Source organism: Sinohyriopsis cumingii, chromosome 8 (assembly GCF_028554795.1).
Source record: "Sinohyriopsis cumingii isolate HCF-2022 chromosome 8, ASM2855479v2, whole genome shotgun sequence".
NCBI classification, from domain to species: domain Eukaryota; kingdom Metazoa; phylum Mollusca; class Bivalvia; order Unionida; family Unionidae; genus Sinohyriopsis; species Sinohyriopsis cumingii.
In genome coordinates this window covers 45,279,579-45,423,757 of record NC_142968.1, presented here as the reverse complement: position 1 = coordinate 45,423,757, position 144,179 = coordinate 45,279,579, and the positions used below count along the sequence as shown (strand labels likewise).

Here is a 144,179-nt window from a genome sequence, read left to right as displayed (position 1 = left end):
CGTATATGTATGTACATATGAACTATTTTTTAAAATCTATTGATATAAATAGTAAAATTCTAAATACATTAGATAAAATTATAATTGATTATATATGGAATTTTAAGTTACACTATATAAAGAAGGATATATTGTATAAGGCTCAAGAAGGGGGGGGGGTAGGACTCCCCAGCCCCACTATAATAAAAGTAGGAAATTTTTTAAATAGACTTAAGAGAGTAAGAGCAGAGCCAGAGAGTCCATGGGAAGGTATTTATATATATCGTTATGGATTCTCAATGAGAAATAGAAATGACATTTTTAAAAATAATAAACTATGTAAACAGTTAGAAATACGAAGGAAATATAGGAGTGATAAAGAATTAATCCTAAAATATAGAGATAGAAAGGAATTATGGGACAAAGAAGAACATTTAACTTATAATTGGATTAGGGAAGAAATGACAAAAAACATAAAAAGTACAATAGAAAAAGATAATACATATGTAAATTGGGATAGGGCGTGGGGAAACTGGAAAAAATTAGGATCATTGAAAATCCAAAGCCTCTGCTTCAAATACATGCACAATTCATGGTTGACGGGAGAGGTTGCAGTGAGACGGCGTATGGTCCGAGTACCGCCAAAATGTCCACTGTGTAGAATAGGACCTTTTAATAAATTTCATGTGATGCTACAATGTAAAAATACATTAGAAGATCGTACAAAAATTATAAATGAGATTAGGAAAAATACTATGTATGAGAAACAAAATATTTTATATTTAGATGGTAATTTAAAAAAAAAAAGACTTTATATGAAATTAGTAACTATATTATGAAAACGATGGATGCATGTGGTCAGGTTATAATAATTGGGACTTAAGGCGGAGGAGCGAGTGTATTGAAAACTATCCGTGTGATAACAAAATAATAAACTATGTAAACAGTTAGAAATACGAAGGAAATATAGGAGTGATAAAGAATTAATCCTAAAATATAGAGATAGAAAGGAATTATGGGACAAAGAAGAACATTTAACTTATAATTGGATTAGGGAAGAAATGACAAAAAACATAAAAAGTACAATAGAAAAAGATAATACATATGTAAATTGGGATAGGGCGTGGGGAAACTGGAAAAAATTAGGATCATTGAAAATCCAAGCCTCTGCTTCAAATACATGCACAATGCATGGTTGACGGGAGAGGTTGCAGTGAGACGGCGTATGGTTCGAGTACCGCCAAAATGTCCACTGTGTAGAATAGGACCTTTTAATAAATTTCATGTGATGCTACAATGTAAAAATACATTAGAAGATCGTACAAAAATTATAAATGAGATTAGGAAAAATACTATGTATGAGAAACAAAATATTTTATATTTAGATGGTAATTTAAAAAAAAAAAGACTTTATATGAAATTAGTAACTATATTATGAAAACGATGGATGCATGTGGTCAGGTTATAATAATTGGGACTTAAGGCGGAGGAGCGAGTGTATTGAAAACTATCCGTGTGATAGTTACCTTAAGACTTGCACTCGCACTAGCCGCCCCCCTCCCTCCTCTTGGATTTTTTTTTTTAATCTTTTTTTTTTTTTTAATAAAAACCACACTACGAAAGACTTTCTGATTTCGGAAGTAATGATTTAATATAAGCAACAATTTCGATGGAGTGAAGTATAAAACATTAAAGAAAATGCAGAGCTCACTCGAAATTGGATAAATATATACAAAAACTGTGAAGAGCGACACATATATAACGCACTTTAAAACAACAACAGAAATTTTTCTGAATAAAATGTAACACACAGCTACTTCACCAAAAAATTCCAAAATGTAATCAATTAATCTCTGAATAGATTTTTGGAACAAAATAATAAAGATCCGGTAATAAGGATCATAAGACAAATGGGAATAATAAGATATATGGCTATCCCTACAGGAAAACAATTATAGCACACACAAATAGCAAAAACACTAATAGCAGACACGGGATATAGGGACCTCTAGCCAAGGTCACAAAATAAAATAGGAGCGGGATTTCGAGATAGGTGATGAAAACCTACTCGGAAAAACAAACCTATTGGAGACACTAGGGATTTAAAATACCCAGGCAAAAATTACTAAATTTTTGAACCAAATTCTTTTGAATAAAAAACACACTGCAACATATCGGGGGGAATCAGAAACACATAAAAACATTTACTCATTGGCTAAGTGGGGGGGATCTGTCTGGTGTCCCCCCCCCCCAAATAAAGGGATGTACTTTAATGATTCATTTCATCATCGATGAAAAACTCAGGTACTGTTTTGTCGTAAACAATGAAATTCAGCATCACATTTTTTGATTTTATTACATCTTTGGAGCTTGAAATTACTCGTACTTTACGTGTGACTAATTCAATGTCCTTCACAGAAAAATATTTGATAAAGTTTATCATTGACTTGGCCTGCTTTCCATACATGGCCTTATTAAATGTTATTAAAAATATTTCATAGTGAGTTCTTGTTATTTGTCATTAGTGATGTGGTCAAGGAAATGTAATTATATCTGCTGTGAGAGGAGGAAAAAAAAACTTAATTAGCTAATGTTTCATTTCATTGAAGAGCTGATTTAAAATATAAATATGAACTATTTAGCAAATCACTTGTTCTCAGACTTTCACGTTGATGAACAAAACAAACAAACATGAGAATAAGAAAAAACTATAATTGTATTGGAGCACATCACAGCTACTCCTCTGCCATGACCTTTCTTTGATGAAACAGGCTGTGACATTCTATGCAGCATAAATGGACGTTGCAAACGACACAGCCCAATTTTTTCTTTACGTCTTTTTTCTCCATGCTTGGTACAGAATTTGCAGGTAGATGTTTTCCTTTTAAGTGTCTGCAGTCTGTGTGTCTCAATATTGGCCTGTGTCACTGGGGCTACAGATTTTCGATGCATGGCAACCTTCCTGCACTAGTAGTGAATGGGGCCACTTTAGCCTCAATGGGAATTAGCATTACAGACCCTCCCCCCCCCCCCCGGGCCACTATAGCCTCAAGGGAAATTTAACATGGAGAAAAACCATGGGCCACTATAGCCTCAAGGGAATTTAACATGGGAAAAAGTCTTGGGCTACTCTAGCCTCAAGGGGAATTGAACATGGGAAAAAGTCTTGGGCCACTATAGCCTCAAGGGGAATTGAACATGGGGGGAATAAAGTGTGGGTCTATTTAGGGACAAGGGGAATTGAACATGGGATTTTTTTTATTTTTTTTTAAAAAAAATTTTTAAATTTAAATTTAAATTTAAATTTAAAAAAGGGGTAGGCAATTGAAAGTCATTCTCTTTTCGAGAAATATGGGTGGCCCTGAAAAGGGCCTTTGGGTTTATGTTAATATGCCCTTAACATAAAGGGCATCTGCGGCATCTTCTTGTCCTCAAGCTGCGTCTTACTCGAGGGCCATAAATCAGTGTCCTCTTGAGGCAACCTTGTCTCTCCACGTACACTCTTCGTATCCACAGACTGGTGTCTGACTTGTCGACAACGGTCCACTTGGACCGGACATACATGAGCATGTCCGTCCTAAACATCATGGAAGACACAAGGGTGGATGATTCGACTGTGGTCCACATCTTGAAGCGACGAGAACAGGTGAATCAATGCAGTGAACTGCGCTTATTTATAGGTAGAGGAAGGATTGAAACGGATTGAGTTCATTCACCAATCCAAACACGCGTTACAAAATTCAGTCAGCCCGCATCCAATCCGAAGAGAGCAGTCTGTGACGTCACGTGGTCTATATAGATTCGCTAGCGCTTGTGTGCAGTCAATCTATGTGACAGTGATTCAACATGACGGAAACTCAGAAAACGATCCATTGGGGTGCACCAGCAGGGGAGACTGCCGAAGGGAACCCGGACTTACTTTCAGAAGAGGTGAATTGGGATTTTGTGGATTTTCTTACCTCGCAAGAATTTGTTCCGGAACCTTCGTTACCTTCTTCATTACCGCAAGTGGAGAATTTTAGACAGAGAAAGAAAGAAGAATTGGAGAAATTTATACAACGACAAAAGGAAGCGGAACAAGCTTTTCTCCTACAGCAGCAGCAAGAAGAAGAGGTAAGAAAAAAATAACAGCAACAAGAGCAAGAAGAAGTAGCAGCAAAGAAACAAGAGGGTGAAAATCAAACGGTCACGGTACTGTTGGACATTTTAGCGGAGTTAAGAAGTCTGAAACAAATGTATCAGACTTCTTTATTACGACCGAAGAGTATACGACCTTCCCGAGCTAAACACGTTAACCTTGTGACTAAGCCTACCGTACCACCCTTAGTGATTTCAATCCAATCATCATCAACATTACGCAGTCCAGAAGTAGGCCTTGGCCGTGGCAAAGGCTTAAGGCAGTTAACGTTGATTGCTTGAACTCACCCCTACACCAAAATAAAAAGGCCCTTTTCAGGGCCACCCACATTTCTCGAAAAGAAATACAATTTCGATTTGCCAATAACTCAAAAAAAGAAAACAGCCCATCTTACCCCTATAGTACGTGTCTTTGTATGAGTGCGTGAGTGTAGCTTCTTATTTTAAAATCAAAACTCAAAGACACTTACCTTATATCATTAATTTATTCTTTTATCCATTGTTACAATCCAATTCACAATTCACAACTCAACACTTTAATAAAAAGTTCATTGACTTCTTCTGTCTCCTTGTTTAGTCTCTCTGTTTTTTAAATTTCTTCACCGTCACTCTCTTTTCCTCTTCTTCCTCCTCACTTTTTTCCCTTCTTCTTTTCTTCTCCTGTTTCTTTTTCTTCACCTGTCTGCTTTCTTCCTCTGAAAAATCCCTCTCTTCCTCTGAAGAATCTCTCTCTTCTTCTGAAGAATCCCTTTTTTCTTCTGACTCCTTTTGTTTCTTTTTTGGGCAATCTGGAGACCAATGTCCTTTTTCTTGACAATAATAACAGGTATCTTGACTTTTGTCTTTTTTAGCCCCTGTTTTTTTTTTCTTTTTTGACGGTCTGGACACTCTGAAGACCAATGCCCTTTCTTCTGACAGATATAGCAAGTATCTTGACTTTTATCTCGAAAGGAAGGAGAGTAGTCCGTGGGTTGGTCTGAAGAGAATTTTCTAATGACCCCTCGCAAAGCTCTGACGAAACGTTCGATTTGGCTAGTCTCTTCCATCGTTGTGCTCGGCTTGAGAGTGAAATGAATAGTGAGAGGACAAGACACACACCCTTTTATATACGCTGGTCTGCCATGACTATAAATTAGTCTATGGTGTTTAAACTTGAGTCATTTGACGTTTTGCACTCAAGATGAAACGATCCTATTCATTCGAGAAGAAAGATGAAGAAGAAAGTAAGAGGCAGAAACGTGATCTATCGCCTCGTACCAGGGCTGAAATCTTGGCACAAATTCATGCCAGTGATTTTGAAGAGGACATGAGTGAACCAGAATCCGAACCCTCTAAACCAAGTTCACCACCCTTAGTCAACCCTGAAAAATACTATTCCATTCGAGAGACGGAAAAGCGCTCCTCTAGAGAATTTAGAACCACGGCTTACAAATACACGGTGAAGTTTAAAGATTTTAAGGCTGAAGTACCGTTAGAGAAAGCAGAAGGGTTCATCACTGGGGTGTGGGATTCTTTGCTCACCGCACTCAAGCGACAATGTCAACCCAAAGAAGACGATCGCTTGAGACTTTCCATACAACACGACGGTTTGAAATCCCCTGTTTGGATCGAGTTTAGCACCCCTGCAGAATTGACCGCTTCCAAAGACATGGACAAGATTCAACACGTACAACAATCTAATGACCAGTTTGACATCACCGATGGAAAAGCCACACTGGACATGACCCATGTCTCTCCTTCTCAAGGGACTGGACGCAAAAAGATGTTATTGGTGGGCGACCTTCGCAACACCAAAAAGAGTCTCGTCCAAATTAACAACCCTCAAGACCAGATGTGTTTAGCCCGTGCCATCGTGGTGGGACGAACCTATGCCAACAAGAAAGACACGGCAGAATGGAAAAGAGTCTGGAAAACTATTCGACAATCGGACCGAGCCAAACAACGAAACGAAGCAGAACTCCTGTTGCAACAAGCTGGCCTGTCCAAAGACACACCCTGTGGCATTCCTGAAACGCAAAAATTGCAAGATGTCCTAGCTCCACGATACACCTTGAAAGTGCACCCTCAAGAAATGCGCGGGCCTCTGTTGTTTCGAGGCCAAGATTTTAAGGACGGAAAATACATTCATGTTTATTATCACGATGACCATTTCGATACCATTACCACTATCACCGGATTCCTGGGATACAGATATTATTGTGAGAAATGTGACCGTGGTTATAATAATCGAGAGCAACACAAACATAGTGGATCGAAATGCCCAGGATGTTTGGCCTCTCCACCCTGTCTGAGCGAAGGACCAGTGCCTTGTTCAACTTGTCTGCGCACGTTTGTCAGCCCTGCCTGTTACCAACAACATCTGAAGACGCAAGGTTCACAGCAGAAATGTGCTTGTCAACTCCTGAGATTGTGCCCTACGTGTAGACAAGGCATACGTACCAATAGTACCAAGGCATACGTATGTCGAGGAAAGAAAAAATGTCACATTTGTCACCACGTCGTGGACTTGGAACACCAATGCTACGTGGTGCAAAAATACCAACCCCCACCAGAGAAAGAGGACGGTCACAAGAAGAAAGGCAATTACATCTTTTTCGATTTCGAATGCATGCAAGAGACCGGCATTCACATTCCTAATTTCTGCGTGGCTCATCGAGCGTGCGAGAAGTGCATTCAAGAACCTATCTTCAGTCATTGCCCTCACTGCAGCAAGATTCCTGGAGGGCGTGAAAAAATCTTTCGGGGACCGAACACGTTAGCCGATTTTGCCCAATGGGTTTTTTGACCCCATCGACAAGACGTGGAGCCAAGAGGACATCGAACGTTACGGAGATTGTCATCGTCATGCCACGGTGATGGCTCACAATTTCTCCGGATACGATGGACAGTTTCTTCTCAGATACTATACGGAACAAGGCACCGAGCGTCCTAAAGTGACTTTGAACGGAGCCAAAATCATTTTCATGCAAGTGGGACAAGTACAGTTTAAAGATTCGATGAGCTATTTGGCCATGCCTTTGAGCCGAATGCCTAAAACGTTTGGAATGACAGAAATGGCTAAAGGGTACTTTCCACACTTTTTCAATACGGAAGCCAATCAACACGCCGTTCTACCCCATTTACCTGAGGCTCACTATTACGACCCCGACAGCATGCGTACCGAACAACGAGAAGCTTTCTACGCTTGGTACCAGGCTCACGCCTCGGACCCTTTCGACTTTCAGGAAGAAATGCTAAAGTATTGTGGTTCCGACGTGGACATTTTACGGCGTTGCTGTGGAAAAGTTCGAGAACTGTTCATGGAACACGGAGGGGTCGATCCTTTGAAAGAAGCTTGAACCATTGCCAAAGCGTGTTCCTTAGTGTATCGACAAAAATTCATGCCTGAAAACACCGTGGCTGTCATCAGCCCTCAAACGACCAACTTTGTCAAACGTGAATACTCAGTCAAAGCCCTACGTTGGTTACATTACTTGTGCGACAAGGAAGACAAATGGATTCAGCATGCCCGCAACGGAGGGGCTGAAAAGACCATCGGAACGTATTCGGTCGATGGCTGGGACTTAGAAAACCCCAAGATCGTGTACGAGTTTAACGGTTGCTTATTTCACGAATGTCCCGTCTGTTTCCCTGACCGTAGCACTAAAAATCAGTTTTTGCAACGAACTATGGAAGACTTGTACCAGGACACTTGTCAGCGACGCCTAAAGTTGGAACAGGAAGGATACCAAGTGGTGGAAATGCGGGAACACGAGTACGATCACCGTATGAAAACCGATCCCGAGTTTAAACGCCTCGTGGAAAGTTACCAGTTCATGGACCCGCTGAACCCGAGAGATAGTTTGTACGGAGGAAGGACCAATGCCACCTCTTTGCTGTACCAAGCCGACGAAGAGAAAGGAGAAGAAATCAAATACTTGGACTTGTGTTCGCTGTATCCCTACGTGTGCAAATATTGTCGCTTTCCTGTAGGGCACCCGCAATTGTTAACGGAACACATCGACCTGAAAAACATTCGACAGTACGAAGGCTTGATCAAGTGTAAAGTTTTACCTCCCACGAACCTATACCATCCCGTCTTACCTCACCATTGTCAAGGCAAACTGATGTTTCCATTGTGCCGTACTTGTGCCGAAACGTGCAACCAAGACCAACCTTGTCAGCACACCCAGGAAGAACGGGCTTGACGGGAACCTGGGTCAGCGTAGAATTGTTCAAAGCTCTGGACATGGGATACCAACTGTTAGAAGTGTACGAAATTTGCCACTTTCCCAAGACACAACAATACCACAAGGGTGACCCCAGTCAGAAAGGCATTTTCGCCGACTACGTGGATGCCTTTTTGAAACTGAAACAAGAAGCCAGCGGCTATCCGTCACGGTGTCACACTCCCGAAGACCAAATACAATTCAAAGAGAAATACTATGAACAAGAAGGCATCACTTTAGACCATATCGAGAAAAACGAAGGCAGGCGATCGTTTGCCAAAGTGATGTTAAATTGCTTGTGGGGTAAAATGGCACAACGACCGTGTTTACCCAAGACGGAATATTTGACAGAACCTTCCCGCTACTTCCAGATGATTCACGACAAAACCAAATACATGAAACACGTGGACGTCGTTCGCGAGGATTTGATCTTGATCAATTACGAAGAAGATCTGGACTTTGTACAAGACGACCCTTTTGGAAATGTCATCATTGCGGCTTACGTGACAGCCCATGCTCGCTTAAAATTGTACGAAGCTTTAGAACTGTTAGGGGAACGCGTCCTGTACTTTCACAAGGACAGTTGCATTTACATCCATCACCCGAGTCAACAGCACCCTAACATCGAAGGAGACCGTTTAGGAGCCTGGACAGACGAGCATCCCGACGACAAGATTCTAAGTTTCGTCAGTGGCGGTCCCAAAAATTACGGCTACGAATACCGGAACCCACAAGGAGAAGTGCATACGACGTGCAAAGTGAAAGGACTGACTCTGAATTATCGTACCAGTCGTGTGGTCAACTTTGGGGTATTGAAAGAAGCCTTGCAATCGGGAGAGGATGGAAACTTTAAAGTGACCACCTATCAACCCAACAAGATTGTACGTTTACCCACTCATCACATCGTCAGTCGACCCTTGGAAAAAGTCTATCAAATCGTGTACCAGAAGCGAGTGCGACTTCCCAATCACGTTACGTTGCCGTACGGTCACGTCGGTATTGGTCTGTATATCAAAAAGGAACCCTAGGCAAGATCGATAGTTCATTGTGACTACCAAGACCGAGCAAACAAGATGAATACTTTCAGAGAAACACGAAACAAGTTGTTTAGAAAGGCACAATTCAAGTGTGAGACTTCGGAAGTGGAATGCGATTGTGAGCCTTGCGATGGGTACGATGCTGTGCCTTGTGACCTGAGCGATGCCGTAAAGCATCATGGGAACTTTAGTGTCCCTACCCCTATCATGGAAAGTGATGCTGTGCGTGTCAAACCTGAGGGATGCGAAAGTGATGCCGCTCGTCCTCTTGGACATTTTACTGGATTTCGTTTTAAAGGGGAATGTTCACCTTCACGTCTACCCCCCCTACGGATGTCATCCAGCCCTGAGCAAACTCCTGTTCATGTCACCCAGCCCTCATCGAAACGAACCTGTGAAAGACGAATATTCGTTCCCTGTGCGTTTGTCGGAATACTGCGACTTTGAAAATCGTCTTCAATCGTTCAAAGGAAAATGGCCTAAGTATCTGGGAGGACCGACCCCCGAAGAATTAGCCAGAGCCGGATTTTTCTACTTGGGCGAAGGAGATAAAGTCAAGTGCTTCAGTTGCGGTGTGTCACTTCACCACTGGGAACCGCAAGATTCGGCCTACGTAGAACATGCTCGATGGTCACCGAATTGTCATTACTTACCCTTAGTGGGACCGAGACATTGAAGTAACTTACCATAATCTGTTCATGGATACTTTACAAGAGAACATTCGTGCTTTGCCTGTGGAGTTGAGAGAACGCATTTACCGAGAGCTGGTCAAAATACAAGTGAAACGTAAAGAACAATTGCATCCGTTACGTCACCGGTGTTTGAACCACTGGTACCTGAATGCTATACAAGGACTGATTGAGTTGAAAGTGTTCCATTGGACAGACATTGATCAACGATCCCCTAGTTTTAAAAAGGAATGGTTTGGTATGGACGATTCTGTCTAATACATTGTAAACGTACTGCATCGAATTCCAGAGGAAGAGTTAACGAATTACCAACATCTTGTACACAATGTCAACTTGGTGAAAGAGGAAACTTCTGAACGAATTGTAACGTGTAAATTAGTAACTAAACGATTTAGATTCGACAATGAATTGAAACCATGTCTGTGCAAACAGTACATGTCTTGTGTCAGACCAAAGAGGATTTAGTATGACCTATTCATGGATACTTTGCTAGAGAACATTCGCGCCTTGCCTGTGGAGTTAAGAGAACGCATTTATCGAGAACTGATCAAAATACAAGTGAAACGCAAACTCAAAGTTATTGAACCGTTTTTAAATTATGCTCTGTTCCAAAGTATAAGAAGACTGATTATGAGTGGATATTACATCAGGCACAAAGGTAAACGAGGCTATTGGCCACCACCCAAGGATTCCAAAAACAGTGTATATACTTATGGATACTTTACAAGAGAACATTTTGGGCTTGCCTGAGGAGTTGAGAGAAAGGATTTACCGAGAGCTGGTGAAAATACAAGACAAACGTAAAGAACAATTGCATCCGTTACGTCACCAGATCTTTAACCACTGGTACCTGAATGGTATAAGAGGACTGATTCGTCAGAAATTTTTTCAGTGGTCAGACCTTGTTGAACACTTTCAGTTTGTGAATGATGATGAACTAGACGTTCGTAATTTTGGTTACTTCGAGATTCACTTACTGCAACGTATTGAGGAAGACGTGTTAAAGGATTACCAACATTTGTTACATGGAATCTGCTTAGAGAAAGACGAAACATCTAGACAAACACTGACGTTTCGGTTACAGTATGTAACATTTAAATTCCCTACTGGAGAACGAACATGTTTAGTTAGAAATTACCTTTATTGCTTCCGAAACAAAGAGACTATAAAATCAAGTTGCCATGCCACGGATTATGTCACATATTATTGAACAGATTCCGTTGAAGGAACTCAATGACCATATTCAAACCGTGGATCATTACCACCGATTATTACAAGAACTGTATCCATTCAATTTGGGACGACAAGTGGTGTGTGTCTTAGTGACTTGTTTTCTGGGATTTCGTTTACCAGCCGATTCTTTGTGGACTCTTTACGATCAGTACTTACCACCTCAATGGCCTTAAATGGTCACGAAAAACTCCTTTTGCTCAAAGCCTTGCGGTTTCATCTGGATACTTCTCGACCTCAACAGGAAAAAAAGATTCGTCAACTTTTAGCTACCCAAGATGTGTATGACGATGTGTGTGTAGCTTGTGACTTACATCCCCATTGGACAGATGTCCGTGCCTGGAAAGAATGGGATTTTGAGGCTTGGACCCAAGAAGTGGCCCAGTATGCACGAGAGTTGTTCAAGGAAAAAAGTTACTTTTCAACCTGTGTTAGTGACGGTGCCAGAAGAACCCGTCACCCAGGACGGGACTGTCGTTGACAGGCCTGAAAGACCCTTTCGGGAGGACACTTGTGTGACCTTACCCCCTACTATAGAACTGGTTAGAACATTACCCAAAACATGTTGTACAGACACTTGTTTTTATTCCACGTTAATGGTTATCATGTGCCTTTTATCCTTGTACTTAAGCCTTTGGCTTTTATGTAATTTTGTCTTTCGTATTCATGTTTGAAAACATTCAATAAACGTGTTCTGAAAAAAAGTATATAAACTCTTGTCTTGTTTGTTTTCGTGTCACAAGTGACATTCCTAACACTATGGCTACCTCTGCTGTCTCTGCTCCCTCTTCCTCTACTGTCAAAGTCATCGACGAACACTTAGATCGTGCCAGTTGGGAGGCTTTGTATCTTCGCCATCCCTTTAACATGCTCATTGCTGGACCTAGCGGATCAGGCAAAACCGAATTCGTCAAACGTTTGATCGAACATAAACATCATTTGATCGATCGGCCACCTCAGCGGATCGTGTGGTGTTACAAAGAGTGGCAATCGGCGTACAGCCTCTTGCGAGAAAGTCAAGGCGATTCCATCGTGTTTGTGGAAGGCATTCCTAAAGAAGACGACGGCATCGTCTCTGACTCCCGTCAAACCCATTTGGTCATTTTCGACGACATGTTAGGAGAAGACGAAGAAGAAATTAAACTGTGGTTCACGCGCAAAGGGCATCACCGTAATGCCAGTGTCGTTTACATCACCCAAAATTTGTTTCAACAAAGTAAAGCCCATCGCACCATCAGTCTCAATGCGCATTACGTGGTCTTGTTTAAAAGCGCTCGAGATAAATCGCAAGTGCAAGTCTTAGCCAAACAGTTAGGAACGCCTTGGCTGACTCAGGCGTACGACGATGCCACTCAAACTCCACACGCCTATTTACTCGTCGATTTGAAACCTACGACCCCCGAGGATTTGCGATTTCGTACCCACTTGTTTCACCACTGGTGCCAAGACGGAGGGCCTGTCCTGTACACGTCTCCGTCCTCGACTTAATTTCACTCCACAAAAAAAAATCTATAAAAACCTCAGACCCTTTTTCATCTGTCTCACACAACGTCAACATGACGTCCCTTCAGTCGCATCTTCCCGTCAAATTGATTCGTGCCTTGCATGGCATCAGTCGAGAAAAAAAAATCCACAAATACGAGCTCGTGTCTTAGAAGCTAGTCTCAAAGAAGTCTTACGATGGTTCACGGTGACGGCACGTCAAATACTCCAAGGAATCATTCAGATTCCTCATCAAACCAAACGCTTTTTCGATCGAAACAAAGTCGCTTTGGTCCAACTGGCCGATCTCCGCATCGACACTCAAACCAAAAAACAAATCATTTTGAAACCTGGAGGGAGCGGTACTCTAGGAGGGGTCATCATTCGCTCTCTCTTAAGATGGGATCCTAATGCCCCCAAAGTTATCCCCAAGAAAAAAGTCCAACGAAGCCCCAAGAAGAAAAAGAAAAAGACCAGGTCCCCAAGGAGAACTTCTCCAGTGGCAGGACCCTCCTCTTACCAGACACCACCCCGGAAAAAGAAAAGAAGCCCCCAGAAAAAGAAACAGAGAAAAAGTCCCCAGAAAAAGAAAAGTCCACAGAAGAAAACTAGTCGCAAGAGAGGCACTTCGGCCAGGACGCAACTTTACACTCGCAAACCACGACCTGCCACGGCAGTGACTGCGTCTCCGGCATCCTCACGTTCATCCACTTCTCCGTTGATGACACCAAGAACTGAAGAGTACTTGGAGACGTTGATCACACCAAGAACTTCTCCGTTGATGACCCCAAAAAGAACTTCCCCAGTGGCAGGACCCTCCAATTTAGCGGCAGTGGCTGCTGCTCACAAAGTACCTTCTCCCAAAATCAAAGTTCAAGAAAGATCGGGCATGTTACAAAGTCTACTGGATTTGTCCAAGCAAGAACTGGCTCGATTTAGTCCGTTACGTACCCCTGCACGACGTGTCATGCCTGTCCTCAAACTGATACGACGTAAAGACAATCAGTGGCGACGCGTTCCAGTATAAAAAAGGCCTGTGACCAAGTCGGGGTATCAGTGTTTTTTGGTGCTCCTGAAGACTCAAAGATGTCACCCTCCAGAAAACCCCAAGGAAAGAAAAGGAAAGGACTACCACCACGTTTAGTCAAACATGGGGACATGTTATCTATCCTGTCCAAAGCTTCTCCACCTCTACGAAAAAAACTCATTCAATCGGCCTCCAAAGAGGTCATCAATACCGTGTGCGAATATTGTTGAACGTCTTGAAAGGCACTATCCCTTTGTCCAAACACCAGAAACAATGCTTAAGCAAACATCGTCAAGTTCTTCACCAAATGGTTCAAAAGAAAATTCCCATTCGTCAAAGGAAGAAGATGTTGGTCCAACGTGGAGGCATTTTACCCCTCTTGTTAGGCCCCATACTGAAAGGAGTCTTGGGAACCATGTTGGGAGGACTGGTGGGAGCAAGATAAAAAGGCCTTCGGAAGTCCCAAGATCTCAGAATCGACCCCTGACAACCCCATGGAAGGACGAAAACTAGCTTTAGTGCCTTACAAACGATGGATGGAATACCATCGGTGGCAAGAACAACGTACCCCGCATTTACCTCCCAATCCCAATTTGAGCGAGATGTCCCAGTTACAACACGAATTGCAGTCCTTGATGGATCGCCAAGATTTGTCCGAAACAGAAAAATCGCAAAAGTACGGTCAACTTTTGCAACGACTGCAACTCTTTCACCAGAAAGCTTTAGACGAAACAGCTCTACCCACTCTGAAAGATTTTAAGACCTTGATGAAAAGTCCAGCACCATCACCAGTACCAGTACCACCACAACCAGTGACCAAGACAGAAAAAGGAAAAGAAGAAGAAGAAGGGTTTCAAACTCCACCAGAAAAAGTACGCAAGTTAACAACACCACCTACCTCCAGAATTGGATGGATTAAAAAGATGATGGCCACCCCTTCTTCATCACAAGAGAAAAAGAAAGTGAAGACAGAAGTGAAGACAGAAGTGAAACAAGAACCGATATCCCCCGCTCAGACATCCTCCTCTTCGACACCTATTGCCGGTCGCACACGCAAAGCATTGCAATCCAAGAAAATACCCCAAGAGAAAAAGAGTAGCATCCTCCAAGAGTGGGTGTCTTATTAACACACCAATCAACACAAAAAAATAAAAAATGGAAAAAGTCTTAGCCAGCATTTACTACGATCCCTCCCATCATGCAGGTTACGCAGGAGTTCAAAAATTGTATCGTGCTGCCAAAACGCGACTGAAAAGTCTCCGTTTACCTCAAGTGCAACGATGGTTACAAGAACAAGCTACCTACACTTTACACAAGCCCATTCGACGCAAGTTTGCCAGAAGTCGCACCCGAGTGGAAGGCATCGATCATCAATGGCAAGCCGATTTAGCCGATGTCTCTCATTTGGCCAGCTATAATCGTGGCTACAAATATTTGTTTTGTGTCATCGACGTCTTTTCCAAATTTGCCTGGGCCGTTGAAGTACATCGACATCTTACCGCACCTGGTGCAAGCGTACAACCAATCTTACCATCGAAGCATCGGACGTGCCCCGCAAGACGTGACTCCCGACAACGAAGTGTTGGTGTTTGAGCGCCTGTTTGGTACGTCCCCGACGAGGGCTGTCCCCAAGAAAAGTGGAGAGTTGGCCGTAGGAGATTGGGTGCGCATTGGCAAAACCAAACGCACTTTTGACAAAGGTTACTTACCTAACTGGACGACCGAATTGTTTCGCGTCACTGGACGAGTGCATGGCCGTCATCCTGCCGTCTATAAATTGGAAGACATGAACGGAGAAGTGCTCAAAGGAACGTTTTATTTGCCCGAGTTACAACGTGTGACCAAAAAAGAAGACGACGTGTACGACATCGAAAGCATTCTCGAACGCAGAACTCGTAAAGTGGGCAAACGACGTGTCAAAGAAGTGAAAGTACGTTGGAAAGGATATCCACCCAGTTTTGATTCTTGGATCGACGCTTCGCAAGTCATCGACTATAAAAAGAAGTGACCATCATGCCCTTTCACACAGACGCAGCTACGTCGACCACTCCTCCTTCACCTAGTTCTTCTGTGCAAGATTTACAAAAACAACCCTTGTGGGTGTGGTGTGGAGAACGTGTGCCTAAAACGCAAATCGTCTTTTTCTGCCAAATCTTCGTGGTGTATTGTGTCATCGGGGCAGCCATTGCCAATTTGAGTTTGCAACAAGGAGACAAACAATTGTGGACCATTTTATTGAGCAGTTGCATCGGTTACCTGCTTCCCAATCCCTCCCTGAAATTCTCCTCGAACGGGAACCACGGGAACCTTGTGTCCAGTGCCAGTGCCAGTCACCACTCCAATAACAACCACAACCAGAACCCCATTTTGGGCGGAGACACTCCTCTGACGTCCAGTAACCCCTCGGACAGCCACAGAACTCTGGAATTATGAGTCACCAAAACCAATTTTACTTAACCTTACCCAGTGACAGTTCCATGGAGGTGTTTCCCCACAACACGTTGTGCTGTTACACGGCCAAATTACCCAGGCCATCCCCTTAGATCACGAAGCCCATTGGGAAGTGGCTTTAATGGAAATCATTCACCCGACCCAAGTCCTCAATGTCCTTCCCTATCAAAATTTTTTTGATGTGGAAGTTCATGACGAGCAAGTGCAAGAGTACTTGGATAAGAATGTCAAATATGACAAGAAAACCCGTACACAAAATCAAAAGTGGACCTACCACTTGTTCATTCCCCCAGGCTATTATTTTAGTGGTCAACATTTGGTCAGCACCATAGCAACCAGGTTTAATAGCGTGTTTCTTAAAGCTTTGGAGAGTGTCAGAAAAAGTGTCACCATGGAATACCACAAAGCTTCTCGTCGCTTCTCGATGAGATTTGACGGGAGTAAAATCCTGTCCATTTTATTTTGTCATGAATTGTATGACATGTTGGGCGGAGACATAAACATGAGAATGGTCATGATGAAGAAAAACGAATTACCCATCGTTTACGACAACGAGCATTTTATCAAGTTATTTCGTACCCCGGTAGAAGTGAACCAAGGATTGAATTTGATGTTCGTGTATTCCGATGTGGTGGAGTACAACGTGGTGGGACACACCTCTGTACCGTTACTGCGTGTCATTCCTTTCAAAGTGGATTCTGCCACGAACACTGACGAGGAAGGTGGAAACACTTATCACGTCCACCGCGAATTTGTATATCCTTACTATTTGCCTGTCAGCAAGTCGTATTTGGACACGGTCAACATTACTATAAAAGGAGATTTGGGACAAAATATTCCATTCACCAAAGGAAAAGTCACGGTGAAATTCCATTTTCGAAAACGGTTCTCTCACGATTCGTAAGTCATGTATCCAGTGTACCGAGGGGTTGCTCGACAGCGAGGACACGGTTTAGGAGATATGTTAAAATCGGCCTTTCGTTCAGTGGCCCCGGTGTTGAAACCGATGGTGACACGCGTATTGCACGCCTTGAAAGATGCGGCACTGACACAAGGCAAAGAATTTCTCCAAAATGTCATCATCAACAAACAAAACCCTAAAGAAACCTTCATGAGGGCTGGTAAAAATGTCTTGCTGCAAACGGGCAAAGACATTTTGGGTCGCCGAGAAACACCTATAAATGCCCTGCACGCTACCGAGTCAGGCATTCAGCAAGGACAAGGCAGAAAGAGACGACGAAGAAAACACCCTTTCACCAGACTTCACACGTCTAAAGCGAGAAAGACAAAGAAAAGAAGAACCGTTCGAGACTTAGACGTTTTCGATTATTGAGACACAGAGAAAAAAATGATGCACCGAGAATCTTGCGCTTGTTCCAAGACGGAACTGGACCTGTTTGCCATGCCCCCCACGATGATGACGATGCAAGAATCCTAATGGGTGGAATTTCACCCCGTCTCCTCTTTGACGGATTCCGCTCCCATCGAGTTCGAAATCAAAGGACAGCCCGAAGATTACATTGATCTGAATAGCAGTTACTTGTACTTGAAAGTCAAAGTTCTAGATAAGGATAATGGTGCAGTAGAAGACACTGAGAATATAGCTCTCGTCAACAATTTCATGCATTCCTTGTTCAGCTCAGTAGACTTGTACTTGAATAACAAACTGGTCAGCAGCAGCATGGATACTTACCCTTATCGTGCCTACCTGGAAAATCTCTTGACGTACGGAATAGATGCCAAGAATACTCATCTCAATGCTTGTGTGCTATGGGAACCTGACGAAGCGGACAAGTTTGACAAATTTGACAATGACGGCTTTGAGGAAAGACGAAAGAAAATCACAGATGGACAGAGTTTAGAACTGATGGATCGTTTGCATTTGGACATGTGGTTGCAAGAGAAATATTTGCTGAACGACATAAATGTCCGCTTGAGACTGAATCGCAGCAGTGCCGCTTTCCATTTGTTGGCTGATACTGCTGCTGGCACTGCTAAAAGCAAAATCGAGGAGGCCAAACTCTACGTACGACGCGTGGAAGTGTTACCCAAAGTGGGAAACGACATCAGTCAGACGTTGAGCAGAACGACCGCCAAGTATCCGATCCGTCGCGTGGAAGTGAAAACCTTCACCATTCCCAAGGGACAGCGATCCATGATCGAAGATCATCTGTTTCAAGGACAGTTACCCAAACGTTTAATCCTTGGTATGGTCGAGAATTCAGCCTTCAACGAAGCCTTCGCTGAAAATCCTTTCCACTTTCGACACTTTGACGTGTCCAAGATCGAAGTCAGTCGCGATGGCAAGACCTTGTGTACCCGACCTTTCGAACCTGACTTTACCAAGAAGAATTACTTGAGATCGTACTTGTCCCTGTACGAAGCCACTGGACAGTTAGGGACCAACACCAGTCACGGCATTACGTACGACGATTACGCAGGAGGTTATGCTTTGTGGGCTTTCGATTTCACTCCAGACCAAGTTTGCGACGAGGGACATTTCCACCCTATAAAATCCGGCCAGATTCGTGTGGAACTTCAGTTTACTAATGCTCTACCAGACACGGTGAACGTCATCCTGTATGCAGAATTCGATAATACCATAGAAATCAACAGTTTGAGAGAAGTCATTCTAGATTACTAGAAGTCATGGAAGACTGTTATCCCTCTTTACCTAGTGGAGAAACATTGGACACGAAATGTAAAGAGACTGTGGAAGAAGAAGAAGAAGAGATCATGATGAAGTCGAGATGGCCAGAACAAGAAGCCCATTTAGTCTCCTGTTTTGCCAAACACTTGGTCGACAAAATGACGGAATTGATCAAGAAAAATTGCTATGGATGTCAAAACGATCATCCCAGTCAAATTCAACACGATAAATGCCTGATGTTAAGTCAAGAAGAAAAATTGGACGAATATCTGGACGAAGCTTGGAGTCTCATCTCGGACGAAGACGTGTGGCACCAGTGGTATAAAGACTTGCGTGAACATTCTTGTCCACCATTAACCACTCAAGAGATCCATCGTATCGAAGCTCTCCTGAATCAGAGTGAGGAGACGAAACGAAGAAACGGTTATTCGTCAGACATTTTCAAGCAAAAGGTCAGGATCGAATTGACAACGTATTATTACCTGTGAAGAAGAAAAAAAAACAACACACAAATGGATACCTGGGAACTTTATTACCTTTTGAACCACAGTTCGTATACGGCTTCATGGAATCCTGTCGTCTGTGCTAAAGATGAACTCCCTCATCGCAAACCTAAAGACCATCTAGCTTACGTGATCAACACGGACGACAGTCATCTCCCAGGAACCCACTGGGTAGCCGTTTACTTTCCTCAAGAAGGATGTGTGGAATATTTCGATTCGTACGGATTGCCCCCTTTGGAAGACGATATCATTGACTTTATGAGAAGAAATGCTCAAACCACCCGATTCAATAATGTGAAATTACAAGGCACAGATTCCTTGGTGTGTGGACAGTACTGTGTGTATTTTCTGCATCATCGCAGCCTGGGCTATTCCTTAGAACATTTAGTGACTCATTTTGATCCTCGTTCTTCTTCTAGAAACGATGTGAAAGTAGATCGATGGTTTTGTGACCATTATGCTTATCTTTTGTCTCAAGCTAGGAAACGTAGTGTCCATCAATGGCCTAATGATTTCCAACAGTGGAAATCACAATTTTATTCACAACGTTGTCAGCCCTGTTTAAAGTAGAGTGTGAATTGAGAAAAAATGTTTGATGTTATAATGTTGGATTATTGTTAAAAATGTTAGATTATTGTTGGTTAGTGTTAAGTGATTTTTGAATAAAAAAAGTTATGTTTTGAAAAAAATGCCTTTGTCTTTTGTTTAGCTAGAATAATGTTTGATTGATGCTCTTTGACTTCTAACTATCCCTCTCATGACACTCATTGAACGTTGCGACTCGAAATCCGTGTGGGGGATGTTTTCCTTCACGTCCGCGCTTTGACTTTAAGAACCGGTGTTGTTTCCAGTCTAACCATCCATTGTCGACTCATCCTCCTACGAAGATGTGCTCAAAACTCGCTAAGCTAAACGAAGCCTACGTGAATTTGCATAGGGTCAGACACAGTCTGATACCGAAGCCAGAAGAGATAGAGAATGTGAGAATGTTAAAAGTCACTGAAGACCTGATAGAAGAGCTCTTCAGAGAAGAAGTGAACAGGGAGAAAGAAGAATGGACAGAGAAGTACAGACTTCAGAGACAGCAGCAGCAACAGCAACAACAACAACAGCAGCAGCAACCTGAACCTGACAGAGGCTTTGTCGATTGTCGTATCGACACCAAAGAGTTCTTCTTCTCTTTCCGAAGAAGCAGACCTATCGCCAGAAAGTCTATCCTCAGAGGACATCGCATTCTTAGAAACTAAAAAAAGATTGCCATAACAAAAAGCAAAAAAACAGCCATTTTCAGGCCTACCCCAATACTCTAGAAAAGAAATAACCATCAGTTTGCCAATGTTTAGGTAGAGTAGTGTGAATATAAACACTAACTCTTTTTTAAAAAAATGTGAGGGTATGCGTTTGTGTATAAGATTGTGTGTTTGTAAGTGCTCACGTAGGTTGGTATGTATAGTAGATTAAAATGATGTCTTTTTTTGGTGTTTGAGGTGTAGATTTGGGGTTAGATTGGATTGCTTTGCGTATGTGGATAGTCTATTGAAGTGGTTAATAACAAAACATTTTTAGAATAGGAATGGGTAGCATAAAAAGTGAGTGAGTGAGTGTTTCTTTTAGGTCCGCGCGTTTTTTTTTTTTGGTCATGATCTAGGTAAGATCAATTTTATGTTTTTAGGGGGATGTTTTCAATCACGTCCGCGCTTTCAGTATAAATTGAAACTCGCTCGGCAGTCTAGCTACCCTTGTTGATTGATCAACACCACCAGAAGAATGAACACCAGAATTGTGAAACTGCTAGAACTCCAGATGCACCTGGAATATGCCAGGCGCATAGTAAATGAACTATCCGCGGAAGCCATAGTAGAAGAGGCAAGAATAAAGAAGGAAGAGGATGAGAGAAAAGAGAGGGAAGAGGAGGAAAAGAAAATAGAAGAGAGGATGACTTACAAGATACCAGAGACAGAGGATTGGGGTGCTGAAGCCAATCATCCCGCCTCTGCACTCCCAAGAAGAAAGGTGAAAGGAGACTGGGGAAGAAGATGCGTGTGTGGCGCCAGGCCAGGAAGGTGCCATCATTAGATAGGTGCATCTGGAGTTCAAAAAAAAACCAACAGCCCTTTTCAGGGCTACCCAATACTCTAGAAAAGAAATAACCATCAATTTGCCAATGTGTGTAGGTAGAGTAGTGTGAATATAAACACTCTTTTTTTCATAGTGCGAGTGTATGTGTTTGTGTTTGTGTTTGTAACTGCTCACGTACGTTGGTGTGAATAGTAGATTATGGGTTTCTTTATTGTTTCTTAGCGTATGTGGAGAGTATAGTTATAGTTTTGTAACGGCTCACGTACGATTGTGTGGATAGTAGATTATGGATTTAGTTTTAATGATTTGCGTGTGTAAATAGTAGATTTGGGGTTTGTTAAATGTTGCTTCACTTATGTGGATAGTATATTACATGAAATGAGAAAAGTAGGGATGTTTTCTTTCACGTCCGCGCGTTGTTTGGTCATGATCTAGGTAAGATCAATTTTATGTTTTTAGGGGGATGTTTTCCATCACGTCCGCGCTTTCACTATAAGAACCCACAAAGTTTGATGTTGGAACCATTCTAAGGAATAACTGAGACAAAATGACTCAAGTATCAGTTCTATTTAATCTATTGAGAGACATCTATTTTTGGATAATGGATGTAGAATATGTTGTAGGAAGAATAGAAGAGGAATGGAGGCATGGAGATATGAAAGACTTTGTAACCAGTCAAGTTCAAGGCCTAAAGACAGCAAGAGATATCATAGCAGGGATGATTGAAGAAGAAGTCAATAAGTCAAGAGGCTTCATTAACGCACCTTACTTCAGAGTGGGAAGTTTGAAGGAAGCACTGGATCATGTCATCAAAGTCCGGTGCTTCCTAGAAAAAATATTGTACTGGACAGAGTGGAGGAATGTAAAATGGGGGTTGGACAAGGTGAAGAAAGGGGAAGATCTGATGAGAAAAGTAATGGAGGAAGAAGTAGAGAAGAATAAAGAGAAATGGAGGGAAGAAAGAAAAGATGTGGAAAACAAAAAGAAAAAGGAAGTGTTTGAGCAGCTTAACAACAATTGGATGAAAATCCAAGAGAAGTTCCGAGCCATGGGTCACCCGTACCGGTTGCCGGAAACAGAAAAGAAGAAAGGAATGATAGAAAAAATAAGAGGATGGTGGAAGAAGTTAAGGAGTTAGAAGAAGAAGAAAAAAACCCAAAGGTCCTTTTCAGGGCCACCCATATTTCTCGAAAAGAGAATGACTTTCAATTGCCTACCCCTTTTTTTAAAAAAATTTAAAAAAAAAAAATAAAAAAAAATCCCATGTTCAATTCCCCTTGTCCCTAAATAGACCCACACTTTATTCCCCCCATGTTCAATTCCCCTTGAGGCTATAGTGGCCCAAGACTTTTTCCCATGTTCAATTCCCCTTGAGGCTAGAGTAGCCCAAGACTTTTTCCCATGTTAAATTCCCTTGAGGCTATAGTGGCCCAGGGTTTTTCTCCATGTTAAATTTCCCTTGAGGCCATAGTGGCCCAGGGGGGTCTGTAATGCTAATTCCCATTGAGGCTAAAGTGGCCCCATTCACTACTTGCACTTGAAACTTCCTATGAGCTGCTTCGTTAAATTAATTTGAAAATCTGTCTGAATCGTTTTCTTCTTTCGTGACTGTCAGGATGACTCTCCACCACTGTTATAAAACCATTGATGATACATATATTTATAATGAAATGAAACATATCGCCACCATTTCTTTGAAGATCGTCCAACTGGATATTTGGCCCTGAGTTGTCACATATGTCAACCCCTCTGTAGTACTGTTGGTAATTTGTGATGGCCTTTGGACAGTTAACCAGTCGCACTGTCCCATCTTTCTGTTTCCGGTTAGCAGTATCAATGATGGTTGGATCTGCTGCTGTGGATAGGACTGTCACTGGCTTTTTGTCCTTCCACAGTGTGGCTGTCAGGTTTCCATCCTGTCCGACTAAATGGTCCCCTTGCTCCATATATGGTGGATATTTAAATTCCTCTGGGAAGCCTTTACGCTTTTTCCTCATGGTGCCACATGCATATATTCCATGTCTCAATAAACTTCGCACCAGTCAAATGAATGTAAAAACGTTATCAAGATATACATGATAAAATTTTCCTCTCAAAGGCATAGTAAACTTTTGCACAACTCGATAGCCAAGACCCTTCACGCTCTCATTCACTTCACCTGTATCTTCCTTCCCCTGGAAAAACTCGAACTGGTGACAAAAACCAGACGAACTATCACAGCGCATCCATACTTTCAGGCCCCACTTGATTGGCTTTGATGGAAGATATTGCTTGGTCTTGTGTCGTCCCTTGAATGCAATCATGCCTGTAAAGTGCATTATCTTCTTAATAAATCATTTAATGAAGTATTGTTTGAAATTTTGATCTAAACTTAAAATAGGATCAGTGAATTAAAAGTTAATTTATGTTTATTTTTAATTTAGTTGTATTATTATGAAAAGGTATGCATTAAATTTCAGATATTCATGAATCTAATGTTTAGATTTATGTATGGAGATTTGATAGATTAGAGTTGTGTGGTTATGGATATCTAATGTATGTTTTTGTGTGTATATGATATGCACACATTGAGTGGTTCTTATCTGACATACATATTAACATGAAGTTATTTGTTTTAATTTTTATAATTATCACATTAATATAAAGATGAAAGACAATATAATATGTATGCATACTTTACTGTATGTGTATTTCTTTAAACGATCTCTGTATGTGTTTCTGCTGTGCAATTTACTGTTGGAAATAAATACAATACTTGTAATGAATGTAGAAATGTATAAAAACCTTCATCAATGGTTTGATGTTGGCGAGGCTTGTATGTATTCTCAATGTTTGCCAGAACTTCATCCAGTATTGGACATATTTTGTGAAGTTTATCATGGTTAGGGTGATCGGCAGGAAAATCGGTGTTGTCATCAGTTAGGTGAAGGTACTGGAGGAGTTTTTCAAACCTTTTGCATGGCATTACATTTTTGATTCCTTCATTTGATAGAAAATCGTCATTTGACCAATAAAAACTATAGTCAGGAGCTTTCATTATCCCCATGAAGATCAACATGCCAATAAAGGCAGACATCTCAGGCACACTGGTCTCTGTCCAGTTTGCATCACCAATTTCTTGATTCACATGTTGTTCAGCTGCAAATTGATTTGTTTCACTAACAATCTTTTAAAAATGTCCAACTGGAAAATATAAATGGAAATAGTCTAGTTCTGGTGCTGTTTCCTGCAAATTATGTGATGGTCCTGACTGCTGAGTAAATGGACTTCTGTCAACATCTTGCACGTCTGCAAACCAATTTGGCTGATCATCATCAGTGTCACTTGAGTCTGATGACATTTCAATGTCGATATCTGATGACAGAATTTCAGATCCTTCGTCATTAAAGGCATCATTGTTTATAAAAGCTGGTATTTCGTTGGAACTGAATCCAGAAAAATCGTTTTCACTCCCAGACAAATCACTGTAATCAACAGACGAGGACAACATCGCTATGACAAGATCAGGGAATTCTTTTCGTAAATAAACAATTTCACTTCCAGTATCGTCTGTTATACGATTTGATTGAAACTCTGTATATTGAAATGAATGGAAGAAATGAACAACATATATTCTTAATTTTGTTATTTTATTTTATATGACACGCAAATATGACAGATATCGTATTTTAAGCACGTTAAAACTACATTATACATTACAATGTATGGAAGAAGACTTGCCGTATTTGCCAAGCATTCTACGAATATGATTTTCCACATAAATAACATGATGGTATTATGAATTTATACTAGTAATGTAAACTTGCACATTATAATTGGCAAAAATTACGAGTAATATACATATGTTGAAAAGGTCATAATATTTACATCGAATTGAGGTAATACAATCGGCCCACGACGCCATTTTTGATGTGGCCGTGGAAAACCCCTCTACGATTAATTGGTCGGTTAAATTTAGATTTATATGTTCTGATGTTAAGTAATATGTCATTAAAATCGAATGTTAGTAAAGATGATTTATTTTTTACCAGCGTTTGGTTACCTCACGGCGAATCAAAGTTTAAATAGAAACTTGTAACATATGCATAGTAGATAATGTGTAATGCGTAGAAATGCGTAGATGGGGGCAAAGGTAAAAGCGTAGTTAGGCGTAGACGGGGGCAAAGGTAAAGGCGTAAAAAAGCGTACTTGGGGAGTAAAGGGTTAACAAAGTCTACATGGCATGAGTCAAATTCCAAGACAAAGAAATAGTTCAATTCAAATTTAATGTCCTCTACCATCATCTGCATACATTATATCAAATTTAAAACATGTAGATGTTTTAAAAGGAAAACATTTATATCTTGCAATTTCAGTATTTTCCCAAATATATATGAATTCAGTTTAACATGTACATATTTGTTGAAAATGTTATCAATCATTTAAAATTTAACTAAAATCACTTCTTAAAAAATCCAGGCTACACAGTGCTGATTCAAAGCTATGCTCTAAAAATATACAGGCAAAGCTATTCCTACAAGATAACAGACAAAAGATAAAGACCTTAAAATAAAAACCAAGTTACTGAATTTTCATCATTCAGTGTACTCTTCAGATATATCTCCAATTGCCCAGAGTCAAGACTTCTGCTGACTTTAAAATCCAGTCAGTGTTGAAAATCAACTTGTTTACTGAAATTCAACTAAATACAAAATCTGGTTTAAAAAAATCCAGTCAAAAAATCAACTTTGTTCATAAGTACAATGATATGTATAAATGTAAACAACGACCTTTGGTTTTACCCAAAGGTCACTCAGATCAGGGTTTTTTGAACTCCTTCATTGTCAGATCTACATTTTTTTCATTCAGAACTAATTTACATGTTGCACGAAGTGTTTAAGCTAAGTGTGGCTAATGGATCGATGATAAATGAAAATCACTTGAGCTCCTGTGCTCTCTAATCAACAGAACTCAAAGTTTTCATTGTAATTCCTCTGCTAAACATCATGTACAAAATACAAACTAGATCATATTCAAGACTGTCTCATCTCTTCAATACAATAATTCATTTAGAATTTTTCTCAATCACTTTTGGTTTCTTATTTATTTGTATGAATAATTTTCGATTGAAAATCAAGAGCCCTGCAAATTATAAAATCTAAAAATCTTGACTAAAATTCAAAAGTCTTGATTATTACAGAGGCCCAATACCATATGAATTATATAATAACCCCATATAGGAAAATATGCATTACAGAAAATAATCAGAAGCATTCTTGTATTTTTTGTAGCAAGCCCAAAAATAGGTATTTATGACCCATACAATCAATGACATGAAATTGACTAATTAGACAATAAATCATGGAATATTTTGACCAATTATTCCCCTTAAGTAAACTGATAGACTCAAAGGTAAATCCTAATCAGCTTGTAAAAATAATAAATCTTTGTTGACAAGTCTCAATACTGAAATTTCACAAAGTTTTAATGTATGACATCACATTATGAACCAGTGTATTCTAAAACAAAATGTAAATGACTTTCATTAAAAAAAAAAATTACCAGCTCAAGTTTGCTGTCCAGATTTTATTGGACGTTTTATTCATATCAAACTCTGTGCAAATATATTTAGAAAGTTTTTTGGGGAGATGACTTTTTCATTTGTAATCTGATATGAAAGCGCCAGCGGCAAAGCTCATTCTGGACTACTACTGCCAAATTCTCTAAAAACTTCTGCCTTAATATAAAAAGAAAGTCACCGATCAGCTAACAATTAATTTTTTAAATAATAAACGGCTATAAAATAACACTGACCAAAACAGCTATAATACATGCCTCTAGATTAGACTAGAACTGTCTGGAATAATATGTCATTTTTATACAATACTAAATATACAGGTATCTATCTTTTGAACATATTCATGAGAATTTTTCTTAATTTAATTTTTAAAGCGACGACTAAAGATTAATACAATTATTTGTATACAGCAAATATATTAGGATTTGTAAATGGCTAAAATGAATGGTATTAAAGTTAAATGAATTATGTATTTGTCAACGTAAATTGAAGGTTTGATTTTGAGTTACACGATAACTCTGGGAATGCAACTATTGCGTAAGTTGCTGGTTAGTTTTGCAGAACACAAAATGCTGATCCTGCTAATGGTGGTGCCAGAAATGTGAAATTACCATGCCCCATTGTTTCCTTTCCATGTATTACTGATTACAGACCTTTTAAGGATATCAAAGAAGGGGGCAAGGAGATGGAGCAAAAGTGTTATCATCAGGAGGCAACAAAAGAATCTGTATCAGCTGTCAACTAGATCAATAATCAAGAAAGTTATTGAATATCGTGGGGATTACATAAATAGAATGCACGACAGTAAAAATAACACTCATGCTGCTCATGTACATACATGACATGTTCCTTGGAAAATAAATGCCACTAATTTGATCAGTACGGCTGACAACAGAACACACTCGGAACAAAATATTAACCTAAACTCTTAGTTCTATCCATAATCAACTTCTCACCACACTCTTATTTTGTTAGAAGTTAAAACTGTTGTTCTATCACGGGTAAATCTTTCCTCAAATTAAAACAATGCCGAGATAAAAATTTATATTAAAAACTCTCCCTAATTTAGAAAATGCATATATCAAGGATGTTATAATATCAACTTAAACACACATAAAAGGGACAAGAGAAGAGGAAATGACATCAGTATGTGACTCTGTCCATTGCAGTTGTCTTTAGTACAGTAGCAGACGGTCATCTCTCTGTAGTCATTACATGAGTTCCATGTTAATTCTTCAAGCTCTGCAGGTATGTTACAGGTTCGAACAACCTTTTTACCTGAAGAAAAAATTAAAAAGGAAATATAGAAACATACAAGGATTGTTATTCTACATCATCAGTGACACAAAAATACATGACTGTTTACATGTCTTAAAGCAGGCTTTTAATATTGTGGACTAAAAATTTATATTTTCTCCCTGTGTTCTGGATTAGTTGTTTGAGAAAACAACATATGTAACCTATAAGTATACACTAAACATTAATTAGTAACAGTATCGATGTTCTATTATCTGGCAGTGTGTGTTCTCCAACTAGATGTCTGCAGGCATTCATCAATTACCATATCTTCTCTTAAACTACTAGAATTACACCAAAACTTTAGTTTTCTTGACATTTTCAATTTGTCTTAAAAATATATGAGTCACAAAGGTCAATCAAGACAGATGGTATAAAAGTGAAATTACTGCACAGGTATGATAGATGTAAATGAAGGATGAATGCAAAGATGGATGGACTGAAAACATTACATCATATTCTCCACCTTTCAGCAGGTATATAAAAACCAACATTTTTACGATTTGTATGTATTTAGAGGAACTATCCATTCTGAATGAAGTGCAACAAGATTCATGTCAATACACCTCTCCCACGATAACTCGCACACAGTGGAGTCCACAAACATAGACTACACCATAAGAAAGGGCACGAGTTACAGAGGGACCTCCAAAATATGGAAAAAATCTGCTTATTCGTCGAGAAATCAGTGACGGGTATTTAAGGAAACATCTGTGCATTACGTCACTGCTTTTTGTTTTGTCAATTAGCCTGGTTCTTGGAAGGGTATTAAATAGTATACTGCGGGTCAGGAGTCACAGCAGCTGCATGGTTCATACTGAACTATGAATGATAGATTCAAAGACTTTTCCCAAACTTTCAAAGACCACAAACAGAGATTTCCAAGACCTATTTTTGCTAACATTGTGTATACAGGTTATATGAGAAAACAACAAATGCCAAATACTACAATATTGTTTACTGATTAAAGTCAAACTATAATTAATTTCCTAAATTAGCATTATAATGATCTGGAAGATAGATTAACATTTGTTATTTTTTTCAGAAATATGTAACATACGTATCAGATTTAATACAAAATAAATTGTTCTCTTAACAGACATCAGCACTGTTTTAAATGCATTATTATATTTGCTTTTTTTTCTCTTCAATCATTTTGGAAAGAGATGCCACCACTGTCATCTTTTCCTCTGCTCTTCTCCTAAGAGCATCTGACTCTGTGACAAGCACAATTTGTCCTTTTAACTCTGCCTCTTCTGCTTTCTGTACAGAGGAAGCATGTAGGCTGGCAATGTCAGCTTCAAGACGCAGCTTTTTGGCTTTAAGTTCTTCCACTTCATCCAAGGCTAACTCCAGTTTCTTTCCTTTTTGGTTTTTCTTCTCATCCTTCTCCTCTGCTTTCTTCTTATCCAGATAGGCATGGTACTTATGTCTTGCAGAGGAGGCATGTCATCATTTCATTGCTAATGACGATTTCCAAAGGTCCACCTGCTTTTCTCATTGTGTCAATGATTAGCCTTTGAGCTCTGAGGCATTCTCTGCTGAGGTTCTCAACAGATACCTGTTTGTGGACAGAAAATCCTCTCTCCACTGTTGCCTGCCCATGTGACAACAACAACATTTTCTGGAGAACATTCCAAAGTTCAACATATTCCTTTCTTTTAGAAAGGACAGAATAAAACACTTCATCAAGGTTGTCATCTGTTCTATTGAAGCATTTCAAGGGATGATTGTCCAATTGGATAACTTCATCCACTAATTTTCCGAATTTTAATGAATCTAAATGAAAACAAATAACTTCGTCATGAAGTTCATGATGTATGAAAGTAATTTTTAATTCGGTTTTACATACTAGTAAGAAACGCTATTTAGACACAAATTACCATTTAAAAAATGGCTTCTGAAAAAAGTGAAATAAAATACAGGGGTACAAACAAACGGGGATGTATAGTCAGACTATAGATACACAAATCAATTTCGGCAATGTCATTTTTGAAACAATTTTTTTTATACCACTGGGGAAAAAGGTCGAAGGTCGGCAATGAGAAACGGGGACATTCCATCAACTGGAAACACATTTTTTCATTCTTTTTTTTATTTGCCTAATCAAATGATCTGACTTCCTACAATTAAAGCTTCACAGCACACGTTAACGCCATTTTTTTTTTATACTCGCAATTCAAGAACAACAACTCTTGCTTAACTCTACTATAGTGTACGCATGCGCACTTTGAAATTGTTTATCCGTGATTTATTACAATGGATATTTCTATATTAAACCAAGGAACATTATTATGTAGAACAAAATTTTCAAAAATGATTTTTGTCCCTCAAACGTGTTAAATAAACCGACGGTATAAGTAAATTTAAATGGGCCCTCTTTTGCCATATCTCCCAAATCATCAAACTAAACAATATCTTATTTTATACCCGAAAAGTAATGAGTTACCATTATTTTGCCCCAAACTACCAATAGCTTATACTTCTGCATCTTTGTTCCACTAAATGAACAGTATGTAGTTACTAATTTGCGATTACCTTTGGCATGACTTGTAAGGGCTCCTTCTCCCATTGAAGCCAAGTTGATCGTCTTTTTACACAATGTACAAAACATCTTTCGTTTACATAATTTATCCTTTTGCAGCCATTCCTTGTATTTCTCTTGTTCAAGCCAGATATCGTTGAAAGAGCAAAGACCTGGCATTTTTAAACACTGACGATGTAAATCGACTGAACAAATTTTGAATTCTCGAGCGTTAATACTTTCGTGCACTTTCTACGTAGAGTGAATTAGTGTAATGAACATTTTGATTGGCCAAAGCTGATGGACTCGTCCAATCAAATTGAACGATTCGTCAAAAGAAAGAAGCCAGGAAAACCAGCTACATCGGAAGCTAACGACCTTAGGCAATTTTATTTGTGACTTCCTTTGATGAAGTGTGTAGCCGTCTTGCTTTGATGAAGAGTGCATGTGTCATTGAAGTCGCCGCCAAGGACAACTTTGGATGGCCAAACAAAGCCTCTTTTGTTATTGCGGCGGCAATGAAACTGAACGGGTCATCAAAAGAACGAAACCAGGATAACTAGATTACATCCGAATCTAACAACCTCGGATAATTTTATTTGTGATTCTGGAAAGAAATTACACATTTTTGGGTTTATTTCAATTTTCAAAGACTTTTAAAGACCTCAGGGTAATATGCTCGACTTTCCCAAACTTTCAAGGCCTTGAAAATGCTACCTCATTTTTCCCAAACTCTCAAAGACCTTCAAAGACCGTACGAACCCTGAGCTGGGCACTAGACTAAATGTTGATACACCACCAAACAAAATTCCTATTTTTCACAAACTAACAAAATTTATTTCGTAAGACAAACACCTATATCGAAACTCAGTTTTTGTATTGTACAATTAGTACAATACTGATGTCACGATTTCATTGAAAGTAACTAATTTCTTATCGTCCTTGAGGATATCTCTAAGTGCAAGTTCAGGAATTCTCTGAAAATCGCTTGCCAACAATGACCCGTATCTATGAAACCAAGCTCTTTTTTATTTTTACAAAGTATTCGTTTCACTTGGTTGCCTTGCTATCTTTGATCCCAGTTATAAAGGAGTCGGTTAATTTAAGGTAGTTTATGTTACATACATAATAACATTTATAACAGTGTCTGCCTGATCAAATGAAGTGAGTTCACCCTACATGACTGGTACAGCTAGATTTTAAATATGTAGGATTTGCACGCCTTTTAACATTTTTAATTCCACCTCCTTTATTTGATTCAAAAGACGTGATTAACGTGATAATACAAAGGAAGCCAGCTTTTATTTCAGTGAAACAATACAACAAATACTTCTGCAAATCAGTTATCAAAACACGGTTGGCACTTAATTAGGCCGTAAAAGAAACGCTTGTGGACATAGCCGTTATGGTAGATTGACAAATTTTACATTTAAATACACATTGCATTTATGATGATAAGACTTAAGTGAAACTAAAAGATAGAATTAAAATACAAATTTCACTTAATAAAATTTTTTAATCTTAATGTGTTGCAAGGGCTAGGCATAAGTAATATTTTCATTGATCAAAATTTCCTTGAATATCTTTCATTACGATGTACTAAGAATGTCATTTGGAAAGAATGTAACCAATCATATGACTTCTTATTAAAAGTTGATGATTAAAATTTCCAGGTCATATCTACCATTTTTGACCATAAAATGAGTGATACATCAATGTTTCAGTTACCAATTTTAATTGTGATTTCTTTTTCAAGTTCAAGTTTGGTATCTTCTGGTTTAAAAATGGGATCCATGCCTGACCCCGCATTATAAGTGGGTTCATTAGTTATCTGGGTGCGAGTTATCGAAGGAGTGGTGTACCTAAAAAACAATGGTGCTGTTTTCAATCCAATATGCAATGATTTAGTGACACTGTATATTGGTCTGAAGTGGTTTTAAAATGATGTTAAAATGGTGGAAACGTTTTCTTGCATCTGTAATATATACTGTAAAACTTCACTAAACTAGCTCCTCTATTTACATCACTGCACCACCTAATATTAAAAGTCCATCTTAATACTCTGAAACCTCTTTACAATGACCACCTCTAAAACTGGTCACATCTTTTAATCCCACACTACCTGTATCAAAGAACATGTATGAAACTCTGCATGGAACTACATGATATCCCAATGTCTTGAGCTATGCAAGTCCTTTTTATTAGAAGAAGAAACAAACAAGAACATAGATAAAACAAACAAATAACCAGTGATAACATAAAACTAAGAAAAAGTTAACATTTATCTACAGTTTGGACAGAAAAAGAACAGTTAAATACAATGTACCATAAGCTCCAGGCATATCTGAAACCACCTTCTTGCATGCATCACTTTCAAGTGACCGAGTACTATTTTTCTTTTCTGTTAATGGACAGGGTCCACTGATATTCAATTTCTTGACTTCCTCAGCTGAGTAGCCAAATGTTTCTGCACACTTTGGGTGGCGGACAGAGTCACACTGGAAACACTGCAGGCTATAGGCTGCAAAAGAAAAGAAATAACCAAAAACTAGACACGTATTCATGGAATGCCGATGCTCTACCACTACATTCTTTGCAATAAGCAGAGGTCCCTCACAACACTGCTGTTCTTGGGGCCCAAAAAAATGTAATGTATTATTGGCAAGATTTTGTCTCATTACATGGAAAAAGAATTCATTACCATACACAAGTAATAACAGGAACTGTTGTATCAGGCACCCACTGTACAAGAATTTTTAAACACCACTGTATAAATTCCCCATACCTTTATGAAAATCTTAAATAGTTAGATAGAAATGATGAACTGTAGTTCTCCACTTACACAGACTCTTATTATAAGCTCTCTATGGCCCTTCATTCTCAGTCTATATATCACCCAAAGTACAGTACATGATTTTTCATTTCTCTATGCTTCACAGGAGGGTAGGAGATAGTGAAAAGGATTAAGAAAAAACAACAGACTCCATCCATCCAGTCATCCTGAGAGAATGCAATGCTTCTCTGCACACCATACTTTTTCACAGCTATCTGATGACTACCACAGTGGACCCCACAAGTGTATGCTATAGTCTCAGATATAGATAGCAATTTGTCTACATCATGATCTCTTTCAGAAGCAAGCTTACCTTTGATAATGGTAATGCCTCATGAACTTTATTAATACTGTTCCTTGTGTAACGAATATAATTTAAAATTTACTTTAAAACACTACATTCCACATATTCAGTTATGTCCCTATTTCTGATGCAGTTTTCATGATTTTGTTTTAAAATGAATATTAAGTCATTGATATTATACTTTAATCTGTGGAAAAAATGATAATTTTTGAACAAGTGCATAAACAAACTTGCATTCACATCTGACTCAAGTGAAACAAAATCAAACAAGTTCAATTGGCACGAGTTCTCATTAATATAACATACAATTTCTCAATAAACAATCTCAGCATTTCAGAGGGGTACTTAAAACTTGAGAACGCAGTTATGGCAGTTGCTGCATGTGCAAGAAATAAAATTACTGACAGAAGCTAAATGACGATGTTCTGTTCCAGAAATATAAAGACAATCGCAAAATTAAGTTCATTATCATACTCAATTATTGTGAAGAAACGAAGATGCATTCATGCACTAAAATAACAGATCTGAGTGCATGGGCAGTGCATAAATGTACGTTAGCCTCGGATATACACGTCTGTGTAAGAGAGAGAGAGAGAGAGAGTGAGAGAGCATCAATTAGATTCTGTATCTTCTAAAGTTTTTGAAGATAGATGCTAATGTGCAAACTATTAACCTAGTACAACATCAATGGTTCAGCCGATGTGGGCGTGTGAAAAAGCTTGCCAGTAGCTTCTCTTGGGTTTTCCTGGATTCTTCCTCCGCCATTAATACTGGCTGCCATGTATAGCCCTATCGTGTGCTGAAAAATAGCGCTAAACCCTACAACAACATTAATGGTGTGCCATGATGTGCAAATTTCGTGTACGAACTGACAACCTAAAAACAACAGTAGCTCTCGTGCAAGTTTATTTCCTCAGCCATTACAATGACAATGACAAAAAGCAATGTACTTTGAACAGCATTTATTTTAATGAAAGAGAATTTTGTTAAATCATACATTACAATTACAGGCTAATCAACCGTTTAATTCCTGTAAACGATAATATCAGTAACAGAAACAACAACTGGAGAACTAACCAATACAATTTAGTATTTACATTTATCTATTATATCAATGATATCACCTAAGTAATGATGATTTGTTAATGAGACGAGAGTGTTGAAAATAGGTTTATTTGTTTACATTAATAACTGACAATAGTCCTGCTCTAAACTACTTACAATGTAATTCAACTTTTCGCTATTAATAAGACCTATGCCATCGGAATACTACCCAGCTCCCCTTTCTGCAAAACTACCTTGCAAAAAACCAATCTTTGCCTTCTACCAATTCAACAGTGGAACATATTACCAAAAGAAATAACATTTAACTTGAAACTAGTATATGCAAAATTTCAAAACCTACTTGAACCTCGATAAACATTATTGCCTGTGTATTCTAACACTGATAATCACTTAGACCAAGTCGGAATATTGCCACGGAAACCAGTAGTTTAAATAATGATTTATTCTGAAATCTTAATTCCAACAATGGGTACTGCACATGCAGACATACTGAAACAGCTGAATACTATTAAAATGTCAACAATATACGTCTCTAAAAGATCTAGCCTTTTTTTATCCTCCAACTTTGACTTAAAATTATGACTATTTTTGGGGGGGCAGTTCCAAGTACATGTACTCTGATAACATGCATATTATTTATGGCAGTGCAAACCTTCATAAAACTGAAAATATTTTTCACCATTATCACAACCACACTTATTCTATCTTCTCTCCATTATATCATCTCTGCAAAAATTACACATACTCAATTTAAATATAAACATGTGTAGGTTTATATTTGGTTATGATCTATCTACTTTATGTCAGAAGACAAATACTGAATATCAGATTAGAATGCTTCTGTGATTGTTTTTAATAAGCTTTCAGCTTTTTACAGACTCCACTGATACTACACTGAATTGTTTTCTCCATATAGCCCTGTTCAATAAGGATTGTTATATCCCCTGATTTATTACCTCCCCTTGCATGCTCTTCATAAATAAAGATAAAATTGGCCTGTTCACAAAATTTTGGGGAGCAAAAATGGCAGACGCAAAACCGAATGTATCTGAGAGAAAAATCGCTCCAGTTCGTAGTTCTTACAGATGTTATTTTTGTGTAAGCAGCAATTACAGAGGGAAATGTGTTAACAATAGAATAATTGCATTACATCAACAACTGCCCAAAACAAATAACATCCAAAACATACATAAACTTGGGGGGGGGGGGGGGGGGGGCAAAAAAAACCCCTGCAAACATGTACATAAAAATAAGCAGGGAAAATATTGATATACATTCAGAGAAAAACATATCCATACTAGAATATTACATTTAAAACGTTTTATCATTACAGGCTTCTATGGGTGATATTTCCCGTGATTTATAGGGGTATTTTATTTCCAGTAAGCCATTTCATCTGAACATTTGTCACAACAGTCTATAACTCCATCTGGACTTGTTCCAAGGTATGGATAGTGTGGCAAAACAATTTAATCACTTACATACAGCTCAAGTTTTTGTGTGTTCCTTGGCATAATCTCGTCTGGCTGCTGCTTTGTGACTTTCCTCCAACGTGTTGCAGCTGTTTCAAAATGGGTGTAACCCATAACTGTCCTCAATGCACTTTTAGGCTTTGTGTTATCCTGTTGTTTGCAGATGACCCCAAAGTTTGAACTTGTCAACCTGCCTGACCTAGCTTCCTGCCAGTTACTTATGTTTGCTTTTCCTTTAGTAGTTTTCAATAATTAGTTTCTACTTCACTACATTTTAACATTTGAAAGTAAGTTTGAAATTGTTCACCACATTCCTTCAAGTTTACCCTATCTGAGTACAAAAAATTTATATTATGCAAAACTGGCATGTCCTGCTTTTTGTCTAAGCCGTTATCACCACGGCTTAAAATAATTGCAGCATGTGGAGTAACTTTCTTAAGCTTCTCATTAAATATGCTCAGATTATCCAAATTTTCAATTTTGCGCTTTGGTGTTTCATAAATGTTAGCAGGTAAGTCACCATATTTTAGTTTCTTAAACACAATATTTTGAGATTTCTTGGGACTGAGTTTCCTTTTTTGGGGTTGGTTCCATTTGCATTTTGTTCAATACAAGATAGTTGTACAAATCTTCTGTTCTGAACAATGGCAAATGAGTCAAATCACTTTTCCATAAGCCGTTTAAAGTCCATGGCTCTGGAATCTTTTCTCAGAGGGGTATACAAAATATTTTTGCATGACATTTGTAGTCATTCTCAGTGTCGTCTATTTGTATTTCATGTACCGTACGCGTGCCTAAATTGACAAGTCCTTGTGAATGCTTGATCAATTCAGATTTATTCCCTGACATGTGTGCACCTCTGTCTCTTAAATAAACCTTCAATTCACGAACTGATAGCTTGTCAAAAGAACATGGGTCATCAATTCCTTTGTCAGACGTCATTTCATCTAATTTTATGCTCACCAGAAGTAGATTTAACAAATAACAATAACTCGGGCAAGGGAGGTAACAACCCTTCTTAAACAGGACTATACTGTTGCATTTTGTGTCCATTTGCTATTTGAAAATACTGAACATCAATTATATACAGCATAAGGAAGATGATGACTGGATGGATGTGTTGGCATTTCCTCCCATCTGCTCTAGTCAACCCCGGTCCCTCCCTTGACCCACTTGGTTTCTAGTGTTATGTACTGGCAGCCAAAATTTCAACTTAGAAATTCTTTGTGGATTTTATAACCAATAGATAGATCTTTATAAAACTAAAAGAACAAAACAGATTACATGTCTACCTCGTCTGGTTCAAAAGTTATGGGTAAAAATATTCTCCATAAAATGCAGAGATTTTCTTCAAATTTGTCAAATTGCATAAATGGCCAAATTAAGTAGTTGATATTATCGAAACTAATTGCAGTTTAAGTCTGGAACTTTCCAGATCTCTTACATTCTATACAGAGACATTGCTCAATTTTTTGGGGAACTCAATTATCGGAAATAACAATGTAGCAGACCCCCCAAATTAACGATCTTCACTAAACTGGTCAGCGGCAAATACAGCCGCAAATATTAAAAGTTCAATATCTTGGCCATTTATTTATCAATTTTTAAAATTTAAGGTGTATTGTGTTCAGATTGCTGTAATCTATCTAACGATTCTATATTCCATGGATTTAAAAGAATTTAAAAAAAAAACATCTCCCTACCCCCTGGGCAGAACTTACATGATGTCAACATACAACCACACAAAAAAGTAAAATCTGCACAATCAATAACAAAATTTTATTGAAATATAAAAATTCATGTTATTTAACAAATTCAATATCAAAATGTTATGTCTGTTTGGAAAATCCCCAGTCAGCTTTGCATAATATCAAAATCTCAATAAAACAAATACTGCAGGAAATCTTTAAGAAACAACAAAACATCTGATTCAGAAATTGATTCTAAATTTGCTTCTGCAGCAGCTGTCAGCGCATGATGCATCTCCTTCTGCAAATTTCTATGCCTAAAATCATCTTGACATGAGGCTGAGCAAATCTTTTCAAAAAGTTCTTTAATTTGATCAGAAGTGACCGGAAATTTACTTTTAAGCTGATGGAGCTGGATCAAAAAACTTGAAGGTGATGACATCTTGCTCTTGATGCTCAAGGGCTATTTTTCTCCTTTGCCCTTTTTAATCAACCATGTAGACATACGGTGGAAGTCTTCATTCTCTGTAAAAGTGCAAAACAGCACAGTTAATAATTTATAAGACCTTTATCAGTGCAAAATTTGGGAAACTGATTTTTTTTTTCTTCCACAGTTTGAAACTTAAACATTGCAAACAAAAATTATCAAACTTTTAATATTTTTTTTGTGTATATTCTAGATTGAGATATTCAAGTGGTAGAATTTTAAATGTTTAACTTTGTGAGCATATTTTGTTTTATTTTACTTTACCAAAAAGCATTTTGATATATTTATACACAATACCAAATCATGACATTGAATGATTGATTGCTAGATTGGGAGGATGGAAATGTGTTTTTTGTTTATTTTTATAGCAAAGAAACAGACAGACATACAGAGATTAATTACTATTTGTGTATGATAACAGTATAAAAGTGTTGATTTCCCAGAGAGACCAACTAAAAATAACAACGAAACTTCGACCAAGAAAAATATTTGGATGAAAACAGCAGAACGAAGAAATACATCGTAACAGAAACCTACTTCCGGTTTATAAACGTCCAATAACTGTGAGAAAATGAGCAAAAAAAACCAAAATATTTATGAACAGAATGATTAATTATTCACTCATTTTACTAATTCATCGAATCAATATAGGTAGTTACTATTTATTAAAATTAAATCACTCTCGCAGTCTCGGAATGCAAGATAGGTTAAAATACGGTAATTGTGAACTTCCTGTCGCAGTATACACGCATTTTATCGAAGAGTATCTTATTTAATCCATTAAAATTAAAATAAAAGAAATGCATAAAAATATTCATGAATGTTTGGAAAAGCAAGAAAAATCATACTTACCAATGTGCTTTGCAATTTCTCACAAACGAGACCAAAATCTGGACCACCTGTCGATGAGAGGTCAGCCATTTCATTCGGAATCACCTCACAGGGCGTGACTCGAGATATTTGAATATGACCTTGCGGTTTACACGCTTGCGATTGGCTGCCTTTAATAAGATCTCGAAGCCATGCATATAATTAAATTCAGCGAAAATTGGGCTTTCCGGCGCATATAGGTATCATATATCAATTTTTAAAAATGGCCGAGATATTTAGCCGGGAAAATGAACCTATTTTTTGAATGCTTACCAAGAAAAGTTAATTTAAACATATATATTTCAAACTTATATGAAAATAAAGGCCGTTCCCTGCTCTACCATGTGGTGCTATTTTTAGGTGTTGACCCGGTGACTTCGGAGTTTAAATGGAATTTCCCTAGCGAAGGCAATATTTCTTGCTTTCACTGCGAGGCGCTCAGCTGACCGAATCGTGCCCAGCAATGAAACTGTTTTTTTTAGATGAAAATTAATGTTCATTCTCTTATTTTTATCAACAAACCAAACAAACAGTTAAAAAGAGCAAGAAATGAACTTTATTTCAGCATAAATTGTAATATTGGTGGTTCATCTAACAATGACGATATAGCTCGTAGAAGATGATCGTTTTTACGTTGCTCTGTCGAAAGTGCTACACGTCTTAAGGGAAGCTGCCAGTACATACTAGTGTAGCTCTTAAGAGAATTGATCTGGAAAATTCATTTGTTCAAACAATCACTTTGTCATGTCAGGGAGAGGTTTATATACCAGTTTGTCACGGGGTCACCAGTGCAGCTATTGCTACATGTTGGGTCATCCGACAATTTGTGTTAATGAAACCTATTACTGCAGCATCCAGTTTCAGATGATACCCATTGTCTTGCAGTTGAGATTCAAATAAAATTGTGGATTAAATATAATTATAGAAAGCTGTTTTAAACTGGGGTAAAACAATGAAATGACTTTTGATGTTTTATTAGATTAAAAAGCTTTGTTTTTTATATTGTAGATAAAGTTTTTATAATGGTAAGCTTAAGACTACCATACTATTAAACTACCAATGGTTCACAATGTTTAAATGATGCTGCACAAAAACAAACACATCAGTAATTCATTTTGATATGTACAGGTAGTGTATCAGGACAGATGCATCACAGTTTATGACAGTTAAAAACGCAAGGGCTGCGAAAATAAAGTGCTTCCTTACGTTTAAAAATCCAGCAATCTGACTGAGGCTAGAACATTAGAGTTTTTATGGAAGGAAATATAATAAACTATTAAAAATGCCTATGCTCCCATTTAAACATGTTAATGCCTAAAGACTAATGTAACTGGTGTATGAAAAAAAAAGTTCTCTTTTTGATTAATTGTGCTACTAGAGCCTCTTGATCAGATTAAATCATTTCAATTATCTAATATTTAACACAATCAATGTTGTGGTCAGATTAGTTAAAATGTTCAGACACTAAGGTATCTTTATGGTTAAGGATATCCCTCAAGTGGTCTTTTATTCAATTATATACATGTGTTATATCTACCCGACATCACACAAAAAACTTGAACAACGTATCAAATTTATGTTTTACTTTTTTGTGTTCCTTTTCCCATTGAATAGTATACATAATAAAGAAATAGGAGTACCAAAAGTATTTATGTGGCATTTACTTCCTTCGTAAAGCTGATTTGTCTCTCTTTATATATAGTATTCAAAATCACTATTAATCAATAGCACTCTACATTTGACAAATTTTTTAAACATGCTTTTGTTACAGTTTAAGTGTTCCCTGACTGGCTAGCTTTCATCATTTAGCAGCCTTGTCTATCCCATCAAGTCAGAAAGATGCATCGGATACCATGCAAGTCTTTTATGATTCGGCTTTTCTTGAAGACTTCACCAATGCAAGTTTCAAAATGCTAAATGCATTTTGTTCTGGCCAAATTGTACTTGTCCAAAGTTTGACGTCAATATTTATAGACAAATTTAAAAATTAAAATATTAAAAATCGAATGATTATAGATACACATGTACACATCACATTATAACGCCATGATGGAAAAGGAAATCAATAAATTTTCCAACCAGTGGGCACAAACTGATTATTTCATGCTCCAAAGTCAAATACTGTTGTTTGTACGTGTAAGAATCTCATATTTTATCCATTCTGACACAGTAACCATGTCTGTAAAGGAATAAAGCCAGAAACATGCCAAAAACTATCTAAAGAAATTAGTTCGTGATTTTTGGCATCTCAATAACCACACACTCAAAGTCACAAATGGGAAACGGCATGCGTCCCATAATATGCATAATTATAAATAGATCTACATGTACATTATGATCCCCCTGGGACATTAGTCCTCACTACAAAATGGATGACAGGACATAAATATGGTCACCCAGACTAAGTTTTGAAACTTTTTGAACCTTCACAAATAAACTTGCCTATTTTGATACGGGAAGAAAAATGAAACGTGACAGATCATCAATATACTTCATATTTAACTTAATTATTGATTTTCATGTTTATCTAATAAAACTGTGGTGACTGGTAAAATACAGCAAACTCTGTAATTTGTTTCATCTTTATGCTAGTAAACCCCCAGTTCTCAGGTCTTCAGGCCATGGGTATGCAATTAGTCTTTAGATCAAAACGATCAGGAAGCATCTTGACCTCCTTGTCTGTTACGATCTAGCATCTAACCAGCACACTATACGTCTTGTATCTACTCAAAGGAAGCTGACACAAAACTTCAAAGGGCCCAAACAACACAAAGATGTACATTTGTGATGGATTAAAAAGTTTGAAATGGCTAAACTTAGACTAGGGGAGGGGATCATGTCCTATCTTTCATTTTGTTGAAGGTGGGGGGGGGGGGGGTTGTCCAAGGAGAATTTCTATTTGGCACGGGGATGGGGTGGGGTTTGTCTGTACCCCTTGGCAGCCATAGTGATAATAAGATGACACAATCTACTTATTTTATACTGTGAATGAAGCTAAAATAAAAAACCAGAAGACTTTCTCGCACCATCCATATTCAATACTATTAAATTTGTGATCTGTGACAAAACAGATAGCTGACATGCACCTGTACAAGTATGTGTTCTGCTAAGTAAAAGTTTTTGGAATTCAAAGCCCACTTGTCAGGTAAAGCATTCCCTTTTTCTGGTTTGGCAGTGTAATCAAGATTATGATTTTGACTGGTGAACAAAAATATAACACTGTATCAGACTAGTGTTGATTATCTCTAATCATAGTAAGTAAAAAAAAGAGTTTTGATTACAATCAACATTTGTAACTTATTTACTATTTTGCGCTGGTATGCCTTGCTGAAATTGTCAAGTTTGGAACCCCTCTACAGTAGAAACTGCCAGGATGTCCACCATAACCATCTGCTATTAACTTCAGTGAGAAGAGTCTACTAATGCAAATTGGGACACTCTTATTACTGGCAAACATTTTAAGAACCACAATGTCAGGGTGATAAATTAGCACTAGAATATGTGCGTGCAGGACTTTTGGGCGGCAGAACAACAACAAATGAACAGGTCTGACAGGAAAGCAGTAAAACCTGTAATATATGACTCCACCTTTGCCTTATAGATGGATGTAATTCAACATGTCATATATTTATGTGGTGGTATTTCAGGGCTAGAGCTTACATTTGGAGGTTTTCCTGTTAGACAAGATACTAACTTAAGATATTATATGTAAAAGTTTTTCATATTCACATGCAAAACCCAAATTCAGTAAATTATCAACCACAACCCACCAGAATCTACCATGGACAGGCCACTAAAACTGCACAAAATGTGAACTTTGTGACAGCTGTAGAGTTACTGAGCAGACATGGAAAGTAACAAAGATTTGTTCTTCCATCTACAAGTTAGATATATATATGGGAGAATTCTCAATTTTATAATTTTAATCTCATCAAGCATTGTTATTATGCCTACCCCTTAGATCAATTATAATTATAATTGTTATTATGCCTGCCCCTTAGATCAATTATAATTGTTATCATGCCTACCCCTTAGTTCAATTATAATTATAATTGTTATTATGCCTAAAGTGTTGATATGCCTGTAGTGGCATGCGATGTGGAGATGTGTCAAGTCTTTTAATGAGAATCAAAATTTTAAAAAATCCATGATTTTCTGGTCTGAATTCAATATAATTCAAAGTGAATGTTTCTGTCCAGGAATAGTACTGAACAGCACTTTTCATTTCCAGTAAATAATTCAAAATATGTGAATACAAACTTCAATCTAATACAGCTAAAATTGCTAACTAAATTGCTGGCAACAAATGTGCCAGTAAAATGTTTGACTTTACATGATACAAATAACTTAATAACCAAATATGTGAGAAATGACACTCAACAGTGGTGCAAAGGATGCCAGGGTCGCTGAAGGCCTAAAGGGATTTTTGCACCCCAAGACCTCTGGCGCCCATGGTTTTGTTAATACAGGACCACTGGCACCTGGGGCAACAACCACCCACCCATTATCATGCTACTGAAACTGACAGAAAATACTTCCAATGGCATAATATTACTGATCTTAATATTTGAAAAAATTCCCAACATTAATCCATAACAATCACACAATGGGTCAGCTATTATTAGCATACATGCTGGCATGGCAGCAGCTAAATCAACCTTGATCAAGACATTAATCACTATTTTCAGATATGTTCAATAACTTTTGACCATGATAAATTCAGAGTGTTTCATTAACGAACTCTATCTGAAGAAATATTTTCTGTAAGGCCATATATTGTGTGTGTGTGTGTATATATATATATGTATATAATAAATGACCTGCCCACCCTCATTTTCGAACCAGTGGAATAGGAAACATTTTCTTGCCTAATCAAATAACATCATTTCAGAAGGACATGCACTGCTTACTAATGTGTTATTTTACAGAATACATGTATATCGAACCCGATGGCCATCAGACTTTCGATAACGAAAGTACATTGGTGTCAATAACGTTAATAGCAAATAAAATTCCTATAGTATATATCAAATGAATATTGGTGTTCAGTTGAGGTACTTCAACTAGTCTACTGTACATGTCTTTCATGAATAGTCATGAAGTCCACAAATAATTAATGCTGTAATACATCACTGTTGAATTGTTTCAAAATTTGCAAAATGATATTTTGTCCTTTTCAGGATGCAAAATATTTTTAACGAAATTCCTCTCCTCTAACATTTTTCAGTCATATAACTCCACAAATCACATTGATAAAGCCTATTTCTCTTAATATCTGGCACCATTTGTTTTCAATTGAGACTGGTCCAATAAGTACATGTATATCAAAATAGAATGATTATGTGACATGAGGTTCCACATTCAAGAAACCCATCTGTTCTCTTGGAAATGTTTCTGTTTCATGTACAGTTGCTAAAAATAGAAAATAAGGATATCAGAAGGAGCAGCAGCCAAATGTCCCACTCTCAAACTGTAATTGTTATTCATTGTCTCGCTCACTCTTGATGTGTTTAATCTGAACTTGGAAACATTTTCTAACAAAAACATTTAAACTGAGACCTGGTTGTCCATTTTATTAAATGGGTTATTATGAATGGGCGGGTACCCAAGCATTGGGGTATCTGTTGACATCTTTGGTGACATCAAATCTTGTGTTGCAGCTTTCAACTGAGATTAGTTGGCCCAAGGATGACACTAATCAAAATTGGATTAATTTGTACACGCATGAAAAATGGCAAGGTTTCTCAGATTAAGGGAGAAATTACATAGCTCATAATACAGAACCCAGCAATGTTTACGATCAATATATTGCAAGATTCAGTATCATTCAGACAATTTGGCACATACAACTCTTTGCATGTAACAATAGCACTGATGCTTTAAGTAATGCTAGCCACTTCCTTTAAAGACCAACTGCTTGTCAGGTTACTAAACTCTGAAATACGTTAAAAAAAACGAAATACACAAATATTTACATATTTTCAGTGTATACATCAGTGTACACCCTAATACTGATTTGTAACTGTTTTAATAAGAGAAAGAAAAACTAAGCAATTTTGATGCAAAATATTAGATTTTACCAATTTCTGTCACAATTCCTGAAACGTCAACACGTACTTTATTTAACCATACTGGAGTGGTGTAATAAATGACGAATTTGTCAAAACTTAAAATATAAGAGTGAGCTTATGATTGTGAAATGCCTGAATATGTGTGTGTGTGTATGTGTGTGATTGGGATATTGAACACAGCTTTAAAAAAATGTCAGTATTCTATGATTCTTCATTGTGGCAGTTTATAGTGATGTCTAGCACAGGGGCATCATGCCGCAGACAAGCAGCATCATATCCCACTCAGTCACATTATCCTGACATTAGGCCGACCAGTCATAACACTAATCTCTTAATGCTGAGTGCCAAGCGAGGCAGCTGTCAGTATAAATTTTTATACGTCTTTGGTTTTACTCAACCGGGGTTCAAACCCATGACCTCCTGCATCCGAGGTTGACACTCTAACCACTAGGCGACCTGACTGATCCAAAACCAGGTAAAAGATGGAAAAGGAGAAGGCAGAAGAGCAATGCGTTGAGACTGTCTAGTGAGTACTATATCACTAGGAACTCCATGTTATTCATACTTTGGAGTGAGACTGCCTTGTACACATGCATCAGCAAATTCAAGAATGGTCAATAGATGATGGAGAAACAGGTGTTCTGTTCTGATAGTGATAATTACAACAAAATAGTGAGTGGTTACGAAGGATTTGATGTTATGGGTCAAAAGAAGAGGGGATCTTTGTTACCATCTGCATATTAAGTTCAATCAAAATAAATTTATTAATTATTAGAGAGCAACCAATAGTCGAAATGTATTTCTGCTGAAAGATGCATTATGAAATACCCAGTTGGTTGCCGATACCAGTAATGTCAAAATAAAAAAAAAAGCAGAGATCTATTTGTTGGTCTTGTGTAACCCAGTGTCTTCATTACATGAACTGGGTAACACATAGATTAAGGTAGTACATAATTACTACAAAAATACATTTAACCAAACTTAATTTTGCTTTTTTGACCAGTATTCAAACAAATTAAAATCATAATCACGATAATACGTTCATCTTCATAGTATTACAGTAAGACTGTTTATATGGAACGCCAGAGCTGTCTTAAGATGAGAATATTTATTATATGCTGTGTTTTTGTGCTTATTTGATGTGCAAACTTCTTTATATGCTATGCAAACTTCTTTATATGCTGTGCAAACTTCATTATATGCTGTGCATGTGTACTTATATGATGTGCAAATGTCTGTATATGCTGTGCTTTTGTACTTAAATGATGTGCAAACTTCTTTATATGATATGCAAACTTTATTATATGCTGTGCTTTTGTACTTATATGTGCAAACTTCTTTATATGAAACTTCATTATAATGAGATGGCCGATAGCTGCCACCAGAATACAACATCAAAGTAACATTAATCTGTCATCAACTTGTTATTAGCACTAGGTATTCCAAACTGCCTAAGTTCAGCTGACTAAACATGGAAAACCACTGATTTTTGCTACTTTTCTTTTTCTTTCTGTGAACTGATTTTGTATTCAATCAATAAAAAATTTACATGACATTAAAACGTGTTCTTTCTTCTTTTGAATGGTATTGTTTGTTTTTATTTGTGTTAATTCTGAAGGTTTAAATGAATTTTTTAAAAAGATGTGTTTAGGGAAAAAAAATTCCCGTTGTTAGAATTTTATCAGTCAGGGGAAAAACTGACCTTTTTTAATTGGATGGTGCTCCGCGCCTATCAAAGCTATTTCCACATATATACCGATGAACAGAGAATTGAAAGCCAGTTTTACTAGTGCAAATAGCATAAATCTAAGACTATATTTTCAACCAATTTTTTCTTAGGGTAAAGTCATAACAAAATGTTTAATGCAGTTTTTGCGGACTTCCTGTTATCATTAAAAAAAAACACTGAAAATAAAATATTGTTCATTTTTCTCTATAATTGAAAGATTCAAAAATATTATGCAAATAGGCACGTAGCCCCATGTGTCTAAAAATAGCATACGATTCTGCGCATCTTGGCTTCTGCTAAATTCAAAGCCTAAGTTCTTGTGCTTTTCTACATCAGAGTGTTTCTGCAAGAATAATTCGCCTAGCCTGTGATCTCCTAGGACCAAGAGGAGATGACAAAGACTGGTCTTTGCCAAGAATGGCTTGCATTTTTGAAAGAGGAGGGAGTCCCCAAAAGCATTATTCCTAGTTATAGGAGCAACAGATTTAATTGTTATTTTCAAGCAGCATCAGCTGTTTGTTTTCACAAGGATAGTATTTTGAAGCTTTTTGAAGGTGGTGTTTTAAGCCACAAAAATTTAAAAATTGAGAGTCTTGTAGTTGATTTACAAGACCCAGCCTTGTTAAGTATTTTGCAAGCTCTTTGTTTTATTATCAAGTGACTGGTCCATATTGGAAGTTGGTCAACAGCAAAGAAAAATACCATGAGTTTTTCAAGTTTGTTCAAAACATGGTTAATTGTTTGGATACATTTTCTGTTGATCCAACAATTATTTAGTTGTGATTTTTCCATTTTGGGGAAAGAGTTTGATACCCACGATGAGTTTTTCAAGAATTTCTTGACTGCTTCTTTCCAGGAAGATGATATGTTCATGGATGTTTTAAAGTCACTCTATCTTGAGACAGTGATGGTTGCCAAAAAACAGCTATCCGACTTTTTGCCTGATGGTTGTTTTGGAAAAGATCTCCCAGAAGACCAAAAGAAAAACATCGACCATTGTCCTTTAATGAATATTTTAGGAGAAAATGCTTTCGGTGATCTTGACTTTGACATCGGAAAATGGCGCCATTGCTCTCTCCATCACCGTTCTACTGTTCAAATGTTGAAACAGAACAGTACCATCAGCTGTCTGAACACTAAAAATGCATATCATGTTGCAGAAGTCATGAAAAAGAGCCAAAGAGAAAGCTCATGTCTACAGACAACACCATAAGAAACAAGAAAAGATTGTCATGCTGAAAGTTAGAGAAAAAATGATCGAAAATGAAAGGATTAAAAAGGAGAAAGAAGTCAATGATGCAAAGAAAAAAACAGACATTGTTGCAGAGATATCCAAAAATGGTGGACCATGTGTGAATTTACATGATGTTGAGAGACTCTTAGCTACCTTCTCCAATGTGGTTTCTGCAGTTGAAACACAAATTCGCTACCTTAAAGTTATTCCTGGAGCAAAACATTTGACAATAAATGGGTCTAAAGAAGAGCTTATCATCAGATTAAGAGCACATTTTGCAGGCAGAGACAAAAATGATGAACAGCCTAATAAAAGGCGAAGATTGAATGAAGATTTGAATAGCTCTGTGTCAGATGACAGTTTTGAAAACAATGATGAGGACAGTATTTTTCACTTTGATAATCAAGGTAAATTTGTTGCCATGTTTTATGACAACAATTTTTACTTAGGACAGGTTATCTCTGTATTAAATAAAGAAAAAGCTTTGGTGAAGTTTATGGAGAAATCGAAAGGGAGAAAGGACTATTTTAAGTGGCCTTTGATTGACAATGTTGCAGAAATTGATGCCTGTTATGTGTTCAGATGGGGATTTGATGCATCACCAGTATCAAATGATGGAAGAGTGTGGTCAGTCCCAAACATTAAGCATCTCCTAATAAAATATGATGAAATAAAGGCTAAATGCGTTTAATTTTTTATCTTTATTATTTTTATCATTTTCATGTTTTTAATACTCTGAAGCTTGCTTTTGCGTATGTTGAAATAATGGATAAATTTTGTCTTTTCATTTAAGTCTAGGGCTGATATATGGGCAGTTATGTCTATTTTATTTCAGTTTAATTCTTTATATCTTTTTTAATTTTACATCTGTGATGCATATAGTTTTATTGGATAGTGCTTAAAAAGACACAAATTTTGATATATAATTTGTCCATGTAGCTTTAAAATTGTAAAAGTTGTGAACATTTTACTTTATAGTGTCTGTCAAATTGAGCCCAAAAGTGTCCCGCGGTCAAAATGTGACGTTTATCCAAATTTGTAACGTTCTAATTTTTAAACCATTGCCATTGTAGGCTTGAAAAAAATTGAGTGTAATCTTAGTGATATCTTGGCCTTTAAATATCAGTAGCTGCTTTGAATCTTAAAAAATATTGTTACTGTGTGCCATTAAATGTGGCCTTCCAAAGCATTTTCTTCAAAAATTGAGAAGGACGAGTTTTTTGCAAAACTGAAGCTGTGTGGCTTGCTCAATTTGTACTTTCCATTGTATAATTTCTATTTATTCATGTTACTGGGGGTAGTAGTTGTGATTTATATTGTTTTTTTGTAATTAGGTGAAACACTAGCTTGATTATGTCATCACAAAGTAGGTTGTCGGCCATGATTTTGTACAGGCACACAAAAATCTTAAGTCCAAATTTACGTTTTGTTTTGTAATTTCTCACCTAATTGACCGACAAAAATAAGTTTGGTATCATTGTTTTCAGGAAAACAAGCTCTATCTCTTTATATGTCTTATTGCTGTCTGCTAATTACTGTTAAAAATGCCTTGGAATACCTATTAGCACATCATGTAAGGAAGAAAGCACAGCATATAATAAATATTCTCATCTTAAGACAGCTCTGGCGTTCCATATGTTTATTTTCGGTTTTTGATCGTACATGTGTTTCGGTGCTTCAAGTAACCCTGCCAACAATGGGGCTAAGATCAATGGAACAGTGGAACACAATTTCTCTCAACAGTAACAGTATCTACAATCAATGGAACTTGGGTTGTCTCTTTGCTTAGAACTTATCAATCAGCCCATACATGTACTATACAGGAGTTGTATAACTGATACTATGCACTACTGATCACAGAGGTTCGTACTGTTGTAGCTTAAATTTTACCTACCAGTGATAGGTACATTTTAAGCTACAAGCCTGTGATAATAGTACACGAGTAAACAGTAAGATCGTAACTTTTCTTTTGTTTTTTACCGACATGTAAGAGCTAATACATTCGATTCATTATTAGATCACACGATCATTATTAAACAAATCTGAATTGCATGTTGAACGATCAAACAGATTATTTATCCAAATAGCACTTAACCCTTAGCTGCCTTGTTCAACGCATTTCAAAATGTCTGTGTAGTGCCTGGATAAAATGTCGAACGTGAACTAACCAGGCCCTATACACTTTCTCGGCAAATATTACAATTCGTAGGCTTTGTATTATTATATACATACCCTCTTTGATCATCAAAGTTAGAACAGCAGCTACCACAAATACTGGTAAACCAACCAATGCCATTGTTTCCTGTGGAGTGAGTGCTACAGAGACGATGTCAACAGTAAACTGCCTTACACGGAAAATGCCATATACGGACGACTTCGTATAATACTGTCGTACATGTACAACAGGCCCGAGATAAGCATTTGTAATTGCGAAATCACAATCTTGCGAAATCTTTCCGAGTTATTTTGCAAGTAAAAAAAATAATTACTTTTGTTAGTGTTTCTATTTTAGAGTCACGATATTAAATCAGACAATGCTAATTAGAAAATACTATATTTGAAAATGAGCACAGGAGCTGAACGCAACCAACCACTGGGGCTCGTATGGTTGATTACAATTTAACTATCAATCATAAATATAGATTGTATTATTTCATGCTATTATCTATGACTGACAGTTAAATTGTGAACAACGATACGAGTCCATGTGCACCAAACAAGCAGTAACACACTGTCTTTAAAATTTAAACCACCTGGTCGTAAAAGTAATACAAGCTACGTCTAAGTGTGCATCAAATGAATACTGGAGCAGTGAGATGTTGTTTTTTATATCTAAAAAATTAGATGTAGTGACATGGTCATTGTGACAACCCAAGCTGTGCAAATAATTTAGTTTCAAAGATGTGAAATAGTGGTTTGGGGGTTTAACGCCACTTTTCTGCACCTTGCGGCCATTACAAGAACTGGTGGGGGTGGGGTGGGGGGTGTTAGAAAAACTATCGACCAACGGTAAGCTTTCTCACATGCTCACGTTTCACGTTCGACGAGCCTTAGGCTTCAATCCAGACAGGCGAGATGGCAGTAACCGGTGGAGTCAAACCGGGGTGAAATAGAGTTCACATGTAAGTTGTAAGGCTTTATGTCGTCGAATTCATTTGCTATTGCGAGCCAGATTAATATGAATGTACTTCAGCTGCGCCATGCGTGTCGTGAACTATACAGGCATAGGTATTACGTGATAATCTAACGGCAGCCACTTAGAGATAGTACTATTGTGACCTATGTTATAACCATAATTTGTAATTTTATCCGCCAATCAGATTAAGATTTATATCTTCGCGATTGGGAGACTGAGCGGTGTAGCTGAAAAGCATCAACGTATGCCGAACGATTTGATCCACTTTCAGTATTTTAAAGCTGCATTGCCATTGACTAATTGAAAAGTCACCAACACATAATTCCTCAGTGGTTGCTGTCAGATCTTCGCGTAGAACGGCGGAAGTCTGATTTTAATCAGATGAATCACGCTTAATTTTCCTATTTAGTCTCTACAGTTGTTTATCAGTACTCCAAATCAGTACAAATCGCAAATTATGTTTATCTAAAATACATTCAAAGATGATTTCACGGTGAAGTTCATGTCAAAGGTTCACCGGCAATGTCCTTGAGACGCTGATCTGTAAACAAAGCAACGTGCAATGGGACACATATTTCACCTCATGATCATCACCAAGCAGGGACTTCATTTCCACACATTTTTTCGAGGAAGGGGGCGCAAATCTTGACGGGCATGTTAATTTTCGTATATAGGCAACAGCAATTTTACATTTTACAGCACATGCAAATTCGCCTCCCTGCCCCCCCCCCCCATGTCCCTGTCACCAAGGCATTATTACTCATTGTGTACTGTCGCCAAAACACGCACATAAAACTACACCATAAGCTCATATTCTAAAGAATAAACAGTTACCTTAAATCAATTACAAGAATGCACAAACACATACACACACGGGGTTTCCTAAATGTAATAAAAATCAGCATGCCTGGGGCATGCTCACTGGAAAATTGAAATTGCCCTTGGAAATTTGAAACATAATATTCGAACATTAGTAAAACAATTAGACAAAATATAGTATATGTTAAGGAAAGTCGCATTATATTTATTGTAATGTATGTTTCCTTTGATCTCTGATGTCATTTTTCAACCATATGCCGATAGCTCATGTTATCTAAAAATATAATTATATGGTAATAATAAACGTATATAATTATGTAGGTTAAAAAGAGTTAAACTGCAGAAATAGTTGGAAGAGAAAAGGCAGACATGTACACATATATAGACAGATAAAGGGATAGGTAGAAAAGAAGTTGGAAATATCGACATTTTCAGAGAGAGAGAGAGCACTACTGTCATGATTTATTTATACTTGAAAACTTATTTTAATCATTTATTTAACTATTGTAACCGCTCCGGTGGCCTAGTGGTTATAGCGTCCGCCTCGGATGCGGGAGGTCGTGGGTTCGATACCCGGCCGAGTCATACCAAAGACTTACAAAACGGTACTAACAGCTGCCTCGCTTGGCGCTCAGCATTAAGAGGTTAGTGTTAGGACTGGTAGGTCCGGTGTCAGGATAATGTGACTGGGTGGTACATCATGCTACATGTCTGCGGCATGATGCCCCAGTGCTAGACATCACTGTAAACTGCCACATTGCAGACATCGTAGCGATATGACTGAAAAAGTGTTAAAGCTACGTTAAAAATCCAAATCACATCACAACACATTTAACTAGTGTCGTATAGTTACCTCCAAATCAGCGACATGCATGAAAGTATTTCAGAATCTGAAAACGATTTGAGAAAACGTATTTTTGTCCATGTAATTATTTGCCAAGCAGTATGCATCGAGTCTCCTGTAATTATTACGTAAACAGCATATCATAAACGTCGTCTGTGGGTGATACATTTTTCGAGCATATTCACGCTTTGAACGAAATCATCCTCGTAGTGGACCGTTAGAGACGAGTTTCATCTATTTCCAAACACATGCCTGTTAAATAAATCTCACACGAGTTTTACTTTTAGCAATTAACACATGCATCAAAACTGTTTTTGAAATCTTCCCACGGGTGACTTAGAACTTGCAAGTCGTCGAATCCCGGATACGTACAAATATTACGTTTACAATGTAACTGATAAGTTAAATTATAAATATTTACTCCTTATTTGTCAAAGCTTGCTTAAAGTTGTAAATATTCATATTATCACGTCGAGATTGACATTGTATGAAAATGATACATACAATGGATAAAAGAAACTAATCAATACACAGAAGAAGAATGCATTACACATAAACGCTAAGTTGTTGTTGTTGTAGGGTTTAACGCCATTTTTCAGCACACGATAGGCTATACATGGCGGCCAGTATTAATGGTGGAGGAAGAACCCGGGAAAACCACGGAAAGAACCACCGACCCACGAGAAGCTACTGGCAAGCTTTCTCACATACACACATTGGCTGAATCCGAGACTCGAACCCACGCAGACAGAGGTGAGATGGCAGTGATCCGTAACGGAGGGCGCGTTAGACCACTCGGGGTCCCTCATAAACGCTATGTAAAGGCGTTCATATATTGTATCGTGACAATGTCGCAAGAGTATAAAACTTGCAGAACATAAAGCACTAAGACCTTGTCAGTAAATTAGTTCACACAGAGTTACTGTATTTCACCCCAACACCGACGTTCAATAACATTTCTTGTATCTTGCATCATCTCATAATTTTGTAGACTTGCCTGCGGGCTAGTTTTTGCAAGAGTGAGCTTACAGTCAGAAAGTGGGAAAGATGTGTGGTCACCTACTCCGGGTGGTATTTTGGTTTTCGTTATCTCAGAGATGATTGACCACGGTGTTATTGTCCGGAGCGAACAAACAATAAATAAAATATGAAATCAATGGATGGAATAACAGAGATCTGAGCAGGGACATATAACAGAATAACAAGATCCCCATATGTAAAATGTAACAATTTAATTACATAAGGAAAATGAAATTGAATATGACATTGGAATGATTCACGTTCGTTTAGTGTTAAAATACTATGCAAAATTAAATTAGCCATTTTGTTTTACCGATGAAACAAAATTCATGATATGATCGAGTGAATTATCGAACTGAAATTGCCGGTATGTAAGTATAACTTGGTTTCTTATTGTCTTTTCCATATCACTGTTGACGATAGGTCTCTCTCTCTCTCTCTCTCTCTCTCTCTCTCTCTTCGGGTCAGTAATAGTCTTGGTTGCAGACTGTGCTTTCTTCCACTGTACAGTACAAGTGTCTAACTATTTTTCATTCAAATAAAATATAATACCCAACCTAAATCTCTGTAAGTTTTCTTTTTCTAATGGGATCGAACAATATTCCCTATTTTTTGTACTCCAGATATCGTCTTATCGTAATTCAGCAGAACTAAGCTAATATGGTCAGCTCAAAACCAGATACTGATACACACACCCTACCATCATACATTAATATCGTTTTATTGGTTAATCAGATTCCTAAGAACCCTGACATAACTAGACCTTTTAGATAACCAGTACACCCCACTTTGGGATATAAATTACTTTATGAATTATGACGGTCTGCACATGTTCCTAATGCTAACGCGATCGATTCTTGGTTGAAAAGAATTAAAACTTAATTACAAAAATAAATTAATGGATTTCACTCCTTGTCCTAACTACTTTACTTGCTAATTAGTGATTCATTGACATAAACATAGCAAAATCAATTCTTTGTTTATCTGATACATATTATTTAAGACAGATAAATTAATTCTCACAATTTTTAAAAGAGTAATACATGAAATTTCTATGTGACCTCTACTACATAGAGACAAATGCATGCACACCATTAATTTCCAAACTCACGGAAAAATGGGTGCATGAATTTAAAACGAATAAATTCAACAAATAATTAGAGAGTTATATCAATGAACAATGAACATAGTGTATGCACTTGAGACTAATCTTAATCTTTATTGAGATTCGCTCTTACTATGCAGATGAATCTCTCTCTCTCTCTCTCTCTCTCTCTCTCTCTGTCTTCGTGTCCTCAAATTTCCGACACAAGTCCTCTAGACATTGCAACAAAAAATCTTACTTGTTATTTCTCGGAGCTAGCCTCTGGCTCCCCTCAGAAAATGACACTGACTAATTTCGCGAGGGAGATTATTTAAAACTTTGTCTGGCAAACATACACTCTTGTTTACCTCAGCCAATCAGGATTAACTTTGAATAACCGCCAAAAATGTTAACACTCCCATCGAAGTCAGAATAATTCTCTCTACACCTCCTTTATTGATAACTATTTTGGAAATGTCATTTTATGGCATCTATTCCAAATGATCCAAGATTTCCCAGAAATGTTGGCTTTGGTTTGTCTTAGCTTTGTCATTTCCCGCTACATGACCTTACGTTAACATACCTGTCTCGCCGTCATCAAACGGACTCTAATTGAAATTAAATTCTGCCCCAATTATTGCCAACCTAGCCCAACGTCATTATAAATGGTTAGTGTCAAGCTGACCACGACAAAATGTACTGTGAAATTATGTACAATACTTTGCACATATATATATATATATATATATATATATATATATATATATATATATATATATATATATGCAAGCTTGCATTAAAATGTAAACAAACCCTCAAAATATTATACCACCCGAACCCAACTGTGGGAGCTTGCTTCTTCCCTTCACCTTAGTGACAGCAGTACGAATGCCCCTCCCTTTGATTTTGCCCCGCCCCCATGTCGATGCCCACGAATAGCATTATATCTGCCTTTTTGGGTTACTATTAATGGTCTTCGAGAAGACATTGTTTTATTCCCATTTTTCTTCCAAGTCGTGGTTTTAATAGGTTTCAGATTGCGACATCAACAGTTTATTTATAAATAAATTCAGTTTTGTTACATGTCTGTACATATTCTGAATACTTATTCTGATCATGACATTAGCAAATGGTTCTAATGCTGAGGTGATTTTAGAATGATTTTAAGCCAGTTATATGCTTCGTTTAAGTGACAACTCTCAGAAGTACTCTCGACTTGTATCACCACCATCACAACCACCACCACTTTTATTGTAGCGGTAGGACATTAGTCTCCTCTCCACTTTTATTTATGTCTCACGCGTGGTAATACGATGCAGTTACAATCACTCCACCCACTGGGGCCATCATTGCACCACAAAACAACACATTATACCACAAGACACCACAAAAAAATGGCATATATGTATACATACATATATACGTGCATGCATGCATCCATACACACACACACACACATACAGTATAATATAATATAATATAATATAATATAATATAATATAATATAACTACAAGATATCCTAATATGTGGTGTTCGAGTATAAAAAACATAACACATGCATCTATCGTGTATGTGCATGGTGATTGTGAACCTAATTTATAAGAAATATAACAAGAACTAAGATAAATAATTTGATCGAAACAGAAATGACTTTAAATATACATGCAAGGATCAATTGAAAACCTAAATAAACTACTAATCCTTGTTAACAAAACGAGAAGCGTACGTCGGAAAAGCAGAATAATTATTTTCTAGTTCTTTTGGACCTTGGTTCTTTTTTATTATTCGGTTTGGAAGCCGTTATTTCCGGTATTAGAATAAACAAAAATAGTTTCGGTGAATGCATTGATTGTTTGAAAATCTTGTATGTACTTGGAATTTGGAAGGAAACACTCTAATATTTTTCTCTTGCTTTTTTGTCGCCCAAACTTATATTACGAATTTATATTTTCTCATATGGTCACATACAAGTTCCTATGTCTAAAAGAGATTTCCTAAAGTCGACCATCTGAAGTATTGTCAACTCCAGAAATTCATAAATCTGGGGTTTTAATGGTTCTAATGGATCACACTTTTTAGTCGATTTTTTAAATTATGGATTCGGCTTTTTATCAATTAACAGCTCAATCACAAGTTTGTTTTGAAAAGGAACTGTAACATAAGTTCATATTAAACTTTTCACCCTTAGTTTAAATTATATATGGAGGACATACTATTTCTGAAGATAAGTGTCTAAATAATCAGCTCAGGTGTCAAATCTTGATGGATCTTTGATTTAAACTACCCCTTCATTGACAAAAATAACACTGATAATGTCTTTCCCGGTTACGACACTTTTGTCTTAAACCAAGTAACAGGAAAGAGCGAAGACCAAAAAGCTTCGTAAAGTTCACCCAATAATTGTTTTCCTAAAATACAAAGTGAAAATTTAAAACGAACTTACAGTATTGCTTTAAACGATCAGTAACAAGTCCAAATGTATGACGTTCAAACTGAATTCCAGTATTTTTCCAAATTAGTTCCAATATTGAATGCCTGGATTGTGATGATGTGTTAACAGTATTTGAATGTGTGTGTATACCAGTAATACAATCTGAAATATTCTTGTCTTAGATGACTATAATTCCAAATTAGTGTTTCTATCCAAGATTATTAATGAACACTTATTAATTCCAGCGAAAAATAAACTGATCTGAGATGAAATAGTTTCAAAAGGTTTTCTCAGTCACAGTTCCGACTTTTGGTTTGCATTTTGGCAAAACATGCCATCGTGGAACGAATTAAGCGGAGTATGCAGGTGTAATATTTGCTAGATGTGATTTTGATTTTGACATCAGCATATGCAGTATTTCTTTTTTTAAGCACTTTACTCCTTTTGCAATCCTTGCCCTCTCCGCAAAGCAGGCTGGTTTTCAAACCCCAAGAAATTAAACGTCACCCAGGTGTGTAATTATGCTGGAAGCATCTCCTTCCCGACCGGATATAATTTTGAAAGTCTCATTCTGATATGCAAGCTGCTTATGCATCCAGCAAATGTAAAATATTGCCGGATTTTATATTTTTGACTGTAATATGGGATGTCATTAAATGATAAAGCCTGAGTGTTGGAGCTGCAAAGTTTATTTTACACCTATTTTTCACTCACACCCAAAATAATTTGCTCCTTGTGTTTGGGGCCACACGTGAATCGGAGGAAATCTCCATTAAATATATTATAATCAATTTCCCCGAAAGACAGGTTTGGTCAACATAATGTATAGAAACTGCTGTGCCATTACTATACCATTTCACTATGCCTGAAAAAGAAAGTAAAAACACGATATTATTGACTGGAAATTCGTTCCTACGCAGCATATTATAAAACTTAATCCTTCCCGCAAACCTTTCCAGTCCTTTTGGAGCGCCACTAATTTTGTTAAAAGACACATCGTTTGTTTCAGGTTGATGTCTTCGGTATTTAGATCTGAATAATCCTTTAAAATAGTACAATCAGAGTCACGATTGGCCTTCACCATTGCAACGCATGCTTGTACCGCTTTTGGGGCGTCAGAGCAACCTTTTCAAGAAGAGACTATAGAGTATCGCCGAATCAGAAACACCATCTCTGGCTATTGATGTTTTTGATCAAGCACGATTACCACAATCGCTGCATTTCACATTTTCGGAAATTGTGATAAAAATCTGTGTTTTAATTCTACTCTCGAAGCACTTTAACATTATTAGTCATGTAGTTCTGTTAGATGTTGCATAATCTCATTCAAGGACTGTTTGCTAACGTCCAGTATGAACGTAAAGAATCAATATACGCCAACAATTTTTTTAATGATCTACTGGAAAAATGTTTTTAAAAAAAATAATAAAAAAAGTGATAAACAAAAGAAAAAAAGAAAAGAAAACAAATCTACCCAAAGTAATTTAAAAACTGATTTTGTTGTGATTACAAATCCTCTCCCATTAACACCGTAGGTGTCGGTGAAATGTTTGAACCTAGCAGAGTAGTACTTTTTAGGACACCTTAACGTGCAAATTATGATAATCCTACGATAATACTAGGACTGCTATGACTGGGGATATGGGCTGAAATTAATTTAAAAAATTTATGATGGAACGAAATTTTAAAATGAAAATGAAGGCACTTTATATTGGCCTTAAGTTTCGTGTGCTTGAAGTTAAAATTGTAATTTTACACAATTCTCTTATCCTGAAAACAACTATAATACTTAACGAAAATGCGTAACGAAACAAAAAAAAAAAAAAAAACAACAACAAACAAACATGCACATATCCATTGAAAACACGTGACCAAACCGCACATTTAACTGAGAGTATCAAATAACCAAACCCTAATATTATTTTTACCAAATCGTACACCTACACCTTGCACTAGGCGGTTGAAATGAATTGAAAACAGGAAAGAAGTCACAATGTTCACGCGATATGGAATGGGATTTATTGACTATTACATATTGTGTAACACGTCTTCTAGCATCTCACAACTGACTAATCAGCAACACGTGTGTGAGTCTGACTGGAGCTCTATGTTTTCCCTATTGCTAACACATCAGGATAACAGCTGATGTCAGCTTGAGAGCTCTTAAACGCACAAATAATTTTCTTTAATCAACTAATAACCACATACCACACTCGAAATTCACTTTTACATGATTGTTTCACACTTGCATGGTTGATTTGTTTCACATTTGAATGACCGACATATCACATTACCAGTTGCCAAGCTCAAGGACAGTATTTTCATGTCATCATTATCATCAGTTCCGTAGCCTGGGAGATCATTTGGGCACCGCATAAGACCTCACAACCAGCTTCCTCCATTCCTCGATTTTCCATCTTTCTCAACGAGTCAGTGTCAAGCCTGTCCACTCTCGCGTGTTATCTTCCCATCTCTTTCTTTGCTTGCCTCTCCATCTTCTTCCTTGTACAGTGCCTTGTAGGATTGTTTTGGCAAGCCCTGATGATCACGAGACATGCCCATACCACTGCAGTTTCCGTTTTTTCACTATGATCAAGAGGACATTGTGAGGCCCAATGGCTTGTCTTATCCTTTGCCGTATTTCTTCACTGGCGATATGGCCTTTGTATGTGATGCCGAGAATCTTTCGGAAACACCTCATCTCTGTAGCCGGTATCCTTTTCTCCAAGTCCACTGTTATGGTCCATGATTCGCAGGCGTAGAGAAATATGGAGATCACCAGTAAGTTCATCAGCCTGACGTGAGTGTGATGTTCTTCTCCTTCCAGATGGGCTTCTGTTTTGTCAGCGCTGCTGTTGCCTGTGCAATCTTGGAGAATATTTCAGGCTTTGATCTTTCGTCTGTTACAGGTGCCCCCAAATACTTGAAGCTCTGGACTGTTTCTAGCTTTATACCTTGGATCATGATGTCAGTGCTGATGCCCTTGATGTTGTTGGTAATCATTTTGGTCTTCTCTGCACTAATGTTCATGCCATAGGCTGCCAAGGTTTTGTCAAGTCTCTCTACTAGACTAGCTAACTCTTGCTCATTTCCTGCTAGTCCATCAATGTCATCACCAAAACGTAAGTTGATGATTGTTCTGCATTCGATGCTGACTGTCCCTGTATGCTTATCTGCCATTATTATCTCCAAAAAGATGTTGAATAGTGTGGGAGATGGCAGACAGCCTAGTCTGACTCCGACTGTCATTCTGAACCAGTCCCCTATGCTGCCGTTGAAGTATATTGCAATGGTGGCCTTGTCATAGAGGTTCTTTATTACTGTGATGAGGTTGGCATTGATGTTGTACAGTCTCGTGGTTGCCCACAAGTCTGCATGCCCCACCCTGTCAAATGGTTTCTTGCCGAGTGGTCTAAAGCGCTCTCCGTCACAGATCACTGCCATTCCACTCATTTCTTAGCTGGTTCGAGTCTCGGGCTCGGCCAATTTGGATATGTGAGAAAGCTTGCCGGTAGCTTCTCGTGGGTTGGTGGTTCTTTCCGGGTTCTTCCTCCACCATTAATACTGGCCGCCATGTATAGCCTATCTTGTGCTGAAAAATGGCGTTAAACCCTATAACAACAACAACAACAATCAAATGCCTTCTTGAAATCCATGAAGCCGTGGTACAGATATTGCTGGTGTTGGAGGTACTTCTCACAAATATACTGAGGTTGAAGATCTGCTCTAGTGTGCTGCGCTTTGCTCTGAACCCCGCCAGCTCATCGGCAATGATCTTTTCAGCCTGTGGTTTTAGTTTGTTCAGCAGTATCCTTAACATGACTTTGCATGGATGGCTTATAAGACTGATTGTACAGTGGTTTTGACACTGTTGCAAGTGTTGCCCTTCTTGGGGAGGGTGATGATCAGTGATTGAGTCCATGGCGATGGCAATACTCCTGTTTGCCAGATCTTGTTGCAGATGTTTGCGAGGGCGCTAATAGTTGTTTCTCCCCCGGCTTGGACTAGTTCTACTAAGATGATGTCCACGCCTGCAGCCTTACATTGTTTCAGTGAGCTCACTGCAGTTTCAACTTCTTCGCGTATGATAGGGTGGTTGTCGTTGTTGCTAGAGTGACGTTCAGTACCTCTGGATCCATTGTGGCTCGGTGGTTGTAAAGTTCTGCGCAGTACTCTGTCCATCTTTTCAGAATATCTTTTTCTTCTGTGTGGCAGTTTCCGGCTTTGTCCTGTAAGGAGGTAACCCGCCGTTGTTTTGTGCTTGTTAGAATATGGACCAGTTGGTATGCTTTCCAGCTGTTGTTCCTTTTCAAGTTTCCGTCAGTGTCTTTGGACATTTGTTCTATCCAGTTCTCTTTTGCTTTTGCAAGCTTTTCTTGACTTCCCGGTTGACTGCATTGTACTGCTCTGCCCCTTTTGTATCGTTCTTTTTCTTCTTCAGTTCCCTCTTCTTGTCACACAGGTTCAGAACCACTGCTGTGACCCAGGGTTTCTCGACTGGGCGATGTCTACTGAGGATATCGCTGGCTGGTTCAGTCGTTTCTGTATGATTTCACTCTCAATGTCTGTATCAGATTCTAGCCATTAGTAGTGACAGTTGGCCAGACCATTATTACCAGCATTATGGATATTTATACCAGAGACCATCAACAGGTTCGATTCTGTTGTTTATCTTCCCATGACTAACTGAGCCTGGACCAGTTCATGCCCTTGGATAAGGCATAAATGTTAAATAAATTAACACAGAATCACATGGTCGTTTATAGGACACACGGTACTGATGATATGGAAAAATGGGAACCAGCCTGGAAATGGGTAACATAAAATAGAGTATATATGGGTTTGGCTGACAAGGATTGGTTATTAATATAAGTTATGTTTTAGTGAAAAGAAGCATCTGAGAGCTTATTCTAGTTGTAAGTGAAAAGAGACAATGTTTTATTGATGGAATTTCAGTCCTTTAACAGTTTTGAGTTTTGAACACTTATTACTAAAATTAGCACCTGACTCTTTGTGTAGAATTGAAATCACATGGTTCAAACACATGCAGGTCCAGGAAATTCTGTGGCTCATATCCTTTTCTCTGCATAGTAGCTGACATCCAGGTTTCCTCTATACTGATAAATATAGGTTTGATCATGAGCACTTAAAAAGTTTAAGTTATTGCATTTTTAATAGTATGGTGTTTGCATATGTTTCTTAGACAAAATTGTTGGTCTAATCAAGGCCATATTCTGTGTACGTGATATAAACATGATCACGTGACCCCCTCTCTGATTTTGCAACTTGTGGGAATTTCGAAACTACGTCTTATTATACAATATAACCTTTGTTTTAGATCTAGATCTCTCTCTCTCTCTCTCTCTCAGCTTTTGGGTTTTTACACTTGGTATCAAGCAAAAGGATTAATACTTTATTCTCTGGAAATATTTAAAGAGTGCTCATATAGAACTTTTGGAAAGACATTGCTTACAAATTTAATTTGGATTTCTAACACCAGAGTGCCATTATTTGTATTTCTACAAGGAACTGTAAATAAGCACAGTACTGACTACAGCATACGTCATCGTCATCCATCTTGGATTTTCCATCAGGATTCGAACTTGAAATTATTAGAACATTTGTTATTAGGACTTTTGCAAAATAATTCGTGGATTATTTTTAGATTATTTTTGGATTGGATTCTTGAAACCTTATGTTCTCCTTTTTTATTTTTACAGAATGTTTCCAGGAAAATAAATTATTTGTTAAATTTTAAAAAGCTTGTTGTTGTCACTCTTTTTGTGTTACTCTTTATTCGAGCCTAAACACGTAACAGTACCGTGAGTCCCATACATCCTTAACAGCTGTTTCATTCATGTGTCGACATTCCCACTTTAAACTTTTATATAGGATAACATTATTGTAATACTTGCAAAATATAAATTAGTTTTCTAAAAGGGTCAAAGAATTACATTGCTACATCCATAAAGGAAATTACTGATTTGGAGGAAATTATTAAATTTAAAAATAAAGTAAGCGTGTTTAATTTATACCAGTTAGTCATGGGCCCATTACTAAATAAAAACTAATTAACAAGAGCATAAATACATATAATAAAACCAAAAATCCTTTCATACAATGCTCATGTTTGGTCAAACCTTTGTTTATTCTGTCGAAAAAGTTTGACAAGTAAAGCACATCAGTTTTATCGATATGTATAAAGTGCTCTGAAACAGCAACATTAAAAGTTTCAAGAACATGTAGCCTAGTTCCTTTAATAGAAATTACTATTAAATAGCCATGGTAAAGTAATACTATCTGTGCAGGTATCAATTTGTAATATTATCTGTGTCCTTGTCAATTGTAACATAACCGATGATACTGTCGATTTATTTAATATTTTATATGTTCTGATATCAGCTGTGCTGTAATTTAGCTATGAATGTCCTGATGAGTAAGCGGCAGCTCTGAATATCTTGTAAATTAAATAGTTCGTTTAAAATTTTTAATTTTCAAGTGATGACATTACACTGTTAAGTGAAGAAAATCTATTTTATGGTTAGTAATGCATCTTATAAATCTTATCATACTCCTCCCAAATGGCACCACCTTTTCGAAGAATATTCGCGACGGTAAGTCACATCGAGGATCCGTAACCCTAACTATTTCTTTGCAACTATCATTTTCAACAACATCGAAAGCTGGCATATATTTTACAATAAATCGAGCGATGGTAATTGTTATGTTCCTATGTCGAACACTTGTGTCTAGTTTCAAATTTAAACATTACCGAGATTGCTTTTGTGTCTCTTTTCACCATGGACGAAAAGGTGCCACTGGAAGACTCAGCTGACGATGCTGTCAACCCTGTCATTAAATTGGTCATTCCACCACGATTACGTACGTCAGCATTGGATCGCTTTACCTTCCATCTCCATGCACTGCCATTGCTACGCTGACCATTGCTTTGCCGTGCCTTGATTCTCTTAGCTTCCCTTAGCCTGGATTCGCCATGGAGTGCATAGCCTTACATTGCGTCGTCAGAATTATCTTGTATCGTCTTATATTAATTGGCCTCGCCTCACCTTCCCTATACCTTCATTGCATCTTCACGCATTGTCTTGCTTAGCATTGCGCTGCCTCAGCACATCTTGTTCTGTTTAAACGCGTCTTACCTCATTCAGCCTAGCTCTACATAACATCAGCTAGACAAGCCATGCGTAGCCTCGCATTACTACCTTAGCCTCGCCTTGTCTTGTATCATTTTTACTCATTTTGCCCTGTCTAGTCCTGCCTCTCTTAGTCTTAATTGCGTATCCTTGCGTTATCAGGTTTAACATTGCCAAGCCTTACCTTACCTTGCCTAGCCTAGCCTAAAATTACCCAGCCTTGTTGTCTCGCTTAGGTTAGCCTGTCCTAGCCTTGATTTGCTTTCCACAGCCCCGCCTTGCCCCATTAGCAGAACCGCGCATTGCCTCACATCTCATTTCCTACTGACTAGTCTCACAAACATTTGCCTGCTTGATGCAGTCAACAGCCAGGTTTTTCGTAACCAAATAATCCTCAAAGTGAACAGAATACAGTGATCTTGTTTGGAAGAGGAGTTTGGGAGAGAAACAAAATAGACATGTACTTTATGATTTGGTTAAATAGTACACCAAACTAAATCTGTTGACAATACAAAAATAACAGCCTTAACAGCAGATATAATAATAATAATAATAATAATAATAATAATAATAAAGGAATATGGTTAATGGGATTTGTTCAAAATTCAAGTTTGAAACGTCAACCTGCATTGAGAGGTTGCCAATGTACAAAGGGGCCAGTTTGGACTTTTCCCCTTGGGTCACTATTGACAAGTTTACCTGTTTGTGGTATTAGGGAAACAACATTATGTCTAAAGCGGACAGATGATTGAAATGACATGCTTCCGTGTTTTTAAGAAATTAACTACATGTTTTTATTATTTTTTTTATATAAAAAAGCATAATTTGGCAGTTATTAAAATAAGGAAAATTAATTTTGTCAGAAAAGATCATCGTACTTCTAAAAATGCAATAAATGAATAATAAAAGCATAAAAATCTAAAACATTAATATATGGGCTAGTCTTTTTAACCAAATTACCTAATTGAGTCCCAGGAAGTGAGAATTATCAAGTGGAGCTAGCAGTCTTTTGAGAGATGCACATTTCAAATAAGCCCAAGCTGCTTGCTGGCAACCATATTAAATTGCCAAGCCAATATTATAGGCTCGTAACTAGTTAATATGCTAGTCCTGATTGTTTAATTACTGACGTCTTTTGCACAACAGTGATGTCATTCCGAACACTAGCTTGGAAACGTACCCTAAACTGCAGTAGTCGGTTGGTAGTTTCAAATAGGTTTGATGCATACTGGGAAAAAGCATGGAAACTCTTCATATTCAATAAAAGATGGATGACGCAAATCAGTTTCCATGATTTCAAGTTTGAAAAAAGGGCAACAGCAATAGTTGTTCATTTTGATAATGTTCATTGTCGTGAGACAAATTATATGCATACATATTATAGTAATCTAAAAAAAATCTCTACTGTAGGAAAAAGACCTTCAAATTTGATTAGCAATAATAAGGCTCACCTGTGAAAATGACAAACACAGCCTTATAAGTAAATGTGCCATAGTCACCAGTCCAATGAGGTAACCCCATCACACTTTGTCACTCAATGATCTTGCATGCTTCTCACAGCTCATACTTTTTTCAGAATATATCACTACCATGAGGCTGATATCAGATGGTTTCCACTCGATGGTGCATGTTCGCAAAGGTATCATATCAACATCATGTTTTTACAGGGATGTGCCATTGTCACTAACGTGTTTGTGCCACTAATGGACTGGACTCTGGAACGAACGGCACAGAAGGGACAGCTGGGCACAACCAGAGATGACCAAGATTTTAATGACCTTGACTATGCACAAGCAATCACGTCATCAAAAGTTTCACAGCTATGAGGTTGATTTACTGGACTGGTTTACATATCTCAGCAGCGTACTCCACAGCTCAGGCACTAGCAAGCCAGAAATCACTCGCTGCATTGAAATCGCGGGTGGCTGCATAAAAATGATGGATAGATACGTCTGGCACGCAAAGATCGGACCTGTTACCAAGTTCTAGCTGTAAAATCCATACATTCTACCAGTCCGGTTTTACCGTGTGAACACATGTACTCTTACAGCGGCAATGATACAAAACCTGATGCCGTTGACCATTGGTACTGCTGCAGCATCCGCCATGTTACATACACCCAACATATCATGAATGCGTAGATCAGAGACAGAATGAAGAAAACATCACCAGAATACCTCATGATATCGCGCTTAAAGTTGTATTGACAAATCAGCATGGGGTTAGAAACGCAACATGCGAAAACCATAGAGTACCTGGCTGAGAATGAGGGATCATGAGATCATTTCACAGTACCTTCTGTCGTGTTTAGTGTGAAACGTAAACATTTCGTTTGACGTATGGGCTAGACTCGCAATAAATTGCTGGCTGCGGAGGATGAGATCTATTCTATTTTGGGGCATGAATTGAAGTTTTCTAATACAGTCCGTTTGATAAACATTTCATCAGATATGTTCATATAGAGTCAAGTGTAGGGGATAACAAGGTTGAGACAAGCCATACCAAAAGGTTTGAGAGAATCTTTTGCCATTTGAAACATTTTGTTATATAATGATACTTTCCAGAATAATTATTTATAAAGGAGGAATTGAGAGGATTATTCTGACTCTGATGAGGTTGTTACAAGTTTGGCGGTTAGAGAAGTTGGTCCTAATTGGATACGCTAAATGAGAGTGTTTGTTTCCCAGAGTAAAGTAATCTCCCTTGCAATATTAGTATGTCCAAGCTCTGCTGCCAAAATGAGACTATGGCTCCGAGATAAGCAAAAAATAATTTTCTTGTTAAATAAATAAAGACCCGAAACCAGATAAGAAACAGAACGAATAAAAAGCTAGCGAGCGCTCTGGAAGGCACAAAGATATTCTCATTTTCATACACTATATTAATTGACAAAAGTTTGTAATTATTTGCTGAATTATTCGTTTTAAATTGAAACTTCAATCTTCTCTGTGTTCAGAAGTTAATTCTTTGCATATGTTTTGTCTCGAATGTTATATGACTCATGGATTATATTAATTTGCTCGAATTACTTCTTACGATGTAATAGAAGTCACGTATTGTTCGGATTTCATGCATTTGTTTTGAGACCGATTGTGAGAAGTAAATAATGTCTTAAATTATATGTATCATGTATTCTAGGAACTGAATTTACTATGTCTATATCACTGAATCACTACTTGGTAAAGTGACGTAGTTAGGACAAGGAGTGACGTCCATTAATTAATTTATGTAATTAAGTTGTGAACTCTTTTCAACCAACAATCTATGGCGTTAGCATTAGGAACGTATCCAGTAATTTATAGACGCAGCGGGGTGTAATGGCTATATAATAGGTCTAATTATATCATGTTCCACAGGAATCCAAGTAGCTGCTAGGAAAGACAGATTTACATTAATAAGATTGTGTATCATTAGTAGGTTTCGAACTGACCATATTAGCTTAGTTCTGTGTAATCGCGATAGGTCGATATAGACAATATCTGTCGTAAAAGGTGGGAATATTGTTGATCCATGGAGAAGAATAACCCGACACATATTTAGGTTGGGTATTGTATTTTTATTGGAAGGAAAAATAGCCCCATACCATACTGCACAGTGGAAACAGCGCAGTCTACATCCAAGACAGTTGATGAACTGAAGAGAGAGAGAGACAGAGACAGAGAGATGGGGGGGTGGGGGTGGTAGAGGAATGAAATACTATTATGTTTAATGCAGTTCCTTGTCTTCCCGTAAGGCATGATCAACAGCTTGCATCATGTATTAGGGGTAGGGGAAGCGGTGGAAGTGGAGGATATATAATACCCATGGTACAATCAATGCTTTCACTACTTGCTTACAGCAGTATTGTTTATGTGCCTCACATAAGGAACCTCAAAGGAAAAGATAATTTAATATCAGATGCATTTTCCCGTGTAGAGAAATATTTAATTTTATGTACACTTTGTGTATTTCATAAGAGTTCTTCTTATGTTATTTTTTTAAAACCTCATATATGATTAATCTGTAATAAAAAGAAGGCTTTATAATATAAATCTTTCTTTTTCTTTTATGGGGGAAGTGTTAGGTATATTTTATTTAATTTATATTTTGTTTAATTTTAATTATCTGTAAGTTTTAATTTTTTTTAATTCCATTACATGTTACTGAATGGTAACTTTTTTTACTGGAATAAAGTTCAGTTCTGACTGATTTTTAAAACAAAATAATATTTTTTATGTAAACAACTTTTTAGAAACATTGCATCTAACGATGACTTATTTCCTGGCCTTGATTCAGAACCAGTGATAGTCTGTAGTAAACAGCATTTTTATTTTTATTTTTATTCTTTCTCAGAGTAGATTCATAAAGTGGAATCGAGGCCATACTGGGAGGACATGACAACATGTATCAATTAGATTTTTCCAGAGGATTGACACACATCCGGGCATCTATTTTGCGTTGTAGCTAGATTTATTACTGATGTTTTGAGAAATAATAGTTATTCTTGCCTTAACACTTGAGAAGTTAAAGTGTTTTATGTTGTGACCAGTTTTGGGCTAATTATTTTTGTCTTCAATTTATTTGCATTTCAAGTTTTTTTTTCTCCCCTGTAAATACTACTGCGCTAAATTAATTCTTGGACAAAGACATTTATCGAAATTTACACGGAATTAAAAAACTGGAATAATATTTTGCGAGTCAACAAAAAATTGTTGAAACATCAGTACGAGGATGGCCACAACATACCTCATCGCCTTCCAATTTGGATTTCATCAGAATTCGAACTTAATTGCATTAGGACATTTTTTTATTACTATGACTTCTGTTTATTAATTCTTGGATTAATTTTAGTTCTGATTTTTAAAACCGTAAGTTCTTTTTTATCATTTTTACTTATTTTTAGGGAAATAAATTATGCTAAATTTTACAAAGCTTGCTGTCTTCACTTTTTCTTGTTACGTTTTGTAAGAGCGTAAACACGTAACACTATCTTTTGTGACCACATACATAATTTAGTTTGGCTGATACTTCAGCATGTAGGACATTTACACTAGTTTTTATTCTCCCAAGTCTCTCTAGATGATTTCATATTTCAGGCTAATTATGCATTTTAAACCTATGGAGCCATTTTTGCTTCTGTTTGTTGCGTGTATACCCTTTATGCATGAAGTTACCACCCATTCATTTGTGATTGTTCTATATCACAATTAGCGAGTGAGGCATTGGTGGCTTTACGATGTTTTATTGGGGTTTACCATCTCTTTTTATTGTTATACATTTTACTGAATCTGAATATTTGTCTCATGTTCAGCTTTATATTGGTTCTGATACATATTTACCCACCTATATTATTTACAATGGGAGTGAATGTGTGTCCTCATCTGTGTTGTTTATGGCCGTCTTTCAAAATATTTTGTTTTACATTGGTGTTGACAGCTCACCACTTGTTTTGGTTTACACAGTGGCTGATTGTAAGCATTCACTTAACAGCCTCTGTGTGTGTGTGTCTGTGTGTGTGTGTCTGTCTGTGTGTGTGTTTCTTTCAGATTGTGCGGTCTTGTGCAGATTTTGCCTCATCGTTTGCAAAGATTTAACAACTAGTATTCGTCTTGTAACCATGGAAATAGATTTAGCACAAACGAAAATAACAGATTCTCGTATAATCACACATAATCTGGGAATATAATGATTTTCATGCATAAGGTGTCACTGAAATGTACTTTATTTTATAAGATAAACATGTAAGGCCTTTCTTTACCCCCAGTACTTTGTGCAGTTAATTTTATATCAGATATTTAACTGCTTGCTTTAAATGTGTTGTTATTCACTTTGTATCAGCTACCTAAATACTTGCTTTATAGCCGTTGTAGTTAATTTGTATCAGCTAACTAAATACTTGCTTTTTACCTGTTGTAGTTAATTTGTATCAGCTAACTAAATACTTGCATTTTACCTGTTGTAGTTAATTTGTATTAGCTACCTAAATACTTGCTTTATACCTGTTGCCATTAATTTATATCAGCCACTTTAATAATTGCTTTATACCTGTTGTTGTTAATTTGTATCGGCTACCTAAATACTTGTTTTATACCCGTTGTAGTTAATTTATATCAGCCACCTTAATGCTTGCTTTATACATCTGTGGAACACACACAAGAGCTATCTACCTTGTCTTGTGCAAGAAGTCATTGGCCTCGTTATTTAGTCCAGCCATTTTAGGACACTGAATTTGTTTAAGTTGTCTTTTATATTATAAACTGACTCGTATTAAGAAGAGTTCTTGAGTACCAAGCTTTAAACTTTAATGGCATTTGTACTGGAAATAAGAATGTAAATATATTCGTGCATATCATATCCCGTTAGTTTTAATTTAGTTCAAACCTTTTTATTGCCCAAAAATGTAATATACATTTCTAAAGATTGGAAGCAAGTTGCTGGACTTAAAAATGTCTCTCCGTCCGTGCACGTGCCCTTTTGGGCACACGCGACGTAAATCCAAGTAATCAATCCATCAAGCCTTTCCGTTATAAACTTACATATTTAGTATGCATGAAATACATAAATGCATTAATCTTATTTTATGAAAGCAAGAGATATATCCAGTGAAATAAATATATTTATGAAAAAAAAAAAAATAAACCTAGTAAAATAAATTTATTTATGAAAAAAAAAGAGGTAAATCCAGTCAAATTTATTTATTTCTGCAAATGAGAGATAAATGCAGTCAAATTTATTTGTCAAAACGAGGGGGAAAAAAAATCCAGTCAAATTAACCTATTTATGAAAAAGAGACTTATATCTATTCAAATTAATCTATTTATGAAAAGAGACTTATATCTATTCAAATTAATATATTTATGAAAAGAGACTTATATCTATTCAAATTAATATATTTATGAAAAGAGACTTATATCTATTCAAATTAATATATTTATGAAAAGAGATTTATATCTATTCAAATTAATATATTTTTGAAAAAGAGAGCTTTGGGGTTTCATATCAATATTTTTTATTCAAAAGAGAGATATTTCGGGTCAGTTTAATACTATTTTGCGAAAGAGAGATATTTCGGGTCAAATTGATATATTTCTTAAAATAGAGAGGTATAGCCAGTCAATTTAATCTTATTATTGAAAAGAGAGATAAAGACAGACAGATAGACAGACAGACACAGAGAGTAGTCAGATTGGTAAAGCTATTCTTAAATGTATGATTCAGATAAATACCATCTCAATTAGAGTACGATGAACCCTATCAATTTTATAAATTTGCATAATTGTACATAGCTAGCTTTGTATCTTTGTATATATTTCTAGTTTTTTGTTGTTGTTGTATAAGTCCTTTCCAAACAATGGCGTGTCCATGTCCATACTGAAATTAGGTATTGACAATGTCCAAGAATTTAAATTTCCATGTTGTCATTTAATCTGCTCTTGGAATATACAAATGTACACTCTCAAGTCTGGCAACAAAAAAACAAAATATCAATTTACACACATGGAGGTCCGTAAATCTGTAATCAAAGTAGTTATTGTTTTTTTGCATGCATGCATGCATGCATGTATGTATGTATGTATGTATGTATGTATGTATGTATGTTGTTGTTGTGGGGTTTAACGACATTTTTCAGCACATGATAGGCTATGGTGGCGCTATACAGTTTCGCATTTTGCATAGGGTTAGGATTTTAAAGAAAAAGAATTTCCCCGGCTTTCATCACTGGTTATACTGGCTATTTAAAAAAGATCTTGTATATCTTAGGTATAATGCAAAGAACCTTTAATTCCCTTTATTTTGGTGTATGATTGATGGGTGTACTATGGGTTATAGAGTATACAGCTTGGACTTACTTCAAATGTGCACCTTTCAAAAAAGTGCTAGCTCTTCTTGGTCATGTTCACTTCCTAAACTTCAGAGGTAAATTGTATAAAAAAGAGCCGATAACTTTTTTTTACATTTTACATATTTGGTAATTCATTCATTGCACTTTCAGAAGCTGGTATTGTCTAGTATGACAAAATTTATTTTCCCTATTTTAATAGCTGCTATGTATAGTGTACTTTAGACTAATTCAGACTGATTTTTTAACACAAGGGAGCAGTCATTTTAGATAGCAGCGTGCTTAAATCATGTAAAATTTCCAAAAGTACAATATCCAAAAGAAATATCATCCACGTCACATTAATGTAGCATAGAGGTATGCAAACATTCTCTCCACTGTGCATGTTTTAAATACGAACTACTTCACCTTACATACGTCACTCTCTCAAAAGTACATATTATCTGGTGAGCGCCACCTATGCATGGCGGCCAGTATTAATGGTGGAGGAAGAACGTGGGAAAAACCACTGACCCACGAGAAGCTACTGGTAAGCTTTCTTACATACCCACATTGGCCAAATCCTAGACTCGAACCCACGCAGACAGAGGTGAGATGGCAGTGATCCGTAACGGAGAGCGCTTTAGACCACTTGGCCACTGTATGTATGTGTGTGTTTGTGTGTGTGTGATTTGGATTTTTAATGAAGCTTTAAAAAAATTCCAATCATATTGTTATGACGCATTGTGGCAGTTTATAGTGATGTTTAACACTGCATCACATTATCCTGACATCAGGCCGAGTCCTAAGACTTACCTCGTAATGCTGCTTGCTAAGCGATGCAGCTGCTAGGACCAGTTTTATAAGTCTTTAGTATGACTTTCTAACCCTCATGCGAGATGGAAGCTCTAACCACTTAGACCACTGGAACGGTCGCCTTTATATGAAGATTGATGGTGGGCTCCGATATTGCAGGCCTCTGCTCCTGGAGAAATTTTTTTTTTATTTACCCACCAAGTCCACTGTTTACCTTGCTATGTGTTTACACACCAGGTCCACTGTTCATCTTGATTTGTGTTTACCCACCAAGTCCACTGTTTACCTTGACGTGTGTTTACCCACCAAGTCCACTGTTTACCTTGCTATGTGTTTACACACCAGGTCCACTGTTCATCTTGATCTGTGTTTACCCACCAAGTCAACTGTTTACCTTGCTATGTGTTTACACACCAGGTCCACTGTTCATCTTGATTTGTGTTTACCCACCAAGTCCACTGTTTACCTTGCTATGTGTTTACACACCAGGTCCACTGTTCATCTTGATCTGTGTTTACCCACCAAGTCCACTGTTTACCTTGCTATGTGTTTACACACCAGGTCCACTGTTCATCTTGATCTGTGTTTACCCACCAAGTCCACTGTTTACCTTGCTATGTGTTTACACACCAGGTCCTGTTCATCTTGATTTGTGTTTACCCACCAAGTCCACTGTTTACCTTGACGTGTGTTTACCCACCAAGTCCACTGTTTACCTTGCTATGTGTTTACACACCAGGTCCACTGTTCATCTTGATCTGTGTTTACCCACCAAGTCAACTGTTTACCTTGCTATGTGTTTACACACCAGGTCCACTGTTCATCTTGATTTGTGTTTACCCACCAAGTCCACTGTTTACCTTGCTGTGTGTTTACACACCAGTTCCACTGTTCATCTTGATCTGTGTTTACACACCAGTTCCACTGTTCATCTTGATTTGTGTTTACCCACCAAGTCCACTGTTTACCTTAATGTATGTCCAGTCTTAATTTGTTTTATATTGGTATCAACTGTGTGTATCCCCTTATTTTTGTTTGCATTGGGGTTCAGTCTACCCTGTCTTCTCTAAATATTATGTCTGAATGTGCACATGCACTTAACAGCTTTTACACTAAGACTGATGGCATACCCCGAACTTACATATTGCTCATTCTGCTTTCACACAAAAGAGTCATTATTTCTCCTCTTCTTTGTATGTATTCCCCTTGCACGGTATCTTAACTCACATAGGATCCTAAGTGATCAATTTTGCTATAAAAAGGTGATGAATTGGTGGTCGAATGGTATTTCATCGGGGTTGACCATTTTTTCCTTGTTATAATATGCACTGTGCCTCGATCGTTTATGTTTACCATTTTCTTCAGATATACGTTAACCTGGGTTTTATGTGTTTACCCAACTACAATACGTTGTTCATGTTGGGGTTTCATGCGTGCCCTATCTTACTTTGTTTACAATGAAGACGACTATGTGTGCCACATATTTTTCTTGACGGTGCACCCCGTGTTATTTGGTTTACATAATGGCAGACGAATGGGTGCTCCCGTTTAACATGTTTAGATCACGACTGATGGTAAGCCACCACCTATACATTGCAGTCGTCAACTACTTCTGCATTTAACTCAAACCATTATTCCTCCCATGTATATGTATACCCTTTATAATGTAAATTAATACCCATACGTAACTAATAAATCCCACAATAAACAGATCATGTAATGGAGGTCTAAACACGTTTCATTGGGGTTTGCCATATTCTACATTGTTATGCAGTGCATTTGAATAAGACATATATTCTCCATTTTCCTCATATACTTTTACATCGGGTCAGATATGTGTTCACCCAATACATTGTTTACAAAGGGGTTAATTATATTTGTATCCCCACTTGGTTTGTTTACAATGGGGTTGAATGTGTATCCCCACTTGTTTTGTTTACAATGGGGTTGTATGTGTATCCCCACTTGTTTTGTTTACAGTGGGGTTGTATATGTATCCCCACTTGTGTTTGTTTACAGTGGGGTTGTATGTGTATCCCCACTTGTTTTGTTTACAATGGGGTTGTATGTGTATCCCCACTTGTTTTGTTTACAGTGGGGTTGTATATGTATCCCCAATTGTTTTGTTTACAATGGGGGGGTTGTATGTGTATCCCCACTTGCTTTGTTTACAATGGGGTTGAATGTGTATCCCCACTTGTTTTGTTTACAGTGGGGTTGTATGTGTATCCCCACTTGTTTTGTTTACAATGGGGTTGTATATGTATCCCTACTTGTTTTGTTTACAGTGGGGTTGTATGTGTATCCCCACTTGTTTTGTTTACAGTGGGGTTGTATGTGTATCCCCACTTGTTTTGTTTACAATGGGGTTGTATATGTATCCCTACTTGTTTTGTTTACAGTGGGGTTGTATGTGTATCCCCACTTGTTTTGTTTACAATGGGGTTGTATATGTATCCCTACTTGTTTTGTTTACAGTGGGGTTGTATGTGTATCCCCACTTGTTTTTGTTAACACTGGGGTTGTATGTGTATCCCCACTTGTTTTGTTTACAATGGGGTTGTATATGTATCCCTACTTGTTTTGTTTACAGTGGGGTTGTATGTGTATCCCCACTTGTTTTTGTTAACACTGGAGCCGTATATGTATTCCCGCTTATTTTTTTTTACAATGCAATTGTATGTGTATCCCCACTTCTTTTTGTTAACACTGGAGCCGTATATGTATTCCAGCTTGTTTTTTGTTTTTTTTAGAATGGGGTTGTTAGTGTATCCCCACTTATTTTTGTTTACAATGAGGCTGTGATCTCTCCGGTGGTCTAGTGGTTAGAGCATCTACCCCGGATGTGGCAGGTCGTGGATTTAAACCTTGGCCGAATCATACCAAAGACTTCCAAAAGTGATATTAACAGCTGCCTCGCTAGGCACTCAGCATTAAGCGGTTAGTGTTAGGTCAGCCTGGTGTCAGAATAATGTGACTGGGTGGAACATCATGCTACATGTCTGCGGCATGATGCCCCAGTGCTAGACATCACTTTAAACTGTCATACTGCAAACATTGTAACAATATGACTGGAAACATATTAAAGCTACGTTAAAAAATGTAAATCACACACACTTGCATACAATGGGGTTGTATGTGTATCCCCACTTGTTTTGATTACAATCGGGTTGTATGTGTATCCTCGCTTGTGTTCGTTTACAATGGGGTTGTATGTGTATCCCTGCTTGTGTCTGTTTACAATGGGGTTGTATGTGTATCCCCAGTTGTTTTGTTTACAATGGAGTTGTATGTGTATCCCCACTTGTTTTGTTTACATTGGGGTTGTATGTGTATCCCCACTTGTTTTGTTTTCAATGGAGTTGTATGTGTATCCCCACTTGTTTTGTTTACATTGGGGTTGTATGTGTATCCCCACTTGTTTTGCTTACACTGGGGTTGTATGTGTATCCCCACTTGTTTTGTTTACAATGGAGTTGTATGTGTATCCCCACTTGTTTTGTTTACATTGGGGTTGTATGTGTATCCCCACTTGTTTTGCTTACACTGGGGTTGTATGTGTATCCCCACTTTTGTTTTGTTTACAATGGAGTTGTATGTGTATCCCCACTTGTTTTGTTTTCAATGGAGTTGTATGTGTATCCCCACTTGTTTTGTTTACATTGGGGTTGTATGTGTATCCCCACTTGTTTTGCTTACACTGGGGTTGTATGTGTATCCCCACTTGTTTTGTTTACAATGGAGTTGTATGTGTATCCCCACTTGTTTTGTTTACATTGGGGTTGTATGTGTATCCCCACTTGTTTTGTTTACATTGGGGTTGTATGTGTATCCCCACTTGTTTTGCTTACACTGGGGTTGTATGTGTATCCCCACTTTTGTTTTGTTTACAATGGAGTTGTATGTGTATCCCCACTTGTTTTGTTTTCAATGGAGTTGTATGTGTATCCCCACTTGTTTTGTTTACATTGGGGTTGTATGTGTATCCCCACTTGTTTTGCTTACACTGGGGTTGTATGTGTATCCCCACTTGTTTTGTTTACAATGGAGTTGTATGTGTATCCCCACTTGTTTTGTTTACATTGGGGTTGTATGTGTATCCCCACTTGTTTTGCTTACACTGGGGTTGTATGTGTATCCCCAGTTGTTTTGTTTACAATGGAGTTGTATGTGTATCCCCACTTGTTTTGTTTACAATGGAGTTGTATGTGTATCCCCAGTTGTTTTGTTTACAATGGAGTTGTATGTGTATCCCCAGTTGTTTTGTTTACAATGGAGTTGTATGTGTATCCCCACTTGTTTTGTTTACATTGGGGTTGTATGTGTATCCCCACTTGTTTTGTTTACATTGGGGTTGTATGTGTATCCCCACTTGTTTTGTTTACAATGGAGTTGTATGTGTATCCCCACTTGTTTTGTTTTCAATGGAGTTGTATGTGTATCCCCACTTGTTTTGTTTACATTGGGGTTGTATGTGTATCCCCACTTGTTTTGCTTACACTGGGGTTGAATGTGTATCCCCACTTGTTTTGTTTACAATGGAGTTGTATGTGTATCCCCACTTGTTTTGTTTACAATGGAGTTGTATGTGTATCCCCACTTGTTTTGTTTACATTGGGGTTGTATGTGTATCCCCACTTGTTTTGCTTACACTGGGGTTGTATGTGTATCCCCAGTTGTTTTGTTTACAATGGAGTTGTATGTGTATCCCCACTTGTTTTGTTTTCAATGGAGTTGTATGTGTATCCCCACTTGTTTTGTTTACATTGGGGTTGTATGTGTATCCCCACTTGTTTTGCTTACACTGGGGTTGAATGTGTATCCCCACTTGTTTTGTTTACAATGGAGTTGTATGTGTATCCCCACTTGTTTTGTTTACAATGGAGTTGTATGTGTATCCCCACTTGTTTTGTTTACATTGGGGTTGTATGTGTATCCCCACTTGTTTTGCTTACACTGGGGTTGTATGTGTATCCCCACTTGTTTTGTTTACAATGGAGTTGTATGTGTATCCCCACTTGTTTTGTTTTCAATGGAGTTGTATGTGTATCCCCACTTGTTTTGTTTTCAATGGAGTTGTATGTGTATCCCCACTTGTTTTGTTTACATTGGGGTTGTATGTGTATCCCCACTTGTTTTGCTTACACTGGGGTTGAATGTGTATCCCCACTTGTTTTGTTTACAATGGAGTTGTATGTGTATCCCCACTTGTTTTGTTTACAATGGAGTTGTATGTGTATCCCCACTTGTTTTGTTTACATTGGGGTTGTATGTGTATCCCCACTTGTTTTGCTTACACTGGGGTTGTATGTGTATCCCCAGTTGTTTTGTTTACAATGGAGTTGTATGTGTATCCCCACTTGTTTTGTTTACAATGGAGTTGTATGTGTATCCCCAGTTGTTTTGTTTACAATGGAGTTGTATGTGTATCCCCAGTTGTTTTGTTTACATTGGGGTTGTATGTGTATCCCCACTTGTTTTGTTTACATTGGGGTTGTATGTGTATCCCCACTTGTTTTGTTTACATTGGGGTTGTATGTGTATCCCCACTTGTTTTGCTTACACTGGGGTTGTATGTGTATCCCCACTTTTGTTTTGTTTACAATGGAGTTGTATGTGTATCCCCACTTGTTTTGTTTTCAATGGAGTTGTATGTGTATCCCCACTTGTTTTGTTTACATTGGGGTTGTATGTGTATCCCCACTTGTTTTGCTTACACTGGGGTTGAATGTGTATCCCCACTTGTTTTGTTTACAATGGAGTTGTATGTGTATCCCCAGTTGTTTTGTTTACACTGGGGTTGTATGTGTATCCCCACTTGTTTTGTTTACATTGGGGTTGTATGTGTATCCCCACTTGTTTTGCTTACACTGGGGTTGTATGTGTATCCCCACTTGTTTTGTTTACAATGGAGTTGTATGTGTATCCCCAGTTGTTTTGTTTACAATGGGGTTGTATGTGTATCCCCACTTGTTTTGCTTACACTGGGGTTGAATGTTTATCCCCACTTGTGTTTGTTTACAATGGGGCTGTATATGTATCCCCACTTGTTTTGTTTACATTGGGGTTGTATGTTTCTCCCCGCTTGTTTTTGTTTACAATAGTGTTGATGATGTGCTCCCTCAAGTTGCTTTACGTTGTGGCTGAGTTTTGCTTCCACTTAACATCTTGTACATCAGAACTGATGTACATCATTTACACTGGAGTTGACTCTGGGACCCCGCATATTTTTCTTGCACTTGGGTTGACTGTGTGCCCCCATTTACTCAGTGAAGTTAACTTTGTTATCCTACCTCCATTGTTTACCACTGGGTGTGTACATCCACCAAAATTGTTAAATTGGGATTGACTTTCTGCCCAGTTCAACATCCTTTTCATTGGAGTTAATAGTGTGCTTGCACTTACAATTTTGGATCGAATGTATGCCTCATCATACATTGTTTACATCTGTGTTGAGTATCTGCTCCCACTCATTTTGTTAATATTGGGGTCTGAAGTATTCTTGTGGGGTCATCTTTCACGATAATAGCAGATGATAAAAATAGTAGCCTGCTAATAACAGACATGCCTACCCCAGAATATGTTTTTTTGGGACGCCACCACCAAAAATGAGGGGCAGAGCATGAAAATGAGGAACATACATATGTTAGCGTGAATAAACATAATAAAACATCTCTTAAAACATCATTAAATGATAGTAATGCATATTTATCATAAATATGTATGTATAAAACCCAGTATCCACCTATTTACAATATATATAAATATATAAAATTCAAGTCCAGGACTACTCTATTCATCCTAAGAGACCTGTAGTAAGCACTTTTTAGGTCCTGCAGCTCATTTTCAGTGTAGATCCTGTCTGTAGCTGACCCTGGTCTACATTTTGAAATTAAAAGTGCCTCTACAGTCTCTGCACTCAATTTACTCATGAACTATGTTTTTTTTCTCACAAGGGAGAAAACGTGCGCACAGTGTGCAGTTGAATGAGGTACTGTCATTAATGAAAGCATTATTATTGGCAATATTTTGTTCCAGCTTCCTTCAACTGGCTGATAGCAGCCCAGGTTTCATCGATTCTATTTCTCAGCCATGGCTGAATATATGTGGACTGATATTGTGCCATTTCCAACTTTAAATCTGCTGCAGTCACTTCCTCAGGTAATAATACTGAAAATCTTCCAAATATCGGAAGCAGTGTTGCCAATCTAACTCTTTGGAGAAACCTTGACCATTCACCAAAAAAAACCTAGATGCGTCACACGTTTAATTGGGTATACCATGCACGTATACATAATAAATTGTTTTAAATCCTGTAGACTGTTGTGTAATAATACATAGTGCATGATATTATTAGGCCTACAAAATGCGTTAATAAGACTAATATAATAGCAAATTTTAGCACTTAGCAGCACAATACACATTTGCCAGCAGCCACCTCCACTTGAACCGCTTGTCCACTTCTCTGACTAAAATAAAAATGGCCACTGCCAGACTGCCACGCAGCCCACACGCCAAAGTGCCAAACCAGTTGGTTGCCATGGCTTAGAAGTAAAAGAAGTCCAAAATAGTAAAAAGCCGACGTAATCATAGTCCAAGCACTTAAAATGTAGGTGAATAATATTATATAATTTGAAGCTGCGCAAAATTTATCATTTGTACAGTTCAAAACTACTAAATCAAAACGATGAAGCTATCTTACAGTTGTTAAAAAATTAAATCATGATTTCAATAAAAAAAAATAGATTATAACATAAAAAACCTAGACACCTAGATTGTGCCAAATAAACCTAGATCTAGGTGGAAAAACCTAGGAGTGGCAACACTGATCGAAAGCAGACGACGTAGTATTTTCCTTTTATGAACATACATGAGTAGTCATCCATAGACCCCTTGGCTAAAAATGGACTTGTCCAGGAACTGGAAATGACTGGCGAGGTTGGTCGTCATTTATATATGTACTGTAAACTTCCGTTCGGAATAAAACGATTCGCAGACGATAAGGTGTTAGCCCCAACCCCACCCTGGTCAGACCCTGGGATGTTCGGGGCCCAATGCAGCAAGTGATGATGCCGGGGCCCCAAGCAAAAGCAACAAAATGCTTTGCCTAAAAGCGCGGGGTCTTAGGGCCGGACCTGCCCCTCCCCCCATAATCAGATTTGAAATTATAAATCAATAAACGAACTGACTACATTCTATTCATCTTTTATCACATTGTGCTTTTCGTTTTTTTTTTTTAAATCGGTTGGGGTGCGTAGTAAAAGTCACCAGGTAATTAGGCATTTAACACCATTTCAGTTATGGGTGCTATTTTTTGGAATTTGATTCTACATACCTTTAAGTGGCAAGTGTACATTTCATATAGTTTCTTATATGCCTACATTCCTTTAGAATATCATTACTTAGATGCTCCGAGAAGTGCATACGGCAAAATCAATGTTAAGGTGGTATGTGAGAAAGCTTGCCAGTAGCTTCTCGTGGGTCAGTGGTTCTTCTCGGGGTTTTCCCGGGTTCTTCCTCCACCATTCATACCGGTCGCCATGTATAGCCTATCGTGTGCTGAAATATGGCATTAAAACCCACTACAACAACATACATTTTTGGACGCAATGAACATAAATGTGTGATCATGTACAATCCGGATTGAATGTCGAGCTACACACATTGATAAACAAATTCGTACTAAGCTCTATTGTGACGATTCCACTCAAAGTGCCCTTTTTTTGCCCAGTTTCGTACATGGCCACTGTGGTGAAAGGCCATAAAGATCGATAATTTTCATCTGGAAGTTTACTGATGAGAGTTAAGGTGTACATTATTCAATAATCAGGACTGAGCAGACGTTGGTTAAAGAAAATTAGTGTTAACATTTAAAAGAACATTTTATAATAAATTTAAATGAGTAATGTGCATTTATGACCCATGTGACTTGTACTATTCAGTTCAAACAAAGTGGGGGGTATATTCAGATTCCTACACAGATGCTCTGAACACACACACATGCGCGCGCACACACATATAATGACCGTAAAATGAGATTGTACACATTGGACGACCTAGCGATGCCAAGCACATCCGATTTGGGTAGTCCGAGTTCGTTAAGGTCTCACTGGACAGTTTATCTGGTGAATTTTCATCCGACAACGACTTATTGCAGAAAAATAAAAATAATTTTACACTGAAGACACAAATAAAAACAAACTAGTGATGTTTTTTTAGAAAGCATGCATGTGAGATTGTGACTGCGGCAATCAGGTTAATTCCTTATATAACTGGTGGCTTTTATACTGAGCTAACAATGCCACAAATCCCCCTTTTGTACATTCGTTTTTGACAGCAAAGAGCTATTTCGAATATTTTCCTGTGCCATGGCAATTAAAAGAATCAGTGTGTGCCTTATGCATGAATAAAGTTCACTAGTACTATACCTAATTAGCATACCTTTTCATCACCCATCAACCGTCTCTATTTTTAGATATTTACCTTTGTCGCAGACATACGTAAATACGTAAGCCAAATCGGCTGTTCATTTGCAGCCCAAGATACGCATTTCATCTCCAGTGACTGGCAGTCACCAAACAAGCCAACCCATTTTCAAACCTAACTCAAATTAAATCTAAACCACATTAAAGATTTAGCTTCTGTGTGAATTTATAAATGCTAGGCGTATGATAATTAGGTTCGTGACTTCTACCTTAAAATTGAGGTTTAAAAAAAAAAAGAGAAACTATCCAGTGAGATCTAATTGCGGAAATCGTCAGTGGACCGCTTGAGCTAAAATGTTGAGCTGTTCCGGAACATTTTAGCCTCTCATTTAGAGTGAGCACGAATATAAGTCATGGCCTTGAGATAAAGAAGATTAATTTAAAAACTAAAATTATTAACAAGAATTGAATTATTTTCACGAATATGTAACCATAATATCATTATATTTAGTAAGACATAGCTAGGGTCTTATGTCAATAATAGTGGCATGTGCGAATCGAGCGCGTCGCGAAAGTAAACAAATAGGGATATATGAATAAGATGTGACAGTTCAGTGATGTGTAGACAGTAATACCTCTATTTCTAAACAAATTTTAATGTATATAGGTGGAATAGGAGGTTAGTTTCCGTTTGAATCGAAAGAAAGACAGTAATCGAGTTCATTTGTATGATGTCGAGAGCACAGGGATTTGTTAGAAAAGAAAATTAGGAGAGTCCGTCCATGAATCAAGAGATGGGGTTCTAACCCCAATCCGTCGATTCATGGACGGATACTCCTCATTTTCTTTGTAACGAACCCCTGTGGTAGAGAGGATGGGTGGAAAGTCTCTACTGAGATCCACTGGCTTATTTTTTATTAGCTCTTGTTTGAACATAAATTGATACTCAATGCATTATGCTACGCTTCATACTAATCAATACATTATGTCACATTACATACTAATAATCAATACGTATGTAATACTACATACTGATAATCTATTTTGTCACACTACATACTGATACTACATTATGCGACACTTCATACTGATGATACATTATGTCACCCTACTTACTAATAATACATTATGCTATACTTCATCACAGGGGCTCGTATCGTTGCTTACAATTGACCTGTCATACATGTAATATATAATAACTATTTAACATTTGTTTTGCATGGGTTCGAGTCTTGGATTCAGCCAACATGGGTACATGAGAAAGCTTGCCAGTAGCTTCTTGTGGGTTGTTAGTTTTTTCGATTTTTTCCCCCCAGGGTTCTTCCTCCACCATTAATACTGGCCACGATGTACAGCCTATCATGTGCTGAAAAATGGTGTTAAACCCAACAACAACAACAACAACATACTAATAATACATTATCACTACATATTGATAATCAATATATTATGTCACACTACATACAAATAATGAATACCTTATGTCACACTTGATACTGGTAATCAATACCTTATGTTACAATACATACTGGTAATTCAAACATACACAACTAAAAAATGGACTCCTGCTATCTTTTCAAAAAAATTCATATGAAGCATTGAAATGCATGCACCAGCCACTATTTGTAATATTGATCTTGGGTCACTTTTTGCATATTGTTTGCCTCAAGGTGAATTTCCATATTTCATACATGTGGTTCTGAAGAAGTGTTGTGTGAACATTCAGCTATAAGAATACATGGACCTTTTCTGTGTTTCAGGTACACATACTTATAAAGCCTTTCTATGCATTTTTATCAAGTGCCCCCCCAACATGTTTGCATGAAATACTATATTCTTGATTCATACACATGTTGAAATTACAGTGTTTATGTTGCTCATACATTTTAATGTTTTTTGCATAATGTGTGTGTGCAGAATTAAAAAAATGAACTCGTCTTTAGTATATCTTTCGTACAAAATTGACAGGTAGCATTCAAATACTGTCCACCATTTTTAGTATTGGTCTTTGGTCACTTTTGTAAAATCTTGATGGTACCTTATTTCATGCTGAAATTTGCATATATCTTACATATGGTTATATAGAAATGTTTTTTGAACATTTAGTTTCGAGAAAAAATTCAGTTTTTCTTTGTTTCACTCTGAAGCCCTTTTTTTCCCCCAGCCCCCACCCTCAACAATTTTGCATGAAATACCATGATGATGAATCATACACAAGTTGAAATTATATGCTACTCAGAAAACCAATGGTGTATATTCATTACAGTGTTCTTGTACATAAATGCATTGATCAGAAATCACAATTTAGTAAACCACAATTGGCATTTTTTGAATATAGTTTTTATAAGATAGAAATTCCACTAATTTTTTATTAACGTAAATCTGCATTTCTACAGTGTAAACTATAGATGATGCAACATGAAATGTTGGGTATTCCAAATTTGAGATATTTTCTTTATAATTCTGACCAGTTATTTTAGCAATATTATATAGTTCATGATGTAGTATTAAAATCTGAGATGACTGAGAGAGAATTGACCCTGTGTTCTCAAGAAATATTTATGAATTTTTGTTTTTATTTTTTGTAAATGGAGAAATGATATAGATTGATTTTCTGTTCTTTATAATGACATGATTTATTCAGATTGATATTCACAAGAAATGAGATAAATTGGGCTTTCTTTTCTTCAAAATAGTTTAAATTTGACCTGTTTTGCCTATATTAGACATAACAATTGTAATTAATATGCCAATGTTGGTAGATAAAAATCGTACCTAGAGGAGATGATCTGACAGTTATAATATCTCAGTGATAACTACATATATGTCATATGACTATCACTAGTATCAGTATCACTCAAGTCCGACCTAACCTCGACTATACCTCACACAGAAAGTTATTCCCAAATTTTGCAATATATTTAATATTATGATTGACATCATGTTTGCATAATCTGATTCCTTGGTATAAATGTCCATTTCTTTATAAAATAAAGTTTTTATGTGTTTTTAACTTGGTTTATGTCGTTTTGTTGCCTTTTTTTATACATTTTTTACCTACCCTTTGCTGGGAAGAGTTACTGTTCTTGCTGGCACAAGTGACCTTTATAAAAGACATAATTTAGGGTTTTTGTACAAATGTTTTCACACAATGTAGCATTATTTTCATATAATGATGACTAAACAATTTTAATAGTATCTGTAGGTCAGTGTGTTATTCATTTATTTTGTTTTGCTGCATTTTCAATAATATTTTTTTTCTGCTGAATATGTTTTACAGAAGCAGCCCAGTGTCATATGCAAAAAATATGGACCATTGTCCTTTCAACCATGAATTCATTCAGATATTATAATGGCAGGCTTTTGCATGTGAAAACTGAGAAAGTACCAAGGGTATTGAGGTTTCCATTTTGGGGAAATCTTAATATTGATCACCAGTGCCCACTAGCATCATCCCTTGTTACCACATTATGCTACATGACATACTAACTGCTCTGGTGGCCTGTGGTTAAAGTGTCCACCTTGGATGTTGCAGGTCATGGGCTTGAACTCTGGTTGAGTCATACCAAAGACTTATAAAAATGGTATTAACAGCTGCCTCGTTTGGTGCTCATTAAGAGGTTAGTGTTAGGACTAGTCGGCCTGGTGTCAGGATGATGTGATTGCGTGCAACATAATGTCACATGTCTGCTGCATGATGCCCGATTGCTAGACATCACTTTAAACTGCCACACTGCAGACAATATTACTCAGATCGCTAAAGTTATGTTCAAAATTCAAAACAAACTACATGCTGATAATCAATAAATTATGTCACTACATACTGATAATAAATAAATTATGTCACACTACATACTCATAATACATTATGTCTCACTACATATTGATAATAAATTATGTCACTACTTACTGATAATCAATACATATGTCATACTTTGTCGCAGAATAGAAACCAAGTGGGTTTTTGAACTAAATGAATAAGACAAACACGTTGTGAGAAAGATGGAAATTTATTAAATGAATTAATAAAGAAAAATATATGATGTAAAAATACAATGATTCTCTCATGCTCTCAACATACGATTGACTCAAATCACTCTACACAACATTCACACATTGAAAATAAACCAAAATATTAAATCAATATGAAGTACAGATCCAAGAAACCTCTTGGACTGCACATACGCTTCAAACAGTATTTTACACTATGAAAGAGATTCACATAATCTCGAATATGAACTCTATCTTAATAGATTCAAAATAATCTTATGAACACAACTAAGATTCAAAATAATCTTATGAACACAACTAAGATTCAAAATAATCTTATGAACACAACTAAGATTCAAAATAAACTTATGAACACAACGAAGATTCAAAATAATTTTATGAACATACAAGTGCAATTGGAACAACAATTGATCCAAACATATGCTTCTATACCCCTTGTACAGTCGCACGATTCCTTGGGTTGGCCCACACTCTTATTGGCCGCTCGCACCCTTTATGGATCCACCACGTGTACAGTTATACGTATACACACGTACAGACAGCATACAGCCCCCTTTTTAATTTGCTACGTCTACGTCCGTGGCAAAGACATACATACATACATACGTATCGACAGCACGCAGCCTTAAATACTCTGGAAACTCCAGACAGCTCTAAACAACTTTAGACAGCTTCAGACAGCTCTAGACATATTCACAGTCACAATCACAGTGACAGACACAATCACAGCAACAGTCACAATCAGAGTTACAGACGCAATCAGAATCATGGCCACAATCAGTATAATCAATACATTGTCACACTGCATACTGATAATACATTATGTCACACTACATCAGTATAATCAATACATTGTCACACTGCATACTGATAATCAATACATTATGTTGCACTACATACTGATAATCAATACATCATATCACACTGCATACTGATAATACATTATGTCACACTACATCAGTATAATCAATACATTGTCACACTACATACTGATAATACATTATGTCACACTACATCAGTATAATCAATACATTGTCACACTGCATACTGATAATACATTATGTCACTCTACATCAGTATAATCAATACATTGTCACACTGCATACTGATAATCAATACATTATGTTGCACTACATACTGATAAACAATACATCATATCACACTACATACTGATAATACATTATGTCACACTACATCAGTATAATCAATACATTGTCACTGCATACTGATAATACATTATGTCACTCTACATCAGTATAATCAATACATTGTCACACTGCATACTGATAATCAATACATTATGTTGCACTACATACTGATAATCAATACATCATATCACACTACATACTGATAATACATTATGTCACACTACATCAGTATAATCAATACATTGTCACACTACATACTGATAATACATTATGTCACACTACATCAGTATAATCAATACATTGTCACACTACATACTGATAATACATTATGTCACACTACATCAGTATAATCAATACATTGTCACACTGCATACTGATAATACATTATGTCACACTACATCAGTATAATCAATACATTGTCACACTGCGTACTGATAATCAATACATTATGTTGCACTACATACTGATAATCAATACATCATATCACACTACATACTGATAATACATTATTTCACTTTACATTCCGATAATCAGTGCATTTTGTCACACTACATACTGGTAATCACATTATGTCACACTACATACTGGTAATCAATATATTATGTCACACTACATACTGATAATCAATACATTATGTCACACTACAAACTTATAATCAATACATTATGTCACATTAGATACTGATAATAAAGTCATTATGCTTTACATCATCGGGATAATTATATTTCATGTTATTGTGTTTCAGAATATTAGAAAGCTTGCAATATTGTTGAGATGAAGTACAAGACAGTACTTGAGGGAGAGCAGGCTGTGGTATACAACCTTCACGGGGAAGGCCGTCTGGTAGAGGGACCATGCAGGGTAAGGACTTTTATGGATCAAGAAGAAAAATTTCACAATTTGTAAAGACTTTGGAAGTGTTGTCTCTATTAATATATAATTATCTTCCCTGTTAAGATATATCAGTCACTTTAACACTGTCAAGAATGGTGAAGTTTTATGTTAAAAGGTTAAAAAGTTGCATATCTTCTACATTAGTTGCTACATTCAAGTGAAACTGCTTGATCATACCAATGTAGGTCAGATGTTTATCTTGCGAAATGCTATGAGTTTCTGCCTTGACTCTTTCATATGCAACATGGTGAACAGTGTTAAAGGTTGGTGTTCAAATTTTTGAAGGTCACCTATCTTCAACGTCGTTGTCTGGATTTAACTAAAACTTTAGGATAATGCTACTACAGATCTGAAGATTACACATCAAAATGTAGAGAGTTCTGTCTTGTATGAAATCCTATTTTAAGCAGTAAGCTTTGTTCATCATTGTTAGCAATGTTGAAGTTTTGGCAAATCACATATCTTCTACATTTGTGTCTGAATTCATGAAACTTGTATTATTATAGTAGGTACATTGTATTAATTTTCTACAGTTAATTCTAGGATTTCTTGTCTTACCTGTGTTCAGAAAGCATGTTTCATCACTGGAAATGGTGTTAAAATTTTGTGCTAAAATTTCCTAAAGTCACATATCTTTAGCATCAGTTGTGTATTCATATGAAAATTTTGGATAATGTTGTTATAGGTCTAACATTTACACACCAGTATGCATGGACCTCCTGTATTGCCTGTTTCACAGATTTTAAGATGGCCAGCAATCTTAAAGTCTTGCATGAACATGGTCAGTAATGTTAAAGTGTGTGAACATGGTCAGTAATGTTACAGTTTTGTGTGAACATGGTCAGTAATGTTAAAGTTTTGTGTGAACATGGTCAGTAATGTTAAAGTTTTGTGTGAACATGGTCAGAAATGTTAAAGTCTTGCATGAACATGGTCAGTAATGTTAAAGTTTTGTGTGAATGTTTATGAAAGTCAATACAGGGGTTATACTGACAAGTATGACATAAATATTATTTAGTGCAGAGAATATTTTAATTGCCCAGGGATACACTATGTTAGTTCCATGATAGGATTCAAGCCTGCACCCCTCCAGTCACGAGACCAGCATGTTTGCCACTGTGTCACCATAGTTGCTTAAATTAGTTTAAAGTCAATGTTTTGGAGTGACATTTTGTACAGATGAAATATATTTTAACATTTTCATTTTGCAGATATTTCTGTTTCGAGAGCGGCTGCACATGCTTAAACTTCACACTGCAAACCAGTATGAGTACTTGAAGCTGAAAGACAAAGATGGGTTTGTCACGCACAAAAGAGGGTAAGAGATGGACATAGCTTTGCACTTTTTGTTTAGCTAGATCAGTGTTATTATTTCCCAAGTAGTTGCTAAAGTTTGGCCTAAAAATTACTGCCATGTTTGATTATCATATGTGCCAGAAAAGGGCAGCACAATGAAATTTTCTGTTTCAGATCTGGTTTCTAATCAGCTTTAGACACTACCATTTATGAATTAGTATTTCCTTTCATAATTCCCCTCTTTCTATGAAATTTTTCTCTTTGAAACAAATATAAATTTGAATTGTGTAGTCCTGCTTGTTCCTTTGTTAGGAAATTTAGTGTCTTACATGTTTTATACTGGTACAACTTCACAAACACTTCACACTAGTGCACTTAAGTGATGTCAAGACAATATCGGCGACTCTCATAGGGCAGCCTGATAATATTAAGTTGCCAGATACATTGTTTTTATTGAAAGCATTCTCTGTCTGACAATTTTAACTGTATGAAGTGATATTGGTCATCGATAGCATCAATATAAGTAATATCCCACATTAAATCCATGAGTGTATTTTATAATGCCAAATGTACCTAAATTATGAACAGTGTATGGACCTAGATATGCAAAATTTACATAATGTGGTCATAGATCAGGGTTGTTGCTGTTTGCTTGAAATTATGCATGAAATGAATTGTGTGGTGCCTGATGTGCTGGTACATTGTTGCAATTGTGTGACATTAAAATAAATTGGAGATTTTGCATTTTGTTGCATATGATACATTTGATGATATTCTTTTTCTCAGTTGGGATATAGAGGCAGTAAAATTGACGAAAAATGAAAAATCCTTTCTTTCAGACTTGTACTTCATTTAATTCCTGAAAAAAAAGAATTTATGGTTGAATATAAGCCATTGTGACCAGTTTTTAATCCTTGATGCATGCCCTTTTGACCTAATTAGTTCTTGAAAAAAAAGTTAGGCATCTTTGTTTACTATATGAATTTTATTTAAATTATGAATTTTATTTAATAAATGATTGACAAATTGAAGATCTACAAGTATTCAAAGTGGTCAATACTAAATACTGAAATGACCCCCAAAATATCCATAACTGACAAGAGGTAAAAATGTCCAGAAATAACATATTCTAAAAACTAAAGTCAGCAGAATTTTAAAAGGGTATATAGTACACTGTGACTGATTGATCATAAAATAATAGCACAGTGGGTATTTAAAAATTCCTGAAGTTTGCACAGGTTGACAAATGGTCATAAATCTCTATAGAAGATTTCCAATGATATGTGTACATTTGTTGACTTCTAATTTTCTCTCAAAGTACTCTGATTCTTAAAACTGTATAAGAATTTTTATTTTTCATTATTAAGGAAGACACAGAATGTAATTTTATGTCCAGTCTCTCTCAGATTTCATAGCGTTTTCATACAATAGGCAGAGATCAAAATCACGTTCATGATGTCCTAATGAAATCATCATATCATTTCAAGGTGCGCCATAAGTGTCAATTTTCCAAAAGCTGACTAACTTAATAAGGCTTCACAATAAATACCATCCTTAAAAGACAAGTGACCGATGTTTAGTGTTGTTGATTTTTATTATCTATGCATCTGACCCTGTGATAAATCCACCTCTAAAATGTATCATCTATTTTCAGACCATGTTCTTTGTTCTTCAATCCACTATCACATGAAGAAATCTCGCTCCATAAGGCCACTCAGATTGATGCAAACCACCTGATTGTTGTGTACAAGCGTGTAAAGGATGGAAGTGTTCAGAGAAGAATTGTCCAGGGTCCCAATCTCTTTGTTCCTGAGCCTGAAGAATGGCAAGTATATTTTTGCAGGGTTTGTAAATTACAGCGACTGCCCTAGACTCATAAGATTTTAGTTGATTGTAATGGGTCTGTGTCTCTTGATTGATGATATCTATTATCTCTTAATCACTTTGTAAATTGTCTAACTCATTATCACAGAGTCAACTAGTGAGGTAATCCCCAACATAAAACAGGTAGAGGGATCACCTAGTGTGGTGGGAACTTTATCTGTGTCTGTATTATTGAGACTCACTGAGAGATGAACTTTTTATCATCTGAACCAAGCAAGTTGTTGGTCCCATACAGAATACAGGTAGAGGAACCACCTAGTGTGGTGGGAACTTTATCTGTGTCTGTATTATTGAGACTCACTGAGAGATGAACTTTTTATCATCTGAACCAAGCAAGTTGTTAGTCCCATACAGGAGACAGGTAGAGGGATCACCTAGGCAGTGACACCCGCTTTCATCTTCAGTGGGTATTTGAAGGTCACTTTCAATTTCTGCCATTGAAATTTCTGAAAACTCTCATTAAGAATCGGTCACCTTATTGTTTGTATTTTTTATTTTCAATTATCTCCTCAATTTCTGGCACAATTGAAATCAAATTTTCTTTCCTTTATTGTCCAGCACTTCTGTTTACTTTAAGTTAAAATTTGAATATGGAAAAAGATATGCCATTGGTTTGTGCCATATTAACTCATGCAGGATAAAGGTCAATACTAAAAATAAGACTACACTGTTGTGGTATTCGGTCCCCATACAAGGTTAACTATACCACAATTATGACATTTTATCACAGTGGAAGGGATAATGATTATTTTTGCATTTAGTTTTGTGCCTGCAAGGGTGTCTGATTTGAGTTAGAATTCTTAACACCATGCATGGACGAAAATAGTTCACTGTGTTCCAGATTTTACACTCCATTATGTTCAGTGTTGTGTTTAACATTTCTCATACTCTTCAGGTATCAAGCATCATTAGGAGTTAGTGTACTGTGAAATGCCATCTGCTTGCCAAAACATAAGTCAAACTAGAGTGTTCTCCCCTTTAATGGCATGATTGACACCAAATCCCATCATTCATCAGGTACTACTTCCACTCATGCCTGGTCAACATGCTGTGTTAATAGGCCTTGAAAATAACTTCCATTTTACACAATTTCACAAGTTTGATCAATCCTTGGGTGTTTTCTCATGGGAAAGTATACTCCATCTGTTTTCTTTATTGAGGTTTGCACTGTCCTTATTGTAGATAAAATATTTTGCACTTCAGTTGTCTGTTTCATCATTGGGTAAGCTGACTTGCTCCATTGTAATTATTGCATTTGTTTCAAATGAATGATATTTTATGTTCATTAATTTGAAGTTTTCTTGGCCATTTATTCAATTTCTTGCATCCACTTCATTGTAAATCCAGCATGGTGCTCTACTGATTATATATGTAGATACCATTCTTTTGCTGTCTTTATTTACAGTGGGGCATGTAAACTGTTTAAACAGTCTGATGATGGCAATATAAATCTGTGCTTAATGGATGGAGGACAGATTGGCAATAGTTCTGCTGTCCAAAGCTTGCAAGAAAGCCAGAAAGCTAGAATTGCCAATGACTATCTCAGTTGTGAATTTCTTAAGGTCACAGTCACTTGAGGTAGAGAAGTTGCCAATAAAGAACAGGGCCCAGGCATTTTTTCCACCACAGGCCTCTCATACTGTAGTGACCTCATTGCCCAGTTTGCCATCCCTCTTTTCCTGACTTATCATTATCGAACAGACAACTGGGCCATTCTTGGCATGGTACAGCTGCTCACATTAATCAGTCTTGCACAACCCATCAGCTCATGTACATTCAGGCTATGGTGATCTTTCACATAATAGCTTGTACCAGGCCTTATGCTCATGTGTCAACCAGCCACATACCATGCCTACTCCAGCTCAGGCACCAACTCAACTCAACTCAACTTATGCCCATTCACCTCATTACCAAATTTTCTGGCCTTTAATACGATTCTTTTTGACCAGAAAATCTTAGCTCTTATACTCCAAATCAACTTATATATAGATTATGTCATCCAAATCACTTTATCATATTTTTTGTATGGAAAATAATTCTCCAAGAGTACAAACAATAATTTACCAATAGGGAAATGAGGCTACCCATGGGTACTATGAATACCACACCATATAGTTAAAGGATATGCCAGGTGGTTACTATTGTAAATTTCTCAGCCATTGACATTCTTGAACTTGCCAACAGAACCAACAGCAATTTAAAGTACATCTAGCATGAGCAAAGATCAAAAACAGTTAACAGTTGCCACGTAAGTACAGAAAGAGTACATGCACTTTAAACAAAATCTTAATTGTTATGAATAGAGAGGTTGTGATACTTGCAAAGAAAATTAGACAGCATGCAAAATGGTCAGTCTTGTGATTTAACCTAATGGAGACAATAAAGATATAACTATTGTGAATATTTAAACCCTTAATGAGTATGGTACGTATTTTTATAGTTTGCATTTACTGTTTCATTTATTAATGTTTTCTCTCGTTGACAAAAGCTTCAGCAACACAGGGGCAGTAAGTTAAAGAAAAGAGCAAAAATATCTGCGAAAAGCTGAACTTTTTTCTCTCTCTTTCTCTCTCATATTGGACCATATTTGATTTTGATCACAAGATGCATGAAGAAGAATGCGATGGAATACATAAGTACCCTTCTCTCAGTATCTCTCTACCCCCCCCCCCAATGCATTTTAGAATTAATGATGCACTTTCCCTATTGCTGGTAATCTGAAATAGTATACAGTGATACTTTTAATATTTATGAAACTGGAAGTTATTATTATTTAATTCCACACTGCATTGCAAGTTTTATCTTATCTGTAACTCAATAAATTTTTAGGTCAACATCATTATATGTTGCTAAAAGTACATAATGCATTTAAAATACTTCTTGTGAAACAAATTAAGTATTTTTAGTTACATTTAATGATCCTGACTGGAAAGGTTACTGAGTTGCAGGTAGGAAAAAATTTGCGATGCTGTGTGAAATGATGTGAAAAATACACTACGAGGTTTTGATCTGGCCCTGTCTTATACTCAGCATCGACTTATAAAAGGATGAAGGATGGAAAATTTGCTAAATTTGCTGGTTCAACTTATACTCCACATTGACTTATAGGCCGGCAAATATGGTACTCTGATACAATGAGCTTTCTTCTCAACTTACCCAGTCCCCAAAGCAAGATACAGGTTCTGTCAGGTACAAAGTCATGCTACTTCCAGCCCAGGTCCCGTTGCCATCACATATTGCAAATGGCAGTGTTTGTGGTGATAAAGTCTCTCAAGATATCCAGTGCTGGACCCATAATAGTAACACAGACTGGACAGTTCCATCATTGGTACTAGTTAAATGGTAATCGTACCAGTTACAATTGTTTACCTTTCTTGGAGACTTTTGATGATACCTGGAGATTACTGATTCCCAACATGGATGGACTCCAATCTTGCTTGTTCTCCATGGTTACCTGTTTCCACTGTTCAGTAATTTCTACCATTTCAGGAGGCTTCTTTGTTGCTCCACATTTCTGACTTTGAAGATGTATGTTTGCAACCCCTTCTTCTCTATTCAGTCAATTTACCAAGAATGAGAAGTTTTCATTTAAACAATCAGAAGTTTGGTCAAGATGCTGACATCTTTCATTGCTTAGAAAGGCATCTTAAAGACCAAAGTTTCAGCAGGTTTTTCTTCTCACATTGAAACTCCATCTAACTTCACTCAGGCCTTCTACAAAACAAAGATTAGTTGAACAAATGTATCAGCCACATCAATTCCCTCAGATGAGTTACAATAGTAATGAAACCTGTCAGGGACTGGGGTTAACTAGATCCCCCCCAAGCAGATGGGACGGTACATCTCCAAATCCTTTCAGTCATCACTTCCTTAAGAAACTATTTTATCGGAAGTGAAGGTGACCCTCTGCGGGATACCAATCTGACAGATCCCAAAACCACTGAGAGCCCAATGAATCTCTATGGAATTGCATCATCACTTCTATCCAACTCCTCCACTACTACAGTGATTAGAAGAGATGTGAACACTAACAAAAAAGAGAAAAACCTAGACATCCAGTTTCAAAATGCTAACAAGACAAGTGCTTGCTACTACTTAAGTTTCTGTACTCTTTAACCTATCAGAAGACAATAAACACTATACTCTTTGTCGGATAATAAAAATCTTCTAATCTCATACAAAGCTGTCTAGTAGCAATGTTAATTGGAAAGATAGAGTAATTTATTGCATTTACCAATTACATACTCTACAATTGGAAGAAATCAAGATCTCTATTTAAATGGGAGTCCAGGCATTTTTAATTTCTAAGAAACAAACACACCAATTTTTCATACTGATGTCCTGGCTGTTAAGAAAGAGAAAAATATAGTATTCCTGGGTATGTCAATGTTATCTTCAGTACATATGGATTAGAAACCTTTCCGCAACAAGCAACAACTTATCCATAGTATTGTAACTATTTGCTACATGCTCAACTGAAAGATATCCTAGAGTCGACAATTGAGGCCTCCCTCCACTGATGAACATGCCATGGAGTCAGTCTCATATCTGGCTCAAGTACTCAGCAGGGTAGCTCAACACTCACTTTCCAATTCCATTTGTTACTTCCATTGATCTACCAGCTTGTGGAAAGATACACATTTCTACCCATGAGGTGGAATGCCACACTACCAACCTTCCCACTGATCCAAAAGCTTTGGCAGTTTATACCCTTTAACTGACTTGAACGGTCTTCATTCTATTACTTTTCTCCCAGGTCACTTGGAAAGTGGGGGAATCCTTGAGCTTACTAATCCTGATTGCTCCTGTCAAGTGGGAGAGATCATGGATCAGCAACCAACTGAATCTCGAAGAAAAGATTCCCAAGAAAATCCTGCTTTTTTCTTGCCACAGAAACTACCACACACACAGGTTTTCCATCCCATCCCAGAAATATGACTCGTTTCAATGAAGCCCTCTGAAAGAAACATTTCTTTGAACAAGTGTTTGATGGATTTGTTCATGCAAGTATGTGCACTACTTTGATAGTCTATGAAGGGAAACAAAGTTTTCTCAGATTGTTGTGAGGTGACAATATCCAGCCCCAGCTCAAAGAGACTGATTCCAGGATGAAAGAACCTTCAGAATAAATCATACTTTTTATGGATTGCAGGAGCAACATTTTTTGTCAAGGCAGTGTCCATTTATTGATATATGTTAACCATAGCCCATTTCTCACATGAAATTTAAAGCTGATTTGCGTACATTATATAATTTCAGGCTTCATGAATTTCGATGGCATGGCAGTGATCCAGAGAACAAAGCCCGCATGATTCCCAGTCATAATGTCTTCACCCAGCTGGCAGTCATTCCTGATCAATTCTATTACAATGTAAGATGTTTATTTTTCCTCTCCATTGTCCTTTATGCAATTATCTGTTTTCTCATTATCAACCAACCAGTAGCTAAATTACCATCTATTTTTAAAACAGAAGAGCTTGTAGGATGGTTTGTGCTGTTTAGACATCCAATACAGCCGTCACAGAATTGGGGTCGAATATGGCCACTTGAGCAGCTCTTTTGAAAATCTTGTTATTGCTACCCCTCATGAATGAAAAGCGATATTATCACCAAAAAGACGTTTTTATGATGTCTAGCTGGTCTTAAATGAAAGTGGTACTGCTCACACATCCAGTATGGCTGCCACAGTGGCCATCTTGAAATCTTATAACTACTTATGAATGAATTGCCATATCAGCTTGGGGTTTTCACTTAAAGACTTATTATAATGTCTAGTTGGTCATAAATGATAATTATAATCTCACCTCAAAAATGGCCAATACAGTGGCCATCTGGACACTCTTATTTTTGCTACTTCTTGAAATGGCTAGATATATCAATTGTACACTTTCACCATAGGACTTCTAATGATGCCTAGTTAGTCCTAAAGGAAAATAGTGCAAATCTAATATCCAGTATTGTCACCCTAGCAGCCTTAAATTCAGTTGTTGCTACTCCTCGTAAATGGAATTTGACAATTTTCTTTAATCAGAAGAGTTATTATGGTGCCAAGTATGGTTCTAAGTGAAAATGATGGCAACTTACCCTTAGTAATGCCACTGAGGTGGCCATCTTGAAAATATTGTTGTCTCTACTCCTCCCAAATGGATGACTATATCAACATGAGCTTTTACCAATAGATTTCTTATGACACCTAGTTGGATTTAATTAAAAATGGTGCCTATCATGATATGACTACCAAGATAGCTGTCTTGAAGATCTTACTGTCATTTTGCTTCCTGAATAGATGGTCATAATAACATGAAGTTTGCATCAAAAGACTTCATATCAAGTCAACATGGTCTTATAAAAATAGTGCCAATCTGACATCTATTATGCCTAACACAGAAGCTAATTTGAAAATCATTTTATCATTGATGAATGTCAGAGATGGCTTCAACACTCAGCAGTTATTAGGAAGAAATTGTTTTGTCTTGAATTCTTGGAAATTATCTTCACCCATTTGAGCATCAGTATTTTGAGATACTCTTCTTGTGTATTGTTACATTGACTTCTTGTTGTTGTATTGTTACAGTGACTTCTTGTTGTATTGTTACATTGACTTCTTCTTGTTGTATTGTTACATTGACTTCTTCTTGTTGTATTGTTACATTGACTTCTTCTTGTTGTATTGTTACATTGACTTCTTCTTGTTGTATTGTTACACTGACTTCTTCTTGTTGTATTGTTACACTGACTTCTTCTTGTTGTATTGTTGCACTGACTTCTTCTTGTATTGTTACACTGACTTCTTCTTGTTGTATTGTTACATTGACTTCTTCTTCTTGTATTGTTACATTTACTTATCCTGGTACATTTAGTGTTGAGTCTGCTAATTCAATGATAATGTGTTCTTGACACTTGTTGAATGCAAAGGCCAAGTAAGGCTTCTCATGGATTTAATTTAAGAAATAAAAACAATTGAAAAACTGTTATTTTTTTAAATAGATTGTTTAAACAAAAGTAGACCCTTTATTATATTACCATATCTTCCCATAGCCAGGGAGTCCCATATTTGTCACACTTAAGATTCAGTATAAAATTTTGTTGTTGTTGTTGTTGTTGTAGGGTTTAACGCCATTTTTCAGCACACAATAGGCTATACATGGCGGCCAATATTAATGGTGGAGGAAAAACCCAGGAAATTCCCGGAAAGAACCACCAACCATCGAGAAGGTACTGGCAAGCTTTCTCACATACCCCCATTGGCCAAATCTGAGACTCGAACCCATGCAGACAGAGGTGAGATGGCAGTGATCCGTAACGGAGAGCGCTTTAGACCACTCGGCCACTCGGGGCCCCCTATAATATTTTGTAAATTTAATTTTCTTCAGTGAACATTCCACATTGATGGATTACCACATCTTGCAATTGTTCATTGTTTGAAAAGTGAAAAATGGAACTATATAGAACTTTTTATCCAATTAACACCTACATGGACAATTGGGTATGTACTGTTGATATGAATAATCCAGTTAATTTACAAACAAAAGTTCATGCATGTTGGCTTATGAAATTGATAGATTTGCTTAAAGATTTAGGAGATTGTTCTACCTGGAAGTGTGAGCTAGGGATTGGGATTGATAGAATGTAAAATGACTGGTTAATTAGGTTGAGACAAGATGTGGCTTTGTTGCCAAGATCTAGTTTTATAATTTTTTTCAAAGAAAACTTGCGGACATTGTAATGCTACCTATCTAGGTGAGTGTATGTGTGGATGTTTTAGTGACTGTTTGTAATAATTGTAGTTGTGTCAGTTTTGAGCCGATTTGGGCAGAGTGAAATGAGAGAATAGCCAGAACATAAAAGGTGAGGGGTATTGGTAACTCAGAAAAGTCCAAAGTTATATTGTTTTGTGACAAATTTCTCCTATGCTTTTCCAGGTGCATGAAGTGAGGACAACAGATGACACAATGATCACCATCAAACTGATGCTTTTCTACACACTGAAAGATGTGGTGCTGATGGTGAGATTTCTTTTTCTGTTCATTTTTCTTTCAAGCTTCCTTATTCCAAATTTTTTTAAAAGAAAGAACTTTTGTTTACTACAATTGTTCAAATTTTCATTTTTTATCACTCTAAAACTCTCATGCATTTGAAAATCTGCAACAGGTCCTGTAAATTACAAGCATTTTCAGAAGCTTAAGATGTATGTACATTTAATCTGGGGGCCCCGAGTGGCCGAGTGGTCTAAAGCGCTCTCTGTTATGGATCACTGCCATCTCACCTCTGTCTGCGTGGGTTCGAGTCTCAGATTAGGCTAATGTGGGTATGTGAGAAAGCTTGCCAGTAGCTTCTCGTGGGTCGGTGGTTCTTCCCGGGGTTTTCCCCGGTTCTTCCTCCACCATTAATACTGGCTGCCATGTATAGCCTATCATGTGCTTAAACCCCACAACAAGAACAACATTTAATTTGACATCTACAATTTTAAAAATGTTGTTTTCATTGACAGCTACATCTTGTACAGCATTCATATTGCCATTGAATAAGATATAATGTTAAAAATCTGTTTAATAAGTTCATTTAGTTAACACAAATTCAGTTTGGTAAAATATTATAATGTACTGTAACTATAAGGGCGTGACAGTCATTAATGGTATGATTTTATATATGGAAAATGAAAATTGAACCTTCAGTCCCAGAAGTGCAAAAGTTTGGTAACTCCACACGTATTGTCTGGGCTTTACTTTTATCATGCCAATAAGGTACAACAATGTCATCACCTACATGCATAAGGCTTCTCGTCTTATCTACACTTACCATTAAAGACAGACCATCTATACTCGCTACACCTACTATTAAAGACACACCATCTATATTAGTTTTGCTTGTGAGTTGAGTTCTACTTCACACTGCACAGACCTAGACCCGCCTTTGCATAATATTATGGCAGATCTGGTTCCATGCAGTTTGTTACAAGTAATCAGTGAAACAAATGAAATAGACCCTAATCTACCAGCACATTATATGACAGTGGATCAGGGTCTGTGTTGTTTGCAGTTGGACTTAATATCCGATCAAGTATATATACACTTGTGTTGTTTTTTTTTTATTACTGTTGTCGACATTAAATAGAAATTTGGACGATCTTCTTATAAAAATGAAACATTTTTTTAAGTTCCAGATTTTATCAGTAGAGTATTATTATTATAATGAAGTGGTATTAGTTCATCTTTAGTAATTTTTTGATAGGTTCACTATCATAGCACATACTGTATGTACTGAATTTATGAATCAGGTCCAATTGAAAACAACATAGAACCTGATGGGAAGATCAGGGTCTATGCTGTTTGATCTACTGATTAGGTCCAACAAACTTCATAGACCCAGATCTGCTGGCACAATATATGATGGCAGATCTGAGTCTCTGCAGTTGGACCTGACGAATATATGCAGTAATTTATCATAAATAGAAGGAAATTTAACTCCTATATTTTGTTGATTGTTTCAAATTTGTATTGTTTTGGATAAATAAAACTCGGTTATGTAATTGAGTTCTCAATGGATGATTCTGTAATGATCATGTCACATTGTATGGAAGTAGGTCTTCTTTTTTCAGCAATGGGAAAAGAAGACAACAGTTTTAGATATTTTTGTGTGCTTATAATTGTAGTCGAGAGTTCAGAATATAATGATTGTATTATTTGGTTCTTTTTACTTTCAGCTGGACACAACCCATGATCCGATTGCTGATATGATAAAGTGAGTTGATTTTTTTGTTGTGTGTTTATTATCAACCATTAACTTTGGTTTGATGGGTATTTTTAGTTTTGCCCCTTACAGATCAGTGTAAGATTAAGTACTGACTTATAAGCTGTCATTAAAGCCAAGTTGTTGATCAGTCAGCGAATCTAATAGCGTAGGTTTTGTGAATAAACATGTCTTTTATTTAGTCATTTATAAGTCTGTTCCAGCTGCAGATAACATAGACATTGATCTGATGTTGCATAATATGCATGTAGATCAGGGTCTGTGTTGTTTTTTTATACCTAATACTCCTCACAAACTGCAGGTACATTATGCATGGGCCAGTCTGGCTGCAAGCAATTCACAGTTGGACCCAACTTATAAGCATGTATATATGCTATGCAAAGCGGATTTAAATTATGAAACAAGACTCCTCTCAGAGGATACAACATAGTAATGAAACTTCAGAACAGCAAACACTTTTTTAAAAGAAAGAGAAAAGTGTAGGGTGTTAAACCCACAACAACAACATCAATCACTTTTAGTTCAAATGAAATACAGTGGTTCTCCTCTAATCATCCCACTCCTTCTGGAATGTAAATATGGCCTTATAAAAGAGATAGCTTCTCATGAAGAGATAAAAGTATTGAAATATACCATAAAATATTTATTATCCAGATATCAGTTATTCAGTTTATTTGCTCACTCAGACTGTGACCCTTAAAATTGTAACTTTTGACAGTGTATATGCTAATTTGCTGATTATGGTGTCAGCATGTCAGACCTATCAACTTTTATGATTTTGTATAAGTTTTATGAAAGTTACCCTTAAAATATGGACTTACAGCATACTAGCAAAAACTATGGAAAAATGATCATTGCTGAAAAATCTGGATAATTGGTTCATCCATGTTTGTTTTTTTTTTTTTATTCTGGTTTCATCTAAGAATTAGCAAAATCAGGGAACCAGACTAGCTTTGCAGCAGCACCCCAGATGCTTTAAACAACTGCACCTATTTGTTCATGAGAAGCGTCTGCATGATCAAACTGTTGTTTATAGAAGTTTTAAAAATGGCAACCAGAAAGAATTGCATGTTTAAGATGAAAGGGAAAATAAGCTTCTAGAAAAGTGTTAATAATCAACACAAAAGAATAAAAAGAGGTATTCAGATTCTTGTGAGTAAAAGCTGGAAAGGACACAATTATGTTTATTGGACATCACATGCCAGTTTGAGTATGTCTTGTAGTGGGAGATATGATTGCCATCGTCATCAGAAATGGGAAAAAATTTCCAAGATTTATGTCAAGTTGAGAGATAGCAACAAGTCATTGAGCTGCATAGGGTTTGGAACTAGAGTTTGTGCAGCTGTACTAGTGGTAAATAAAGTCTATGTGTACATTACAAACTTTTCAGTTGAACATAATGTTTATCATCGATACGTCAAACGTTTAATTATATTTTCCAGCTTTACAATAGCAGTTATTAATATTTTGTTAAACCTTACTGAAAACTGGTCAATCTTACCGAAATAAATTAATTGCCTTACTGAGACAGACTTGTCAGGGTTGGCAGGTCTGGCAAGTAACAGTAATCAGAAACAAAGTTGACGGCTGAACAGCCATTATGCCATCATCAGTCTCATGATGACAGCTGAACAACCTTTATGCCATCATCAGTCTCATGCTGGCATCTAACAGCTGAACAACCTTTATGCCATCATCAATCTCCTGATGACATCTGACAGCTGAACAGCTTTTATGCTATCATCAGTCTGATGATGACATTTGACAGCTGAACAACCTTTATGCCATCATCAGTCTCATGATGACATCTGACAGCTGAATAACCTTTATGCCATTATCAGTCTCATGATATCGATCTACTACTAAGACAATTCATGATGGGATGATAGCCTGGCTGTAATGGATGGTCATTTTATATGCAGTCTGTAAACATAAGTAAAAACAATAGGCATTGATTCAAGTAATCTTATCTGATACTGATTCTATTCATATCTTATGCCAGTAGGTGAAATTTTAAATCACTAAGTTATTATTGATCAATGATTGAGATTAATTAGTCTTGGAGGGGCCCTGAGTGGCCAAGTGGTCTAATGCGCTCTCCGTTATGGATCACTGCCATCTCACCTCTGTCTGCTTGGGTTCGAGTCTCGGATTTGGCCAATGTGGGTATGTGAGAAAGCTGGCCAGTAGCTTCTCGAGGGTTGGTGGTTCTTTCTTGGGCTTTCCCGGGTTCTTCCTCCACCATTAATACTGGCCACCATGTATAGCCTATCATGTACTGAAAAATGGTGTTAAACCCTACAACAACAACAACAACAACAAAAATCGTTCACAATTGGAATTTTTGTTTACTTGTAGTCTTTTCTCTTTCATGATTTGTTACTAAAATTTTGATAATGTATGTAAACATTGTGTTTTATTTCAGTGCCTTGTGTGCAGATGTCATTGCCTTCATTTCTAGATTAAGGTAAACATCACACCACACATTATACATCAATGTGAAAAAAGTAAATTTTTGTTACACTAGCAAAAGATACAAAGATGCATGCATTACTTTATTTTCAACTTACTTTTTAATTACCTTTGTTCTTGGACTATTAGTTCACCTGGCCTTAAGACCAGTTCAGCTTATCGGATGACCCAGTGTGTACCATACATCATCTATTATCATTTGTTCCTCTGTCAACAATTGCTTTTTACCACACTGGAGTCCATATTTCTGATCTAATTTTGATCAGACTTGAAATATGAGTTTATAGTTCATTAATATCTCAGATGAGTTGAAGTTTGAGCGACATCAACACATTATCAAAGAGGTGATCTCACATTTGATTGGCTGAGCTAGTTACTACACTAGAGGCCATGTTTCCGATATAATATGATCAGACTTGAAACATATGGAGGACATACAAGTTTTTTTGAGTAGTTAATATAAACATATTTGAAGAAAAATGGAAACACTGTCGTGAGCGGTGAAGCCACAAGTGATAATACAATATATTTCCACTTGGAGTCTAGCTTGGGAGTAGATTTTGATTGTCATTTAAGTTTGGTTTGCAATCAACACTCATCAATGACCAATCTGTACATTGTTTTCAAACATGATTGTGATACAAGTTAAAATTGCTGCTTAAAAATTGCAATACTAAATTTAATCATGAGTTGATTTTTTTTTTTCCTTCTAAATAACATGTACCGTTTGTATAGTATTACAGATGTACAATAGTGTGTAAGCATAATTTCATAAAAACTGCTCAACCTAGCCAATGAGATTTCAGTGGGAATGTTTCTTTAAATATATGACCTGATTAGAGTGGATTTTAATTCCAATGAAGCAATGCTTGCATTTTTTTCAGACATTTTCTTGTCAGTTGTAATATTTTGTCTGTGGGCATAAATGTTTTAGAAACATCTAGATAAATTAGATACAGTGTAATCTTTTTTTCTTCAGTTATGATGAATTTCTCAAGGTGACACACAAGTTGAGTGAGGTTGAGAGTTATTCCCAACTAATGCAGAGAGCAGAGAGGATTGGTTACCAGGTTCAGAAAGTTGTCTTCAGGGGATACCATGCCAGTGAGCAGTTACAGGTAAAACTCTCTCTCTTTCTCTCCTATTGGTTAGAGCATCCACCTCGGATGCGGGAGGTCGTGGGTTTGATCTCCGGCCAAGTCATACCAAAGACTTACAAAAATGTTACTAACATCTGCCTCGCTTGTCGCTCAGCATTAAGAGGTTAGTGTAAGGACTGGTCGGCCTGGTGTCAGGATAATGTGACTGGGTGGGACATCATGCTACATGTCTGCGGCACGATGCCCCAGTGCTAGACATCACTATAAACTGTCACACTGTAGACATCATAGCAATATGACTGAAAAAATTGTTAAAGCTCCTAGCTTTCTTTATATGCATTTACCAAAATTTTCAAAGCAAGTAGTTTTATGTGAAATTGGTCTTTTGTATAGTCTACTTTCTCTTCATTAAAGTGAATCCTGGGATGCAAAATTTACGCTGTCTTACATACAAAATATATGATTTAGTATAATTTAGGTTCTTTATAGAGTTGGAAAAAATGAATTGCTTGCTTTTTTTTTACATTGGGAGGAGGTGTGTTGTTTTGACTTTGTAGAGAGTAAACATAGAAGGATCAGCTTTGTTGTGACATTCTTTCTACTGATTCACATTCTCAATTCTCATTTTGAAGATTTTCATTATGAAGCTTTTATTGTGATAGACGTTGGCATCAGAGGTGAGAGCGTACCTCCTACTGAAACCGTTGCCAAAATCCTTTTAGTACTACCTCACTTTCATTGTCCTCATTCTTTTAGTACTGCCTCACTTTCATTGTCCTCATTCTTTTAGTACTGCCTCACTTTCATTATCCTCATTCTTTTAGTACTGCCTCACTGTTATTGTCCTCATTCTTTTAGTACTGCCTCACTTTCATTGTCCTCATTCTTTTAATACTGCCTCACTTTCATTGTCCTCATTCTTTTAGTACTGCCTCACTTTCATTGTCCTCATTCTTTTAGTACTGCCTCACTTTCATTGTCCTCATTCTTTTAGTACTGCCTCACTTTGATTGTCCTCACTGTAAATATGCAAATGTATAACATGATCTTTAGCATCACAATAAATTCAGTAAATTTAGAATATTGGTGACATACATTTTTATGTTTTGGGTCATCAACAGCAATCATATTGTAAAACATTGTTGCTATTGAGATGAATTAATTTTAATTTCTTTACAGTTAGTTCTTCATTTATGTTTGACAAAATACTGTATGTTTAAAAATTATTGTTTGGGTAAATTTAACAAGTTTTAACTCATCATAAGTGTAAACAGGCAGTGTCAAAAACTGTTCCCCTCACAGGCAATTTGTACATAAAGTAAGAATTAGCTCCCTTTAGCGACAGAGGTTTTGAGCACATCACTCGTCATTCCTTCAAAGGTTACATTGCTTAAAAGACACTAAGATGTGTTTTTTAGTTTGATTTTGCCACCAGAGTTAAGATTGAAGTATCAATTGTAGATGGCTTATGTAGCCCATGGTGTTCACTTTCTAGTTAGTAAACTTGAATTCTGGGAATGTTTGAAATCAAGGAAATGTTGAATCCTGCTATTGATATTTGGACAACACGTAGCATTTTATATAGCATTGTACAAGTTCCATCATGCCATGTATTTTAAAAACAATTTCCATGCTGTCACATTGATGAAGTTTTGTAAAATATATTTAAAGGGTGAGGTAATATCAAAATATGCTGTGTAAAAATGGGATGATGAATAAATTACATTTTGGTTTCAAGATAAAATGTGTCAGAATAGACAGATATTTTTTTGTTATAAAGATTTGTTTGAAAGTTACAATTAAATTAAAAGTTCTGCTCTTTTGTTTTATTTAATGTTGGAGACATTTCCAGAGAAAACATTCCAAATTAATATTTTCCTTTAAAATATATAAGGAAAAAAAGGACTGAGTGAAAGAGCTGTATGAAGGCAGTGTATGTTGAAAGTTTGTAACAATTGCTAGAGGAAAATTTTGAGTATCTCAATGAGACATTTGTCTTTTGCAACAGGCAATGCAGAACAGTGCCATTGAATCCCGCACCCAGCTGCGACTGAATGCAGAGATTGAGGACCAAAAACAGAAGTTGGCTGATTTCAAATTTGCCAAGGAACAAGCAAGAACAAAACTGAGTGAGTTCCACCTTTCATCTGGGACCTATATTATCTGAAAGACAATACAGCTCTCCCACATTACAACACTTTAGTTTAGGTCTGTCACAGCCAGCTGTGTTATTTACATTATAGGAAAAACAACTCATGTAGTGAACCATGGTATAACCAGAAGTGCTTATGTGCCAAACCAGTATATAGTGAGAACCATGATTGACTGCCGAATAGCAGGAACCTTGTATGTACTAAACAATGGTATAGTAAAAACCTCATATTGTACTAAACAATGGTATCATGAAAACCTCATATGTACTGAACAAGGGTATAGTGAGAACCTTGTAAGTACCAAGCAGTGGTATAGTAAAAACCTCATATGTACTAAACAATGGTATCATGAAAACCTCATATGTACTGAATAAGGGTATAGTGAGAACCTTGTAAGTACCAAACAATGGTATAGCAAAAACCTCTTATGTACCTAGACAATGGTATATCAAAAACCTCATGTATTGAACAATGGTATGGTGAAAACCTCATGTACTGAACAATGGTATAGCAAACACCTCATATGTATTGAACAATGGTATGGTGAAAACCTCATATGTACTGAACAGTGGTATAGCAAAAACCTCATGTATCAAATAATGGTTTGGTGAAAACCTCATGTACTGAATAATGGTGTAGTGGGAACCTTGTAACTACTAAACAGTGGTATTGTGAGAACCTCATTTGTAATAAACAGTGGCATAGTGAAAACCTCATATGTACCAAACAGTTTTATAGTAGGAACCTCATATGTACCAAATAGTGGTATTGCGAGAACCTTGTATATACCAAACAAAGGTATATTGAGAACCTCATATGTAACAAACAATGGTATAGTGATAACCTCATATGTACCAAAGAAAGGTATAGTGAGAACCTCCTATATACTGAACAAAGGTATAGTGAGAACCTCATAAGTACTAAACAGTATTATAGTGGGAATTTCATATGTACAAAACAGTGGTGTAGCAAAAATTTATGTTGGCAATCTGTATGTGTTTTGGCAGGGAGTGAGTTAAACAAAATACATATAGTAATATTATCCTGTATAGTAATATTTAAAGTTTTTACTTGTTTCATTTGTTCATGTAAAATAATAAATAGAATAAAGGAAAATGGCTTAATAATTATCTTCTTGTTATTTTATTTCAACTTGTCACCCTTTTGAATAAAATTTTTTATGGGGTCTATAGAGGAACTGCATTATATCCATGATCACATTGTAATGAAGGGCATTATAAGAAGAAAGGTATGTATGTATATATGTATGTATGTATGTACGCTTTTATGTATGTATGCATGCATGCGTGTGTGTATGCATGCATGTATGTATGTATGTATGGGTGCGTGCGTGTATGCATACATGCATGTATGTATGTGTGCATGCGTGTGTGCATACGTGCATGCATGCATGCATGCATGCATGTATGTATGTATGTGTGTATGTATGTATGTATGTATGTATGTATATATGTATGCCCTTCAGTGGCACATCAACATAATCCTAGCTATATAGTGCCCGATAGCTTTAGGTGTCCCAGAAAGACATAAAACATAGATAAAGGGAAAAAGGGTTTCTAACCTAAAAAGTCAAAGTCAGATATTTTAAAATAATCTGCACTTTTTTGAAAGTACAAAAGCTTCTCATGGAGCACATACCATGGCAAGGCCTCAGTTGGAACCTCATCATGGAGCACATCCCAGGGTGAGACCTCAGGTAGAACCTCATTATGGAACACATACCATGGCAAGGCCTCAGTTGAAACCTCATCATGGAGCACATCCCATGGCAAGGCCTCAGTTGGAGCCTCATTACGGAGTACATCCCAGGGAAAAAGGTTGCATGCACAAATTGCCTTTACAACATATGTTAGGGCATCTCTGGCCTATTCTACATGGTATAAAGCAGTGAATGTGTTTAATTCTACTCCAAGTATTACCCACAACAAATGCTTGCTAAACCCAATTATCATGTAACATGTATGTGTTATATCTTACCTACAAAAATTGTTATCATTGAATTGAATCATTCTATCCAAGCAGTAATAGCTATGCATTCTTTAGTTTTGTTGAATGCCTGAAGTAGATCTAAAAGCCATTCATATATTTGTAGGAATTACATTTTCATCAATAATTTAGGTCTTGAATATTCTACAAAGGGGTTCCAGCTACTTTCATAAGTTAAACCATTTTCATTGGGTCTTTTCAAATAATGGTTTGTGCTAGCTACAATCATCCCAGACATTGCAAGACATAGCAGTCCTGGGAAAGTCAAAACCCTGATTAGTAGGGATGTATTGAAAACATTTCATCGACACAGAGCAGTTAGTCCAGAACATCATTGCAACAGGTTCTATGCTTGTATCCATGCCAATCTTCCAGCAAGCAGAGCTTTGCCTACTATTATGCCTGCTGGCCATGTTTAGGAATCAGTTTCACAAATGGCATGGGTACTTAACATTTCAGCACAGTGCATACTTACCAATCTTAATGACAATGTTATTGAATCTGCAGCTAGTAGAAAGAGATGTTTTGCTGTCCACTTCCATCTGCCTCATGTAGAGAAAGTCTGCAAGCACAACTCCTCCAGAGATAAATCTTGCATAGGCCTAGCATCAGAGACCTCAGTGATCTTTCCTGAACTAGGAGCAGAGAAACAGGAAGGTCCCTACTAGGGTACACCCATAGAGGAAACTGGTCTCCATTTCACATTCATTCTCCTCTCCTATCGCTTAGGACCCCATCATCTGCAGATGTCCCAAAAGATCCATTCAGAGCCAGTGTTATGCACCAGAAAATAGACATTCTTACAAGATTGTTCAGAATGCAAAATCACTGGGCTGTAACTACTGCCAGAGGCCAATGGTGCCCATCAGCCAGTCATGTATTTGAGCTATCTCAACCTTTTCATACAGGCAGCATGGTTCAGAATGGAAGTGCTGAAAATGGTTGTAAATGCAGTTCATGAGAGAGATTTCACAATCTGTTAGATCTGAAAGATGCATGCCTCCTTGTTCTAATGCATAATTTCTAAAGGAAATTCCTGATGTTTGCTTTCAGGGATACAGTATACCAATTCAGGGCACTTGCTTTGGGTTTCAGCATCACTTTCTGGGTCTTCACAAGAATTTTTGACAGAGTTGTTTCTCACTACCTAGACAGTATAACAGTATAACAGAATAAACACCAGATTAGTTACATTCGAAGACAAGACACGAATTTACTGGTTTCTCTCCTTCCTTGAATTTCCTAACAATGACAATAGCAATATTGTCCAGTTTCAACATTTCACCCAATTTGGTATGCAGTTTATAACATGTGAACAAGATCTGGGGTTTTTTCTCTTCACAAATGTGAATTGAGAATCGTTTCCACCATCTCACGGAATCACATCGCAGTGCATGAATTCCTTCAACTATTGAATCTCCTCAATGTAGTATCACTTCTCGTTGTTCTTGGTTGCCTGTTCATGGAACCATTGCAAATGATTCTGTTGTGCTTTTGGCAACCAAAGCTTTATCTACAGGAACAGACTTGGGGCCCGAGTGGCCGAGTGGTCTAAAGCGCTCTCCATTACGGATCACTGCCATCTCACCTCTGTCTGCATGGTGGGTTCGAGTCTTGGATTCAGCCAATGTCAGTATGTGAGAAAGCTTGCCAGTAGCTTCTCGTGCATCAGTGGTTCTTTCCAGGATTTTCCCAGGTTCTTCCTCCACCATTAATACTGGCCGCCATGTATAGCCTATCATGTGCTGAAAAATGGCATTAAACCCTACAACAACAACAACAACAGGAACAAACAGTCCTAGCTGCCAATTATATGAGGTTACATATTATTTAAGCCTCACTTGACTTATGGCTGGAGTTCCTTTTCAAATCCAGCCTCCAGGAATCATCATTTGTATAGTTGCCAGAATGGTGGGCTTGGGTGTCCATCTCCTGCCATCTAGCAAAATTATAAAACTTGGGACCGAAAAAAATGAACAAAGACCACAAATGTCTCGATGAAGCAAGAGAGTTTTTATATGCATTATTTTTCTATGCAAAAAGTCTGGTCATCTAGGTACCTCTGACTGACTGCTTATGTCACTGGATATATTTATGCCTCCAGAGTTACTCCAAATGTTGTGGAACACAGACAACCACCTGTCCACACACAGCTACCACGGAAATATACGTCTGCTCCATGAGAGCATACTGGCACATAATTCTGCCATCATGACATATGTCCTAAAGGAGTACAACATTTAAACTTTGCCAAAATCTCTATGAATCCCAGAATTGGTTATAGTGATTTTGGCCGCGTTCCATTATCAAAGATTTATTGAGGGCAGACAGTTTGAAAGCCGCAAAGTTTAGTTTTCCATGGTTTGAACAACGTTCCAAAAAGTGAATATAAAATATCATTTAATAACTGTGTTGTCAGACTGAGGAAGTTTGTGGAGGTGCATTAGGAGTTCATTGAAGGGATTCACTGACATTCTATTCACAAATAAAGGGTTTTGTTGTATAATACACTAATGTTCAGATCTTTTGTATCATTATCTCTCGTACAGCAGAGGAGGATGCAGAAGTATGATGCAGTGATGAGACCTAATATTCTCTGGAACCCTTGTTTTTCCCTGTAATAGAAAGTACCACAGTGACTTCTGCTATTTCTTAAGACACGTTACCCGTCATTTGATTCATAATTTTTATTACTCACTGCAATATTGATTCATAGAAATGATGATGTTGAGAATAGGTTCATGAAGATTATAGTTTTTTTTAAAAATTTATTACGAAAATCATGATTTTTAATTCATTTACTTGAAATACATGAACTGGTAATTATTTATAGTAGTAATGGAAACCATGTCACTTTGTATAATATAGGAGGAGAACTGGAGAATCTGCAAAGTTATTTTAATATGGATTGTCTTCAAATGATGTGACAGTACAGTTCAAAATTAGTCTTTAAAAATTTCATTTTAACACCAGAATTAAAAATGGGTAGCATAGATTTCCTACCCATGTATTCACAGTGTTTGATCCAGAACCATTGGCATTGGATGGTGGTAAAGAAGGGATGGTAAGATGATATGCTTCATGAATAGAGGCAAGAAACCTATAAACCATTTAGATTTGGAGGAGGAATCTGACATGCATTTCTTCACTTCACTACCTGATATTAAAGTGATTTGCTTTCCTGTATTTAGACTAGGCAGCAAGTTCTTTATACCATTTGATAAGGTCGGTATGAAAGTGGGTATCGTGATCAGTTTTTGTAACTTGCAAAGCTAACATTTTACCCATGTCCTTTATCCTACAGAGCAGGAGATGGAGAAAAGTAAGCAGGAACACCAGCAGAAGCTGGATCAAATGAGGAAACAACACAGTCTGGAATTACAGGAGCTAACACATGCACAGAAACTACAACTACTGGAGATGGTAAACAAGATCAAACTGGGTAAGTGTGATATCGCAATTTAAACATTTTAAATAATTCAACTACATTTGTAACATTACAGATTGGAATAATAGGAGTTGATACATTCTGAGAAACAACAGACTGACCCAAAAGATTTAGAACGAGATCAAGTGGAGTCACTTCAGCCTCTCAATTTACAGAGCTGGTTTTAATAAGTTAGGTCTGGTTTACAATTGGATGTTGGAATGAACTTATTCGAAATTAAACAAAGGTAATACAGAGTTCCAGACTGTTATGACTGTACCATGTTGACCAGTCCAGTAAAATTTTAATAACAGGTGGAATCCTTGAAAAGGTACCTTCTTACCCGTGTCTACATTTAATGTTGGAACAACCCCTAGCAGTAGTTTGATCAAATCAGACAGGAATCACAGAAGTTAATTGCAAATCCAGTGTATGATGAAGAAAGTCAAACTATATTCAATTAAACCCAGCAGGTCAGCTTCATATGTGATGGTATACAGGACATCTGGCCTCTATCCTGATACATTTTCAAGTTTAGACATATATAATTTTCTCTTAATTTCAGAGTACAAGATGTGGTTATTATATCGTTTGAATAGGTCTGTAATTGATTGTGGAATACAGGAGATTAAATTCACTATAGGTTTCATGAATGGTACTTTGAATTTAGATTTTTATTTTTTGGTGTATAATTTTCATTTGTGCACTATATGTAGTGAATTGTTACTTTGTAAGAGTTATCTCCCCTTTAAAACTCAAAGTGACCAGAATGCAGAGGCTTTCATGAATGTTACATATTTTCCATGCTGATCGTTTCTGTACTCCATTTAGTAATGCTCCATTTGGCAAAGTCAACAGAGACTTGTGATGATCACATCTATCTGTCCATAAGCCTGTATAACTTGATTGGGAATTATTGGGTTGTAGCCTAATTTCATAGGCAACTTAAATAATGATGAAATTTCAAAATGAGTTCAGTTTCTGACCTTTTATCTCGTTCTTCTAACATTTGTTTCAGCAGTGATTTTGACCAGTTTTCTTCTGCACTTCTGCATTGATGAGACCTTGATTGGTTGTGATTTTGATTGTTTTGTGATATCATTTACAGAAGTTATGCCCTTTGATGGCCTATCCTCATCACTTTGGATTCAGCAACATAACTTGACCATGATTTGTTAGATTTCAGCCATATTTGCCATGTGTCTTTATATGAAACCTTAAATGAGTATTGATTTCCAGCATTTCATGACATAATTTAAACATGTTATGCTACCTGATTGCCCATCCTTTAGACTTTTAGTTTCAACAGCACATCTTTATTTGGATTTCAACCAACTTGGGTATGTAATTTTATGTCGGTGAGAGATTGAATGATGTGATTTCCAGCATTCCATGACGTTTTTGAGGAAATTTTGTCCTTTATTGCTGATCCTTTTGGTTTTTATAGCTGCATTCATTTATCAACGGTTTTTGGTTTCAGCCGAATTTGGCATGTAGCTTTGTATTGATAAAAGTTTAAATAAGTTTTACATTTTAGCATTCCACTACATCATTTATTAGAGTTATGGCACCTGATTTTCCATCCTCCTAACTTTCTGCAGATAACGTAACTGTGGATTTGTTCATTTAAACCAGATTTAGCATGCATACTTATATTGATACGATCTTGAATTTATTTGATTTCTAACACTCTGTTTACTGGTTTTATAGTCTCTCCATCCTACCCACCGAGTTATCTTTCCTTGTGACTTTACCAAGAATTGTTGGATTTTAACTAGCCTAGCTTTACATTGATGAGATGAAGTGAATTTAATTTCCAGCATTCTGCATTATCAGTTAAAAGAGTAACTGCCCTGATTGCCTGTCCTCCTGACATTGGTTTCTGTAGTATTGCTTTACTAAGTTTTGTTGGATTTCAGCCAAATTTGGTATACAGCTTTATATTGATTTGACATTGAATGTATTAAATTTCCTGCAACTTACATCATTCAGAGCATTTTTCTCAAGACAGGATCCACAGTTTATGTCCCTCCTAAACAAAATTGTAGTTAGCAGGGCCCTCTGCAATGAGCGAAGTTGTACTTAGCAGTGCCCTTTGCAGTGAGCAAAGTTGTACTTAGCAGTGCCCTTTGCAATGAGCAAAGTTGTACTTAGCAGTGCCCTTTGCAATGCATCAATCACCAATAGCATCATAAAACTATCCTCACAGCACAGAATGTTTATAATATACTGGCAATCAAATTTAATGAAAATGTCCTTTACTCACACATTGAGGACTTTTCTATGCTCCACCTAGATTGTGGCAGTTGGGGACTTTTTATGCTCCACTGCGATTGTGATAGGGGTTTATAGTATTACCCTTGTCCATCTTTCCAACATCTATATGCCATACCTGGAACACTGGTCATTTTCAACACTGTTGTGGTGTATTTGTATTCTATGGACACATTTATAATTTGTTGGGGTTCTTTATAGTTTGCCTGTGTGAACTACAGGTAACTTATGCTAATAACCATACATCATAAGCCTCAATGGATGCATATGGCAGGTCAGAGATTGTGTGTAAGGGTTTTATTATGGCTAATATGAAGGAACCTTACATTTAAATTGGGGCCTCAAGTGGCCGAGTGGTCTAAAGCACTCTCCATTACAGATCACTGTCATCTCAGCTCTGTCTGCATGGGTTCGAGTCTCGGATTCAGCCAATGTGGGTATGTGAGAAAGCTTGCCAGTAGCTTCTCGTGTCGTGGGTCGGTGGTTCTTTCCTGGGGTTTTCCCGGGTTCTTCCTGCACCATTAATACTGGCTGCCATGTATAGCCTACCGTGTGCTGAAAAATGGTGTTAAACCCTACAACAACAACAACAACAACCACATTTTAATTACACTGATGTGTATTAAATAACATGTTATGGGAATAGTTTGATATTACGTTTAAAGTTTAAGTTTTGCTGTGTGTAGGCATTATGTTTTGTTTGCAGCTTGTAGCAAGAAAGTATGCATTTTAATTTCACATCTATATGTTAAATGGCTCATTCTTTACTGTTCCTTATCTTAATTATTTTTCAGTAGCTTCCCATGGGTTGGTGGTTTTTCTCGGGGGTTCTCCTGGGTTATTCCTCTACCTAGATATACTGGCCATCATATATATATCACCAAGATATCTGATGAGTTTGATAATGCATGAGATAATTGTATTTTGTATTAATGAGGTGATCTTACACCTGATTGGCTGATGTTGTTATCACTTTGGAAGCCATATTTCAGATCCACTTTTGATCGAACTTGGCATATGAGCTTGTGTCAGGAAGATTAATTAATGAGCAAGATGTAAGTAAATTTATAGGTCAGGCTGAGCTAGTTACCACTCAGGATGCCATGTGTGGTTTTATCCGGTTTTGATCAGGCTTTGAATATATCTCCAGTTAGCTTGACAATGAATGAGTTCCACGCATGCCAATGAGGTGATCTTGGATCCGATTGGCTGGACTTGATACCACTGCAGAGGTCACAGCTTTGATCTAGTTTTGATCAATCACTAATTATGGGATAAAATGAAATGGAAAAATTAACCATATTTTTTTCATCATTTGTACTGCTTAAACACTTTGTCTGTCTGTTAACTTGACTTTCTTTGCTTTAACCCAGCACATTTTTTAGTGCATTTATGTGGTCCTCTAGCACTATGAAGTTCAGCTGCCATGGTTAATATCTTTGCAACAGGGGTCATAGAGCATTTGTCTTGGCTAATAACATTTTGTAAAATCATCTCCAGGTTTTACTCACATAGCTCCTTCTTGAAAAATGAAATGTTCACACAAAGATAAAGCCAGCCTTACAAAATATATTTATTATATCCTTATCAATCACTTGTACTCAAATTTGAATTTGTTTTATAACATCACATTTTTTCCTCTGGAGATTCAAGCATTTCAAACATCTCATACAAATAAGTCAGATGAGGTGTTATGGGAGCCTACATCACGATGAAAGATGGATGCTCTGATTGGTGGATATATTTATACCATTCTGCCTATTAATAAGTCAGTGAAAATGATTGTCAGATCTCAGGAAATAGCATAATGAAACACTTTCAGATTTAATTAACGCATGTAAAGAAATTCACAGCCTTAAGCTAAAGACAAACCCTGTAAATTATAACTTCATTATGTGTGAATACCATGTGACTCTTTACCACAAATCAAAGCTTCATGCATAAAGTTAACTTTTAAAAATGTTTGTAACTTTGATTATGAACAAGATACTGTGCATATTAATTTTTGCATATTATCTTTTGCTTTATCTTTTGAAAGAATTTTTTTGTCAGATTTTAGTAAAATAAGTAAAATCTGCATGATACAAAGTGTGGTTGATGGTTTTCTTAGGTTGTGTTCCTGCAATACTACATAAGCCTGCCCAAAGAAATGATCAACTGTCAAGTTAGGTAAACCAGGCGAGCAGTTTCAGGCCCACTTGGACCTCTTGCCCAATTGTGTTGTGAATATGTTGAATATGTAGGGCATATAGAATGAAAACAATTATATCTAGTACTTGAAAACAAGGACAGGGAGAAAATTCTCATGCATAATTCACATTTAAATGTTCCTTAATTTTAAATTTTACAATCTTTCAGTTGGAGTTACATATTAACCAGAACAGAATAGTAGCAAATTTGTTTTGAAAAAAAAGAATAAAATATTTTTTAATCTTTAGCATTATGTTGTTTTTTTAACAAAATAACTCGAATAAATTGGAAGGACAGAAAACCTGTTTTAAACTAATCAGTTATCACTGTCAGTTTTGCAGATTTCTTCATTGGATAATTTTGCAAGTTTACTAATATCTCACACTGAAAGCAGTTCTTAAATTTCAGAACCTTTGGCCTGATTTAAAATTAGGTTTTGCTAGTTGTGATCTATCACTTGGAAATGATAAAACAAGTGGTAGTATTCATCACCAATGCATTTTTCTCATGAAGATTACACTGTCATGATGTGGTGTGTTATCCCAGCACCCATCCTCTACTGGGAGTACGTAATTACTCATTGAAAATTTGAGTAGCACTACATATGCGGTTTGATTCAGATCCTGTTTAAAAAAATGAATTATTTCTTACTCTTGGATGAATTAGTGACTTTTGCATTCCATTTTTGAATATACAAATTGTTTAGGGTTTGGACAGTTCTAACTTTTGTAGCAGGGAGTTCGTTGTTTCCCCATAGGGCAAGCCATGACATTGTTCGGGTTTTATAAGGCTAAAAATGTATTATTTTTTAAAAAATGTGTATTGCATTTTATGTTAGAGTTACTTCGATATTGTAACAGTTTGTTTTGGTTTAGTGTTTCCTGTTGGTACTGATGAACAGGTGAGTAATATTGTCTTCTGAGAGTTTTTGTTTGTCATTTCCAGAACATGAAGCTGCTGAAGACAACCACAGTATTAAGTACCTAGAGAACTTGAAGTCCGTGAACGTGAATCTGACAAAATACCTCTCCCTGCAAAATGCTCCAAATATTAATGAAGAGGTGGTTGTAGTCAACCAGAGTAAGAGATCAGCATAGAGTTGTAGTTGGCCAGAGTAAGAGATCAGCATAGAGTTGTAGTCAACCAGAGTAAGAGATCAGCATAGAGTTGTAGTCAACCAGAGTCAGAGATCATCATAGAGTTTGCAGTGATATTTGTGCTTATCAGCATGATGGTTGACAATTTGTTAAACCTAAAAGAAGTGCAGGATAGACCTTTCAGGAACAACTAGATTTTAGGATTGTTCGTTTTATGAAAATTTGATAAAAGAAAAATGAATATTTATCAGGAAATGAGAAAGCATCACATTTCCTACTGAATAAGACAGTAATGTAAAAAATTATTAATTTTTTTATAACCATTGTTTTATTATGATAATAACTGCTAACGAATGTATCATCTTGTTTTGTTTACATACATATGAGTTTTAATGAAAAATATTTTACATGTATACACATCATATCACTGAGAAATTAGCTCTGTTATCCAATAAGAAGGTGGCTTGACTGGTTTGTTAAATGTATTAGTGATGTATGAAATATAGACATGAAGATTTCTGCTCTTTAACAGAAATAACTTTTTCTGTGTTGACTGATAGATTTCTGAGAGATTGGTGTAAATTTGATGTAATAGTTATGGGGTCAGGCAGATGGGGGTGGGAGAACTGTATGTACATAAAGAATACAGTCATAACTTATTGATGCTTGCTAGTAAAACCTTTATCTGTGTTGACTAAGTTACAAGGAAAAATACAAAATTACTTTTAATTGGCAGAGGCACTCAGAATGCTCTGGTGGAATAAGACTTAATAATTGCCAAGTATTTCTTTTCAGGGAAATAATTTGATTGGATAATAGTGTTAAATTGTTTGTTACATATATTTAACATGTCTTGATGCATTGTTGGCAGTTTTGTTGGTAAGGATTAAATAAGAACAAAATACGGACTGATTTACGGCCTAAAAATGGTGAAAATACTTGGCAAGAAAGATGATCTTGAATTGAAAGAAATAAAAAGAACATAAAAAGTAAACTTAGGTGGAACTGGTTAGAGCATCAAATTAAATTACCTGTGAAGACTTTTACAATGTTATAGCACCATCTCAGTGAATACATTCAAAAAGGGAATATTCCAGGGAAAGTTTTGTGCATTTTCTGCAATGATTTAAGTTATTACAGAGCAAGAGGTTAGAATGTAAAATGATTCTCTGGAGAAGCTGATTTGGACTTTAAAATTGTTGAAAGTCTTTGCCCACTTGGGTCCATCACCAGGATCCTGCCCCTTGACCCTGCTTGGCAGCCTCAGTGGATCCCTGATCACTGGCCTAGTTTTGCTATTTTTTGCCTTCCTGCCTAATGGGTGTGAATATATAATAATGCACACACATATGCATCTTACATAATCATTGTTTCACTATAAACTGCCAGCTTGCAGACATCATAGTGATATGACTGAAAAATTGTTAAAGCTACGTTAAAAATCAAAATCACATCACATAATCATTGTTGACTGGAATGGGACAAACATAAAAAGATTACAGCTGTTATTATTATTACCACTCCAGTTATTTTTGTAAATATAAAAACTCATCTTAAAACAATATTTGCTTAAGGTTTGTTGTCTATACTATGATTCCATCAAGACCACTGTTAGGATGGATCTAAGCCTATATATAAATTAAAGTTGTTGTGAATATGAGTGTAATATCAAGGTAATTCTACACTGCATACATAGTACTAAAATGTACTCAGTAAGTATAAGATACCAACATTGTGTGCAGCACCTGTGCTTACAGTGACAATTTGTTTACCTGTTTAATGCAAGCATCAATGGTTTTGTGGTCTAGAGTTACAGTCTAATACAGGTTCTTTTGACTTGGGTAGTCATTGGTTTAGAACCACACAGAGGTGCATTTGTTATCAAAGCCTTATTGAATGGAATTTTTATAAAGCATACAAAAAAGAACAACTGTTAATTCTTTTCGCAGTTGCAGATTAAAATCTGTAAAACATGCTGTCAGATCATTAGCCTAAGGGTGCAACAAATAGTTTGTATAATTGGGATATACAAGTGCTTGTAATTTATTTAGAGTTTGTGTTTCAGAATCATGGAACAAGAAGTACAGGTTCTTTATGATATTTATACTAAAAATATGTAAACACTTGTAATTTGATCTAAGATGAGATCAGACCTCATAGTAAATGAAATATCTTGGCACAAACATTGTACTTGGATCCAACATTTAAATAAGTGGGTTTTTGTTTGTTTTTTGGTTCACCAGACTGTAAGGCCAGGTGAGTTTATGGCATTGTCTTGCATTCATCATATATCACACATCCGTCTCTGTCATCCATCCACAATTATTGTTATTTTAAACTATTTCTCTGAAACTACTAGACAGATTTCAACAAAATTAGTCACAGGGTACCATGTCATGAAGAGTTTATTGTTTTGGCAAGTGGTGCTAATCTTCTATCAAATATGGACACTATGGCCAAAAATAGAATAACCTTTAAACAAACATTTTCTCAAAAGCTACTAAGCAGAAATTGACTTAATATGATAAAGTTGATTCTGGCATGAATGGATTCTATTTTTTTTACAAATGATGAATTTTTGACAAAAAATATGGCCATCATTGCTAAAAATAGAAACACTTTCAAATGACTTAATCCTAATCCACCATGAAATATTGCCAACATTACAAAAAAGGGGGCCCAGAGTGGCTGAGTGGTCCAAAGCACTGTCTGCTATCTCACCTCTGTCTGCATGGGTTTGAGTCTCAGATTGAGCCAATATGGGTAGGTGAGAAAGCTTGCCAGTAGTTTCTCGTGGGTCGGTGGTTCTTTCTGGGGTTTTCCCAAGTTCTTCCTCCACCATTAATACAGGCCGCCATGTATAGCCTATCATGTGCTGAAAAATGGCTTTAAACCCTACAACAACAACAACATCATTACAAAAAAATAGTAAAACCTATTAATTACTCCTCGAAAATCACTCTACAGAATTTGACCAAATTTGACAGAAGTCATCATAACATAGAGGCCTTTCAGTATAAAGCAAATAGTGCTCATGTGCCAGAGAGATGCTCATGTCCCAGAGAGATGCTCATGTCCCAGAGAGACACTCATGTCCCAGAGAGACACTCATGTCCCAGAGAGACACTCGTGTGCCAGAGAGACACTGATATGCCAAAGAGAACCTTGATACAGACATGTTCATAACATATGCAGTTAAGAGCATCAGAAGAAATGCCTAAAAGTAGCTTCATTCTGACCCTGATGTCATGGTCAGCTACTCTTGCATTGGTTGTTAAGCAGATGTCAGTCATATGAGTGATCTTGTCCCACCTGGGTGTCCTTTCTCACTTGTGACAGTTAGGAGAAACATAGTTATCAATTTGTAAACATAAAGATTCAGGTTCAAGTTTTGTTTTCAAGTTAGATAAAGTATAAATTGCATTGGCCATGAGCGAGACAGAGTTCCACTGAACCCTTGTGGTAACATTAGAATATATGCTGATGTGTAAGTCTTATCCAACTGCAAGCAACATAGACCCAGATCTGCCAGCACAGACTGATTTGGATCTATACAGTTTGGTAAGACTAACCAGTACACAAACTGTGGAACACGATCTGCTGAATCATCAAGCCGTGGCAGATTAGAGTCTATCATGATCGCAGTTGGACCCAATGTACATATGAGTGTTTATTGTATTTAAAAGTGATGTTCATTTTACCTCAAAACTTTCATGTTTTGTTAAATATATTTTCTTTAAACTTTTACATATTTGCATAATGTTATATATATCAAAACACTAATAAGTTTACTTTCTAAATATAGAAACATTTGTTTTAGTTAAAATGAGGCCAATCAAACATTTAAAAATATTTTTTCACATGCACACACAAACACACACACACACACACACACACACACACATATATATATATATATATATATATATATATATATATATATATATATATATTGCATTTCATTTTTGGATAGATATCTTGTATTTGTCTGTCCATTTTTTTTCCCCTTGTATATGGTTAGGCTTAACCTTCACACTCAGACTTCTGAGTTTATAAATGTAAAGGCACCATTGTTTTGTAAATTTGGGTATGTTTATTTATTCAACAGAACATGGAAACTTGTGTAACTATTATTTCTAGGTAGTATGTGAGGTGTTCCATGTCCTTACAGTAATAAAATTACCTTTAGGCATTTAGGTACAAAACTTAGGGCATGGTACACATCAATGGCCAGCAAACATACAGTTATTACATATTCCAAGAACATCAATGGCCAGCAAACATACAGTTATTAACATATTCCAGGAACATCAATGGCCAGCAAACATACAGTTATTACATATTCCAGGAACATCAATGGCCAGCAAACATACAGTTATTACATATTCCAGGAACATCAATGGCCAGCAAACATACAGTTATTAACATATTCCAGGAACATCAATGGCCAGCAAACATACAGTTATTAACATATTCCAGGAACATCAATGGCCAGCAAACATACAGTTATTAACATATTCCAGGAACATCAATGGCCAGCAAACATACAGTTATTACATATTCCAGGAACATCAATGGCCAGCAAACATATAGTTATTACATATTCCAGGAACATCAATGGCCAGCAAACATACAGTTATTAACATATTCCAGGAACATCAATGGCCAGCAAACATACAGTTATTAACATATTCCAGGAACATCAATGGCCAGCAAACATATAGTTATTACATATTCCAGGAACATCAATGGCCAGCAAACATACAGTTATTAACATATTCCAGGAACATCAATGGCCAGCAAACATACAGTTATTAACATATTCCAGGAACATCAATGGCCAGCAAACATACAGTTATTACATATTCCAGGAACATCAATGGCCAGCAAACATACAGTTATTACATATTCCAGGAACATCAATGGCCAGCAAACATACAGTTATTACATATTCCAGGAACATCAATGGCCAGCAAACATACAGTTATTACATATTCCAGGAACATCAATGGCCAGCAAACATACAGTTATTAACATATTCCAGGAACATCAATGGCCAGCAAACATACAGTTATTACATATTCCAGGAACATCAATGGCCAGCAAACATACAGTTATTACATATTCCAGGAACATCAATGGCCAGCAAACATACAGTTATTAACATATTCCAGGAACATCAATGGCCAGCAAACATACAGTTATTACATATTCCAGGAACATCAATGGCCAGCAAACATACAGTTATTACATATTCCAGGAACATCAATGGCCAGCAAACATACAGTTATTACATATCCCAGGAACATCAATGGCCAGCAAACATATAGTTATTTCATATTCCGAGAACATATTTTTACTAGCTATTGCTGTTTTGTTTCTTTGTTCAGGTCAAATGATGCAAAAAATGGACAATCTTGTAAAATTTATCTTCTGAAACAAATATAATATTCTGTCACTCATGGGTACCTCAGAATAAGGCATTCTCTTTCATAAAGCAGGTATGGTCATAGATCCCATTTAATTATGTAATAGTAATCTTATACATAAAATACCTCACAATAAGGTGACCTCACAAATAAGATGGTCCATTTTTATGTTTCCTATGAACAGAATTAGAGTGTGGGAATACTATACTTGTCATGGTAGCTGAGTTGGAGCACATGACTTGTAATACATGCATCCCAGGTTCAGTATCCTCCCAGACCATCACAGGTTAGCTGTCCTTGGGTATGGCATCTGGCTTCCTCGGCATGATATAGCCAATGATTTTTTAAAAAGTTTTATGGAAAGCAACAAAAAAACAACTGTACTTGTAAATGATATAATTATAAGATTGTAATTAAGCATCATACATGATATAATTATAAAATGGTAATTAAGCATCATAATGATATAATTATAAGACTGTAATTAAGCATCACTGTTACAATGTTATGAAACTTTATTCTTCATATTGGCCAAATGGAAGTCGATGTTAAATTTTGCATTGATATACAAAATGATATGGATATTTAGTACTGGAACTATTTTAATACTGACCAAAGTTCCTGAGGCTTAAAATAATTTGGGCGACAACAATGAAGAATCGAATGTATTTAATTACATACCATATACTATTTCAGCATGATTCATTGAAATTTTTATATAGTTTGTTAATGGCACTTAAAAAGATTATTGGCTTTACCGTGCTAACAAAATGGGAGCTATGTACCCTTCCTGAGAAGATAGTAAGGTGGTCAACCCATTCTGGACTAGGCCTGAATAGATACCAAAACCACATCTGTTGGATTACAATTGCAACTCTACAACTGAACTACTGCAGCTCTTTTTTTTAGTTTTGATGGGTTTAGGTAATATTATGAAATACATTTATTCAGCATGAAATTCCTGTTACCACGGCATTCTCTCATTAAAATAAAGCTCACAGGTTGAGATGATGATATTAGAAAAATGTAAAATATTTTTCAAGACAGGTGTCAGGTGTCAGAAAAAGATGGAATCTGAGGTGTGTCCTTGCCCATTAAGTTAACATATAAATAGATAAAGGTGAGTTCCAGTATGTTCTTTGCCATGTACACATATTATACTGTAAACAAACCAGATATTTATGGTATCACACGAAATAAACGAAGGGGGTGGGGAGACTTGGATTGTAAACTTGCTAAATACAATTTCTGTGGCTGTATCGACAGCCTATCATCAGTCCCTGATAATTTTTTAAAATGTGTTTTTCGGGGGGAGGGGGTCAGACTCAATTTAATCATTATAAAGTAAATTTGACATCTTATTCTTACCTTGCATTGAATTCAGAATGATATTCAGATAATTGTCAGATTGTTATGGTTCGTTTTTTTATCTCTAACTTGTTATTTTAAATATTTCCTTTTCATTATAGTACATTACTAAATGTTTTTAGATCATTGTTTAATGTATATCCATCTTTTACTTGAACAATGAAAATACACAAACATACATGATATTATCTTTTTGTGCTTAATGAATTAGTTGATTAATTGTTTAATTAATTAATCAATCACAATTTGTTCCATTTTCCTTCCTTGTTTACTTTAGCATATCTTGCAATAGCAGTCTCTTCATGAAATATTATAAATTGCAGGATTTTGCCCATGACAAATTATTGAATGCACATCCATCTATCCATCCATACACCCACCCACCCACCCATCCATCCACCTACCCACCCATCCATCCATCCATCCATTCATTCATTCATTCATTGCAACTAAAATTAGGCAGAAATGGTTCAAATAGGCAGTAGAAAAGCAGTGGTATTTGTAATGGTAGATCACTGCAGTTGTTGCAGTGACTTTTTTTGTCTTTTTGAGCATAAGGTTTGCAGTTTGATTTTATGCTTTCTGTAAAATGAATTTGGAAAACAGAAATATCTTTCAGTCAACCTGTTTTAGAAAATTACAATTTATTCCTGGTATAGCACTGGATTTCAAGGTTGTGACAAACCATGAATTTAAGAACCATCGAACAAATGAGCCATCTGTGCGGACAGTTGATTCCCCCATCTTCGTCATACAATAAGAGAAGTATCCATGAACAAAGGTATCCACAAAGAAATATTATAGTTTGCAAACCCATAAAAATGTACATTCTTGAATATAACAGAATTACTGCCTTTAGGCCCAAGCAAACATTGATCTGATTTTCAAAACTGTAATGATTTTGCTTTCAAATATATGTTTTTGCTTGAATAAAGTCACTTATTTACCATATATACATATAAGACGAGTTCAACTGCAAACTGCATAGACCCAGATCTGCCATCATATAAAGCACTGGCAGATCTGGATCTGCAGTTTGTTAGAACTAGGCCATTAAACAGCATAGACCCTGGTCTACAGGCACATACAGCAAATAGTATAGACCCTGGTCTACAGGCACATACAGCAAATAGTATAAACCCTGGTCTACAGGCACATACAGCAAACAGTATAAACCCTGGTCTACAGGCACATACAGCAAATAGTATAGACCCTGGTCTAGAGGCACATACAGCAAACAGCATAGACCCTGGTCTACAGGCACATACAGCAAACAATATAGACCCTGGTCTACAGGCACATACAGCAAACAGTATTAACCCTGGTCTACAGGCACATACAGCAAACAGTATTAACCCTGGTCTACAGGCACATACAGCAAACAGTATAGACCCTGGTCTATAGGCACATACAGCAAACAGTATAAACCCTGGTCTACAGGCACATACAGCAAACAGTATTAACCCTGGTCTACAGGCACATACAGCAAATAGTATAGACCCTGGTCTACAGGCACATACAGCAAATAGTATAGACCCTGGTCTACAGGCACATACAGCAAATAGTATAGACCCTGGTCTACAGGCACATACAGCAAACAGTATAGACCCTGGTCTACAGGCACATACAGCAAATAGTATAGACCCTGGTCTACAGGCACATACAGCAAATAGTATAGACCCTGGTCTACAGGCACATACAGCAAACAGCATAGACCCTGGTCTACAGGCACATACAGTATAGACCCTGGTCTACAGGCACATACAGCAAACAGTATAGACCCTGGTCTACAGGCACATACAGCAAACAGTATAGACCCTGGTCTACAGGCACATACAGCAAACAATATAGACCCTGGTCTACAGGCACATACAGCAAACAGTATAAACCCTGGTCTACAGGCACATACAGCAAACAGTATAGACCCTGGTCTACAGGCACATACAGCAAACAGTATAGACCCTGGTCTACAGGCACATACAGCAAACAGTATAGACCCTGGTCTACAGGCACATACAGCAAACAGTATAAACCCTGGTCTACAGGCACATACAGCAAACATTATAGACCCTGGTCTACAGGCACATACAGCAAACAGTATAGACCCTGGTCTACAGGCACATACAGCAAACAGTATAGACCCTGGTCTACAGGCACATACAGCAAACAATATAGACCCTGGTCTACAGGCACATACAGCAAACAGTATAAACCCTGGTCTACAGGCACATACAGCAAACAGTATAAACCCTGGTCTACAGGCACATACAGCAAACAGTATAGACCCTGGTCTACAGGCACATACAGCAAACAATATAGACCCTGGTCTACAGGCACATACAGCAAACAGTATAAACCGTGGTCTACAGGCACATACAGCAAACAGTATAGACCGTGGTCTACAGGCACATGCAGCAAACAGTATAAACCCTGGTCTACAGGCACATACAGCAAACAGTATAAACCCTGGTCTACAGGCACATAAAGCAAACAGCATAGACCCTGGTCTATAGGCACATACAGCAGATCAGGATCATTGTTTACAGTTTGACTCAACATATAAGCAAGTATGCAGTACTTGTTGAAGAGAGAAAAATGGTTTGATATAAGGTGTCAGCAGCTGTCAGTAATATTTTCTGTCTTACAGCCATAGCAGGGCACCGAGTGGCTGAGTGGTCTAAAGCACTCACCATTCCGGATCACTGCCATCTCACCTCTGTCTGCGTGGGTTCAAGTCCAAGGCTCGGCTAGCGTGGGTACCTGGGAAAGCCTGCCAGTAGCTTCTCGTGGGTCAGTGGTTCTTCCCTGGGTTTTCCAGAGTTCTTCCTCCACCAGTTATACTGGCCGCCATGTATAGCCTATCTTATGCTGAAAAATGGCATTAAACCCTAGAACAACAACTACAGCCATAGCATAAGCTGAAGATATTGTTTAATACTGGCATGTGATGGGTTTAAATAATTTTCAAAAATTCTGTCATATCTTTTGATATCATGTATGCTTTCATACAATTTAATTTATTTTTATTTTATTTTGTTTTTCACATATAGCTCACCCTCAGTATAAGGCTCTTCATTTTAACACAGTTCTTGCTATAAGGTGGGTATGGTCATCGATCCCATTTCGTTAAGTGATAATAAAATTTTCTTCATTATAAGGCAGCCTTACTATAAGGGAGTATACACTATAATTCCCATGGATAGTGTATAACTCCCCCATAAGGAGTCTTATATGTATCATATACTTCATTACAAGGCAGCCTGACTATTAAGGGGGTGTACACTATGGCTGCCACAGACAGTGTAATAAACAGGGAGTACTGTATCTTGTATAGTTTTCAATATTATATGACTGTCATTGACAGTTATATTGAGGGAATACTGTATTGACAGAGCAAGCCTTTTCCAACTCCACTTTTAACATGAATTAAGAATTTTCTATGCAATCAGGTATATTTTGCAGTTATCTTTGCTGTATTTTTTTTTATTCCAGATCTATCAACTCCAGTGTCTTCAGATATACCTGAATTGAACACTTGATTTATTTAAGAAGGCATGAAAGCTACATTTGTATAAATAGAAAATCTTGGATGAGTGCTAATTTAAAATAAAATTTATGGAGCAGGTCAAATAGTTTCTATCTTTTGGTGAGTAAATTTGATGAAAATCATAACTTTCATTGGAAATCAGCACAGATGTATGATTCTTTTCAGTACATAATGGAAATATTGATTCCATATGGGCCAGCTGCAGAATAACGTTATTATGTATGTACCTTTAGGACGTTTTTCTTGTCAACTCCATTTTGGATGGCATTGTAACACTTGACGATGCCAGAAAACATTGCAGCTTCAAGGCCTTTCAGTTTTATTCAGAAAGTTGCTGAACCACCATCACATATTGTTTTGTTACCATAACTTTAGCCTGATGTGTCCCTATTTGTTTTCCAAGAGACAAAATGGTAAGAGAGAGAGAAAATTATAAATATGCACCAGACAGATCAGAAAGTGCTATCCATGGATTTCTTTTGAAGAATGCTTGATAATAGTAGGCAAAATTCATATTTTAATACATCTAATACTATCATACAGGTTAGAGAATTTTTAATTCGTACTCTACAGAGATTTGAACCCAGGTCTGCAGGTAAACAGCACCCATCGCCTTGCCTGCACACATGAACCCATATTCCCTCACGACTAAACACACATCACCAAAGAAATGACGTTATTCAATCGGTGTTATATGCACTCGTGTGCAGCAGACACACTTGTATGGCAAAATAGTAATTTTCATGTATCTACACAGTCATTAGGGATTCCTATGAAAGATATCATGGTATATAGAATTAATTATAGAGAATTATAAATATACACCAAACAGAACGGAAATTATAATCTAATAAAAAAAACATAACTTGACCAGCTTTGACAGAAAGAATCCTTACACTTAGACTTTTTTATATTGGACAAATGCTGTGGATATGCCTTTTAATATTGGACAAATGATTCATATATACCTTTCAAGATTGGACAAATGATTTGGATATGACTTTCAGTATTGGACAAATGATGTGGATATGCCTATCAATATTAGACAACTTACATGGATATGCCTTTCAGTATTGGACATGATATGGATATTCCTTTCAATATTGGACACATGATACAGGTAGGTCTTTCAATATTGGACAAATGGTGTGGATATGCCTTTTAGTATTTGATAAATGTAGATATGCTTTTCAATACTGGACAAATTATTTGGATATGCCTTTCAATACTACACAAATGTGGATATGCCTTTGAATATTGGACAAATTATGTGGATATGCCTTTCAATACTGGGTAAATGATGTAGATATGCTTTTCAATACTGGACAAATTATATGGATATGTCTTTCAATATTGGACAAAAGTGGGTATCTTTTACTGATTGCTGGATTTTACTATGATCAGCTTCCAAAAACTATACAAAAAATGCCACTTTCACATGTACTTATTCATAAGTTGGGTCCAACTGCAAAGAGCATAGACCCATTGCATAATGTGCTGATATCTGGCATCGCACAGTGTACTGACATATATGTCAATACATACTTTACCGACTGATCTGTCATTGTATAGTGTACTGACAGATCTGTCATTGCATAGTGACTTGACAGATCTGTCACTGTATAGTGTACTGGTAGATCTGTCATTGCATATTATCCTGACAGATCTGGTTATGTGCAGTTTGGTGGAATCAGTAATCAGTAAAACAAACAACATGAACATGATATGCTCGTGTATTATGCAGTGGCAGATTATGGCCTATATTGTTTGTGGTACAACCTGATTTATAAGTGAGTGTATATGGTACTTGTTTTACCTTGAGTCATATTAATTTTTACACATGTCAGAACAATCTAGGGCAGTATATATAGCAGAGTCTGATGTATTGACAAGCATGTTATTAATAATGTACTGCAGTTATTTCTTTTTAACATAAAATCCATCACGATGGCCAGAAAAGCATCTTATTCCAAGTATGAATTGGTTATATTTTGTACCAGATATATAATTATATTTTGTACCAGATATATAATTATATTTTGTACCAGATATATAATTATATTTTGTACCAGATATATAATTTTCCAGTCATGTCATACTGTTACTGACATTTCTCAGCCTTATATACCCAATCAAAATCACACTATTACATGTACAAGTAAGACACATCAAAAATATTGTGAGCAGAATTGATCCCTCAGAAGAAATTTATTTTCTTTACAAATTTTATATGAAGACAAATTTTCTTTTATGCTTATCCATGCTAGAATACCGTTGCCATGGTTTGCATTGATGTCATAATTTGGTGGCCTAATATTATGAATGTAACTTAGGTATCTGTATTGTATCTTGTGTTACATTTATAATGTCATTTATTTTCTTCCCCACTGTGACAGTGACAGGGTATATAGTTGTCCTTATTTCCTTCCATCCATATGTCATACATTGTTAAGTTTAGCATTTATGTCAATTTTCGGGCACCATGGCGGGGCATCGATGTAGTAGGGATGCATTTCTAGTTGTTGTTTTTTTTTAGGTTGCATTTTTTTCTTATAGTTTGCAACCAATAGACGGTGGAATTTAACGAAGACGTCCAATTTTATAGAAATATACAGTCGTGTGAGGGAGAGACGCATTTCGCGGAGTTTGCGGTATTGTTTTCCGAGTTGGGAGTGCAGAAGGCTTTCACCTAGAGCGCCGTTTAGTCCAGCGTAAACTTGCGACGGCCCTGCCTATATCCATCGGTCACGTCTCGTTATGTCCTTCACGAATTTCGTTTCCATTGAGTAACTTTTGAAAAACTTCTTTTGATTCGAGTCAGATTTGGTGTTAGTCTTTTCATCATGAAGACATAGGTCACGTTCTATTTTTACCCTTTTTATCCCCTGTTTGACTTGAAACTTTGATTATTTCGTTTCCGCTTAAAAAATTTAAAGGATTTTACGGATTGTTAACATATTGGGTATGAGGTTTTACGTTAAGAAGATCTTGGTAAGATTTGATTTTCATGGTTCTGCGGCCACATTTTATGATGTTTTAGTTCCTATTTGATTTAGAACTTTGTCCTTTGGTCCCAGTCTAATAACTTGTAAAGGATTTCCAGTGATTAAAACTAACTTTATTGAGGCTTTACAAAACTAATACCTTGGTCAAGTTCAGTTAACACCGTTTTCGCGCAAAATGGTATGGAATTATGGCTTTTGTTTGACCCAGATCTTGTCCCTAAGCAGCATCAGATTGGCGGGAGTATCCGTGTTACATTGAATCCATGTATGTTGTAGAGGCATGGTACACGTCAGATATATTAGGAACCAACAAATCAGTGTTCTGGAGCAGATGCCTGGACCTCTTTGTTTTATTTCCGTCTGTCAATAGTTGAAGCATATCTTGCTCTGATTTAACGCACAATAGCGCCATAGTATATCCATGAAATAACACCATATTATATCCATGAAATAATACCATATTATCTCCATGAAATAACACCATATTATCTCCATGAAATAACACCATATTATATCCATGAAATAACACCTGATTATATCCATGAAATAACACCATATTATATCCATGAAATAACACCATATTATATCCATGAAATAACACCTGATTATATCCATGAAATAACACCATATTATATCCATGAAATAACACAATATTATATCCATGAAATAACACCATATTATACCCATGAAATAACACCATATTATATCCATGAAATAACACCATATTATATCCATGAAATAACACCATATTGTATCCATGATATTATTAGATTTTTTAAAAATTATCTTGAGATAAAAGGAAAGAAAATATTCCAGTTCAAAAGAAAGTCACAGCCACTGCCACCCCCAAATAAATGGCCAGTGCCATGCAATATATGAATGTGATATGGGTTTGTTGAGTGTTGTATAAAATTGCAATCAAAAAAGCTGCAAGTGAAGTTACACTATAGCTTATGTGTCTGTGTGAGTGTGTGTGCGATTAGAATTTTTAACGTAGCTTTAACAATTGTTCAGTCATATCGCTACGATGTGTCCAGTATAACAGTTTATAATGATGTCTAGCGCTGGGGCATAATGCCGCAGACATGTGGCATGATGTCCCACCCAGTCACATTATCCTGACACCACGCCGACCAGTCTTAACAGTAACCTCTTAATGCTGAGCGCTTAGCGAGGCAGCTGTTAGTACCATTTTTGTAAGTCTTTGGTATGACTCGGCCGGGGTTCGAACCCACGACCTCCCGCTTCCGCTTGCTGTCATTAAAGAACATATTGCTAAAAATAGAAAGCGTTGATACTCAAGCCTACAATTTTCTAGTTAACACCATTGATATCACATGCAGGGAAAATTTGAGTGGGATGCCAACACCCGGGCAAGATATTTGGCAGAGGGCAAGTAAACATTAAACGCACTTATTCAACCAATGAGAACATATTAGTGGACTTGTGAAATTACATAAATTTCAGACCGAAAGAAAGCAGAAGATCGCAGGTTGATTGGCATTTGTACAAAGAAATACAAACACTTAAAAGATTTACATACGCTTGTAAATACTTAAAACATTAAATGTGTGTTGGGGGGGGTTGTTTTTTTAATCAGAAATTTTCAGAAAGTCTGATTTTGTCCGAATATGTGTCACAACATGGCATACGTGACAAGTATAAAAGATGCGATTGAAGGATCATACATATAATTATATTTGTAATGTTCGCTAATATTTTGTGACGGATATAACGGTTTTGTAAAAAATAAATAATTGTTTGAACTGTTCTGTTATGAATATCATTAAAGGCATATCAATATTAATCGGAAATTTCAGTACATTACTTACTGACGGAAACTATCAACGTAACGGTGCAGTAAAAATATACCGTCGTACGTACTACTGGAGAAAGTAAAAAAAAAAAAAAACGCGGTAAACCGGTAATTCCGATTACTTCGACCATTTTACAATGATACTTTTCGTCCATGTAGGTGAGTGAAGACTGAAATCAAATAGATTTAGTTAATTTATATGATGAACCAGTTAAGCTAATTCTAAAACATCCCACATTACAAACTGCCGTGACCTAACATGTGCAAAGAAAGAAATAACGTCAGTACAAGTTAGTTATCACTACTACGCCTAAACGATCTGGAAGATTCCCATCAACTTTATACAAACATAGCTGTTATGTATTTAACGCCAGTTACATCTCATGATTAGCTACCCAAACATGCTGCGAAGAACCACCGACCCACGAGAAGCTACTGGCAAACTTTCTCACATACCCACATTGTCTGAAACCGAGACCGGAACCCGCGCGGACAACAAAGTGAGATGTCAGTGATCTGTAAAGGCGACCGCCATTTGGACCACTCGACCACATGGGGCACCTATAAAACTGGAAAATTTAAATATATGGTCAGACTAGATGACATCAGTCTTGTCTCGTGAATGCTAGTTAACGTTTTGATTGGACTGTTCTTTCTTAGGGGAAACATAATCTTAGCACATCTGAATATGACGAGTTGTCGTGTGAATGAACAGTAGTGTAATCAAAAAAAAATTTCTTCGTTTTTTCTCTGTTAGCGTTAAGTACCAGTTGTAAATATATTTTATTGGATTTTATTGGAAAACTTGGAAATGTTAAGATTTGCAGGTTAATACATGCAGGTATATATATATACACCCAGAGATAGACAGAATGATATGAATGCGGACATTCGTTAGATTCTTCACCAAATATTATTCCTGTAAACTTTACACGATACTATTGTCATCGCGTGTGACAAAAATCCAATAGTGGTTGGAATTTCCATTAGGATTCCCTTGCAAATAGTCACCATCATGTCAGGTCAGTGGCTGATGCTCTGTCAGCATGAGACAAATATAGACTTTGACATTCTCAAACTGTAGATATGCGCAGATTCATTCCCGTATACATCTGCAAGATATACATAATACATTGTCATACACATATACAAGACATGGATAAATGCCATACATATGTACAAGACTTACACACCTGCCTAAGATACACAGGTAAACACTTGGCATACAATTTTCAGGAAAGGCAGAGCAAATTAAGGTCATACATATCTGCAAGGCATACACAGATATTTACTATGTCCAACACATCTGTAAGGCATATACGTAATTACTGTCATACACATCTGCAAGGCATACACAGATAATTACTGTCATGCACATCTGCAAGGCATACACAGATAATTAGTCATGCACATCTACAAGGCATACACATATAATTACTGTCATACACATCTGCAAGGCATACACAGGTAAGTACTGTCATACACATCTGCAAGGCATACACAGATAATTACTGTCATGCACATCTGCAAGGCATACACAAATAATTACTGTCATGCACATCTGCAAGGCATACACAAATAATTACTGTCATGCACATCTGCAAGGCATACACAGATTACTGTCATACACATCTGCAAGGCATATACATAATTACTGTCATACACATCTGCAAGGCATACACAGATAGTTAATGTCATGCACATCTGCAAGGCATATACATAATTACTGTCATACACATCTGCAAGGCATATACATAATTACTGTCATACACATCTGCAAGGCATACACATAATTACTGTCCTGCACATCTGCAAGGCATACACATATAATTACTGTCATACACATCTGCAAGGCATATACATGATTACTGTCATACACATCTGCAAGGCATACACAGATAATTACTGTCATACACATCTGCAAGGCATACACAGATAAGTACTGTCATACACATCTGCAAGGCATGCACTGATAAGTACTGACATACACATCTGCAAGGCATACACTGATAATTACTGTGATACATATATGCAAGGGATGCATATATTATTTGCTTAACATATTTGCAAGACATACACTTATGTAGTTAAATCCTGACATAACGAATTCCAGCGACGCTAAAAATATCTTATATCCGATAATTGTTATATACTTTGCGACACACCTGGAAGACATACTAGTACATGTTTTACCATGCATATACGTAAGACATACAAATACACACTTTACCATGCATATACGCAAGACATACAAATAAATACTTTACCATGCATATATGCAAGACATACAAATACATATTTTACCATGCATATACCCAAAATACTTTACCATACATATACGTAAGGCATACAAATACATATTTTACCATGCATATACGTAAGACGTACAAATACATACATTACCAAGCATACGTAAGACGTACAAATACATACTGTACCATGCATATACGCAAGACGTACAAATACATACTTTACCATGCATATACGCAAGACGTACACATACATACTTTACCATGCATATACACAAGACGTAAATATACATACTTTACCATGTATATACGCAAGACGTACAAATACATACTTTACCATGCATATACGCAAGACGTACAAATACATACTTTACCATGCATATAAGCAAGACGTACAAATGCATACTTTACCATGCATATACGCAAGACGTACACATACATACTTTACCATGCATATACGCAAGACGTACACATACATACTTTACATGCATATACATAAGACGTACAAAATACATACTTTACCATGCATATAAGTAAAACGTACAAGTAAATACTTAACCATGCATATACGCAAGACGTACAAATACATACTTTACCATGCATATATGTAAGACATAAACATACATGCTTTACCACGCATATATGTAAGACACACAAAACTAAAGAAGCTTGCAATATTTATGTTGGCACAGTAACAATAACTGTATTAGCTATAGTACGACTAACTGTACTAAATGAAGTAAAAACAAATGAAGGAACTGTAGTAAGAATAACTGTGCTAGCTGTAGTAACAATAATTGTATTAACTGTAGTAAGAATACTAACTTTAATAAGAATAATTATACTAATTGTAGAAAAACTAGTAAGAATACTAACTGTAGTTAGAATAATTATGCTAACTGTAGTAAGAATAATTATACTAAATGTAGTGATAATAATCGTGTGTTTGTGATTTAGATTTTTAACGTAGCTTTAACAATTGTCCACTGTACCAAGAATAATTGTACTAAATATAGTATGAATCATTGTACTAAATGCAGTAAGAATAATTATACCAACTGTAGTAAGAATATTTATACTAACTGTAATTATAATATTTGTAAAAGCAAACTGTTGTAAGAATAATTATGCTAACTGATTAAGAATAATTATACTGAGATAAGAATAATTATATAAACTGTAGTATAAAGAATTGTACTAAATGTAGTAAGAATAATAACTGTAAGAATAATCATACTAACTGTAGTAAGAATAATCATGCAGACTGTAGTAAGAATAATCATTCAAACTGTAGTAAGAATAATTATACTGAGATAAGAATAATTATACAAACTGTAGTATAAAGAATTGTACTAAATGTAGTAAGAATAATAACTGTAAGAATAATCATACTAACTGTAGTAAGAATAATCATGCAAACTGTAGTAAGAATAATTATACTGAGATAAGAATAATTATACAAACTGTAGTATAAAGAATTGTACTAAATGTAGTAAGAATAATATCATACTAACTGCAGTAAGAATAATCATGCAAAGTAAGAATAATCATGCAAACTGTAGTAAGAATAATCATGTAAACTGTAGTAAGAATAATTATACTGAGATAAGAATAATTATACAAACTGTAGTATAAAGAATTGTACTAAATGTAGTAAGAATAATATCATACTAACTGTAGTAAGAATATTCATGCAAAGTAAGAATAATCATGCAAACTGTAGTAAGAATAATCATGCAAACTGTAGTAAGAATAATTATACTGAGATAAGAATAATCATGCAAAATGTAGTATAAAGAATTGTACTAAATGTAGTAAGAATAATAACTGTAAATCATTTAAACTGTAGTAAGAATAATCATGCAAACTGTAGTAAAAATAATTATACTGAGATAAGAATAATTATACAAACTGTAGTATAAAGAATTGTACTAAATGTAGTAAGAATAATAACTAAAGAATAATCATACTAACTGTAGTAAGAATAATCATACTAACTGTAGTAAGAATAATCATACTAACTGTAGTAAGAATAATCATGCAAACTGAATTAAGACTAATTATACAAACAGCAGCAAGACTAATTATACAAACAGCAGCAAGAATAATTATACTAACTGTAGTAAGAATAATTGTACTAACTGTAGGAAGAATTATTGTTATAACTGTACTATGAATAATTATACTAACTGTAGTAAGAATACTTGTCACTTGCTGTAGTAAGAATAATAACTGTAAATCATTTAAACTGTAGTAAGAATAATCATGCAAACTGTAGTAAGAATAATTATACTGAGATAAGAATAATTATACAAACTGTAGTATAAAGAATTGTACTAAATGTAGTAAGAATAATAACTAAAGAATAATCATACTAACTGTAGTAAGAATAATCATACTAACTGTAGTAAGAATAATCATACTAACTGTAGTAAGAATAATCATGCAAACTGAATTAAGACTAATTATACAAACAGCAGCAAGACTAATTATACAAACAGCAGCAAGAATAATTATACTAACTGTAGTAAGAATAATTGTACTAACTGTAGGAAGAATTATTGTTATAACTGTACTATGAATAATTATACTAACTGTAGTAAGAATACTTGTCACTTGCTGTAGTAAGAAAACTTACACTAACTATAGTACGGATAAGTTTACAAAATTAACGGCAAAGATTACATTTGCATTTATACGTCACCAATTCAGGTATATTTACTTGGATCGATGGTGCGGGAAATCTTTTACCATAAATGTTTTAAAATGGATTAGAATTTAACTGCACAAAAAACAAATATAGCATTAGGAGTCTTAAACAGTACATTTATGTATTTAAATAATGGAAATACTCTGGACGACAGACAATTTTACCTTTTCATCCTAGTTTTATGCTTTGATTTCGTGATGGCGGATGTTGGTACTCTACATTCGAGTAGACGACGTTTGCTGTAGAATAGGATGAAGAAACAGAAAAAGAATATGTACATTAAATCCCATATTGTTTACTTCTGCAACATTTTATTTCATTTGTTTCTTTCTTCCTGAGATTGAAAATGATATTGCATAAAAAAGAGTCATTTTTCGGGGAGGAGATGTAAAATAAAATGATTGTTTTCAAGTGTACCATACTTTTTCATGAATAATACAATTTGACATGAGAAATTGTTCAATGAATAGTTTCATTCTTTCTTCTTCTCCACAGTATGATAAATGGTTATTGATGAAATTTATTAAAAAAATGGTTTTGAATTCGAATTCAAATAACTAAAGTTGTCACTAGCAAGTGAATAGTTAATGGGGACGAGTGGTTCGCCATGAACAGGAGGATTTGATCGACTTTATTTATGAACAACAAACTGCTCTCCATTCACATGGATAGACAACCTCCATTTCTTAAACAGACTGACTCCGGGTCAGTCTCGATTTGACTTGCCTTATCGGTCATGTTGGTGTTGAATAGGATTGAGAAAAGGGATTCGAGTTAAGAAGCTTGCGTTGTGGGTTCAGTGGGTAAATCCGTTAATAATTTCCTTAACGTTTTGTGAATACCTTGAAAAATAGGTACAATAACCAACATAAATTTGTGGTGGCAGTAGTGTTTCGTGAGCCCTACCAGATAAGTAGTTTGACTATGCAGCGAATACCTAAACAGTGACAACATTCAAGTGTTGTCACTACATGCCCATAACTTTCTCATTGAGTTAAATATACCAAAAGACCTTGAGAAATCTCATTTGACTTCTAGTATAATGCTATATTATTTAATAATTGTCTTCATAAGGCATACTAATTCACACACACACACGCGCACACACACACACACACACACACACACACACACACACACACACACAAACACAGCACGCGCTTAACAAACTCGCCAACTGAGTCAAACTCATAGAATAAATGTTACCTGCTTTTGATGAGATTTCAATGGAAACCACGATTCTTCTGTTTCATTGTTGAAAATATATCATGCAACTGTATGTGTGAGCTTGTTGGTGCACACAAAATGAGGGTTCTTATGAGAACGACAAAATGAAAATATTGTAAGTGTAGCATCCATGGGATATAATACATACTGAATTAGCGCTGTCGTCTGGTTTTGCCATAAAACAAATTTAATAAGCAGTGTCGATAGTTTTGCATAAATTCCATGTTAAATTCACTCGCTCGATCTGCGGCGGCTCAGTCCTTAAGGCACTTTACTCGTGAATAAAAGCGTGTGGATTCAATGCCCACCACTGGATCCGCGTGTGTGTGTGTGTGTGTGTGTGTGATTTGGATATTTAACGTATGTTTAACAACATTTTCAATCATTTCGCTACGATATATGCAGTGAGACCGTTTATAGTGATGTTTAACACTTGGGCATCAGGCCACAGACATGTAGCATGATGTCCCACCCAGTAACATTATCTTGACACCAGGCCGACCAATCCTAACACTAACCTCTTAATGCTGATCGCCAAGCGAAGTAGCTGCTTGTACCATTTTATAAGTATTTGGTACGACTCGACTGGGGTTCAAACCCGCATCCGAGGTTTGACACTCTAACCACCACTGGATCACACCAGATCGGCTACCATGGTTTGTTGCTTAGCAAGGCCGTTTGTTCTGTTTGTCTCGGCACGCTATTACATTAGAAACGTTGCTGTGTCATGAGCACCAAACCAACACTTCATTAATATGAATTATATGCCTATTGATTTGGCTTCATGTCCGATGGAATCGAAAATGTACGGATATACTTATGTTAAAAACTTACTTGTATAATTACTGCTACAGTTGTAGTCGGAAAACACACCTAGAAAATGAAAAATAAACAAAATGAAATAGAGCCATGTATTTAGCGAGGATTGTCTAATATCGTTTTTCATGCACTCACATATCTGCGCACATTTTATCAATCGTTCCATCGTCGTCAAAATAAAAACAATATAATGCTAGCAAAAATTTTAATTTTCTTCTTGGCGATTCGACATCGCTGTCTGTAAAAGAACCATCGAGATAGACACGGAACCAATATAACATTTGGAATGGTACCAATCTTTTTATGATAAATTATATTAAATTCTGTTTTGACGATATTTTGCTTTCTCGCTTTATGGGGGAAGCGTGGATTAAAGGGACATATATGGGGCAATATTACATTCTACATTTGCTTCAGATTGACTTACCTTCCTTTACACGACGGCAAAAAGTTAACGCTTCGTGTGTCAGCGGTTGGTTGTTTTATTCCAAAGGACAATATGGTATTTATATTTTAAAAAGCAATGGATAATAAAAAGGTGAACCAATATAGTGCATTGTTGCATAATATGTCACCTTTCTGTAGATGATAGCATGAAGATAACACCTCGTACATCTGTAGTTGTGGAGGCTGAATCTTCACTTTACACCTAACAATGAAGTTCTTTGCATCAGCAGCAGTAGTTAAGTTGTAAAGCAGTTCAGACCTCCTCGAAACAGTACAATCGCCTGTTGATTCGTACACCTCATCGATACGGACGTCTGACAACAAACTCTGGCTCCTAACGACGAAAACCTCTTCACTCATGGCTTCCCAGATAATGCTTGCATCTGGATCACTGCCTGTGTTCCCCGTGCAGACAAACTTTAGCCTCGTCCCCATTTCAAGAAAGCCCAGACTAGTTGCATTTGCTTCCCTAAAGCCGCTTTTCTCGAATATGAAGGCAGCAAGTTGCAAGGTTGATGGAAGGACTGAAGAATATGTAGAATATTTAAAAAAAAAAAAAAAAAAAACGCTGAATGTGTTATTATCTATTATTAAATCTGATAATAGACACCCGCTTTGTGAGTAGGAGGGGTATATTGAAGAACTGAACAGAATTCAGCACGATATAATCTAGATTCCGGGACAGAAAGTCTGTATTCTACATAGCACATGCACGGTCTTTGTTTGATCATGGAGTGTTTTTAATAAAAGATTTTTTTTAAAGCTAAACAAAAATAAAATCTTTGAAGAATTAGCTCTGCAAACACATGTATTGAATAGCAGGTTTTAAACTTATGTGTGCTTGTTTGGTTGGTTATTTATTTCTTTAATTCCGGCAAGAATTAACATTCCTCAAATAAATAAGAAACTCTACTACATTAACGAATTATCAATCGGTTCATATTTACCGTAAACAGTCAGCATCAGCGAATCAAATTCTTCGTATGGATGCCCGTGATAAATTATTCCGCATTTGAAAGAACGGCTGTCTGCGCATGTCCAATTATCGCTTTTAATTGTCAAGGTCAGGAAACTTCTGTATGGTCTATCTGCATTGATGAACCCTGACACTGTCGGCTGCTTTGCTGCCAAGTATGGCGGGAGGTTGTGATTTAGATATGGCGCAAATGGAAATGATATATAGGCAAGGATAATATCATAAGGTGAATTATGGCTGTATATTTGTTGTGTATATAGAGTGATTGCTAATACGCTAGTTTCAAAGATAATCCCTTTGGAATAGCATGTCACTGTTACGTCCTGGGTAGTTCTTTCAGTCTGGTTTACTGTCAGCACATTCGGCGTAATACTGATACGAACTGGGTCAGAGCCTGCAATGTAAAGAAAACTATCGAAAATAAAATTTAAAAAAGCAGCTATGAGAAGAGTTAGTCAACTTTATCATAGGAAACCGTATACTGCACATATTCATACAAATATATTTTGCCTCACCGAAGGTTGGGCCTCCATTGCCCGGCCTTAGATGAAATCTATGGCACTCAGTTTTTTTCATATATTATGTCTTTCTGAAAGCCCACTATATTTGAAAGCAGGTTAAAATACATTTATTTGTTTTTATTTCGTTTATTAAGATTTTCCCATTTTGGAAAACAAAGTCCACTCAATGAAGTCCCAAATTGTCTTAAAATACTTGCACACGTATAAAATAGGAACTATTAATAATAAGGGAAAGGTGGGATGATACAGTAGATACGGACCTCTTTCCATCTCGAAAATCATTATGGTCTAGTGTTGGTTTCTTCAGCAGAGGCTTTACAATGGCAGTTTTGAAAAATGACGGGAATTCCCCGGATGAGAGAGAGCTATTAATACCATCAGTTAGTGAAGGCAAGACTGGATCTAAGCACTCAAGAAGCAGTGATGTTGGAATTGGATCAAGTTCACATGACTTTGGTGCACTCTTCATCACGATTCTACGTACGAAATCCATAGAGACAGTTTCAAATGCTGCTAATGGTTGCCGCTCAAATTCTGTATCCCAACTGTATGGTGACGACGAGTCAAGTGAAATTGTGGTGTCAAGCGTATCTCTAATGGTTTGTACTTTGTCACGGAAGAAATGAACGCAGGCAGTTATCGAGTTGTTCTGCTGTAGGAGGTAAGCAACTTGTTAGGTTAGCTTGGATGTCGTGCATTAGTTTGGTTCTATTTATCATACGGAGGTTTCTCTTAGTAGCAGATAAAGGTGGAGGGTTAGGGACTGTTACCTCAAGATGGCATATAATGCAGAGGTGATCTGATGCAAGGTCATGGGATACCAGGGAGGACCGTATAATATTATCATCAGGTCTATGAAGAATCCAGTCTAAAATGTGACCATGTTTATGGGGGTTGGTTAACTGACTGTTTGAGGTTGAAAACTTTAATGGAATCTATGAGTTTTGATGTATTTGAGTTTCCGGGGCAGTGAAAGTAAAAGTTGAAATCTCCAAGAATAATCAGGTTGCCACCTATCGAATTTCCATAGTCCAGGAGATTCGGAAACTGCTCCAAAAAGAGAGAGTCAGCCAGCTTGTTTTTTCTACTAGGAGGAGGGCGGTATAGGCAGAAAAAAATGGACTGACTTTTGCTCCAGTGTGAGTGTGGTTTGGACTAGTTCAAACAATGTGTGGTCGAAATTGAATGTTGTGGTGTGGTTAAGACGTTTTATCATGGAGTTCTTTGTGATGACA

General features: G+C 36.6%; 3 protein-coding genes across 5 annotated transcripts; 1 reads left to right on the top strand and 2 right to left on the bottom strand.

Annotated features, from left to right (window-relative positions):
- Window positions 1–25,718: 25,718 nt before the first annotated feature.
- Window positions 25,719–50,994, bottom strand: LOC149793411 (UPAR/Ly6 domain-containing protein bero-like). Of its 2 annotated transcripts, XM_089967400.1 has the most exons (4): window positions 39,551–39,671; window positions 38,608–38,736; window positions 33,176–33,370; window positions 25,719–28,307 (listed from the first exon to the last, which is right to left on the bottom strand). In XM_089967400.1, the coding sequence occupies exons 2-4, from the start codon at window positions 38,651–38,653 to the stop codon at window positions 28,120–28,122; spliced, it is 429 nt and encodes a 142-aa protein (XP_089823526.1). In that variant the 5' UTR covers window positions 38,654–38,736; window positions 39,551–39,671; the 3' UTR covers window positions 25,719–28,119. The 2 variants fall into 2 exon arrangements, with proteins under 2 accessions (XP_089823526.1, XP_089823525.1); XM_089967399.1 differs by lacking the exons at window positions 38,608–38,736; window positions 39,551–39,671 and adding an exon at window positions 50,835–50,994.
- Window positions 50,995–51,633: 639 nt separating this feature from the next.
- On the top strand, window positions 51,634–125,810 carry LOC149793410 (uncharacterized). Of its 2 annotated transcripts, none has more exons than XM_089967397.1 (12): window positions 51,634–51,724; window positions 89,032–89,147; window positions 90,392–90,498; window positions 92,131–92,301; window positions 97,620–97,731; window positions 100,283–100,366; window positions 102,064–102,101; window positions 104,536–104,577; window positions 105,562–105,700; window positions 107,691–107,811; window positions 113,147–113,284; window positions 118,679–125,810. In XM_089967397.1, exons 2-12 carry the CDS (start codon window positions 89,061–89,063, stop codon window positions 118,828–118,830), a joined length of 1,191 nt encoding a protein of 396 aa, XP_089823523.1. In that variant the 5' UTR covers window positions 51,634–51,724; window positions 89,032–89,060; the 3' UTR covers window positions 118,831–125,810. The 2 variants fall into 2 exon arrangements, with proteins under 2 accessions (XP_089823523.1, XP_089823522.1); XM_089967396.1 differs by lacking the exon at window positions 51,634–51,724 and adding an exon at window positions 83,677–83,806.
- A 9,079-nt stretch (window positions 125,811–134,889) lies between these two features.
- LOC149793409 (uncharacterized) lies at window positions 134,890–142,810 on the bottom strand. Its single transcript, XM_089966373.1, has 5 exons — window positions 142,395–142,810; window positions 141,576–141,971; window positions 141,016–141,054; window positions 139,119–139,193; window positions 134,890–135,107 (listed from the first exon to the last, which is right to left on the bottom strand). The coding sequence occupies exons 1-4, from the start codon at window positions 142,408–142,410 to the stop codon at window positions 139,123–139,125; spliced, it is 522 nt and encodes a 173-aa protein (XP_089822499.1). The 5' UTR covers window positions 142,411–142,810; the 3' UTR covers window positions 134,890–135,107; window positions 139,119–139,122.
- Window positions 142,811–144,179: the final 1,369 nt, after the last annotated feature.

What these genes read in the sequence shown, in the direction of transcription:
- LOC149793411 (XM_089967399.1), bottom strand. Translation starts at nt 50,898, where the DNA reads ATGGCATTGGTTGGTTTACCAGTATTTGTGGTAGCTGCTGTTCTAACT. An exon ending in AACTTTGATGATCAAAGAGG is followed by an intron (nt 33,371 to 50,834) that starts GTATGTATATAA and finishes TTTCTTTTGCAG; the next exon opens with CCTATAGCCTGCAGTGTTTC. An exon ending in AGATATGCCTGGAGCTTATG is followed by an intron (nt 28,308 to 33,175) that starts GTACATTGTATT and finishes TTTTTTCTTCAG; the next exon opens with GTAAAAAGGTTGTTCGAACC.
- LOC149793410 (XM_089967397.1), top strand. Translation starts at nt 89,061, where the DNA reads ATGAAGTACAAGACAGTACTTGAGGGAGAGCAGGCTGTGGTATACAAC. An exon ending in TGGTAGAGGGACCATGCAGG is followed by an intron (nt 89,148 to 90,391) that starts GTAAGGACTTTT and finishes TTCATTTTGCAG; the next exon opens with ATATTTCTGTTTCGAGAGCG. An exon ending in ATGCCAGTGAGCAGTTACAG is followed by an intron (nt 105,701 to 107,690) that starts GTAAAACTCTCT and finishes CTTTTGCAACAG; the next exon opens with GCAATGCAGAACAGTGCCAT.
- LOC149793409 (XM_089966373.1), bottom strand. An exon ending in ATGCTATCATCTACAGAAAG is followed by an intron (nt 141,055 to 141,575) that starts GTGACATATTAT and finishes TTCATTTTCTAG; the next exon opens with GTGTGTTTTCCGACTACAAC. An exon ending in CTGTAGCAGTAATTATACAA is followed by an intron (nt 139,194 to 141,015) that starts GTAAGTTTTTAA and finishes CCTATTCTACAG; the next exon opens with CAAACGTCGTCTACTCGAAT.